This window comes from Xyrauchen texanus, chromosome 18, assembly GCF_025860055.1.
Source record: "Xyrauchen texanus isolate HMW12.3.18 chromosome 18, RBS_HiC_50CHRs, whole genome shotgun sequence".
NCBI classification, from domain to species: domain Eukaryota; kingdom Metazoa; phylum Chordata; class Actinopteri; order Cypriniformes; family Catostomidae; genus Xyrauchen; species Xyrauchen texanus.
The window spans coordinates 7,188,806-7,313,975 of record NC_068293.1 but is presented as its reverse complement, the minus strand read 5'-3'; the positions used below and the strand labels follow the sequence as shown (position 1 = coordinate 7,313,975).

Genomic DNA, 125,170 nt, shown 5'->3' with positions numbered 1-125,170 from the left:
ACTAAGTTACATTGACAAATTGACAAAGAAGGTTTAGGCTTACTGCTGCACAATTTACTTTGTACTATATTTAGTGTTAGTACACGGCCACATAAAGCTGCAGACAACCACTGTATGGTGCTCCCAGCCTTTGGAAAGGGGCATGAAGCATCAGTGCATTATTCCTCATTGATTCAGAGTCTTGGTGACGGGGCCTTAACAGCTCTTAAGAGGTAATGGTAAAGAGATTTGAACTTGGTATTGGAGGATGGGGGAGGGGGAAAGGATTAAAAGAAATATTAATACTATGTCTAGAGATGCAAGGGTACGCCTGATTTTGCCTAGTTTCTACTGTTTGGACTCACTCTATATTGTTTAGGCTTGGTTTAAAAAACACATCTATCTGCTGGATGGAGACATGGCCCATGCTGTGTGGTTCTGTGTTAAGAGTCAAGAAATCTGGGTATAATAATGGGGGTTAAAAAGGGACAATTGTTGATTTTGTTCATATATATATATATATATAAATATTATGCTTTATTTTGTATTATGTTGAAGAATCAATAAAAAGTGTTCAGCACTACCAGTATAGTCTGATTCTCGAATGAATGACTCTTATGAGTCTGTTCTTTTGAATCTACAGCACGAAACATACAGCTCAACCAGAGTAGTCCGATTCACAAACAACTGGCTCTTATGAATAGTTTTTTATCCACAGTATGAAAATAACAGCACTACCTTCCGAACGAATGACTCCTTCCAGCTGGTTTTTTCTAGTGAATTAAACAATCACTGAACAGTGAGTCATTTATATGATCATGTCTGTTTTTCGAATGATCCAAGAACTGTTACATTTTGTGTATTTAATGGTTGTGAGAATACTCAGCTACGTGTAGTTTTTTTAAATAGGACATTTATAAATATAATCAATAAAATATCTTAATTAAAAAGTACAGTATATGTAAACACACCATTTGCAAAAATTTGGTTAGTAAAAATCTGAAATGATCTCATCTTTGGTACCAGACTGTTGAGGGCAGTAAATCCAAAAGAAATGCATTTCTTATTTCCAAATATTCCTTCTTCAAAATTGCTAAGAAAATCCATAAAGGAACAGGAATCAGAAATACAACCGGAATCATTCATTTCCTCACGATTCCCATAAAACAAAATGAATAAATCTCGAAAGAAATTCATTTTATTTTATTTAATATTCCTTTAAAACTTCCTAGTTCATATGAGATAGGCAGTAATAAAGATGAAGCATTCAGTTAGTCATAATGCAGATAACTAAATTTAGAAAAAGTCAAATACAATCTTGAGAATAAACTCATTAAATATCAGAATAAAGTTGTTGTGTTTCGAGAAAAAACGTGTTAACTTTAATCTCGCATTATAATGACTTTATTCTCGATATTTAATGAGTTTATTCTCAAGATTGTATTTCGACTTTTTTCTCGAAATTTAACGAGTTTAATCTCGCATTATAATGACTTTAATCTCGAGATGGCTTTATTTTTTTATTATTGCTTGGCCCTAATCCTCTTCCGTACATATGAACCCCATACTAATACTCAGAACAAATTCATATAACAAATGAAGACATAAAAGAAGAAAAGTGTTTTTGTGTGTTACACTACTGCAGTGGCACAGATCTCTTGTGTGTTTTAGTTTGTATCGGTCCTGTGTGCCAGAGACATACTGTCTCCTGTCCATATTTAGGACTGACTTACACACACACACACACACTGAAAATAATCCCCAAAGCTCACTTCTGTGTCTCTCTCTCTGCCTGGCTCACAAACATTACACAAATACACACGTGTCATTCTAAACAGTAACACTGCCATTCCAGTTAAAAGAATGAATCTGAAATGAATGACACAACTATTTCAGTTAATGGCATTGTAATATTGTTCTTCTCTAGAAAGCTTCTGCGCTGCTGTTTGATGTCACTGCACAGAAGTGTGTTGTAGTGACACTGAGCTGCTGGTATTTTTACCATGACCACTTTAGTCACTCCAAGACTGTACATTTTTAGGTGGCGTGATGAATGAATGTGTCTCTAATGAAAGATAGTTTAGAATTGTTTTCCCTTAAAAGAACCATCTAAATAAACTGAAGTGGGTTTAATGTTTGTTTATTTGTTTGTTTGTTTGTCTTTGTGTGATGAAATGTGTGACATGTCACTGCAGTATCACCTGCTACAAAACACAAACTGGGTCCAAGCATAGATTTGACTCAGAGCAGCCCATTTCATAATTTGTCCTAGAACCATATAAAAAATAAAAAAAAAGTTACCCCTTAATTTAACAGATGTAAATCTGTTTTGTGTAAAGCAAAATTACTTTTACACAAAATGTTAATTATATTATACATACATATACAGTATAAACAGTGTGGTGTGTGTGTGTGTGTGTGTGTGTGTGTGTGTGTGTGTGTGTGTGTGTGTGTGTAGTGTTCCTAATAAAGTGGTCGATTATTTTTTGTTAATCGCGGTATAAAAATGTAATGCAATTAATGCAGTTTTTTACTTCCTAAAACTTCACGTGATAGGAGACAGGTGTCCAGTTGTTCCTGGCAGGCTACTCAGTCTTAGGCCCTGTACCAAGTGGTGCAGTGCTGATTTGAAATATGATCGTTTATTTGATCATAACATTGACCAGCCGTTACAGTGCACTTATTACAGGGACAATCCCCCCCGGAGCAACCTGGAGTTAAGAGCCTTGCTCAAGGAAACAATGGTGGTGGTTGTGGGGATCAAACCAGCAACCTTCTGATTAACAGTTACATGCTTTAGCCCACTACTCCACCACCACTCCACCTGTTACAAAACTAAGTTAGAAAATGTAACCGGGAGCGTTCCTAAGATGCCCAACCAGTGGACTGACTTTCCTTGAAATGGACTTTGTGTAAAATAAAGATCCAGCATTTTGTGCTATACCGCTACTTGTTAGATAAACTATCTTTTTAATGAAAAAGATACTAAGTACTGAAAACAGCTGAATTACTGACACACTATACTGGAAAATGTCGTTAGGGAAAGTTATTTGCGTCTCTATCCATTCAAATTATCAGCATTTGAATTAGGCCTATTTACTAGGGGTGTGACGAGACGCTTACTCCACGAGACGAGACACGACACGAGACTGGGTTCACAAGAATGAGACAAGACGAGATTTTTACACAATTTTTAAGAAATCCTCAATGATGAAATATATGAATGGAATAGTCTGGAATGGTCTTTTATTCAACTGAAAATCACAAAATGCAAACCAATTTAGGTGCATTTTGAAATTAACTTGTAATGAATGTTATTTTACTTCTATTTTAATGAATTCTATGCAGTAAAGGACATGCAAACACTGCAAAATATTTGCTATAAACTCTACCGCCTGGCTTCTCCCCTGTACGATTTCACATGAGAAATCTAACTCCTTTCCACAAATCGAACATAAAAAAATATAACAGTATAAATAAAATAAATATATAAATAACAGAAATAACACTTTAAATGCAAACAGTAAGTGTATCCATAATCAAAGTACTGCTCTCTCAAAACTACAAGTGCAAACAGAAACAAATCTTTTCTTCAAGCATGAAAAAGAGATAAATTAACTACACAGAACAGCCTAAGATATGGTCAGCTAGTTTTAGTTGAGAGCTGTGGTGGTTCCGTATGTGTTTTTGCATAGTGCTCGTGTTAGCCGCGGTGTACGGCATTATTTTCTTACAATGTTTACATATTGTGTTCGTCTTGTCTGTCACTCTTTCGACATTTCTTATTTCCGCAGGAAAACCAAAATGTTGCCACACAAATGATTTAAAAGTGGCAGGGACATCTTCAATACTAAGTTCACCCTCACGCTGACATCACAACAACTCTCGAGACAACTTTTCACCTCGACGAGAAATCTCGTCGCGTTTTAATCTCGTCACACCCTTTCTATTTACGTAATGCTTTAGGGTTAGGGTACTTTGCAAACAGGATATATTTCAATGGGATCGAGAACTCCTGCTACCCAAATTCCCAATTTAGCCCAGTCTGTTTTCATCCCATAGCAGCTGCCAAGACTGGACATGTGGTGTATTTATAGAGTCCAAGAGAAAAGGCAGATCTGTAGAAATGACCATTAAATGTCCCCTCCAATTTCAAATAACGGCAGATTTGAAAGTCTTAGTTCAAGTGAAAGCATTTACCAAGGTTTTTTTTTCTAAACTATGATGTGAGGATCAGATAATGCCATAAGACATAAAGACGAGGGATAAAGCTAGTGCAATAAAAAAATCTGTCCATTGTTCTGAACACTTTTATGAACAACTACATTGAAGGTATTTAAAAAAATATATTAAAAAAAATAAATAAATAAATAAATTATATATATATATATATATATATATATATATATATATATATATATATATATATATATATATATATATATATACAAATATTACAATCTGATCATATTATTTAACTCTGCAATCAAAGTTAATTAATATCACCTTTTTATATTCTGTATATATAATTTATTTATGACACACCTCTATGGCATACTCGATTCTGATTGGTCAGTGGCGCCATCCAGTGGTCAGACATTGTTCTGTAACAACTGCACATCTGGGGGATTAAGACGTAATTCAACGTGACCATTTATTTGTTTATTTGGCAAGTAGTCTTGTAATAGGCGCAATAATTTTGTTTTCATTTTCACAAAATAATCACCAACGCATATCAGAGGTTGATTCCAGCTGTTCTAAACCAACTTACTACAATGAACAAGAGTTCCCAACACTAAATATGAATGAATTGTTCATTACTTAAATTATTTGGTTTTCCCAGCACTACATTACATGATAGAGGGGTTCATTTTCATCATCATTTTCATTGTCAAATTTGAACTGGCGCCCTGGGACTGTTGGCAACACTAGATGGGGGTGCTAAGGTAGAAAAGTGTTGACTACAAGATTTAGGAATAGTAATTTTTGTGATTTTATTACATTTTCAGAGCTGTATTTAGACTATCTATCTGTTTTGCTTCTGTATTGTCATATGTGTTGACCCTTTGCCTTTCAGTTGTGGTGTGAACATTCATGAGATAGTTGCGCTCCATCCCCCTCCAGCAGCAGAGGCTGAAGACTGACTGAACGTCACACAGTCTATTATTGACTCACAGTCTGTTACAGTCGCAGCTTACAACAGAGTTCTGAGGATATTCAGTTCAGTGATTTTCAGCAAAATCTTGTCTGCATAATCATCATGGAGATTCAAAGTCCAGCGATCCCTCCGTCAGTGCCTGAGGACGCTGAATTGGGGCCGGTGAACTTCAATGGACTTCAGCATGAACACATGAACGCAGGAGAATCTGAGATGCCTGTGTTGAAATCCCAGAGAAGACGCAGTGATGTGAAAGTCTACAAAGAGTTCTGTGACTTCTATGTGCGCTTGTGAGTGTCCACACTTCTACTACTCCTGAGCTAGCACTTGTTACTTAAAGTAAATTAATGTGAATATTTGTGTCTTGTTTGGATTTGAAGGTCATGGGTGGGTTTTACATGGATTATAGGCTTTCAGGCATCTTTATAGTGACGTTTTAATGTAAATCTAACATTAATGCCTTGCACATTGTGTGAGTTGACATGCTTGTTAATGCTTAAATGGTAAGGCTTCCTTCCCAGACCACAAATATATTTATAGAATTTAAGCTGCAAATAGCCTACAGGGTGGTCAGAAATCTGACCTGTCCAGTCACTGAGATTATAATGAGGAAGTTAGACAGACACTATTATTACTAAACACTGGGGTTTAGGAATAATTGCATCTACTTTTATCTACTTTAAAAAAAAAAATTTGAATAGTTTATCTGTCCTTGTGTGACTTGTGTTTGTTCCATCATGTGGGGACCCAAAAATTTTATCATCTAATATTTTTCCATCATCTGTGTTGTCTTTATAGAGCACAACAGTGCCTTGCCCACATATTCAGCATCTAGGTAGCCTTTTCATAAAATCCTCCATAATAGAGTTATAAGCCATGAACCAAACCAACCATCTCTGAGGTGAATCACAACATCACAAACTTTGTTTTGAGGCAAAAAAAGTATTTGAAAACCGTACAAATAGACAAAGGTACAAGGATGTGTATTTACCGTCTCTCACGAGGGTTCAAACTACAATCCCATGAAACATTGTGAATGATGTCATTGAATAAAACAGTTAGTTAGATAGAATAAGTAGTTTAAGTGTAAAGGGAGACTGACTCGATTATGTCACTCCCATGACAGTGCATCATGGGAGTGGGTGTTCGCTCAGAGGCAAATTTGGCAGTCTTTGTTGGCTGCATTTCTCTGATCGGTGAACCGTTCTCTGCTGTACCCTGGGTAATGTAGTTGTTTACCAGGAATTCCACTATCAAACAAGCTATTTAAACAATGAAGTTGAAATAACGCAGACGGATGGCTTCAACAGAAGCCTATACCGATGAAGAACAACCTCGGAGCTCAAGGTAGGTGTGTCTTGAAATGTTTAATAAGTTATCGCTGAAAATCAATTAGTCTATGGAGAAATGTAATGGGATTTTTACTTCCGGAACCAGACTGTTGCACTCTATTGCGATTAGTGGGGAAAATGAAAAGTCCAGTATATCCTGATGGAAGCGCTCGCCTTGATCCTCTGAGTATGCTCCCATGTTCTCCTTGAATTTATCAAGATGAGTATCAATTATAGGGACATCCTACAGCCCATAGTGCCATAGTTCTTCACCAGAGTCTCAACCAGCTTCACATAGTTTCCGGCCCTGAACCACTGCGACAAAGCTGTTCCAAGCCGCTTTCTCCTTAATAGTGAGCTTCATGTGGAATTCATTGCACTCCAGGATCTTCTTTAACTGTGGTCCGACAAAGACACCAGCTTAGGGAAGAAGTCTTGCAAGTACTTTAAGGCTGCCGACTCCTTATCTAGAGCTCTGACTAATTGTTTCTGAAGGCCCAATTTGATGTGCAGTGGTGGCATCAGCACCTTCCAGGGGGTCCAACAGTGGCTCCCAATTGACGTTGTTCCTGCCCACAGAGAACTCGGTCCAATGTTGTCAGTCTCGCATGTGGTAGTGCGCCTTGGTGTCCCTGATGTCCCAAAGGCAAAGATAGGGGAAACTTGGTAAAACCGCTTTGGAGACACCTTTGACCTCCCAGCCATACTCATCATACTTAAAGGCATCCAGCAAGGTCTTGATATGTATCCACTTAGGCAGCTGTAACTAAACTGGTGGGCTAAAGGCCCCAGTAATATATTTATATTACTGGGAAGTTCAGTCCCTGGTTATTGAAGGATGGCTCTATTAAAAACTATGAACTTGACAGCAAACCCACAGCATGCATGTACAGTAAAAGTGCAGCAAAGTGCAGTTACGCATTTCACATGCAAAAACTGCATTTGTACATGCAGATCATGTATGTAGATGTTGTTAAGACATAACAGAAAACATGCTGTTGTGGAATTTCTGAGTTTGCCGAAAAAACAAATATTGTCCAATCTGAAAGGTGTGATGATGTAGCAGTTCCAGCAACGTGCTGAATTATGACGTATGGATAGATAGATGGATAGATCATTTCCTAGTAACTTCATAATATACACTATACACGGTCACCTTTCTTCAAGCAGCATGCTGCAGGTCCGACCTTTTAATGAGGCAGCCATTGTGCACCAGAGAGCTGATAGTTACAGAACAACATTTTAGATGAGATTGCATTGTTGTGTTTTTGAGTTTATTATGTATTCTTATAAAGTGTTCTTTTGCTTTTTATTTAAACTTTATTTGTAATATTGTCAAAAGTGATCAAATCAGACAGATGAATATTTTGTCTCCACAGTAACATGGCGAATGCTTTAGCAAATGCAGTATGTGAGCGATGTAAGAGCACCTTCACACCCACAGAGAAGATCGTCAACAGTGACGGCGAGTTGTATCACGAGCAGTGCTTCGTCTGTGCGCAGTGTTTTCAACAGTTTCTGGAGGGGCTCTTTTATGAGGTAAAACCCCAAGACACACACTGCTTAGACCTTATGGAACAAACATTCACAATTTAAAGGGATAGTTCGCCCCAAAATGACCATTTTTAGAATTCGAATTGACTTCTCACAGAAAGTCACAAAAGAGCCTGAAACTTTTTGCATTAGACAATTTGCATTAATGCAAATTGAGCCCCTGAAGGCAAATGCATGACACGTCTGCTGTCATCACTGAAAGCAAGTGTTTGAAGTGGCTGGTAAATTAGTACAATAGAAACAGCAGTAACAGCTACATGAATTGCTTTGATTACATTGTCAAGTATAAAGTTTCCCTTTGGGGGCAAATATCCTTTTTGCGCAATTTTCCAGTTCAGTTTATTAACATTAAGTGACTTAAATGTACATGGGGAAAAATATTATCTATAAAATTATTATAATATTATTATTAAGTGTCAGCAAAAATACTGTACTTAATACATGTACTGTAAATGCAGGTATTATCTGTATCCTCTAACACATGTCTGTTCTGAAGTTTGAGGGCAGGAAATACTGTGAGCATGATTTCCAGATGCTGTTTGCTCCGTGCTGTCATCAGTGTGGTGAGTACACATCGATCATTGGGGGGGTTTAAACTTCAGGTATTAAAATTCAGGTATATTGGGGCCATTGTTTTATTATTTATGTAGAGCAACATTGAAATGTCTGCACATAATGCTTGATTTCTTAAGGGACACGCCAGGTCTCTTGTATCTGTTAAATATATCATTTTAGAAAAACAATATCTATATATATATCTATATATATATATATTTCGATGGTTTTTAGGAACCATCGAAATATCTCATAAAAGTCCATTCAGAAAGTAGTCCCTTTTTGCTGAATTTAGTGGGTTATTTTGTCTACCTTGTTCTTTTACAGTAAAATTGTTCAGCGACGAAGATTTTGGGTATTTTACAAATTGCATTTGTTTTTAACAAAATAACAGCCTTATTGTTGAACATTAGCTATTATGTCAGGACACCAGTGGCGGCTAGAGCTTTTCAAAAAGAAGCACAAACCGGCAAGGCCGTAACCATGTCTTGAACATTAGGGGGGACCAAACCATTTTGGGGGTGGGGGGGTCACGGGTGTTGAGGTCACAAATATAATGGTCCTCTTTGGTCCTTTAATGAAGTAAAGGTATATATAGTAAATAATATAGTAAAGCTGAATGCAATCATTTTCTGAATAAAGGCTTGAAATTTGGTAAAGGCCCAAAATTTTATCATTTTTGGTTTTAAAAGATACAATATGTTTTTTTTACACAGTTGACACAGTACAAGACTACCACCGTGTCTTGCTAACAATTTGTTTCAGTCATTTTTTCTTTCTTTTTTTGACTGTCTCAAAGAAAAGATGAATATAATTTTAAATATTTTCATCATTGATGAGTCTGTAAAATGACATGACTGTGTCAGCTGACTAGAAAAAAGAAAATACACAAACTTATTTACTACCCTCAAGTTATTCCTCACTGTATTTTCCTCCCAGTAACATGTTAAGACAATCTGTTCTTCAAGAATCCTAACGCTGCTCTTTTCCACACAAAAACACTTCATATTGACCACTGCTGTCAAGGTCCAAAGAGAGAGAAAAAATCATTATAAATATAGAATACAAGTTGTGCACCTAGCTGTTGTATGGCCCCAGAAATCTTGTAAAATAGTGCCCAAGTCATTTGGACTGTTATGAAGTATTTACACTGAACTTTCACTAGTGATTTATAGTATTTGTCCTTTATGAAGCTTGACAGCTCCTGCTAACTATAAACTGTTATTCTATAGAATAGAGCTGCTTAAAATGTCATCATGTTCTAAGGAAAAAGTAACAGCATATTGGTTTTGATTAAATAAGTGAGTAAAAGTACATTTTCCATGTTTAGGTGAATTATTCCTTTAACTCCTTTAAGACTTGACAAGACATACTCAAAATAAAATGGTCTCTTTTAAAAGACTGTTAGGAGATGCTGTACAAAATTCACAATTAATCAATTATTACCTAATACATTTAGCAATAAAATTGTATGAGACTGTCCTTGCCACAACCTAAAAACTCAATTGAAGTCACAAGTCTTACCATGTTCTAGTTCTAATCTGAGGGTGATAACGCTCTACTTTGTGTTTTATTGATTTATTTATTTAGACAATGTCAAGAGAATTTTCTAAAATGCTCCTTCAAAAGCCTGCCAGATAGCCACATTCATTCAATTCCTTTTCAATATACACACATTCACGCTTTATCTTAAGCCTGATTCACTGAAGTACTTTAAACTTGAGTCCCGCCTTTATTGATTTGATTGGCTATCTCAAATTACACCGACGAGCGTGTTAGACTACTGAGCACGCTAAAATGTTCACTTTTTTAAACCATTATGTTATTCCTGCAATAACTTAATAACAATTAGACAGTGGTGCATAATGGACTGCAGCAGAACATCAACGAGGATATCAATTATTTGGGGGGACAATCTGGCCATATCTGATTATTGGGGGGGACAGGGGCGGATTGGGAAGAGAAATCTGCCCGGGATTTTACATAGAAGCTGGCCCAAAAGTTGTTGAGCAGGAGGTGTTGGGGTGGTGTCACTGTCCTTTAGTTGTTAAGAGTGGGGGTTGCTTTCCTTTTCTGCCTATCGCTGCCCCCTTCGGCATAATACGGCAGCCCATTTCAGCTTATCTTGGCCCATTCGGCCCCGTTTTGCAGCCAGACCCTCTTCCCTCAGGAAGTCCTGGTTCTCCCTATGGCCAGTCCACCCCAGCCAGGACCTAAAATGACGTGTTTAGAACCTCTCATGCAATTATAATCAACCTTTTTGCACCATTGATTTGAATGGAACAGTTATCTGCCATAGCACACAGTTTCAATTTACCTGTTCCATGTGATATTACTGTAATACCACACCACCATGTTTAAGCCCAAATCCCCATATACATTTATTGTGCTACGTAGTTAGATGCCGCAAAATTCGGCAAAACGTTTGTTTCTATTTGTAAAGCATGAGATACTATTAAACTAGAAATGCACGTTAAATTCATAACACTGAAACTGTATAATTGTAATATGATATGTGATAATTGAAACACTTTGTATTAAATAAAAAAGTACTATAATGTCAATATCCAATATATATTTAATATGACTATACTAGTGTTAGCCAATAAACAACACATTGATAGATTATGAAGCACAGACTTGATTCACGCTACCAGACTAAAATGTAAACAGATTTGATTGGAATACTGGTCACACTGTAGTAGACATTTGCATCTGCCTCCACAAAAACACATAAACGGCTATATTACCTTATCACCTCAGTTGCCCAGCCCAGTTGTGGTGAACAGTGAGATTGTAAGGAGCAAAGAGTAAATCATAACAGTGGGCGATTTCAGTCAAATCTTAAAGGAGAAGCAGCACCAAAAGTGTTTCTGACAGGGTCAGAATGAAGACGGAAAATGATTATGTTTAACAAATATGTGACTTTTTGGTCCAAAACACTTTGAACCTCTAGGAACATATTAAAATAATAATGAAAAAAGGCATGTCATGACCCCTTTAAAGCAATCGCCACTCATATAAAGTTTTTCCCCATTCAGTTGTGGAATAAGTTTGAAATTATTTTATTATTTGGCAAGTGAATAATAAAGAACCTTGAAGTACTTTGACACTCCAGACTTATCTGGCTCAATTCTACCTGAATTCACCCTATTAGTCCTATAATAAATGGCTTTTTAACATGTGTGTGATGTCTGTTTGTTGTGTAAAATTATTTCTGTATTGTCAGGAGAGTTCATCATAGGTCGTGTAATAAAGGCCATGAACAGCAGCTGGCACCCGCACTGTTTCTGCTGTGATATCTGTCAGACTGTGCTCGCTGAGGTGGGCTTTGTCAAAAATGCAGGCAGGTGAGTTTGATACAGGTCATCTACTATATAAGCATTGACAGCGCATATGGGCTACGGCTGGTTTGACATGTCCACAGTCCAAGAAAAGAAAAATAAGTAAAGTAAACTATCCATGTTTCACTAAATGGAGTCCTCATTGAATATCATTTGGAAAGAAGCATACCATAGTCCTGATTGAAATGAAAAATCAGAAAATTGTTTTCTTTTGTTCTGATTTGACTCATAATTGTAATCTCTGTGACAGACACTTGTGTCGTCCGTGTCATAATCGTGAGAAGGCTCATTGTTTGGGCAAATACATCTGTCAGAAGTGTCACGCCATCATTGAAGATCATCCTCTTATATTCAAGAATGATCCGTATCACCCCGACCACTTCAGCTGCAATAACTGCGGGTCTGTATTCAATTTACTCCAAATCCACAAATGATTGGACTAGATTTTTGGGATATATTTCAGTATTTCTGAAAACATTGTGGGTATAACATATTGATAGGCTTTTGGTCTTGGCGGACTAGATCTTCTACGCTGATGCTGTAGAGACTTGCTACTGCTAGAATATACACTGACATACTGAGTTAGCATTTGGACATGCTGCTGCACAGTTAGACAAACACAAGACATGCTACATCGAGCATGTTTGACATTCTGCTGCACCAAGAAACATACACACAGCAGATTTAGACTGGTGGAGCTAGGGTGGAGGTGGGTTTCAGCGAAACTGGCTTATCTGTACATTTTGCTGTCAAAACTGAGCCATTTAAATGTTACACAAAGAGAGAGCCGCAAGTTGATTGGCTACCCAAATACATGCCAAAGGACCAATCAGCTTACACCATGCAAGACGATTGGCTAACAGATAACAAGTTCAAAGAACCTATCAGCTTGCACCTCATAGAGTTTCATTGCTGAACTCTGGTCAATTACATCGTTGCTGACTGTGTGTCTGTGTGCAGTAAAGAGCTGACGGCTGATGCAAGGGAACTGAAAGGTGAGCTGTATTGCTTGCCATGCCATGATAAGCTGGGCGTGCCAATCTGCGGTGCCTGCAGGAGACCTATAGAGGGGCGTGTGGTAAATGCTATGGGCAAACAGTGGCACGTTGAGGTATTTCATCACACTTCATCTAAAGCGTACACTTTACGTCAAGATCAATAACCTAATATTATTTATATCCTGTATATTCACCTCTCAATGGGAAGATTTTATTTGGGTCTTCCATTTTAAACACTTTCATGTCCCAGGGATTTATTTTTTTACAACAAACAGATTTCATTTTTTTAAAGTTATATGAAGGTCACATTACAAATCTAAAATATTTAACCAGGCCTTGGTACTTTTTGAAATGCCTTGAATGTATAGATTTTACGGTTTTATCCCTGTCCCACACTCAGACTTTTAATGTTAAACTCCATTTTAAAAATACTATTTATTTAATGTTTAAAACTATTATAATCTAAACTAAGAGTGAAATATACATCAACCAATTCAATATTTATTGTGTGAAAATTATTTCTGTCAATTTTTTAAAAAGTCTGCATTCCAATTGCAGTCCAAATTTTACTTTTCAATGATACAAAGTCACAAGAAAGCCATTATACTGTATTTTTGTATTGTTATTCACAGTGTTGCTCTAAAAGCTCATGTTTTCCATGTTTTTTCTTTTTGTTGGTGTGTGTATGTGTGTAAACGTATTTTCAGCATTTTGTGTGTGCTAAATGTGAGAAACCGTTTCTTGGTCACCAGCATTATGAGCGCAAGGGCCTGGCGTACTGTGAGACGCATTACAACCAGGTAAAGTCAAATTACACTTTTGCAAATAATATATATATGGATGGATGGATGGATGGATGGATGGATGGATGGATGGATGGATGGATGGATAGATAGATAGATAGATAGATAGATAGATAGATAGATAGATAGATAGATAGATAGATAGATAGATAGATAGATAGATAGATAGATAGATAGATAGATAGATAGATAGATAGATAGATAGATAGATAGATAGATGCTTTGCCATCTTAATATTTTTGTCACATCAGTCAGTGGTTCAGGCTTTGTACTTCAAATTACTATGTAAACATATTATTATGATTACAACTTAAAAGTGTCTTCTAACTTTTCCTGAAACATTTTAAAATGTTTGTGCCATAGTTTATATAACAAAACAACATCATTCAAAAATGAATTTCTTTAATAAAAAGATTCACTGAACCGGAAAAGGTAACTCTAGATTATCTAGAAACTGTGGAAAATATGTCTCTCAAAAAGCCAGTACAGATCTGTGTAGGTTTGCAGATTTGTGTATGCTGCCATGCACATCAGTATTGTTGTCTATGTCCAGTAGCTCTTCATCTGTTATGTGTTTCTATTGGATACTGAAGCACTTCGCAATAGTGCATGATCCTTGAAATGTATGTAAGATGTTGTTTTTGTCTTGCTATAGATGCAGTGTGCAGCTGAACATGATCTTCATGCAAACTTGTCACTTTTCTTTTGTAGCTCTTTGGCGAATGCTGTTACCACTGTAACCGTGTCATAGAGGGAGACGGTGAGGCAGTTTTCTTATTATTGAGCGACTAAATGGTTTATCTGTTATCACTCTTCTTTACATCTTAATTTAATTTGATTTTAGATTTTTTATTGTTTGCTATGGACATTTTTGTAATAATACATGTATAACAGGTATAATAACTTATAATTTGATTATCATTCATACTGAAGGCCAGTGTTGGGGAGTAACTAACTAATGGGACATTTCCACTGTACGGTACAACTCGACTCAACTCGACTCTGCTCACTTGTTGGAGGTTTTCCACTTTGGATAGTACCTGGTACCTGATATTTTTTTAGTACCACATCGTTCGACGTTCCAAGCGGGCCGAGCCGATACAAAATATGATGTCAAAACCCTGCATATCACTGATTGGTCACTACCACATGGAGAGAATCGTCACCACCAGCATCACTGGATATTCGACACGGGACATCAACCCACTAATTTTAAAGTTAGCAAGAGCTATAGCAGTATAATTTGTTTACACAACGAATTGTAAAAAGAAATGGCTGTGTGCAAAACCACGCTGTGGTCAATAAACGAGGTGCAGACGTTCCTCTCATTAGAGACGAACGAAACGGCGTGAAACTAAAAAGTCTTTCAGGAAGTGCCTTAGCTGTTGGTCGTACACGGCTACCACCAGACCTACCAACAGTGTAGGGAAAAGTAAAAAAGAAAACATAAAAGGGACTACAGAACCATCAAGGAAAAGTAGAAGTGGTTCGACCAAATGGATGCTATCTAAACCGGCTAGCAATGGGAGGGAGAGTGCCCTGGACTCAGCCACAACATTGTTGGAGTCCAAGATGGAGGATGGTACGTTTTGTTACGTATATTCTGCTTGAAAGCTTCATTTTATTTAGTTGACCAGCTACTGGAAGCTTGCTTCTAAAACAACCAGGCCAATTTAACTGTAACACTTCTATAAAATCACCATGCAACAACTGCTTTATGCTGCACAATGAGCTAGTAGCTAACAGCTAGCGGTCGTGTTATTGTTTATGGTCAGTAATGTTTGTGTCACATTTAAGATGTTGTCACGGCAGTAGAGGTGGCACAACTATGACGATCAGCCTATAATCCCACCCATGTTGAGGTGGCACTAAACTGCAGTGGAAAAACAAGCTCAGAAAAGTAAAACGAGTAGAGCTGAGTCGAGTCGAACCGTAACATGCAGTGGAAAAGTGCCATGAAAGTAGTGGCTCTACCTCAACCATATTTTTCAGTAGCTTGACAATAGCTCAACTACTTTCACAAAATGTGGCAGGCGAGCCACTCCTACAGCAAAGATATACAGAGCCCCTAACCTTACCCTTTCCATAACCTTGTTTTGAAGTGTTGCCCCTTTTGGAGCTTGCCCAACCCCCTTCTAGAGTTACTCCACCCTCTTTTGGAGAGTCCCTCCCCATTTGAAGATCTCGATCGATGAAGTCAGTCAGTTCTTTCGGACAGTTAAAATAAACTATTCATTTTTATTTAGTATTGGGAACTCATTTTATTGAGTTGGTTTGTTCTGACATTTCATGTTAATGAAAATGATTCACTGATTCACTCATGGGACTTAATAGGCTCTTAATAGGCTCTTAATAGGCTCTCTTGAAGCTAAAGATTTAGTAAATTGCTGCCGTTTATAACTATATTTATGCATTTACTAAATATAAACTAATAAAACTAGAAACCCTATTTAACATACAATGTGTTCAATTTAATGTCATCTCCTCAATGAAATAATATCATCTGATCGTTGTGTATTAAAAAACTATATTCTTCTATTAATAGCTTCAATGTTGTTAACTTGACTCTAGTAGAGTCTTTACTGCTGAAGACCTCATTTACTATTCTTGTTAATACTTCATTGTGTTTCAGTTGTGTCTGCGTTGAATAAGGCCTGGTGCGTCAACTGCTTCACCTGTTCCACATGCAACTCTAAGCTGACTCTCAAGTTCGTACAGTTATTGCAAATGTTTAGTACTAAGTATCAAATCGAAATAAACATTCAAATGTAAATTAACATAAAAACATAATCTTTCATTGCTGAGTTGTTATTTCACAGACTGTGAACTTGTTGTCGACTGAAAGCACTGGTGTGTGTGATATTGTTCAGGGATAAGTTTGTGGAGATGGATCTTAAGCCGGTGTGTAAGCGCTGCTATGAGCGAGTGCCAGAGGACCTCAAGAGACGTTTAGCCAGGCGTGAACGTGACACGAAAGACAAGAGAAAGAAAATCCCCATCTGTATATAACCAGTCTCATCTCTAGTTGTGTTCTCTCATAGGTCAGTACACTCATCTTTTGTTGCTTTATCCTCCTGAGTATTGATTCGCTCCATATAATAGTCTGTTGATTTCATATGTTTTTAAATCACCATTCCACATTCTCATTTAGAACAATAAAAACATGAAAACAAATCAGTTAAGATGACTAGTTTGAACAAATATGTTTTGGTGAATCCCAAATCACATACTCCTGCACTATTCTGTCATTTTGTAGTCCCATAATTAGTGCCAGTAGTATATTTACACCAAAAATACAACAAAAAGAAGTGTACTACAAGTACCCGTATGATGTACTTCTTCAACCGAATCTGTTCATTATTTAAAGGAATAGTTCACCCAAAAATGTAAATTTGCTGATAATTTACTCACCCACAGGCCATCCGAGATGTATCTGAATTTTTTTCTTAATCAAATTAGAATTTAAGATTTTCTGGATTTCAATTCAGGCCTCCTCCTTTAAACAATTCAAGTGAATGTACTCCATTATTTGATGGTCCAAACTGCAGATTTAGGGTGCATCAAAATAATCCACATGACTCCAGTCGACAAATAAAGTTCTTCTGAACCCAAACGATTGATTATTTTTAGAAACAAAACAATAATTATATACTTTTTATCTACAAACAAGCTCATGAGAGGGATGACCAAAGCTCGTTGGTAAGATCACGCGTCACGTGGAGGAGGCATTTCTTACAAGAGAAACTTGCACAGACCACAGACTAAGCGCCGCTCACAAACCAAAACAGTCCAAAGCAATTTCAAAACAATATCAAATTTTCATTAAAATTCACTTCCAAATAATAATAAAAAACATTACTGCAGTAAATAACCATTCTTTATTTCGGAGCAATGCCATTGCATTATCTACTGCTTTTCCTTTAGCAGAAATATATAGGCTATGACTGTCAGGAATTCAAGCCACATGAATTGAGTGTAGGTGCGGTGAATTAGAAATCAGGTGATGAGGAGCGGAGCGCTGAGGGAGGCGTGACTATGAAAAAGTTTTCACACATACACGAGTTCACTGGAATAACATCACGGGCTGATTAATTCGACCATTTGTTTCTTTTGATGGTCTGAAATCTTCATGGGTAAAATGTTCACTGCACCCTCCAATATTTGAGAGAATGTAGGGGTGTACTGATATCCAGGTTTAGCGTGATAAGCCAGAGCTTCAGTCGCTCATGATCATGTATAAACAATCGTTGAAAAGCTAATATTTAGTGTGCATTTTCTTTGGGGATTCTAGAAGGTTGAAGCATCCAGGATACACACACCAGACAACCATTCTGAACAATACACTTATACAAATACAAATCTACAGCAAAGACAATTCAACTTTTGTACAGCACTCATTCTCTTGTAAACAATGACATGCTTCCTGCCTCCTCCATGTGACGTGTGACCTAACCAATGAGCTTACGTCATCCCTCTCATGAGCACATGTCACAGAGATGTAGGGAAAAGTATATAAGTATTGTTTTGTTTCTAAAAATAATCAATCGTTTGGGTTCAGAAGAACTTTATTTGTCGACTGCAGTCGTGTGGATTATTTTGATGCACCCTAAATATGCATTTTGGGCCATCAAAAAATGGAGTACATTCACTTGAATTTTTTAAAGGAGGAGGCCTGAAATTAAATCCTAAAAATCTTAAATTCTGTTTTGATGAAGAAAGAAACTCTTGGATGGCCTGAGGGTGAGTAAATTATCAGCAAATTTAAATTTTTGGGTGAACTATTCCTTTAAGATATAAGTGTTGAACTGAGCTTGGCATGCTAAAGGATAAGCATTGATGCTTTGAAACGGCACTTTCATCAGCTAAAAAATGTAAAACGTTTAGTGTTCCATTTGGGACGATACTACACTTTTAAAATTCATACACTACATGGCTGAGTGCATAGTGTATAGTGTAAGTGCACAGTTGTAGAGTATCTTTTGGGACATGGCTTTTTACTCTTTCATATGTTCAAGTGACACTCCACAACTGCTTTTAATTAAAAATGAATGACTGCTGACCCAAACAGCACAATGCCCTTTCTACATACTCAGAGGCGCAAACCATATAAGGTATGCAATGCATAGGGGCACCATGTAAAGGGGGGCGCCAGCGGCTCACTAAAGGTGGTGCAATCAACCTTCTCGACCCCTCCAACATAGCTCATATTTAAAATTGGAATTTCAACCTATAAGAAATTATTTAGCGATATCTGTAATTGTGTTTTGTACAGGAGTGAATGACAGATCAGTGAGAAATGCTACTAGTAAAATGGCATTTATAGAAATCAGTGATAATGTTTTTGACTAGTATCATATTTTAAGAACAAGAATTAACATTTGAACTAGTTCAAACCTAATTAATGAAATAAAAAATGGGAGTTTTCACTTGTAGTAATTCCATTGCTGATATCATGAATTAGCATTGAATCTAGTGAAAATTGAGTTATAGATATCTCTAACGTATATCCTGCACATGATTAAATGTCAAAAGGGCTTGTGATACACTTCTCAGTGATTAACTTGCATAAACTAAAACTAGTGTAATTTTTTCTGTTCATGTTTTTATTCTAGGTGTTTTTAGAAGACAGGAAAACAGTGTGCAGGACGTATGTTAATGAAGAGACTTAAGAATCTGATCATTACAGTCAAGACTGTTTTCAAGCAGCTTTCTGAAACAGAGGCGACAGTTTGTAAAAGTTATACTCAATTACATAATACAACAAAATAAGGCCATAATATCTGAGTTTATGGAACATTTATCTGGCCAAGAATTTGTTGTAGGCTACTTTTTATCATTTGTATGTTACAAGCTGTATCACAATAACAAAACACATATTTTACTGCGGTTTTCTGTTTCAATAAAGACCACTATTAATTTACTGTTAAACTCTAAAAAGATGGTGTGTCCATACATAAAAATAGCCCTATGTATTTCTATGTATTTTAGCTGTTGTAAATTAAGGTGTGTCATTTTGTGTTCTTGCTTGAGTTGTGAAGGATTGTATTTGACGTGTCATAGTCATTATTATAAATATTTTTGCAGTTGCAAAATTATTCACATATTTCTCACATTTTGATTGTTGATACATTTTGACACAAATAAGAGACCAATTGCATTCTTTTTTTGTCATTAACATTTTATTAATTCCATACATAAAAAATTATATAAAATTAGGACAAACATAAATACATGGAATCATTTATATCCATATTATTTCAAATAAATTTGGCTAAACTATCATATTCAGGGATGTAGTGGAGGCTAAACGCACGTAAACGCCGTTTACGCACCTCCCAAAATTCGGAAATAGCATTTACCCACCTCCAAAGTGGGTTTATCCACCTCTAAATTGCGTTTATCCACCTCTAAATAGATAGTTCCTAAGCCATTTTAAATTAAACTTATGTCGTTTTAGTTTCATATTGTTCATTATTAGTTTCATAGGTTGTTAAACCTAAGACGAAGTCTTTCATAATGCGCGTGCATCGATATTGACTACTACCAGCTATATACAGCGTGCTGACCTCAAAAATCCAGCTGTATTCTAACAATAACTTAGCTCTCCTTATTAGCTAGGCTCCTTGCATGCTGGCTAATAACATAGCAATTTTTCTCTGGCCCAGCTCCGGCCCACACAACCTGCTTTTGCTTGGCCCACATACCGCAATGAATGACGGCCCTAGTGTGGACCAGGTCTGGATTCCAGACAAGGGCTACACATGGGCCATAACTGGGCCAAGTCTCAGCCAAGTTAATTACCCATAACTGGCCCAGAATTGGGCCAGATCAAAATGTAACATTGGAACCAAAACATAACCTTAAGTAAACCATATCAACACCAGTATTTAAGCAGAAAGGCCAGAACTGAGCCACACCCGAGACTGAAACACAGGTGAACTAAAACCTGGCAGCCACAATATGGGCCACAGATGGGCCATGACAGATCCACAATATGGGCCACAGATGGGCCATGACAGATCCATATCTCAGCCACCTGTATGACCATAGCTGGCCCTATTCTGGTCTGGACCAGATGAGTTCCATGTCAGCCTCAACACCACCATAACCAAGCCACTTACACACCCCTCCCAGATGAATAGTCACAACAAGACAGTATTCTGAACAAATATTTATTTGTGTTAAACATCAAAGCATTGGCATCTGACATTTTTCAGTTGTACAAACAACTCCTATCTAAAATGGCACTCCTCTCTCAGTTCAGCAAAAAATAATAAAAACAAAAATAAAACAAGTGCAGTTTTTTGAAGTTTTTCATGACGCTTCACTTTAAATGTTACTTGATCATCCATGTTTCTGGTCATCAAGTTTCATTGCTTTGCCTAATGCTTGAACGTCCATGTTTCTGGTCACGAACAAGATTCACTAAACATATAACACTAGAACATGTTTCTAGTCATCAACAAGTTTCACTTCACAAAACACTCGGTCCACGTTTATGGCTAGGAACAAGTAGCACTCTTCAAATGACTCTGAAACAGTCATGATTCTGTCACTGAACAAGTTGAACTCTGGACTGAACATCCATGCCTAAAGCCTGTTAACCAGTCATATTGTCCTTATGCAATTTGTTCTTCATCCTTTCTTTTCGTCCACCATCTCTGTCTGGGGCCAGATACAGCCATTTTTTAATGGTGGAATCAATGTCTTTCTCTGTGGCATCAGATGTTAGACGGTTACGTCTCACAGCCGCTGAAAAACACAAGCACACATGGTGTATAATTAACTTATGCATCATCAGGTAATGTGGATATTGAATAAAACGCAATATTACAACAAAACCTGAACCCAGATTCAAATTCAAATTTATACTGTCTACTACAGGCGAAAGATCAGTTAAGATCATGTATATTTTTACTTTTTTTAATTCAGTGTATGTTTATGTTATGCAACCTTGAGCTTGTATTGAGCCATACATAAAATGTTCTCTTCCTCCTTCACTTTCTTAATCTCTAATATAGTGCATTCATGCTCAACCATGCTGGTTCCAGATTTGTTTTGTTCATTCATGCTTTAAGCATTTAAGTAAAGAGAGAAAGAGAGAAAAAAAACTTTGTGAGGTCAATCTCCACTTGATTTAAAGGAGTTTTTTAGAAAACTGGACAAAAGACAAAAGGTACAAGACTGTGTAATTAAAGGCTTTATAAAAAGAACTGCAATCCCATGTATCACTACATAATCAAATTAAAAACAGCATGACAGTGTAGTTTTTCAAAAAGAATTCCACTTTCAAAATATTATTTAAAAAATAATAATTAAAAAAAAAAAAAAAAGCAAGCTGATGGCTTAGGTAGAACTGTCTACAATCAATTAACAAACTAGCTCACATAAAGTCTGTCTTTGCAGGTTTACAAAATGGTGTTAAAATTTAATTTCCATTTTAGACTGGAATTTTTACTTCCGGAACCTGACTGTTGCACTATGTACTTCATCTGCTCGCTCCTTTTCCTCTGCCCTCCTCTTCCCATTTCCTCTTTTTGTACTCCCATGCTCTCTTCTTCTAATCATCTTAAAACTTGAAAATCTATTAAAATAACTTTTTTATATTAAAAGTATAAATGACAATTTATATTTATATTTGCACTTCTACATTTTTTAGGATTTAATTTCATTTTTAGTCTAGCTCCATGTTCAATCTGACTCTAATTTCAAGTGATCATTTAATTTAGGCAATATTACTAATTAAAAACTGATCACAAAAATCAATTGTACGTTAATTTAGATATTTGATTATTCTGGAAATCCGATATACCTTCATATTCATATTCATTATTTGTTCATTAAGGACCTACCATTGCTCAGAAATTCACTCTGTGAACAGTGAACGCACAGACACAAATTTGCCAGTTCTGTAACTTACTCAGATAATACATGGTGATTATAATACTTTTTAAATACTCAACTACTCAATGCTCAATACTGTTTATTACTTATTGTCAACTTAATTTAAAGGTTGGATGTTCAATGTCAAAATTCAACATATATTACAGTATACGGATCTTCATAAGTATTGTTAGAAATTTTCCGGTTCCGATTATGGTTCCATTTAAATTAACTATTATAAAGTGCTACCACCAGACCCGGAGATCGGCTGAATGGATTTGAAAATGGTAAAACACAACTTTTTAACTCTAGGGATTGGAAGTTGGAAAATTAGCCTATTTTCAAAAAAATGAGTGTTCCTTTAAGGATTGGTGAAGGGACAGATGAGCAAATGGTCTTTCTCCCAGATCTTCCCGTCAAGATTAGAAAGTTTATTGTTTTGTTGGATGCCATGCGTGTTGCCAGAGTTCCTGAGTTTTGGATTCACAAGGAATTGATTTCATAAGGAAATAGTTTCACTCCTTACATATTGGGAATAAATGGCAACTTACCAATCACAACATCTCAGTATCTGTAGGCGTAGGAAGCTACTCTTTCCATTCAATCCCTCATGTTAACTTTCCTCGCCAAGGAGTTGGTAAACAGACCATGCATGATTCTCCAAACAGACTCCTGCACGTTCAGCCCCACCTTTAAGAGCCAGTGTGTTTACCTGAAATCATTTATGTAATTAGTTTTAAGCAGTGGTTTAATATTTTAGAACTTCAATCACTAAATACAAAGATTATTATAGATAAAATTGGTCAAAAAATTCTCTCTTAAAAAAAAATAAATAAATAAATAATAATAAAAAAAATAATATATATATATATATATATAGTGTGCACTTAAGAAACTTATTGTGTGCTCCCGAGAAACTGTTTAGGTGCTCACACATTACAATTTCTGGCTAATCTACTGTAAACCATTTCCTTTGTGCGTTGCCATTTTACTGTGGGAAAAAGGAGAGCAGAGATGCAAATTAATTAAGGAAGATGGCTTTCATTAAGGTCCCAATGTACTCATGGATACATTTTTGTTCCACCTAATTTTTTTAACTTAAAGGTGGGGTATGTGATTTGCAAAACAGCCGGCAGATTTTGAAAATACACAACTCAAAAGGTCCTACCTTCTTTCCCTGACCCTCCACCCACTCCACCCATTCGAAGAGGGGGAGGGGGGAGGGGGGTATGGTACGACCGTTTGATTCATGCACTGACTGTCCAATGATTCTAGACAGTCTTGAAAATGATTGGCTGGAGTTTTTCGAGTCCTGCCCGTTCCACAGATGACTACATTTTTTAATTTTCATTTCAGTGCTTCTAACTCAGTGGCTGTAAGTGGGTTAGGAATAGGATTTCAAGTTATTTTGAAAAAATGGTCAAAAAAAAAAAAATCACATACCCCACCTTTAAAACACTTTCATCTTATGCTGAAAACTTTGAACTGTTATAATCTTATTATTATGTCATTATCAATCACAAACACACTAGTTTGGAAAGAAAATATTTTTACCTTATACAGCAAGCTGGACCTTGAAACATGTTGCGTTTATGCATATATATATAGTCCTACATAATAGAAAGTTTAAAGGCCAGCAGTTTTACAGTATTAAAAATTAAAAACTGTGTCAGTGTTTCATTTCATCAGAAGTACAATTCTGTTAATCTGAAAGGTGAAAAAAAATACACCAAGAATTTTGATTTTTGGGTGAACTATCCCTTAAAGCTATTGAGAGAAAAATAAACTTATTTGGAAAATAAAAGCCAACCAACAAGGATTTAATGTTATAAAAAAAGAAATGCTCACATACCAATTGCTTATGGAGGTCAGGAGTACTCCGCAGATTATCTTCCATGTTCTGTAGAGAAGTGAGATCTTTGAGAGGCAACAAATTTCAATCTAGGCCTATCTCTGTCTCCTGACATGATTGCATACACTGGAGGGTCTTAAAGATAATTCGCATTTGGTCCATAAGCATCTCCTGTTTTGTTAATATATTACGAAGAAGAACTAAGAGGAAAAAAAGAGAAAGATAGACAGATTAGTTTTTTTGTTGTCCAAATTGTACTTGCCACACACACACCTATAGAAAACATAAAATGTCTACATTAAAACAAAATTTTATTTCAAAAACCGATAAGCAAAATTATTTACCAAAACACAATTGGTGTTGACATTATTTAATAAGTATAAAAACAACATTACACATGCATTCACATGGGACACAGCAAGCAGGGAGCACTACATAGCTATCAATTTTATAGAAGTGTTTTGTGCAGATGACTATGAGCATGCACAGATTAGGGATGGGGATTTTTGGCAATTTCGATCATCGATAGGTTTCAAAATCGATTAATCGAGTACTCATGGCGAGGGGCTTGTGCAGGGAGGGGCAAGGCCGTAATGGAGATAATAAAAATCTGTTATGAAAATGAATGTTAAATATAAAAATATGACATGCAAACATGTCTATCAAACATGAACACATGATTATAACAGTTAGATTATGATGTAGCAATGTTATAAAAAAGAAGCATCTAAAAAGAATAGCTGCCTGAGGTAAAGCTGACTTTATGCCAATAAACTGAAACCCGTTCTATGACACTTCCTATGATATTAATCAGATAACTTGGATACATAGCATTGACGTTAACGTTACAACTTATCTGTACAAAAGGATGCATATGCCAGTGAACTAAGTTATGCACTAGCGAGAGAGAGTGAGAGATGCAAGAGAGCAATATGACCGTCTCAAATAACTCAATCATTGTCGGGCATTACACTTGAGCATGAAACTAAACATGTAATATGCAGCACATTCAGCGTAATAAATGTTAATATCCCAACGCATCCTATATTAGATTTAGATGTAGCCAACCCAGACATCACTATGTGACTTCGAAGCCATGCATTGCTCTCTTCTCACGTCTATACTTTGAACCTCATGCTGTTGCAAGCTAAAAAATAAGAGCTCATGGTGCCGCCCTAATCAGATTTTTTTTCCATGATTATCGTTTTCATGATCGATCATTGCTGTCACGGCTGAGTACTCGATCGCTGTTGCACATCTCTAGCACAGATTGCGGAAAATCGCTGGCCATAATAAAAAAAAGAATACACCTTTTTCGAGCATTTACTCAATTTCAACATGACAAATTCCAAAATATTGGTCAAACAATTTTATTTAAATTGTAAGTTAAAATTCTGGCCTATTTCTGTCCACAGGGCGTAATTCTATTAAAAACTAATTAAATCTAATACAATTTCGCACCACTAATTAACAAAAACAAGCCTAGACTTTTTTTATGGCTGCTCTTACTAATGATTTTAACACATTTTATTGGTGTTTTGTGGTACAATATCTGTGTTTTGGTGTTGTCCGCCACCAGAGTTTTCACATGTCGTGCCATATCTCAAACATTATTTATCACAAATTAATAAAAAATATATACATATGAATTAAATGTTCCCTGAACTAATAAACTACATGCACAGATTAAGTATATGCATTTCCACCTGTCCCATGGTTTAGCTGTCATTACCAACACGCTCTGCATAAAGGCACTTTTTTTAACTGTTTTTTCATCATCAAAAGTTTATTTGGTAGCCATGGTAACCTAATAGCATAGCGGAGCACATGGATTTCAAGCTGCAAGACCGATGCCTTGATGTCCAGAAAACTTACTTTTCTAAACTTACTTAAATATACTCTTTATTCTTTGTGTTGGTCATGTACACTTATTATGCGTCATACCATGTGTTGTATTTCTGTATTTTTAAACATTTTTGGATAATTTTTTATCACTTTAATAGTTAAAATGGTGTACATGCAGAAAGCTAGCTACACTTGCTTAGTCATCATCTTTGCTAGCAAGGCTAGTTTTTTGACAAAAATGTCATTACAGCACAGTCATTACCAGCACATTACAGCTTGTGCTGGTACTGACAGGTTGTGATGGTGATGACGGCAGATACATTAAACATACTGTTCTTTAAAGAATTTATGTTAAACTATGTGTTGATGTTTAAACCGATTACTAGCTGGTGTTTTTTTTTTATTTGTTGGTCTGAAGTCACTTAGGCTCTTAAATTACAATAGGTTATGATCAGTGATTTGTCATCACCGCAACAAACTGTCATTACCAGCAATGTCATCACCATCGCCATACATCACCATACATATTTTTGCCAATGAATTATGTATAAATTACAAAAACATCCTATAATTTGTTGGACAGTCTGAATTATCACTGTATTAAAAAAGTTTTGATGTATGGCATTCACTTAAAATAAGCTTATATTCCAAGCCAGGGTAGACACTTAGATGACTATAATTCATCTTGCAAGTAAAAATCAACAATCCCATTGAGTTCAAGATAAAATAGATTCCATGTGAAACCACAAAATGTTTTAAAAGCACTGATTTATCATTTAAGTTTTTATTTTTTACATATATATTCGATGATGTGATGGTAATGACACATTTACTTGACATAGTTAAAAAAATGACAAAAAAAAAATCACTAATTCCCTTATGGTCTCAACCAAGCTCATAACGTTGTTCCTGACTTGAGGACTGATAATTTGATGTATACCAATTAGTCAAATTTGGGATTTTAATTTTCAAAATTGCAGCAACCCAATTTGGCCCTTGATCTGAGAAATGCCCATTATAGTTTTACAGAAATTTGTTCCAACCACAAATACCATAACATGCAACCCTAACTTGCATCATCTGCCAAAGATGATTACATTTGTGACATAAGACAATGACTGACTTTTTGGACATGTTAGTTTATTGTATTTAAAACACATAGATTAAAACTGCGTTTAAATTAAGTCATTGGCGTGCAAATTTTAATTAGAACAGTTTACTATAATTTCGATAGCATGTTCACACATCAATTAATCATTAAGTCCGTAAAATGACTTAAGTAAACTTCAATGATGTTTTCACTTACCAACTCTGCTGTCTTTTTCCCGGTTCAGTGCAAATTAACCGTTACTGAAGTCTGTGCAAGACTGCAGCGCCCGCCCACTTTTTCGACATACAGGTTCCGGGAGTATTTTCATTCACCATACACCCCTTTTCTCTTTGTAGATTACTGCTTTAAAGCGTTATAAGCCATGAATTATAACAACCAGCTAAAACTTGAATCACAACGTGTACAATATTCGATCTGAAATAAAAAAGATTTGAAAATTTGTCAAAAATACAAAAGTACGAGACTATGTGTGTTAAATCCAACTGGGTAAATAAAACTACAATCCCATGAAGCACTGCAAATGATAATTGCGCCTTTTTGTCAATTTTTCTCTGATAGGTCAGCTTCGCATTTCCGGGTTTTGAAATCCTCAAAAAACTCGGCGCGATCATGCGGATTGCGGAACACCGGGGCCGCCATTGGCTAACAAGCCTTCAACTGCCATCTGAGGCGTTTAAAGACTCCATTTGTCCATTGATTATTTCTAAAGAAACACGACAATGTATAAAAGGCTCTATTACCTTGTATCTTACGTTTTGGCCCGTAGAAGAGGTTTTTGTAAAAATAGGCTAACGATTGCGTCATACACGCGACTCTTTGTTGCGCGCAAGAGAAATTACCGTATAGACAGAAGTAGAAGCTCGCGCACAATCGGGGGGACGTAGAGGCATAAAGTCGAAGGAGAAGCCCATAGAGAGTTGTAAAGTTGCTCCTGCTGCGAGCTCATGAACAGCTCACGATCTCCGGCTCTGCGAGATTCGGAAGGGAATGATTCAGATTCCTCTTGGCACAGCTACTAGAAGACGTACTACTGTGAGACAGGTTGCTCACGTTAAAGCTACGTCATCAAGCTCAGTTTGAGCATGCGCAGTGCGCGTGGCAATTAGGTTGCTGTGTCCATTTCTTTTACTGTCTATTATACGGAAGCTATGTGTTTCTAGAAAAATCTGTCATAAATGGCAACACGTTTCTATCATTTCTCAAATACATTTAATCTCTTTCAATCACATATATGTTCAATTTGTGATCATCTTAATTAACTAACTGGTAAAAGAGTAATCATCATAGAGTAACAACACATTTCCTAGTTACTCTGATAAGACTGTGTGTGGTGTTGAAATTAAATTATGTTTTAGTTTCATTTTAATCTGTTAGGTATAATATTGAATGCAGGATTAAATCATATATATAGTGGAAAATGTATGATAAGAAAAGTCCTGGTGTACAGGACTTAGCCTACAGTGTATGGATATACTATTCTACAATATAAGATATATCATCAGCCTGTCATATATTAGGCATGAATATCATTTTACATGTAAACACAATAATTAAATAAGCAACAGAAATTTATGTTATGCATTTTAAAAATATATTTTCAAAATGTATTTCAATATATTTCACAGTGTTTCACATACATGTGAATATATTACCTTTCTGTATGGGAAAACATTGGTATTTTACTCAAAAATATTTGAAAAGGATTTTAAATGTGGCTCAAGATCGGCCATTCATATATGGCCCACATATCTATATTTGACATCTGGGCCAAATACTCCATTTGACATCTGGCCCATGTCTTGGGTGCCGTCTTAAATCCAGTGCCATCTCTGCCAAACCCGGGCCATGTTTGGCCCACATGCTGTATGCCAGTGCCGGATGAATGCCAGCTGTGCCAGACACATGCCAAATCTGGGCCAAATTTGTTTGCTGACTGGGGAAGGCTTTCTGCAACCAGCTTCAGATCAGTGTGAGCCTCTCCTTAGGGTACCACTCAACTCAACCAGGAGCTGGGACATTTCCAATGATCATACTGCAGTGAGGAACAGCATTAATGGAGCAGGTTTGTTCCTTGTGCAGAGTATGCCCAAAATTCTCTGATTAAGACCTCTACTGAAATTACACCTTTTCTGTGTGTTTTGGGATTGCAACCACCAATGTTTCCTTGGTCGGGAGAGAATTAAGGCATCCCAGCAGTGAATGACTGGTTAAAGCGAAGTGAACAGGGACAGAGCTCATGTAAACCTATCGAGAGCTATCAGAAGGCAGAAGTTAAAGCCGATTGCTACCACTGACCTGTGCCACACCTCCAACCAGGCCAACAGGTATGGTTATCAACACGAGACCTCAGTCCCAGGTATGTGGGGCCATTCAAGATTGACAAACAGATTAACCAGTTACCGATTATACTGTAGTTGCCACCCCATTATCGTATTGCTCCCACCTTTCATGTCTTTCTCCTCAAACCTGAATTCAAACTCCTCAAATTCCCCCACACAGACCAACGAGCAGGGGTCTACACCCCCTCCTCCACTAGATGTTGATGGCAGCCCTACATACCTGTTATGGACCATACTAGATTCTCATAGACAGGGTAGGCAATTACTGTACCTGGTTGACTTGGAGTTTTACGGACCAGAGGAGTGTACCTTGGTGCTAAAAGATGACATTCTGGATCCCTCTTTAATAGCAGACTTTCACAGGTTTAATCCCAGTCGGCCTGCTCCCTGGACTAGGGGGAGACCTAAGACCCAGCCCAGATCTATAGCAAGAGCCGTCTGTAGGAGGGGAATACTGTCACGCTCACACCAGCAGATGTCCTCATCGCCACAATACTAATCATAAGTCACAACACCTGTGCCGAATCTGTTGCTTATTACACTGAGAGTATATATGCCCGGTTCTCTCAATGTTTCTCTGCAAATTTTTTTTTTTGACTCTCGTTGCTGCAAATATGAGCATTGATCTTGTCTATTGCCTACCTGGTTATCCTGAACTTATGCTGTCTCTCTCTACCTTGATACCCATCTTGCCCATTTGATCTGTTTTACCTGGAATTCCTTGCCTCTTGTGTTTTGACACTTGCCTGCCTTTGACTGTGTTTTGAGTCTGTTCCTTCCAATAAATCCTCTGCACATGGATCCTATCCAGTCTCCAGTGTCTTCTGAGTTACAGGGACAGTATGTTTTTGATATATTTTATTCACAAACACTAAAAAAAAAACACTTTTTTTTTCTAATTTGGCAAATTTAATTATATATTATTAACTTGTGAATGTAAACAAAAGAGTTCATTTAACCCATAAAATTACACATTGAATGATGTCATTTATACATTATTTTCCCCTAGTACATTTATTATGCTCTGAAAGCAATAGTTCACCCAAAAATGGCAATTCTTTCATCATTTACTCACTCTCATGTCATCCCAGATGTGCATTACTTTGTTTCTCTGCAGAATACAAAAAAGATTTTTAGAAGAATATTTCAGCTCTATAGCCCCATACAATGCAAGCAAATGGTGACCAAAACTCAGAAGGTTCAAAAGCACACAAAGTCAGCAAGTAATCCATATGAATCCAGTGGTTTAATCCATGTCTTCTGAAGCTATCTAATCGATTTTGGGTCAGAACAGACCAAAATATTACTCCTTTTCACAAGAAATCTTGATAGCAGTCTTCCTGGATATCCTGATGTCATGCTCGGTTACACTTCCTATAATGCCTTTTACTTTAATGCTGCATCCAAAACCAGGAAAATGCTGCCTTTGGAGGCTGCATAATGTGGCAGGATGAAAATAAAGTGAATTTCATGTTCAGAGACCAGCTTACTTAAGAGTTCCATTTATTCAAAACAGCTGTCAGTTAAGCCATTAACTGAATATGCAGCAAGTCAGCTGCCTATGTTTTTGGATGCAGCCTAAGATTACTTTTATGTAGCCTTTATGTGCTATTTGAAGCTTCAAAGGTCTGGTCACCATTCACTTGCATTGTATGGATCTAAGAGCTGACATATTCAGCTAAGAATCAGAATTTTTGTTCTGCAGAAGAAATAACGTCATACGCATCTGGGATGGCTAGAGGAGTAAATGATGAGAGAATTCAATTTTTTTGTTGAACTGTCCCTCTAACTATGCTAATGGCCCCGCCCTCCGCCCTGTCATACTTTTTTTTAATGTGCAATATGTAACAATTTTCATGTAATATTCCCCTTTTTTTGCCAATGTGTAAACGGCTTGTAACGCAACTTAAAAAAATGTCCCTTCCCGGACTTCGTAGGTTGCCTATTAAAGCCTGTAGACTGATTTTCTTGCGAAGGGAGCGGGTCGCTTTTGCCAGGAAAATACAAAGGATGTGATGTTTATACATGCTCCCAAGAGTCTTGCCTCAGTGTTTCTCTTCCGCTATTCAACAGTGACCACAAACTTCAAAACTAGGTAACATTATCTTAGAGATGGAATCCAGCAAACATCTGGCTCCCAGCACAACACGGACTCCTACACAAAATCCAAGTTAGCAACAAAAAAAAATGTATCTACTGATTCCAGTCTGGCTAAGCGGGAACATGATCATGGTCGAGCGAAATCGAGCGAAAATCTTTTCTTTATACTAAAAGACAGGTTAATGTCAATTTTAATCTGTAATTATTCAGCCAGGTAAATTACAATAACACATGAAATGAAAGCAAGACAATGTTCAAGATAATGCAAAAATACCCATTCATTAGTGTAACGTAACTTGGCTATACAGGAAATATATACAATCTATTATTATACAACAATAGCGCATCAATATATCAAAATGACAGTTGTGATGGAATCACATCAGTACAGAATTGTGTCTACATATTTATAATCTACAGTTTATTTTATAAACAGCAACTGTCATCATCCACCAAACTTAGCTAAATGCTATTGATAAAGCTGGCTAGCTAGCTAACACCGACATAGGCTATCGTATAAATGCAGACAATGTATCATGTAAAGAAATGTGATTACTTTAAACTACAGTCTCGCATAATCGGACCTATATCCACACTTTGTTTTAGCCCTGTTCCAGCACTGGAGAGTCAAATATAATATACAGTCTCAAAGTTTGTAATAAAACAATCATAAGTGTGTAATTTTAATTAAGCTACCTCATCTGTCAGCATGATATCGGTGGATCACGTTGCCTCTTTGTACGTTACATCATTGTTTTGGTCGATGCTCATGTCCCTATGGAGTGTGTGCACGAGCAACAGGTAGCTGGCTGTAGTTCACTGTAAAACCCTCACGGGAAGGATGACAGGAAACGAGGCTCCAACTAAAAGGTAAGGCTTTAATTGCCGTCTTTCTCACAATCATGTACAATGATCTCACACAGAATAATCTAATATGGTACAGTACAAGCACACTGGGTTCGCTTGTCGGGCCTCCCTGACTGAAGGCTCTGTGTCTGCTTTTATGCTGCTCTCCTCGTGCTCACTGGAATTAGAGACAGGTGTTAGGCATAATTTAGCTCAGGTGTAAGCGCCCTTACCGCTTTCCTCTCCCGGACGGGCGCTTGACCATGCCCCCGCTGCCACATACCCCCACCGCCCGACTCAGGCCGGGGCGCCATCTGGCCTGTCTACCACTCCCCCCCATTTCTGGAGAGAAAGTCGGCGGCAGCCATCTGCACCCCCGGTCTGTGGACCACCTTGAATTTAAGGGGCTGGAGAGCCAGGTACCAGCGGGTGATCCGGGCGTTAGTATCTTTCATGCGGTGGAGCCACTGGAGTGGGGCGTGATCCGAGCAGAGGGTGAAGGCCTGCCCCAGCAGATAATACCAGAGGGTGAGGACCACCCACTTGATGGCCAAACACTCCTTCTCCACGGTGCTGTACTTGGTCTCCCTCAAAGAGAGCTTCCGGCTAATGTACAGCACTGGGCGCTCCTCCCCCTCCACCACCTGCGAGAGTACGGCCCCCAGCCCTCTGTCTGAAGCGTCCGTCTGCAAAATAAAAGGTAGAGAGAAGTCAGGTGCATGAAGAAGTGGCCCCCCACAAAGTGCGGCTTTAATCTGCATAAACGCCTGTTGACACTGCTCCGACCATTGAACCGGATCTGGAGCCCCCTTTTTAGTGAGGTCAGTCAGTGGGCTGGTGACGTCCGAATAATTAGGCACAAACCTTCTATAATAGCCAGCCAGCCCCAGGAACTGCCTCACCCTCTTTTTGGTCTTAGGTCTAGGACAAGTCGCAATCGCCGCGGTCTTATCAATTTGGGGACGCACCTGGCCATGACCCAAGTGGAACCCCAGATACCGTACCTCCACACGCCCAATCGCGCACTTCTTATGGTTTGCCGTGAGCCCCGCCCGCCGCAGCGATCTCAGGACGGCCCTCAGATGTTGCATGTGCCGCTGCCAATCATTGCTATAAATGATAATATCATCTAAATAGGCAGCGGCATACACGGTGTGAGGTCTGAGGATCTGATCCATGAGTCGTTGAAACGTGGCCGGAGCCCCAAACAAACCGAAAGGAAGCGTCACAAATTGGTGTAATCCAACCGGCGTCGTGAAGGCTGTTTTCTCACGGGACATTGGTGTCAATGGGATCTGCCAATAACCCTTTGTTAAATCCAAGGTCGAATAAAATCGAGCAGTACCTAACCGATCGAGCAGTTCATCAACACGGGGCATTGGGTACACGTCAAATTTAGACACCGCGTTGACTTTTCTGTAATCCACACAGAATCGAACAGACCCGTCGCTCTTAGGAACAAGAACAACCGGGCTGGACCAATCACTATGGGATTCCTCTATTACGGCCATATCAAGCATCGCATCTAATTCCTCCCGAACTATTTTCTTTTTATGTTCGGGTAAGCGATAGGGCCGGCAACGTACCACAATGCCCTGTTCGGTCTCGATGTGGTGCTGTATGATGTTTGAACGGCCCGGTAGAGGGGAAAACACATCTGCAAATTCCATTTGTAAATCGGAAACCTCTGTGAGTTGACGCGGTGAGAGGTGGTCTCCACAAGTAACCGGGGTGTTGAGATTGCGAGCTTTGTTTACCTCCGGTCCGAGCTCCGCCCTCTCCGGAACTACCGTGGCCAACGTCACAGAGGCCGCCTCTTCCCTCCACAATTTCAGGAGGTTGAGGTGATATATTTGCCGCGCGCCCCCTCTATCGGTACGTTTAACTTCATAATCGAGATCCCCCACTCGTCGTGTGACCTCAAAGGGTCCTTGCCACTTGACGAGTGATTTAGAGCTCGATGTTGGGAGTAATACAAGTACCCTTACAGGGGTGCTCGGCAAATTCCCGTAGCCGAGCACCCCTGTCATTCAGCCGGCGTTGGCGTTCTTGAGCCTGGAGCAAATTCTCCTGTGTTAGTCGCCCCAGTGTGTGGAGATTTGCTCTAAGATCGAGAACGAACTGAATTTCATTTTTGCTATTTGAAGGTCCCTCCTCCCAAGCTTCACGGATGACGTCAAGGACCCCGCGTGGGCGTCGCCCATACAGCAGCTCAAATGGGGAGAACCCTGTGGAGGCTTGTGGGACCTCTCGTACTGCAAACAACAGGGAGCCTAGCCACTTATCCCAATTTCTAGCGTCATCGTGTACGAATTTACGAATCATGTTCTTGAGCGTTTTATTAAATCGTTCCACTAGGCCATCAGTCTGCGGATGGTAAACGCTAGTGCGAATCGATTTAATACCCAAGAGCTCGTAAAGTTTGCGGAGTGTTCGTGACATAAAAGTCGTGCCTTGATCGGTGAGGATTTCTTTTGGAATCCCCACCCAGGAGATTATCTTGAAGAGTGCCCCTGCAACACTACGTGCACAGATGTTGCTCAGAGGCACCGCTTCCGGATATCGCGTCGCATAATCCACTAGGACTAACACGAAGCGATGTCCGCGTGCTGACCGTTCTAATGGCCCGACGAGGTCCAACCCAATTCTTTCGAAGGGGACTTCGATCAATGGTAGAGGGCGCAATGGCGCTTTTGGGGTGGCCGGTGGGTTTACCAGCTGACATTCACGGCACGCCGCACACCACCTGCGGACGTCACCGCCAATGCCCGGCCAATAGAAACGGGTTATTAGACGGAGAAGTGTTTTTCGTTCCCCTAGGTGACCGGCCATGGGATTATAGTGAGCCGCCTGGAAAACCATTTCCCGGCGGCTCCGTGGAATCAATAATTGTGTCACTTCCTCCTTTGTTTGAGCGTCCTGCGTCACACTATATAGCCGATCTTTAATCAAGGCAAAATATGGGTATGAAATGGCGATGCCCGGCCGGAGCTGTTGACCATCAATTACTCTCACTTGATCAAGAGCATGTTTAAGGGTTTCGTCCCGCAACTGCTCTAGAGGGAAGTCCCCCTCAGGGAATTCCCCCCGGCTCAGCCTCCCCTGCCAAAGCATTGCACACCGCACACCTCTTTATGCAGGACCCATCCACGCAAATACCCTCTAAAATATCTTTAAAACTCGGCCAATCAGTACCCAAGATTAGTGGATGAGTGAGGCGGGAACTAACAGCTGCCTCCACACTATGGTTTCTTCCCCTGAATTTAATCGCCAAAGTCACCATGGGATACTTGTAAACATCCCCATGCACACACCTCACCCTCACCAAGCGTTGGTGGATGGTGGTCTGATTGCAGCCGGTATCCAGCAAAGCTTGGTAAATACCCCCCTGATCCTTACCGGAATCCGGTATGCTCCAGCCTGATTGGGGGCAGCATGCGGGACGTCGCAGACCCCCTCCACCGTCCCCACCTTCATCAGCGGACACTGATCCCGGAAGTGGTCCGGGTCTCCGCACCTCCAACAGGCCGGCCCAGGCGTTGCGACCGCACTTGTGCTGGTGGGCGCCCCCACCTGAGGAGGAGAGCGGCTGAATGACGGGGAAGGGGAGGGTACGTTCTCCCAAGTCCGGGAAGCTGGTCTCTGGTACACTCCACGCCTGCGCGGGGCAGGAACAGGCCCTGGGGAGAGAACAGAGTGAAAGGACATAGGGGAGGGGGAGAAGGCAGGGGCAGACACAGGGGAAGGGGAGAGAGAGAGAGGGGAGGGCTCGTCCGCCCTCGGGATCGCCGCCAAATGGTCCTCCGCAAGACGAACGGCTTCCTCCAGCGATGCCGGGCGGTGGCACTGGACCCACTCCGCCGTTTTCCGGGGCAGCCGTTGGACGCATTGCTCCAGTACCACCTGATCGGCCACTCCCTCGACGTCGCGGTCCCCCGCGAGCAGCCACCTCCGACAGGCGTCCCGGAGCCGTTAAGCAAACGCAAACGGGCGATCGGACTTTTCTAACTTCATGCCCCAGAAGAGCTGGCGATTCTCTTCCGGGCTCCGAACGACCCATTGCAGAATGGCTCTCTTCAGGTCTGTATAGGCCAGGAGGTTCGTCGCCAGCAGTTGTTCTGCCGCAAGTTGAGCTTCCCTGGACAGGAGAGGAATTAGGCGGGCTGCCCACTGTTCGCGCGGCCAGCTCCAGATTTCTGCCGTGCGCTCAAAAAAATCGAGGAAAGCCTCAGGATCATCTGCTGCCCCCATCTTCTGCAACGTGGGCGGGGCCAGCGTAGCGCGGGTGTCCGGGGTCGCGGTTGTGGCCGACGCGGTCTCCTGGCTGAGGAGGCTCCGGATGGCGTGCCGGTCCTCTGCCTGAGCCCGCATGATTAAAAAAAAACGGCGGTCTTGGTCCTGCCGGAGCTCAAGCAGGGATTGCTGGTGGCTTCGGTGTAACGTCGCGAGGGACTGGAGGACCTCTGCCAGCTGGGAGGACTCTATGGGGCGACCTTTCTCCATGCTTGGAATTTTTATTTATTTATTATTTTCTTTTAAGTTCCCAGGTTTCGGCACCAGTGTAAAACCCTCATGGGAAGGATGACAGGAAACGAGGCTCCAACTAAAAGTTAAGGCTTTAATTGCCGTCTTTCTCACAATCATGTACACTGGGTTCGCTTGTCGGGCCTCCCTGACTGGAGGCTCTGTGTCTGCTTTTATGCCACTCTCCTCGTGCTCACTGGAATTAGCGCCCTTACCGCTTTCCTCTCCTGGACGGGTGCTTGACCACGCCCCAGGTGCCACATTCACTTAACGGCTGTCATTAATAACAAGGTTTTCTTAATCTTACATACTGCACCTTAAACAACATCTAAATCAAACATATTTTTCGGCAACTCACATTTTCACAGATGGCTCCAAGAATCTCTTTTGTGGTTACACAGCTGCAGCGGTTTACATTCCCAAATTAAATATCAACATTAAGAAAATGACTCAAATCAGTTATCTGTATATTCAACAGAATTTAAAGCAATTCTGTTAGCTCTTCACTGTGTGGAGCAGTTAATGTAGTAATATGTACTGATTCTCTCTCCGCATTAACAAACCTCTTATGTGTATAAAAATCATTGAGACAAGATATAGTATATGAGATTCTTGTTTATTCAGAATCTATAACATGCAGCTTGTTATGTCATTTCTGTGGGTACCAGCGGATGTGGGAGTAATGAAATAGTAGACACACTGGACAAACAAGCATTAAAACAACCAAATATTGAAATGTAAGCACTAAGTAAATCAGAAGTTAGAACAATCATAAAAACATATATTAATACCAAATGGCAAGAGAAATGGAATAGAGAAATGAAACGAAGGCAGCTACACAATATTCAGTCACAGGAACAGGAAGAATATGTTATAATACACTGAAAGAGGATATAATTATCACTCGTCTTAGAATAGGGCGTTCTGGTCTAAATCCCTCACTATTCAAAATACATGAAACAGGAAATTTTTTGTATTTTAGCCCAGCAGAAACAGCTGAGCATGTGGTCCTTCACTGCACATGCATGTGAGGATGACAGATCTGTACTTAAAGAAAAATGACAAAATATGGGTATATTATAATCAATACCACACTGCAAAGACTTCTTAAAAGTAATCAAGGACAAGGTAAAGTACATGCTATATTACTGAACTACCTCAGAGTAGATAGATCAATAATTTCACCTACTGTTGCACTTGTGTACATGGTAGTGTGACAATAAAGTGATTTGATTTGAGATCTATATAACCGAATTTATGGATCGTCTTCACACGCCTGTCCAGTTGGTGGCGGTAATGCAACAAAATGTGGGTTTGCCAACCGCCAATAAGCCTCCACCTAAAGTCACGTGATAGCGCCATTTTCAACGCCGCCGAGCAGTTGCGTGATCGCATGAACGGAGCGTCGTTTGACAGACGTGATCAAAGTTATTGATAAGTCTTTAAATGAGCAGCGTTTAGATCAAAAGAGCTGGTAGCGGTGATCGCTCTATCGCAAGATCATGAGGCGGAGTAAAGCGGACGTCGAGCGCTATATTTCCTCAGTTCAGAGCGCCTCTCCATCTCAGAAAGAGGTAAGATGCGCATGTGAATGAGGCCCAACAAAATAATTGTAATTAAAAGAAGTGTAATTCCACAGTAAAATAAACCAATAAACACACGTGCTGTCCCTCTTGTGTATTCAAACACTAACGGCTCTCCGCTCTCTGGAAAACGCGGCAAAACATTTTCAAAACGCGATATCAAGTTGATATCTCGTTTTGAAAATGTTTTGTCGCGTTGATATTATTAACCGAACTGAATATGTCAATCCTGTGAACTGACTCAGTTTATGTTAGTAGTTCAATATTAGGAATGTGAATCAGCCATGTTTAAGTTAATTGATTTGGAGTTAATTCTGACTCGTGTATTGCTCAATTATTACTTACTTAAAAAAAGTACTTATTACTGTAGACTGAATCTCATTTTAATTAGTGCATTACTATATTTGTTTGTATTTAATTTGTTATTTTAGTTGATTATTCTGAGTAGTTTCACATGTGAACGCTCCAAACGAGCTAAAACCAAACGAAATCATCAGATATTAGTTTGTAACGCGCGTTATAAACTCAAAGTAATCAGGTTCCCTTTTATTTTCAGACCGGTTCAGGAACATATTAGCATACCGAAACTCAAACAAAGGTGTAACTTCAGTATTCTGTGAAAATGAAAGCTAAAGAATTTTCCAGGACATACTGGAATGTTACGCGGTACAATAATAGTACATTATTTAATAACCATCCCAAATTGTAATGGCATGTGTGGTATAATGTCAATTTCCTCAAAAATTAAGAGAATTCAACTTGTCCCTCTTTTTTCTTTTTTTTCTTTTTAAAAAAGCTTTTACAATCAAAGTCATTAAAATACACTTTATTTTTAAAGTATAGCCACAAGACGTACACTTTATACGTGTTTACATGATTTTAGTGTGATAAAATCTCTTGCTTATCTGTGTAAAGTTAAATACAATATTACAATTTCGTAGACTGGGAAACCGAGTTCGACACAACACAATGTATATAATAGGTGCTTGTGTTGTCACTGTAACAATTTCACTAGGCAGTACCAATACCAGTGAAATTTCACGGCCAATTTCGATATCACAGCACAGAAATATAATATGATGATGTCCTTTTGACCACTGAAGTTTAGTTATTTCTAATAATTGTAGATTTAAAAATTATTATTTCCAGAAAATGTTTTAAAGTTTAAATTCATCATCAAAATGCTGTCTAATCAATAAATTCTTAAAACTTTTAATAAATACAAATATAACTTTTTAACATCAACTTTTATTAAGTAGCTGTCTTGTGATCATTTTATTATTAAATTTTACTATACAGGTGTAATATATTTTTATTAAACTTATTTAATTTCTTCAATTTCAATCATCTAGATTTTAGTCAGTGCTCCGTACCGCAGAAACACTGGTATCATTACATATTTTTTTAGATTGTCTTGGTATCGAAGTATCGGTACTTTTGACAACACTACCGTATAAGTGATTTTATCACACTCAAATCATGTTAACATGTATAGTGTGTTTACCAGTCCAGCCCTGATGATGCCACAGTCCTGTAGGGTGGTGTCCGTATGCTGCAAGTGAATGACCCTCATAGTGAGCCAGGAGAGGAACACTCAGAATAAATATACATGAACTGTGTTTATGTAGTATGAATTAACCCCTTCATGAACCCAATCGGGAAGGAGATTTTATTTATAGTGAAAGTGCTTGTGATTTTGGGAGATGCAACAGCCTTAATGCAGATGGTTGTGTAAAATGACAGGGAGCCCGTCCTATAAAAGAGGGGTATAAAAGTATGATTGGCCAATGAAATGGCAAGCGCTTTAGACAGAGGACTTGTGATGTCACATCTAGGTTGTAAAACCTAGCAAATGTGTTTTGAGAACATCCTGCTGCAAAACATATGCCTTGTAATGACACACTGTTCGTCCATGCCCATAGAGAGGCCATGTATGAAGGTAAATCGGTTGCCAAACTTGTACAATAAATATTTGCATTCGTTGAAATTTACACTCACAGCAACGATGTGAATACTTGTAATCTGCACTCACAGACAATAATCAAAACCTGTGTATTTAATTCAAAATTGCAGACAAATAGTAAAAATTGTGTAAAATGACAAATATAACGACAGACACAAACTTGTTCCATATTTACTTTTGTTCAATTTCACATTACAACCACAAATCGTCAGTTGCAACCGGTCAAATCTGGCACTGCAACTTCAAATCTTCCCGCCTTGACTTTTGCAACTACTTAAACCTGTAGCAAAACTGACTTGTGCACTTGTATACCCAGATGAAAGAGAGCAGGATACCAGTGTTGGGCTGCAGCGGGTCCAATGAAGTTGTGACCACTGATGCCGGACCAATTAAAATGGATCATCGTACTTGATGACTGAATCTATTCTCCCGCTGCATCTGAACTAGAGATCTAGAAATCTGTGTGTTCTGGTGTTTTCAGTATTCACTAATTTACCTTATTTAGATGTCAATATGTGGTTTAAATTAAAAATGCACATGACCACTGTAATCCCAATTAATCATGATTAAAGCAATTATGTATTCTGAATTATAGAACTTATTCTTAAATTGTCAAGGTGTACTATCTCACTGCTGGATTTAAGGATTGATCAGCATGGATGGGGTGATAAAACAGTTTAACTAGAACTAAGAAATGAATTACTGTCATGTAAAAGACATTTAAAAATGATAGTTTTATTTTTAATGTATACGAACAACGTCTTTCAAACAAGAATACATGGTGCACAATATTATCTTTATTTCACAAGTGGGTTTCTTAAAATAATAACAGGATCATTTCATCGAAGCAAGTACAGTATGGCTTATTGAGATTTAACCTTTGCTTGCTAATTTACAACAATATTACAGAATTGAAGTAGAAATACGTATAAGGAAAACGACTAACTGAAATAATAAAGGCATGATTTTTGATCTATAGATAGCCAGCAATATTATGAGATTTTCACTGTATGATAAACATCTCATGATAAAAATATCACTATCACGGTATACGGTATTACACAATTACTATTATTAGTGAAAACAGAAGGGTTATTTATTTTGAGCAAACACTATTATAATTGAAACTTGATACCAAAAAAAGTCTCCCTTTTGAAAATAAATAGAATAAAATAAGAAAGCAAACAGAATTATAATAATAAACTGAATTATAAACATGATAAAAATAGCATGTAACTATAACTAAAGCATGCTAGTTTACATGTTAGCATAGCATGTTAACATCACCTGTGTGAGCTTTTAAAGTACTGTCCTATGATTATTAACAGTTAACATATACTGTAGACTGCTCCTGTCTGTACCTTTATCTCAGTGGTTCAGTAATAATAATATAAATTATCTTATTTAAGAAAAATAAATACTAGCTGAAACACATCTTGAAACAAACTTCAGCTGCCACTGTTGATATAAAATTAGGTCTAATAGATTCTACATTAAAATAATTTAATATGAAACTTTAACATTGTCAAAATATAACAGTTACTTTTACGAATGTAAAATAATTAAACAAATTTGTAAAGGTGATTGTGTGTAATTTTATATATATAATTATTTTTTTTATTTTTTTTGGCACGTAGCACAGTGTTGCTGTTTTCTTTCTCAGTGCTGTTTGGCAGGTCAGGGCTACCTACTGTTTGAGAGTTTAGACTTCCTCCGTAACGCTTTAAACTAGAAAAGTCGCACTAGAATTGAAATTGGTCACATCAGTTTTGAGGTCTGCGCTCTGCAATAGCGGTCGACCGATGCCGATCTTTTGAAATCCGGGTCGGCCGATAAATGCTGCCGATTTATTTTGGCTGATATGTGCTTGTTTTTAACCTCTTATTTGAACCTTTTATTTGAAAGATAAAATGTAACACAAATAATTACTTAAGATAGACAAAATTTCTCAACAAATACTTTTATTGAACACTTGACCAATCTGCACTTGTAGACTTAAATTAAAAATGTATAATGTAAAAACATATTGTATAAATAATGTATAACAAATATATTAAATAAACAAAGCAGGTGTTACATATTCATATTATTATACATAGCAATGGTTGGCGAGATAAATAAATTTCTCTTTATAGCAATAATAAATGTATTTTCTTAATTTCTCCAGTACCGACAGCAGAACCGGTAACGTCCGAGCTTACCAAAGCCAGTCCTTCACTAGCCTATAGTGCGCTGGTATCTTTTTTATTACTTATTTCTCTGTATTGAGTGACAACCCTCTCAAATATAAGACACACAAACAGAACAAATAAAAGTATCAGATTCACTGTCTGTAATTGCTAAATTCTTGCTTACTTATTGTGACATGATAGCAACCCTTCTGCTGTGATAATGCAACTTCAACTACGCTATCAATATCCAAAGTAGACGAACGTCGTGTTTTTTCTTGAAGCTGGCAGTAACCTATCAAAAGTTTTTAATTAAATATAAAGAAGTTATACAAATTTAATCCTTACGGTTTTCTCCAAGGAACTTAGCTCCTTCCTTAGGCACTGGATGAGGTCTGCTCACTCTGCTGGAAAATGACTCTAGGGGCAGCGTGCGTCGAACATGTGTTCCACAACAACACTAGGCTGCCCACAGATGCGCCTGCCTAATAATCGTCTTGATATACTTGGATATTGGCCGATGCCGATTATGTTAAAAATGCACAAAATCAGCCGATTAATCGGTCGACCTCTACTCCGCAATATTGAGGGAAGCACAGTTGTTGCATGCGCACGCCAGAGAGAAGAGCAGATCATGATCGTGAGCTAGTTCCGTTACACATGCGACAGTGCAGATGAGAAGCCTTTAGCTGTTTGCGACATTATCATTAAATCTCCCTCGGTAGTCTTAAATAGGTATCACTTGGGCTGCCACCAAAATATCTTCAATGGGATTGCGTTGTTCTTTCCCTGCTGTCTGCGACCCAGTCTGAATAGACCAGTTTAGAAACACTGCTTTAACTTGCACTAAATTCATTATTTTCCTCAAAATTCTACAAACAATACCCCATAATGACAACTTGAAAGAAGTTTGTTTGAAATCTTTGCAAATTTATTAAGATAAAAAATTATAATCACATGTACATAAGTATTCACATAAGTAAATCTTGCAGTATTCATTTATCATAGTCATGCAGTATGTGTTATTCAGTTGTGTGATGAAAGTCAAAAGTTGACCTCAACAAAAATTGACATAAACAACAAAAATAATGGCACTTGATGCATGTCCTTGTACTGGAAAGCCATGAACAAAACTATGCAACATAAAAGGAAATGCAACCCAAGATCCATTAAATACAGGTTATGTTTAATCTATGGCAGGTCGACACTTGATTTGCAATGTAAAATCTGTCCTGAAGCAAAACCAGTTAAAGGTACAGACTGGAGCAGTTTGGCCTCACTGTCGCGTGCCTACAGTATACACTCACCTAAAGGATTATTAGGAACACCTGTTCAGTTTCTCATTAATGCAATTATCTGATCAACCAATCACATGGCAGTTGCTTCAATGCATTTAGGGGTGTGGTCCTGGTCAAGACAATCTCCTGAACTCCAAACTGAATGTCAGAATGGGAAAGAAAGGTGATTTAAAGGGGTCATGACATGGGTTTTTTTATTGTATTATTATGTTCCCTTAGGTGCAATTATAGTATTAATATATTTTTTTTTAAGAAAAACTTTTAAAATCTAGTGATTTATGACCTTTTCCCACCCTGTTTCTCATCCTCTGATTCAAACAGTCTGTTTTATGGCGTTTTCCATTTAAGACTTCAGTGTTAACGCCCACTGTTATGATTGGCTAACGTCAGTGCCTATGTATCAATTATTGACGCTCCCAGCCAGAACAATATGCAAGTAAACTAAGTAAAAACACTGTGATTATTCATAATGAATGAAATTGCGCTTTAAAAAGTAGTTTAAAGTTTAAAATAGATTACTTACAGTTTGCGTCGTCGTTGTTCCCAGAATAGTCGGCACGGACTTATCTTTGAGCAACAGTTTTCTGGCAAAGCCAGCATCATATTGAGATTTGTTCTCAAAACAGTCATCCTTAAAATGTACAGAACAAACGCTTAAGTTAACACTGCCGTGACTGGGACGTCCGCAAAAAATAAACTGCATCCATTTTTCCCTGACGCCTGGATCTTTCGGCAGCTTATTCAGAGGTTTTGTTTGACCACAGCCAGGAACAGCACATCTGTGTGGCATCGTAATTTTCCTGTGCACAAGTAGTCTCTGTCAGAGCTCGCTGTCCATCGACTGAACACTTGTGAGGCGCACGGCGATACAAAATGAGCGTAGTTGTCTTGCGCTTAAAGCGTAGTTATCTTGTGCTGGAGGCGGTCATATGCAAACGCTGGTACGTCACTTCTAACCGTCACGTCACTTCTAACCATGAATCCAGAACGAGCTGTATTTTGAGCTTGATTAAATAAATGATTCGTTTAGAATGGGGAGGACGTCTTAAAATATTAAACTTGCAGGACGTTTTAATGATACAAAGACCTCTTATATACCAAAAGATCAAGGCAAATTTGGTTTCTCATGTCATGACCCCTTTAAGCAATTTTGAGCGTGGCATGGTTGTTGGTGCCAGACGGGCCGGTCTGAGTATTTCACAATCTGCTCAGTTACTGGGATTTTCACGCATAACCATTTCTAGGGTTTACAAAGAATGGTGTGAAAAGGAAAAACATCCAGTATGCGGCAGTCCTGTGGGCTGAAAATGCCTTGTTGATGCTAGAGGTCAGAGGAGAATGGGCCGACTGATTCAAGCTGATAGAAGAGCAACTTTGCCTGAAATAACCACTCGTTACAACCGAGGTATGCAGCAAAGCATTTGTGAAGCCACAACACGCACAACCTTGAGGCGGATGGGCTACAACAGCAGAAGACCCCACCGGGTACCACTCATCTCCACTACAAATAGGAAAAAGAGGCTACAATTGGCAAGAGTTCACCAAAATTGGACAGTTGAAGACTGGAAATATGTTGCCTGGTCTGATGAGTCTCAATTTCTGTTGAGACATTCAGATGGTAGAGTCAGAATTTGGCGTAAACAGAATGAGAACATGGATCCATCATGCCTTGTTACCACTGTGCAGGCTGGTGGTGGTGGTGTAATGGTGTGGGGGATGTTTTCTTGGCACACTTTAGGCCCCTTAGTGCCAATTGGGCATCGTTTAAATGCCACGGCCTACCTGAGCATTGTTTCTGACCATGTCCATCCCTTTATGGCCACCATGTACCCATCCTCTGATGGCTACTTCCAGCAGGATAATGCACCATGTCACAAAGCTCGAATCATTTCAAATTGGTTTCTTGAACATGACAATGAGTTCGCTGTACTAAAATGGCCCCCACAGTCACCAGATCTCAACCCAATAAAGCATCTTTGGGATGTGGTGGGACGGGAGCTTCGTGCCCTACAAATCTCCATCAACTGCAAGATGCTATCCTATCAATATGGGCCAACATTTCTAAAGAATGCTTTCAGCACCTTGTTGAATCAATGCCACGTAGAATTAAGGCAGTTCTGAAGGCGAAATGGGGTCAAACACAGTATTAGTATGGTGTTCCTAATAATCCTTTAGGTGAGTGTATGTTAACTGTTAATAATCATAGAACTGTACTTTAAAAGCTCACACAGCTGATGTTATTTTTCATTTAGTAGTTAATTTAACATATAAACTAACATGTTGTAGTTACATGCTATTTTTTTTATCATGTTTATAATTCGATTTTCTGTTTTCACTGATAATAGTAATTGTGTAATACCGTATACCGTGAAACAGTGATATTTTCTGAGACTGTTATCATACCGTGAAAATATCATACTGTTGCAACCCTACTCCTTGCAGAGCTTGGGACTTGGAGTACTAGAGGGGACAGTGGGTGTTCTCCGTAGAGGAAAATAGATTGATCTCCGCATTGCCGAATATTTCCCAAATCCTCGGGACAGTGTGTGGTTGAAGTCTCCCGGCATCGCCCCTTGCGTGACAATAGGTCCACACTGTAGTTCAGATGGCCTTTGACATATGTCGCTAGCAGTGATTGGATATGGCGCTCTCCATAACATGAACATGATAATTTGCTATTTCAGGCTGAAAAGCCTTCAAGGCTAGGAAAACAGACGACAGCTTCAGGCGATTGATGTGCCACGCACTCTGCGCACCTGTACAGGTGCCGAAAGCTGGGCGGCCATCGCACACCGCCCCCAACCTGTGTTGGAAGTGTCAGTGGTCACCACTTTTCATCTGAAAATCTGCCCATATAATATAGTGATGCGCATGCGCCCTTAGTGTTTAGCACGCTGTGGCACACAACGCTTGAGCCAGCACTGAAGAGGTCTCCTGTAAGAGACCTAATGGAATGATGGCAGATGCTGACGACATGAGCTCCAATGCTTTTTGAAACTGCTTAAGTGGAAGTGTTCTCCCCAGTTTGAACTGAGACACTGGATAATGGCCTGAATGCACTTGCTCTTGAGATACGTGCGCTCACTCAAGGAGGCGAGACGCACTCCTAAAAAGGGGAGAGCGTGCTCGTTGTCCAGTTGACATTGATGCCCAAGCTGTTCAGATGTTGGGGTAATAAATCCCTGTGCTGGCATAATAGAGCCTCTGACTGGGCCAGTAATAGCCAATTGTCGAGGTATTTGAAAATGTGCATGCCACTTAGTTTCAGAGGGGCGAGTACTGCATCGATGCATTTCGTGAATGTACGAGGAACCAGGGACAGTCCGATGGGGAGGACTTTGAATATCATGATACGTAGCTCCATCGAACACTAATCTAAAAAAAATATTGTGATGTTGTACAATTTGAACATGAAAGTACAGGTCTTTTAGATCTATTAATGCAAACCAATCATGTGGGTGGACGTGTGATTTGAGTAATTATTTTGAACGGGCGCTTCGTAAGTGTTCGATTGTTTCGGATCTAAAAACTCCCCTTAGCATCAGCTTTTTGATGCCATGTTGTGTACTGAATTGTAAGGAAACAAAGATAGTGTTTAAGAAAATCTTTTACGGTATAAAACACTTGTATTGTCTGACATTTGATCTCCTAAAAATAGCTTTTAAAAATTTTAAACGTAGAGGCTACAAATGCTATTGATTGAGCTTATAGGTACTTTTTAAGTATTTTTTTGTGTGTGTGGAATGGTAGGATGAAAATGTTCTTACTCCCTGAAAGATATGACTGAATTAAGTGTCCTGAGATCTATCCCCATTCTCTGTAACAACACTAGACAGTGCAAACATAAATGTGTTTGTGGGCTGCCGTTCTGAAATTGCTGTTAAACTGTTGTATAGTTTTTACAGCATGTACTCTAACCTGTTGTTTTGCTTTTTGCAGAGGCCAGTAAAAGGGTTTCTATTCGCAAAATTGTACTTTGAGGCTAAGGAGTATGAACTTGCCAAAAGGTTTGTTATTTGCGCTTTGCATCATTTATTTTCTTTATCTATTTGTTGGATGTATTTAAACATGTTTGCTCTTTCACTCTCTCATAGGTTTGTTTCAGAATATTTAAAAGTGCAGCCAAAGGATCCTAAAGCACACAAATTCCTCGGCCAGCTATTCGAGCGTGATGGTGAAATAGACAAAGCTGTTGGATGTTACAAGGTTTAGATTCTCATTATTTCAATGCATGCATGCCTCCCATATCAAATCTATAAAAATATTCAAGCTCTCATACCTTGCAAAAGGTCATTGACCTAATTGTTGAGTTTAAGCTGTTTATGGCAGTCTTTTATAAATATATTAGGGCTGGGAAAAATTTTATTCCCTGATGCATTGCCAAATCCAAAATGACTTAATGTCACTACAATGAATGGAAATCACGAGATTGCTAAATATTTCCACATCTAATAAGTATTAAACAAACTGGGGTGTTGGTTCCTGTTGTAACAAATTGTAAGGCTTCATGTGATAATCAAGTTATGGTTCTCTGTTTGTCACAAACTTGTAGCGCTCAGTGGATCTGAATCCAGTCCAGCGAGATCTGGTTCTGAAAGTAGCCGAGCTACTCTGTAGTAAGCCTGAGCATGACAGTCGAACCGAGTTTTGGGTGGAAAAAGCTTCCAGGCTTCTGCCAGGGCATCCAGCTGTCTTTAATCTAAAGGTCAGTGCAAACAAAGGAAGCTTTTAACCCTTTGTAACTAAAAAAAATCATATTTGTTCTCTCACTTCATATACATTCTGTTAAATAAAGCACAGAATATTTATAACTGTTGCGATGTGCCGAACAAAATTAGTCCTTAAATCATACTCCATTTCTTTCAGGAGAAGCTTCTGAGCGCTCAAGGCCAAAATGGCTCAAACCAGCTGTTCGAGCTGCTGGTGTCTGAACTGAAGCTAAGGCCTAATGATGCTTACATTAACAGCAAACTGTTGCAGATGTACTGCTCTGACGGCCGGTATGAGGAAGCAGTAAAACACTGTCTTGCTGTGGAGAAAACTGGAATACTTCGAGACAGTCTGGAGTGGTACAGGGATGTGCTCAGCACCCTTCAGGTGAGTGACGTTCAGTTGAGATCTTGCTTTAGGATCTTTTAAGTTAACTTGTGGTGTCCAGCGTAAAGAGTTAGTTCACCCAAAAATGAAAATTCTCATTTACTCACACTCATGCCATTCCAGAATATTTCTAGAAGAATATTTCAGCTCTGTAGGTCCATACAATGCAAGTCAATGGGTGCTATGAAGTTCCAAAATCCACATAAGGGCAACATGAAAGTACTTTCAACATAAGATGACTCTGGTCGTTAAGTCCATATCTTCCTAAGCGATAGGTTTGGTGTGGGTGAGATCAATATTTAAATAATTTTCCCGTCACTTTCTCCTCCTGTTTTTGGCAATTCACATTGTACGTGCATATCACCCCCTAATAGGCAGGGAGGAGAATTTGATTAAAATGGAGGGTGAGTAAATCATGAGAGCATTTTCATTTTTGTATCCCTTTGTCAAGCCCAAACACAGCACGTCTCAAAGTCTGTGCTTGCACTGCATTAAGTGGTTATAATCCGTAATGATTTGTTAGTTATTCATTGTGATGTATTTTACAGGAATACCTCCGGCAGCCGAGCGTGTCGTCTAATGAGCAGGCATCTCGCAAATTTCAGAAAGAACTTCTGCTGGTACACTGCAGTCTATTACGACTCACACTCACAGCAAAGAGCTGTCAGGAGAGCGCTGATGCGCTGTGGATGTAAGTTCACGTTGAGGTTGCTTTTTAAATAAAAATATCTTGGCTCAGTAGGTCCTTAAAATGCAAGTGGATGGTGATCAGACTTTTGAAGCTTTAGAAATCACAAACAGTCAGCATAAACGTCATCCATACGTCTCCAGCGGTTAAATTATTGTCTTCAAAAGTGATATGATTGCTTTTGGTGTGAAAAAGATCAATATTTAAGTACTTTTTAACTTTTGAACTCGCTTAGTCTCAGCAGCCGTATGCGTGTGACAATAGAGTTGGCATGTCCATGTGAGAACTGATGCACGTGCGACACTCAGAGCAGCGCTGTTTACAAGTGAGTAGGAGGAACGCTGTACAGAGGCCATTTTGGTTTAGATCTGTATTTATCTGTTTCTTTACTCACAACTGGTGCATTTGTGTTCTTATTCTGGATGTCTCAACCGAGAAAAGACGTGAGATTACGCCGGTAGAATGCCAACGAAATTCGACACGATAGACATGTACACAGCGCTCTCGTGAATGCGTATACTGCTGCTGACTGGAAGCTTACACTTACATTAAGGACCTACTGAGATGAGAGATTTTTCTTAAAATGTGTTCTCTAGAAAAAAGAAAGTCATACCAACCTTGGATGGCATCATGAGTAAATGATGAGAGAATTATGATGTTTCAGTGAACTATCCCTTATTTATTTATTTATTTATTTATTTTAACAATGTTTAACCTAAGTAATATACTTAAAGGAATATTCCAGGTTCAATACAAGATATACTCAATCGACAGCATTTGTCAATGCTGATTACATATTTTTTTTTTTTTTACTTCGCCTCATCCCTCCTTTTGATAAAAGCAAATATACAAAAATACAGTGAGGCACTTACAATGGAAGTGAATGGGGCCAATTTTTGGAGGGTTTAAAAGTAGAAATGTGAAGCTTATGATTTCATAAAAGCACTTGCATTCATTCTTCTGTTAAAACTCATGTATTTTATGATCTGTAAAGGTGTTTCAATTGTAATTTTTACAGTTGTTTTAAGGTTTGTGGTCATCACATAGTCATGGCAATACAATTGGCTATAACTATATAGAAAAGGTTAATACGTGATTTTATCACTTTAAAATCATGTTAACACAGAAAAAATGGGGATTGGCCCCATTCACTTCCATTGTAAGTGCCTCACTGGAACCCAGATTTCTGCTCTTCTTTGAAAAAATGTATTTTTTGTTGTAATCAACACTGTGCCACAAATACTGTCAATTGAGCTTAAATTGTATTGATTCTGGAATATTCCTTTAAAAGTAATTATATTAACTAAGTTAGTTACTAATCAGATTATTAGAAATTTCAGTGTAATGCATTACATTTGAGAAAAAAAATTTATTGGATTACAGTACTTTGACTAAGCACACTGACTGAATTATCCCAAATATAAAGTTGAATTCTTTGTGAAAAACATTTATCAAATTTTATTTGATATAAGTTATCAAAGTTTTTTCTTTTATTAGTGAATAAAGATCTGTTCTTGTAGATGAAATGGTCTAAGCTATTGCAGAGTGTTTCACCCAAAAATTAAGTCTCCCATTTACCCTCCATGTTTTTCCAAACCGACATGACCTCTATAACAAAAATGATGTCGGACAGAATGTAAATGGTGATTAAGACTAACAGGCTGCCTAGCATGTACTTTGGGTTTTCCACAGCAGAAAGTTATTAAGGTTTGACATTTGAAAACTTTCATATTTAGGTGAACTTTCACTTTAAGCAGTATGCAGCTTGGTTACTGCACTTATCCTATAGTTCTTGAGTGTATTTAGACCTTGTATTTGTGTTGGCAGTTTTGACCGTGCAATGCAGTCTTTGAAGAACACTGCCACAAACACTGCAGATGAGCTGTCAGAAGTGTTCACAGAGATGCGAGCTCAGCTGTACCTGTATGCTGGAACACTATTGCTGAAGATGGCTCAGGAGAAACAGCAGCAGTGGAGAGCAGTCACTGATTTAGCGGCTCTGTCTTATCTCATCGCTTATCAGGTACAACGTGACATCTCCTCTACGTGATGTATTAGGGATGGTTCGACTAGTCTATAGATCCTAGCAGTCTGGTTCCCGAAGTAGAAATCACATTTCTTTTTAACAACATCAACTTATAAACCTTGAAAGACAGACGATGGTGTATGCATACGTTTGAATGACAGATTGACCCTTCCTCCTCAGATATTCAGTCACTTAATAATCAGAGTACTCAATTAGACAAAATGACCAAACTGCCTATCCCTAATCTCTTAAGGCCTGTTCCCTTCTCTGTTCCTCAGACTCCAAGACCCAAATCTAAGAGTTTGAAAAGTGAGCATGCATCTCATCAGCTTTTGGAGCTTCTGGCCTGTGATCGTCAGAGTCAGGCGGGCCACATGCTGCTGAACCTGAGACATGACAATCCTCAGCTGCTCAAGGAAGTGCTGGAGATGTTCGGGAACAGGAGCGGGCTGAGTATTCTGTTTGAGCTGCTCTTCAGCACACAGGAACATGATAATCTCTCATTCATCTGGAATGATGAGATCCACAACATTAGCGCACACGCTCCAGACATCGCAGAGCTTGCCAAGTGGGACAATGGTAAACTGAAGTATATAAATATATTTTTTTTATATCTATATTCAATTTTCAAACTTTTTCATAATCGATTGTCTTGTAAATTAATTAACATTAATATCGCAAAACGCACTTTGAGGACTCCAAATAATATGTGCATGTAGCCTATTATTTAAATAAAATTTACATTAACACCCTAAAGAAATGCACATATTAGCATTTTCCTTTTAAAATATTATTAGTTTAGTGTATTTAAACACATTTAGGCTGTTTAGTTCGAATTTGGGAATTGTTTAATAACTGTTAAATTAATACTGTTAGTAGTAAGTACAGTCATTTCTTAAGATACTTAAGATCTATAATTTGTTTACATATTTTAGTTCCTTAAAACTTCACGTTGTGGATCAAGGAATATTTCAGATCTTTTGACTTTTAAAAAAAATTACTATTGGTAATTAAGCCAAATCATTACACGCTGCATGAACACCATACATAACACAGGCTACCTCTTCTCTGGTGATAGCGTGATGTCAGCTGAATGTATCTTCGTGCTTTCCCAGCGATCGTTGACGTAATCGTAGGTTGGGATGAAATGAGATCAACGGTGTTTGTTGTCATGTACTTTTAACACACCATCACTATGTGTGCATTAAACATTAATGTTCATTTATAGAGAAACGCTCCATCATTATTTAAATTAAGGCTGCTTCATGTGCGTCGGCTCTTCTGTGAATCGGAAAATTACACGCAGAGCGCAAGCGCTTGACTGAATAGAGACAGCCTTATCAGTGTCTGCTGTCATGATTACTGAATGCATTTGTCCTGAAATGAATTAATCGACGATTGATAAGCTTAATCAAATTATTAACGACAATTAATCGACGATTGATAAGCTTAATCAAATTATTAACGACAATTAATCGACGATTGATAAGCTTAATCAAATTATTAACGACAATTAATCGACGATTGATAAGCTTAATCAAATTATTAACGACAATTAATACATTTTCATTAACATCCATAGCTTAATGTTAATTCTTCTGAATTGGAGGTAGATGGCAATTTATATTGATTTTAAATAATGAGAGAATTTTCATTTTTGGTTAAACTATCCCTTTACTCACCCTCATGATAGTGCAGGTGTGTAGAACTTTCTTCACCAGAACACATTTGAGGAACAATTTCTCAACTTGGGTCCTTAAAATGCAAGTGAATGGAGATTTCTCTTTTGTAGCTCCAAAAATCACATACAGTCAGCATAAACGTCATCCATATGACATCAGCTGTTAAATGAATATCTTCTAAAGCGACACAATCACTTTTGGTGCGATTAAAGATAAATATTTAAATACTTTTTTTCTTTTTTAATAAATCATGCTTCCGGTGAGCAGTGGTACACGCTTGTGATGTAATTGCATTGTCATTTGAAACATGCGAGAACTAAGGCATGTGCATCACAGCCGGAAAAACAGCACTGTTTACAAGTTAGGAGGAACTCTGTACAATAGCTTGGTTGGTTTTGGGTTAGATCTGTATTGATCAGTTTCTTTACTAGAGGTCAACCGAAAGTCTGTTTTACCAATAAGGTGGGAAAACAGACCGATGGCCGATTAATCGGAAGATAGTTTTTAAAATGTATAATACGAATGAAAACTTTCCACTCAATGTAAAATAGTGCTTTACTTTTGTAAGTATTACTTTCCATGGCGATTAAGACATTTCTCCCACACTGGTACCCTCTTCAAAGCCTTTGCCACTTGAAATGAATGAATATATTAATACAAATATTACAGGTCAAATGTTTCAGCAGTAACATAATACACTGCCTTACAAAGCCAAATAGTGACTGTATGCTTCATCACTACTGACAGTATTTGTTTTATTTTATTGTCACATTAAGTCTATAAGTGATGTCCAAGAAAGGGAGAGAGAGAAAATATATTTGACCATGCTCTAAGTTTTTGTGTACGTAAATACCTACTTCCTAAAATCAGGAAGTTTGGACAGAAGTTTTTGTCAGAATGGAGAAAAGTTTGGGAAACTTTATAGTCAAACTATAAAACTGTTCACACAATGAACCGTGCTTGCGCCTTTCTTCTAAAGCAGTCAGCCGAGCAAAAACTCAGGCAATTCATATAAGATTGCCATTTTAATGATTGATTTACTATGCCTGAAAAAAAATTCAACAGATCTGCACAAAGTCACAAGCATAACAGCATTTTCCATCCTTAACTAAACATTGTTCTAACTCCATTCGAACAGCTAATGTCCATTTGCCTGTCCTCTCCACCTTGTCGGCAATGCAATTCTCCAGTGGAGCGATTAGATATATACAAATGATCAAACTGCCTTTGAACGCAGTTTTAACACTCATAGTTGTTTATAAACGCAAATATCGACCCCGATTAATCGTTAAATCTGATATATAGGTCGACCTCACTATCCCTTTAAAGTAGAGGTCGACCTATATATAGGATTTTTGCCGATAACTAAGTTGGGAAGAAGAAAAAAAGACAGTAAACAAAAAAAGTTGTTTTGACCTTAACCCGTTCGGCAATTTCATTGGTCTAATGAAAGCTTCACGCCGCCAAAAAACTGAGCACGTCACAGAATGTTTTTTTTTTTTTTTTAAATTTATAAAATTTGAAAGCGGGAAAAATCCATATATTAGCCGCGTCATTGTATAAGCCGCGAGGTTCAAAGCGTGGGAGAAAATTTGCGGCTTAAAGTCCGGAAATTACGGTAGTTGTAAGACATCAGTCCACTTCATTCATACAGTTATTTTTTTGGAACCCTTTCAACTTAAATATTGTTAATTGTAAACAAATGCTAATGATGAAAATAATAATAAATATTAATATTATTATTATCATTATTAACTTTTAATTGTAAATACAACAGTAATATATTTAAGTTGTGCACATTTTAAACCCTCACGTTTTTATTTTGACATTCTGAGCTCTCCAGGAAGTCCTTAGTGTCTGTTTGTAGTCAAGTTCACAGTAGTTTAATTTGCTTAATCAAATTCTGGTCAAATGCACCTCCAGTGCCATTCTAAATGCATTTTATAAGTGTACCGAACTATTGAGCATCTACATCTGAGATGTTCTTGAGTAGCGCTGAAATATTGCGCAATGCGTAAAAATAGCCACGGGGGGGGGGGGGTGTGTGTGTGTAAACCGATCAGCTCCATTCACTGATGCGCTGGTGCTGCGCATACAATACGTTTACTTATTAAACACAGCCTTCTGTGATTCACAGAGCTATTGCACGTCTTCAAGTGGCTGATCACTTCACTTCTGGTGAGGGGTCTTTAATGTGGAACTAGGGCAAACTAGTGAATTGCAATGTCTTATGCCTTTTTTTAACACTTCTATAAGATTCATTGATTCAGTCATTTATTTTCCACTGTTATGCTCGTTTAATTTCTAAAAGAAACTTGTCACACGCACCGATCACTTGATGGTTATCTAATCAAAATGACAAATACACATTACTGTGAGGATAAACAAATCAGAAATGCATCTGATATTCATAAAAAAAAAGTGTTTTAAATCTGCATTGTTCAGCTCTGTGCATTGTTCCTCTGCTTTCAACGTCTCACGTCAAAACAACCACCATGAGGCATCAGTGATAGTTTTTATTTAGCCTCTAGAGGCCGCTCTCATACTGTATAACGACAGCGTGCCCTTCCCAGCTGCTCCAGCACTGGACACAACAGGGGGAAATTATCAGTTTGGATTTTTGCCGATAACCGATAGTTCCTGAAATCATTAACAATGCCGATTAATCGGCAAAACCGGTCAACCTCTACTTTAAAGGGGAAAGTTCAATCAACTGAAACTTGGTCATTTATTCACCCTTGTGTTATTTCAAACATGTGTGACTATCTTCCATGGCACAAAAAGGCGATTGTTAGGGACTGATAGCGAGGGGTTTCATTTTCGAAAGATTGACAGATAATTAAAAAAGCTTTGTCATTTTTACAGATAAATAAAGAAACAAGAAAACCATTTAAACCCATTACATCAGTTTTATTTCATGATTTTACTGTGTGTGTGCCCTTCACCCATTTATTGCGTGGCGTTTGGATGTGTTTAGGGCGATCAAATCACAAGTGGACAGGCATCATCGCCATGTACAGACACATCAAAATTACACCTGTTCAAAGAGCAGCTCTTTTGGCCACTTCTGTTTGGATTTCGAGAGTAGTGTCTCTGATTTCATGACTGCATCTATTACAGTATGTCAGTGTGTTTCTGCATGATGATAAAAATCGGCTTACTGTTTCTGCCAATTATTCTTGCTTTTATTCTTTGCGCAAACATGACATGTAGAGCAGACTGATCTGTTATTTTAATGGAGAACCTGTTTTAACTGAACTGATGTGCTTTAATATCAGGCACACTGAAGTACTGTGAAGTTTGTACATGAGTGTTTGCACTTTTCAAATTTTCAGACCAGATGTTTTTTCTAAAGCTAAACGTAACCGGCAAAGTTGAAAAATCTTGTTTTAGCGCAGTGGTTTATTTGACAGGTGGAATTTTCACCCTAGAACTCCTGTTTCACCAGACTTGCACTCTGACACATTTACCAATTTTTAATTAAATGTCATTCGCGGTGATTGCCGCAACAGTCCTGCATGAAAATGTGATGGAATTCTCCTGAACGAGCTTGACGAGCGGAGGTGCCTGCTGTCTCTCTCCCTATCCCAAAATGAATAGGGAACTCATGGTTACCACAGCTCATATATAACTGCCTTTACACACTACAAATAGTTTTCATTCAATGACCCTTCTCGATTTAAAGATGGATCTTATCTGCCTGCACAAGACGTTTCATCTTTAATTGTGCATTTGCAGTTTACTTAAGCAGTTCTGTGGGGTGACAAATAATTGTTTAAAAGGGCAAATGTAGTCCATTAGTTTGAGCTCCAGAAACTGCATTAACAGTAATTAAAATAGTTTAAGATCAAGTACAGCGTATCGTCATGTCAACTCATGTTATGTGATTTGTTGTAGGTTCGGTGTTGTTGTATCGTGGTGATTTGCAGCACCTGGTGTGGCTGGGTTTGCAGTGGACACTGATGGACGAGAGGGTGACCCTAAAGGACTGGCTCAAACAGCTGTTTCCACGCCTCACGCTAGAGACCTCCAAACTAGACACCAACACCCCTGAATCCATCTGCCTGCTTGACCTGGAGGTGCTTATGGCATTCCTTACTGTGAATAGTTAATAAGTGCATGTTATTCTAAGGGTGCCAGGATGGCTGCCTGCCAGCTTTAACTTGGAATAATGTGTGTCGTTTCAGGTTTTTTTGTGTGGTGTTGTGTTCACGAGTCACACTCAGCTGCAGGAGACTGCAAAGATAACAGCGAGTTCCCAGTTACATGAGCCCAGATGTCTGCCCATGCACATCATGAAGCTGTTGTCCTCCGAGAAACCGAGAGAGTGGTGGGATGCAGTCTACAGTCTCATTCACAAGAAAGCACTGTGAGTTCACAACACACATAGTGTTTAAACATCTCCCTTATGTGCATTACAATTAAGCTAAACGTCTGTGTTTAACATCAGCAGACACTAGAGTTTCTGCACCCCATATAATTAAATAATCACCAAAACTATTTCATTCGTTTGTGCTGATTTGTGCCGCAAAAATTAACGTTTGTGCTGGTTTGGTGTTTGAGATATTAAGCATTCTTTTTTGGGCTGTGTGACGTCACTCTCCACCCAATCTCGCTCAAATCGATCCAAACCAGTGCTGGTCGTTTGTGCCGTTAAAACAAACTTTGTAACTATTTCCCTTCCTTAGATTTAGCAAAAATGTTTTCGGGAGTGGTGATGTCATTCTCCACCCCATGTTGTCTAAAGTGCTCCAAACCAGTGTCATTCGTTTGTGCTCGATTTGAGCCGGTTTGTTCCATTAAAATGAACACTAGCTATTTTCATTCCTTAGAAATAACAAATATGATTCTGGTCTGTGACTTCACTTTCCACCCCATGTCATCCAAATCGATCCAAACCGGTGAAATTCATTTGTGCTGTTGAAAGAAACAATATAACAAAATGATCTCCCGGATCTGTGACGTCAGTGATTCATTTACCTCATCTCGTCCAATGCACTCATTTTCTGACTCTGCGTTTTGTGCTTGCTCTGTGCAGGTTTCTTACCGTTGCTGTCATAGTTTTTAATTTTGAATATTTTTAACAGTTTGATCATTGCAGTAACTTCAAGCTTGAAATCAAAATCACATATGCCCTGACAATTCCCATTTAAACTCTCCGTGCAAATCACATTTTCAAGCCGAACCAACCTGGACATGCATGACTGGGTTTTCTTTGCCTAGCATGAAGCTGAATTAAAAAATTCTTTTTTTTAAATTCCCATATACATTTTATTAGCCTAATAAATCATTTAAACAATTTAACCATTTGATATTATGACATCACAAAAAATATGAAATGTTCTTAAAAATATCCCTTTCATGACAAGACTGTTGGAATTTACATTCTATATGTGTTCTAATAAATATAGTCGTGTCAATGTTTGTAATGTAATTCCAATAAACTTAATGACTGTTTGACCTAGAGACATGAAACCAACTGTAAAACACTCAGAAAATTATTCTTCATATAGCACAGGACTTGTTTTTGGGAGTACACGTTCAGTCCTTTTTTTTTACAGATTCAGGTATCCTTTTTTTTATTTTATATTTTAATTATTTAATTTTATAATTCAATAGAATTAATAGATTTATAGGGATAATTGAATCTGTAAAAAAGAAAATGGACTGAACGTGCACTCCAGAAAGGCTTACATTTTACTACATGAAACCTGGTTCATTGGCAGTCCTGAGAGACAGCATCTTGATGTATATTAATCCAAATATCTGACAGATGTTTTGTGTTCTTGTCTCTGACAGACCGGGTATGTCCGCTAAACTGCGGTTGGTTGTCCAGCATGGTCTGAGCACTCTGCGAGCTGGAGAGAAACATGGTCTTCAGCCAGCGCTGCTCATACACTGGGCTCAGCACCTCACTAACACGGTACACCACTTGTCAATACACTCAGCTCTCAATAACGCTTTTAATTTCATATCCACAACTTTTATTTTCTGTGTTTTCAGCTGCAAGCAAGCATAATTTGTCTGTAATTTGTAAATTGTGTCCAGTTTCCCCTAGATTTATTTTGTTTTTACAGGGTGAAAGGTTGAACTCTTATTATGATCAGAAGGAGTACGCTGGTCGTAGTGCTCACTACTGGCAGGTAGTGCTTCCTTTGCTTGACAAAATCCGAAAGAGACGCAGCATTCCTGAACCTCTTGAGCCGATGTTTCTGCACTTCAGAAGTAAAGACATACAGGTGTGCTGATTACCGTTTAAAGCTGATTTTATATCTATTTAATATGCAGGGTACATACTTATTTGCAATATAATATACTTCTCATGCAGTTTAAGTAAACCTCTTTGACAGTCAAACACATCTTATTGAACTGTAATGGTGCGTTCACATTCAACGCAAAGAAAGTTTTCGCCTTGCTTTTCTCGTGCGAGTTTGACTGCTCTATTATAAATGTGTGTTTAAACTCGCTTTCGCGTGAGTAACGCGAATGCGTGAGTATTCCACCTTCTATGACTTGGTTCATAGTAATGTGCAATCAATACAGGTGAAACTCGAAAAATTAGAATATCGTGCAAACGTTCATTAATTTCAGTAATTCAACTTAAAAGGTGAAACTAATATATTATATAGACTCATTACAAGCAAAGTAAGATATTTCAACCCTTTATTTGATATAATTTTGATGATTATGGCTTACAGCTTATGAAAACCCCAAATTCAGAATCTCAGAAAATTAGAATATTACATGAAATCAATAAAAAAAAAGGATTTTAAATACAGAAATGTCGGCCCTCTGAAAAGTATAATCATGCATATGTACTCAGTACTTGGTTTGGGCCCCTTTTGCATTAATTACTGCCTCAATGCGGCGTGGCATGAATGCTATCAGCCTGTGGCACTGCTGAGGTGTTATGGAAGACCAAGATGCTTCAATAGTGGCCTTCAGCTCTTCTGCATTGTTTGGTCTCATGTCTCTCATCTTTCTCTTGGCAATGCTCCATAGATTCTCTATGGGGTTCAGGTCAGGTGAGTTTGCTGGCCAATCAAGCACAGTAATACCATGGTCATTGAACCAGGTTTTGGTACTTTTGGCAGTGTGGGCAGGTGCCAAGTTCTGCTGGAAAATGAAGTCAGCATCTCCATAAAGCTTGTCTGCTGAAGGAAGCATGAAGTGCTCTAAAATGTCCCGGTAGACGGCTGCGTTGACTCTGGACTTAATAAAGCACAGTGGACCAACACCAGCCGATGACATGGCTCCCCAAACCAACACAGACTGTGGAAACTTCACACTGGACTTCAAGCATCTTGGATTGTGTGCATCTCCATTCTTCCTCCAGACTCTGGGACCTTAGTTTCCAGATGAGATGCAAAATTTGCTCTCATCAGAAAAGAGGACTTTGGACCACTGAGCAACAGACCAGTTCTTTTTTTCTTTAGCCCAGGTAAGACGTTTGACATTTGAAGCCCATGTCCAGGACCCGTCTGTGTGTGGTGGCTCTTGATGCAGTAACTCCAGCCTCAGTCCACTCCTTGTGAAGCTCCCCACACATTTGAATGGCCTTTTCCTGACAATCCTCTCCAGGCTACAGTCATCCCTGCTGCTTGTGCACCTTTTTCTTCCACACTTTTCCCTTCCACTTAACTTTCTATTAATGTGCTTTGATACAGCACTTTGAGAACATCCAGCTTCTTTTGCAATTACCTTTTGAGGCTTTCCCTCCTTGTGGAGGGTGTCAATGATGGTTTTCTGCACAACTGTCAGGTCAGCAGTCTTCCCCATGATTGTGAATTCAACTGAACCAGACTGAGAGAACATTTAAAGGCTCAGGAACCCTTTGCAGGTGTTTAGCTGATTAGAGTGTGACACTTTGAGCCTACAATACTGAACCTTTTCACAATATTCTAATTTTCTGAGATTCTGAATTTGGGGTTTTCATAAGCTGTAAGCCATAATCATCAAAATTATATCAAATAAAGGCTTGAAATATCTTACTTTGCTTGTAATGAGTCTATATAAAATATTAGTTTCATCTTTTAAGTTGAATTACTGAAGTTAATGAACCTTTGCACGATATTCTAATTTTTCAAGTTTCACCTGTAGCTGGAATCAAGTAGATGCGCATATGTTCAGAACTTTCAATGTAGTCCAACTTCCTCACTCACATTCCTCCAAGCAATGTGTTTTTTTTTTCGTCCGGTCTCTGTAGATGTATGACGTTGTGTCATACAATTCCGGGTGCCCACACACTGCTACAACAATTTTTTATAAATTCTTCCAGATTTCTTCTGCTACTATGTCAGTTACTATATCATTACTTTATAATGATATGACAACATCTACTGTATACATACTTTTAGTTGTTTGTGTTTTTAAATCTGCATTGTTCCTCTGCTTTCAACGTCTCACGTCAAAACAACCACCATGAGGCATCAGTGATAGTTTTTATTTCGCCTCTAGAGGCCGCTCTCATACTGTATAACGACAGCCAACTGGCGCGAATTTATGTCTTTGCATTGACTTTGTATGTAATCGCGCCACGAGAAACGCTTGCTTCGCGTTGTATGTGAATGCACCATAACTTCTCCGAAACCATCAGACAACGATTTTATTCAGAGACATACTTGATGGAAATATTTATAAAGGTATCATTTTGAATGTATTTTAGTTTTTATCTTGTATTAATCTCAAATGTCCTATATAGATTTGTAAATGGAATATATATTTATTGTTTACCCTGTGCTTGCCTTCTGAATAACCTTTTTGCTGACATGGCATTAAAAGTTAAACAAACATGCTGTTTAAATCTTTGAATAATGTTGTAAAAGTTTAAATTGTTGGATGTGAACTGTTGATAAATGTTTTGTTCTGTGCAAGTGTGCATGTATTAATAGTCAAATGTCAGCTGGGTGGAATAAATGCTGATTGTTTACTTTTTATCTTTATTTGAATTTTAGCCATCTGACATCCATGTGTATGAGGAAATGGCAGATATCAGTTTTGCCTCGCTGCTTGATATTGAGGGGAACACAGAAGAAGCCATCTCAAAGCTCATGACTCTCAACAGTGTCTCATCTAACTGGCATCTGGCTAAGGTGACATTGGTTTGATGTTTAAGTAGATTCAGAATATGAATCGTGTTTTTTGTTATTTTATTTCATAAATGTTTTTCATGCAAAGCAACTTACGTAATTTATACATAATTGATGTCCGCCCATTTTAACGCTGCTGACCACAACACGTGCATACACACAAACAGATGAAAACAAAAATGGTAGACATGATTTTTGAAGTTGCCAATTCAGAAATGTTTGCCTTTGGCAGCATAAAATACTTTTGTAGTTTAAATATTTTGTCATGTCACAACTAACAAATTCTAGAATGCTGTCAAACACCGCTCCTCACTTGCCCACAAAATTGTTTCATACACTTGTGGTCAAAACATTCAGTCAGTGAACCGGATCGTTAATGCAGAGCAAAAAGAGTTGGAAATATTAGAAATAGCTATGATCAACAGTCACTTAAAGGGATATTTCACCCAAAAATGAAAATTATCTCATTTACTCACCCTCACGCCATCCCAGATGTGTATGAATTTCTTCTGCAGAACACAAATTAAGATTTCTAGAAGAATATTTCAGCTCTGTAGGTCTATAAAATGCAAGTGAATGGGTGCAAAATATTTGAAGCTCCAAAAATCACATACAGGCATCATAAAAGTTATCCATTCAACTCCAGTGGATTAATTACGGTCTTCTGAAGCGAAAGAAGAAATAGATCATAATTTTAAATGTTTTTTATTTTTTTATTTACGAAGGTCGATGTCAAGCGTGTTGGCAAGTTTATGCGAGAACTGACGTAAAATCAAAGTGCAGTGGTGTTTACAACAGAGGAGCCTAGAGAATTGTTCATAGATTTCTCATTCGGCGGGATTGGATACGTCAACTGCAGCGACATCATGGAACGTTCAACATGGAGAGCTCAAACATGGTTTGAATGCGAGTGAGTGAGTGGAGACACAGACTGCTGCATAAACTGCTTTTGTGTAGAAACAGTATTGCGGTCCATAGAAACAGCTGCTAATAAGGGACTACACTCGCAGACTAGAAGCTGTTCAGCGTTCGCGTATATAACATGTGAAACAAATCTCATGATCGGCAGAGTGCTCGAAATTGAGACATTATCAACGGTAAATAACAGGAGACAACAACGGTATGATATGCACGTCAAGAGCACGTGTGTGAGGAGGTCTGGAGATACCTGCATTTGTATAACTCGAGTCTGAAGGAATATTAAGACATCTTTATGGATCTAAACTACTGAAGAGAAAAGGCCCAGCGTCTTATAGCATTTGTAGTATGCATGTGCCAACCCCCCGTGTATGTGCACACCATCAAATGGAGCATAATTTGATAGGCTTGTCAACTGTATGCAGATACTGAGCGTTTGCGTCAAAATGGAAGTATACTTTGGGCTTTACAGTTCCAGATGTTATAAACAGATGCAGCTTATTTGTTACATATTTATTGTTAGTACAAGCTTATATTACACTTGTTTTCAGATCTACCAGCGGCTCTCAGAGGAAGCAGGTAACGGAGTCGAGGAGACTCAGGACAGGTGCTTCAGCTTTCTGCGGCAGTTCAGGAAATACTTAACAAAGATCTATCAGGCCAATGCAGAGGATGTGGACAAGGTATGACGTGTGATAGTTGAAGATGAATTTAATGTTACCGCTTGTGTTTGCAATTTATCATTTTAGAACAAGTACACTGAAATTGAGAAAGCTGGAGGGTCAATGACGTGATGCAAATAATTTTTAGTTATTCAAAAATACATTAAACCAATTCACACAAAACAGTTGCTTAAACCACGGGCTAACAACGGTTCGGGACAGAAGCCAGAAACTTAATTTTTCAGAACGTAAACTAATCTGGAACAAAGTGATTTTAAATTTTTCCTGAGTGGAAATGTTTTTTTTTTTTGTGTAAATGCTTTTAACTGGATGTAACCGGTTATTTTTGCTCTGATTACATGAAGCCAAAGGGTTTATCACAGTAAAAACATTTGGAACTATACCAATGCATGTTGTCTGGAAAAAAATTAAACATGCTTTGATCCAGAAGGAAATTGCTGAATCACACATTTTCTTTGCCTAATTGCCCATTGTGGATGTCACATTCTGTGAATTTAGACCTTTTTAACAACTATGTATTATTACTACATATACACCTACATTCACCTCATACCATGATTTATATTTCAGTGATTTATTATCATCTTTATAATTATTTTTACGTTAATAATTGTTTTCGTCTTCATTTGTGTAAGTAATTTTCATTTGGTCTACTACACTGTGTAAAACATTTTTAATTTTTTTGTTCCTGGGTAGTAAGTGTTATTTTCTAATTGCTTATGCCTCAAGTATAGAAAATGGCCATTATTCCCCACAAACTTTACTTTTGTGACCAGGACAGTGATATTTTGAATAAGCAATTAGGAAATAACACTTACTACCCAAACAAAATGTGTTACATAATGCTATCAGGGGCAGCCCAAGTAAAAAGTATATTTCTCAGTTGTTTCCAAGTCTTCACTGAATTATTGTTAGATATGATGCATTACAGATTTGATGTTGCTGGGTTATGACTGAGAAGCAGATCTGTAATTAAAATGATAGTTTACTGTTAATTAAAATTGTACGCTTGTTATGATTTCTATGCCAATTAATCCATCACACAGGGGAAAAATAATGGCTTATTTTGGTGAGGCAAGTGGCTTATTTTAGGCTTGTTTTTCTGGACCATGTTGCTTGTTTCTCTTGCGATATCTGGCAACACTGCAACTGGTATTTCACCCACCCCTTAATGCAGAGTACTGTCATTTTAAAAAGAACGTTATTAACCATTCTTTTATTCTGTTCTTAACGTTACCTTTTGGAAAGGAGTTTGTAGAGCAGGGGTGGGCAACTATTTTGGTAAAGGGGCCACATCGGGCTTTAAGTAGTGCATGGGGGCCCACATTTGTATTCCTTTTGAGATACAATATTATGCATTGATTTGGTTTTTGTAACTTTTAAGCCCAGAAATAGTTGTGTACTCAATTTTCTTAAGTGTATCTGTGACTATTGTTGAATTGCCTAAAGTATTGAATTTGCTCTACAATGGTAGATACTTTTCTATCAGGAATTAAAAAACTAAATAAAGGCTGAGCTTATACATTTATTTTACCATCTCTACTTCCCTGTTAATTTATTATTCAATTTAACAATCTCTACATCAGGGGTCTGTTTTAATAAAAAAAAACACAGACATTTATAGAACTTTTAATGTTTGGGCAAAGCGGGCGAGTTTACTTATTTATTTTCTAAAACATTATCCGTTTACATGCTAAAAGGGTCACGAAGCAGGTCTCCTCGATGGTTTGACATTCAGTACACAACTGAATAGCACAGACTGCATGACTATGATAAATGATTACTGGAAGAGTTAGATTAAAATACAGGTGCAAAGGGACTTCGACATTTCTAAATTGCACAAATAAAAAATACATATACATATTTGTCTCTGGCATGCTTTTGCTCGCATGTCAATGATGCCGAGATCTACTTATATATTTAATTTAATCACTGAGCAGGTTTACCTGAAAAGTAGCACCAAACATCACAAGCAGCCTCAAGAATGGACACAAAGTAGCCGTATAACACTTTTCCTTGAGCAGAATATTGCACTACAGATCGCTAAATTTGTTCAAAGGGGAAAGCGGGAGAAAGAAAAAGCACACTTGCGTGCATGGTTGCCAGATTTCACAAAATAAGTATAACATTAGGCAGAATATTTCCAATTTGCACAAGTATAAATTATCTGGCAACCCTGAGCATGTTAAACGCTTGTGGAGATGCGTAAGGTCCCAATGCAATTTAACTGAAATATCCAATGAAAATGAAAACGATAAATGAGCTGCGGGCCACTTTAAACCATGTGGAGGGCCTGATACGGCCCGTGGGCCGTATGTTGCCCATGTCAGTTGTAGAGCTTAACTGGAACGAACCAAAATGAGAATTTTAGTGCCTGGCTTATATATATATATATATATATATATATACACCACCTACAAATGAACTTTATATATATATATATAAAAAGTATAAGGCTTAAGTAGTTCAGAATACTTTTATGTATTTCTTCACAAGCAGTGAAATTTAGTTGCAAAATATTCTTAAAGCTTTTGTCCAAGTCGTGTGGGGGAACCTAAATGCAGGTAGTCATTCTGTTGTCATGTGACAAGAAATACATCCAACCAAGAGGACCCCTTTAGACGCTTATGACTGTGTAAAGTTTTTAAAGTATCGGATTTGTTGACATTTTATAAAAGGCACATTTTGTTCAAGTCTAATGAAGTAACCATAAGAACACTTGATATTCTTGACTCAAAAATTAATGATATTAGTAAAAAAAAAACTTGTGTACAGTCTTCAAGGAAAGTATTTTAATACCCTTTACTTGATGGTTAGACCACTTATTAAACTATTATGGGCATAAATATTACATTTCTATGAAGTGGATAATGGTATATTTATTTTAGAACTAGATTTAAAAAAATAATAATTTGTATCACCCTAGACCAGTGGTTCCCAACCTTGTTCCTGTAGACCCCCCCAAACTCTGAAACATTTTTTATATCTCCTTTTATGACACTCCTAATTGAGGTCTTGGAGTCTGATGAGTTGAATGAGGTGTTTGATAAGGGAGGTAACCAAAATGTGTAGTGCTGGGGGGTCCTCCAGGAACAGTGATGGGAACCACTGCTGTAGACAATGTATTTGTCAAAACATTGTACAGATAGCTATTGCATTTAAGGAAAACAATTATTTAACATTTCTTGAATGTTTGTTAATTCTGTGACTTTTTATTAATGTATATCTACTGAAATGCCCCCAAAATGACAAACCTTTTAAGAAACTATCTGTATTAGCATGATAGTAGTGTCCCTGAATGATATTGCAACAAAAACTACCCGCAGTGAACACACTGAAGCCATGAGAACTAGAATGCTTTTGAAGAGCTGTCCTTTTTCAGACATATGTATTTAGATTAGTTATTAATAAGTGTTGGGTTACCCAAGCCTAGATCCTTAACCAGCAGCCCTACCATCAGCCATTCAGGTAGAAGTGAATTTGTTTAGGTGTAGGGGATGAGTTGTATTTTATTCCTGTAAGCTTTCTTGTTTTTTTTATGTGAGGGAGGTATTCATTGATTTTCAGTTACCCGTATCTATGGAGGAAGTGATGGATTTATTGAACGAGGTCAACCAGCAGCTAGAAGATGATGGAGGGATGAATGAAGATAAGTTGGACCATCCACTGACATCCAGCCCCAGTCAGCCCACAGAAGCACATGTGAAATTCTCCACTCCATCCCCAAACAAAAGTTTCACATCGCCATCCAAAAGACCTGTGGTGCGTCATGGCATTTTTAATGTTTCTGAAGACGTTTGCGGTTTACTGAGCATGCTTGTGCTGAAGGTGTTATTGTCTCCTTCAGTTTTCCCCCAAAACACCCCCTCACTGGGCTGAGGATCAGAAGTCACTGCTGCAGATGTTGTGTCAACAGGTTGAGGCCTTGAAGGTCAGTCAGACATCTACTGCTTGTAGCATTATGCACTGTTTGCTTTTACTTTTCCACTGGGAAAGTGGAAACACTTTTCCTACTTAATGGGATGTGTGAGAGTATTGAGAGATTCTTATGTACTGAAACATTTTGAAATTGCACATCAAAATCAACAAGAGGTTAATAAATACTTGCTGATGTATACATTTTCCAATTGCAGATAATACAAACTTGCGTGTGTATTTGGGTGATTTCCATGAAACCTGCCAAGAAAATGTCCTAGTATTGTTTTACTACAAAATCAAAAGAAACAAATGAGAATTTTTTTATATATAAAGTGAGCGTTCACAGGACAGGAGAGATATAGAGAGAGATATATATATATATATAGATAGATAGATAGATAGATAGATAGATAGATAGATAGATAGATATTAGCAAATGCAGTATTGTGCAAAAGTCTTAGACACATAAGATTTTCACAAAAGCATTTGTCTTAAGATGGTTATTTATAGCTTTAGTGTGTCAATAGGAAATATACATTTTAGACTCCGAAACATTACTTTTACAAATAGAACAGATTGGAGTAAAAGAAAAGAGTCCTGCAACAGATGTCATGGCTCCCACAAAGTCCCCTACTGAACATCTTGTCAGTCTGAGATTACGTAAAGAGACCGAAGCAATTGAGCCTAAATAGCTAAAAGAAATGTGGAGAATTCTCCAAGAAGCTTGGAAAATCCTATCTACCAACATCCAAGAAAAACCAGTGTCCCTAGGAGAACTGGTGCTGTTTTAAATGCAAAGGTGGTTATACCGAATAATGATTTAGCTTTTTTGTTTACTGGACTTTGTATGATGTTGCTTGATAAATTAAAACTGTTTGTCATTATTTTATAAGACATCCTCACTAAGCAACATTTTTCACAAGTGCCTAAAACTTTTGCACAGTACTGAAAGGAAATTGGTACATTTAACCAAAGTGTCATTCGGCTGATCACAAAATATAGTCGGGACATTACTGATGTAAAAAAAACGGCACCACTTGAAAAAAGTTTTTTTTTTTTTTATCAAATCTAGACAGGCCCCATTTCCAGCAGCCATCACTACAACACCCTTATCCTTGAGTAATCATGCTAAATTGCTCATGTAGTTCTAGAAAATCAGTTGCAATTATATTAAACGCAGTTGAAAGCTATTTGGTTCGTTAAATGAAGCTTAAAATTGTCTTTGTGTTTGTTTTTGAGTTGCCACCATATGCAATAGACTGGCATGGCTTAAGGGTTAATATTAGATCAAAAATGTCAAAAAAGAAACCGCTTACTCTAAACTCAGTCAATCATTGTTTTGAGTAATGAAGGCTATGCAAAGCTTGAAATTGCCCAAAAAAAACTGAAGATTTCATACAAGGGTGGACACTACAGTCTTCAAAGACAAAGGATAACTGGCTTTAACAAGGACCGAAAGAGATGTGGAAGGCCAGATGTACAAATAAACAAAAGGATAAGTACATCAGAGTATCTAGTTTGAGAAATGGACGCCTCACATGTCCTCCGCTGATAGCTTCATTGAATTCTACCCGCTCCACACCAGTTTCATGTACAACAGTAAAGAGAAAACTCAGGGGTGCAGGACTTATGGGAAGAATTGCAAAGAAAAGCCACTTTTGAAACAGAAAAAACTAAAAGAAAAGGTTAGAGTGGGAAAAGAAACAGACAATTGGAAAAGTGTTTTGGATCTTAACCCCATTGAGCTTTTGTGGGATCAGCTAGACTGAAAGGTGCATGAGAAGTGCCCGACAAGACGGTCACATTTCTGGCAAGTGCTACAGGAAGTGGGGTGAAATGTCACCTGAGGATCTGGACAAACTGACAGCTAGAATGCCAAGTTTTATTTGTAGTATGTGCTCTTGAGCTTGTTCCTTTGGGTCTTCCTTGTTTTACTGTATAGGAAGTCTGTACAACATAAGTTCCAGGTGTTTCCCAAATCAAATGGCCAAAACCCAAAATAAATTGCCGCAAAAATGTAATGACATGGCAACCCAACTCAACAGACTTAAATTAAAATTCTGACTTAAAATCACACACTAAATTACACACAGTTTCAACAGCAATTGACCTTTTTCAAATGTGTTCTTTTTGGTAAAATAACTGAATGTATGTGCATGATTATGATCCTAAAATCATATATATATATATATATATATACATGATTTTGATTAGGTGTGATTTTATATTCGGGTGCGACTTTATTTCTGGAGAATACGGTACAACCATCTAAACCTGGTTATAACCCTTTTTTATTATTCTACTACAGAATGAAGTTCATGACTTGCGCCATAATTCATCTGATGGTACAGCATCCGCATATAGGATGTATGGAGAAAGTTATGCTGCAGAAGGACTTCAGGAAGCATTTCAAGGAGCACAGACGTTCCATGGAGTTCCTCTTACAGGTCTGATCAATAAGTTAACTTATCCCTTAAACCAGTGTCTTAATATTTGGTGATCTTTAAGACAGTTATTTTGCCTATTTGTTACAGTTGCCACTACAGGTCCCTCTGTATACTACAATCAGTCTCCAGCATATAACTCGCAGTATCTTTTGCGCACTGCTGCAAATGTTACTCCAACAAAGGTAAACAAGTTATTTTAAAGATATATTCTGCCTTAACCAAAAATGGACCAAGCAGGCATCACATCACCATGTAATATTTGTTTATTTCTGTAGGGTCCAGTATATGGGATAAATCGTCTTCCTCCACAGCAACATATGTATGCATACCAACAGTCGACACACACACCACCTCTTCAGACAACACCTGCATGCATATATCCTCAAGAGCAGGTCTTTGGTGCTCCCATGCGATTTGAGTCACCAGCTACATCTTTGCTCTCCCCGTATAGTGAAGAATATTACAGTCACAATGTTCCTCAGCCTATAACCAATCCAACATTACCAGAACCTGGATATTTCACCAAGCCATGTGTAGTTACTTCTGCCCAGCCATCGAGGAGCAGTGAAAGCAAACCAGTAGAGCCCAAGATGAGCTTTGGACAGCAGTTCTCTGGTGAACCTCCTAAGGTTCCAAACTTCGGAGGTGTAGTTGCTCCGTCTACCTCAGCAACAACTGCATTCAAGTTCAAATCAAATTTCAAGTCCAATGATGGGGATTTCACCTTTTCATCTTCTCAGAAAAATAGTGAATGTCTCTTTGGACTTCTGACATCAGATATTCCTCCCAAAACTGAAGGACTGTCAGAACCAAAACATCTGACCCAGGACCAGCCACCTAGCCAGAGTGAAGTCTTTACTTTTGGGAGTAAAAATGCCACAGGATTTTCATTTACTGATGCTGCTAAGAGCAAAACAAATATTTTTGGCAACACTGACCAAACGTTTAGCTTTGGAACCAAACCGATATTTGTAAATGCAGAGGCACGAGAAGAAAAAAGTGGAGAAAGTGATGATAGTACCCATGTGGAAGAGGATGAAGACGGACCTCATTTTGAACCCATTGTGCCTCTACCTGATAAGGTTGACGTGAAAACTGGTGAGGAGGAGGAAGAGGAGATGTTCTGTAACAGAGCAAAACTGTTCAGATTTGAGTCCGAGATGAAAGAATGGAAAGAGCGGGGCATTGGCAGCATCAAAATCCTGAAACATAAAACATCGGGGAAGGTTCGTCTGTTAATGAGGAGGGAGCAAGTTCTCAAAATCTGTGCTAATCACTATATCACTGCAGATATGGTCTTGAAACCAAATGCTGGATCTGACAAATCCTGGGTGTGGTATGCTGTGGATTATGCAGATGAAATGCCAAAGGCAGAGCAGTTGGCCATTCGTTTTAAAACGGCAGATGAGGCAGCACTGTTCAAATTAAAATTTGAAGATGCTCAGCAATTTCTATTAAAATCTCCCCAAAAGCAAGACCAACACCTGGAAAAGAAACGTGAAACACTCAAACCTAAAGTGCCATTTGAAGAAATGGATCTTAAAGCACGATTTTCCAAGAAAGAGGGTGAATGGGACTGCAGCGTGTGCTGTATAAGAAATGCTGCCACATCTGCAGCATGCGTAGCCTGCTTTAGTGCAGGTCCATCTATGGCAAAGAATAAACCTGGAGATGAACTCAAAAGCTCTACTTCTGTGGCTCCTTCAGACAAGTTGTTAACAGAATCTTCTGGTGCTTCAAATGTAAAGAGTTCTAGCACTGATATCAGCTCAAAGGGCTCAGCATTTGGATCTCAAGAACCAATGTCTTTTAAGTTTGGATCAAAATATCCTGTTCCGACATCTGTAGGCTTTGAAAGTCATGCTGCTAAAAAAACAGTCCAGTCTGATGCACCACAACCTCTGAAAGTGTCTTCAGCTCAAGCATTAGATTTTGGATTTGCCCAGAAGTTTGCCAAGAAAGAGGGTCAATGGGACTGCGACACCTGCTTGGTCAGAAATGACGCCTTGGCAACAGAATGCATTTCTTGCCAAACCCCTTCTGGGTTAGCTAAAAAAGATGGGCAGTGGGATTGTGACTTTTGCCTGGTAAGAAATGAAGGTGCATCTAGCCATTGTGTCTCATGTCAGACACCAAACCCAAATATGAAAAGCAAAACCTCTGCTGCATCATCAAGCTCCTCTTTTACCTTTAGCTTTAATAGTTCTACCAACCAACCTGCTGCAACAGGATTTAAAGCCAATTTCAATGCAGGCCCTGCTTTTAAGTTTGGTCTGGGTAAGGAGAAAGCATCCTCGGATAGCTTGAAGTGTGAGTCCTCTACAACTCCGGAGGATAAGTCATTCAGCAGTTCAACTTTTTTGTTTTCCAAGCCATTGCCTGCTGGTGGATTTAAGTTTGGCATTGGGGAATCAGAGGCGAAAACAGCTGACCAACCATCACAAAATGAATCAGCATCTGCTCTTCTCAAAAATATTGCAGAACAGCACAAAGTGAAAGAAAATGAGGCAGACAAAGTTACCTCGGATCAGTCTGTAGACAGCTGTAGTCTTGATGAGAATCCACTTATTACCGGCAAGTCAAACTCCTTCAGTTTTGCAGACTTGGCAAAATCCTCCCACGGTGATTTTCAGTTTGGCCAAAAGGATCCCAGTTTCAAAGGCTTTGCTGGGGCAGGTGAGCAACTCTTTCCAACATTTCAGTCCATCCAAAAGGGGGACATCTCTGTTTATCAAGAGGATGAAGAAATTTACAAAACTGAGGAGAATGATGATATTCAGTTTGAGCCAGTTGTTCAGATGCCTGAAAAGGTTGATATTGTTACAGGGGAGGAAGATGAGAAGATATTGTATTCACAACGTGTCAAACTCTTCAGATTTGATGCAGAAATTAGTCAGTGGAAAGAAAGAGGGGTTGGCCACCTTAAATTGCTGAAGAACAATGAAAATGGGAAACTTCGGGTTCTTATGAGGAGAGAGCAGGTGTTGAAGGTATGTGCTAATCATTGGATCACAACTACAATGAACTTAAAGCCCCTCTCTGGGTCAGACCGTGCCTGGATGTGGCTAGCAAATGACTTTTCGGATGGAGATCCAAAGTTGGAACAACTCGCTGCAAAATTCAAAACACCAGAGCTTGCTGAAGAGTTCAAGCTGAAATTTGAGGAATGCCAACGGTTACTTCTGGATATTCCTCTACAGACCCCTCACAAGCTTGTAAATTCTGATAAAACAGCCCAACTTATAAAAAGAGCTGAAGAGATGAAATCTGGTCTCAAAGACCTCAAAACATTCTTGACCTTCCAAAGCATGAACGATGAAAGGAATGTAACCATTGGTGACTCTGAAAGTGTAGTCAAGCCTGACTCTGAAACAACCGGACCTACTTTAGAGTGGGACAATTATGATTTGCACGAGGAAGCGTTTGATGACAGTGCTAACACCTCTGTGCCTGCTTCCCCTTTACAACCTGTTCCAAGTACAAAGAATTTGTTCCGTTTTGGCGAATCATCAGCAGGCTTTAATTTCAGTTTTCAGCCTATTCTCAGTCCCTCAAAGTCTCCATCTAAGCTAAACCAGAGCCAGGCATCTGTAGGCACAGATGATGAACACGAAACATCTCAAGAGGAAGAGCGAGACAGTCAGTACTTTGAGCCCATTGTGCCATTGCCTGATATTGTTGAGGTCTCAACAGGGGAGGAGAACGAGCAGGTGCTTTTTGGTAACAGAGCCAAATTATACCGCTACGATAAAACACTTAGTCAGTGGAAGGAAAGGGGTATCGGAGAGCTTAAAATATTACAACATAATGAAACTAAGCGTGTAAGACTTGTAATGAGGCGGGACCAAGTCCTCAAACTATGTGCAAACCATTGGATAACCTCTAATATGAAGCTTGAGCCAATGAAAGGATCTGAAAAAGCGTGGATCTGGAGTGCCTTTGATTTTGCTGAAGGAGATGGCCAGGTTGAACAGTTAGCTGTGCGGTTTAAACTGCAGGAGACTGCAAATATTTTCAAAGAAGTCTTTGAGGAAGCAAAGGATGCTAAAGACAATGAAACCCTTCTCACCCGGCTTTCTTCAATTGTTCCTGGTGCCACCGTGGAGCCGCTTTGTGGCAAGGCTGCTGTTGCTATTCTTGAGGAAACCACAAAAGAATGTACAAGATTGTCTGAAGGTGGCAGTCCTAAACCTGATGGGACAACAGGCATGGAACGCAGTCCTCAAATAACCAAGAATGTGGTCTCCCCTCCTAAGTTTGTCTTTGGATCAGATGCTGTACAGAAGATCTTTGGAAGCCCTTCATCTAAAGAAAAGTCCCCTGTTCTGATTTCAAGTTCAAATGATGAGGTGGCTGTACAGAAGATCTTTGGAAGCCCTTCATCTAAAGAAAAGTCCCCTGTTCTGATTTCAAGTTCAAATGATGAGGTGGCTGTACAGAAGATCTTTGGAAGCCCTTCATCTAAAGAAAAGTCCCCTGTTCTGATTTCAAGTTCAAATGATGAGGTGGCTGTACAGAAGATCTTTGGAAGCCCTTCATCTAAAGAAAAGTCCCCTGTTCTGATTTCAAGTTCAAATGATGAGGTGGCTGTACAGAAGATCTTTGGAAGCCCTTCATCTAAAGAAAAGTCCCCTATTCTGATTTCAAATGATGAGGTAGCAAGTGCCTCAAGGTCAAAAACCTCTGGACAGACCGTGACTAGTCAGCCATCAGTTGTGACCCCATTCAACACTTCAGCCAGAGGTGAGCTTTTTCTTATGACTCAGTTTAATACGTCCCTCTATACCTCTTTTTATTTATATCCTAGTTTCATTATTTTATCCATATATTTTTACTACCCTTTTTTTAACCATACATCTTTAAAAAAAAGAAAATGTTTACAGTTTGTAATTTATAATCTTTTATGCATTAGCATGCTATTAAAAAAAAAAAAAAAGTTTAGTTTGGAGTGCCACAAGGCTCAGTATTGGTTCCTGCTTTTTTCCTTGTATATGCTTCCTCTGGGAGACATTATCAGGAAACACAGTATTAGTATTCACTGTTATGCCAATTTTCTGCTTTATATTTCCTTAAGACCTGATCAAATTTCCCAGTTTTCCAAGTTAGCAGAATTTATTAATTAAATAAAAGAATTATAATTCTCCCAAGTTTGAATGCTCAATTCCCACTACTTGGTAGATACGGTTACTCACCTCAATCCGGGTGGTGGAGGATAAGTCTCAGTTGCCTCCGCTCCTGAGACCGTCAATCCACTCCTTATCACGTGGCTCGTTGTGCATGACACCGCAGAGACTCCGCACGTGGAGGCTAATGCTGCTCTCCGCGATCCACACACAACTTACCATGTAGCCCATTGAGAGCGAGAACCACCAATCGTGACCACGAGGAGGTTACCCGATGTGACTTTACCCTACCTGGCAACTGGGCCAATTTGGTTGCTTAGGAGACCCGGCTGGAGTCACTCGGCATACCCTGGATTCAGACTTGCGAATCCAGTGGTGGTAGTCAGCGTCAATGATCGCTGAACTACCCAGACATTAATTATTGAACCAAAAACCTCTAAAGAGAAGATGCTTGAAAATAATCTGTCTCCCGATGGATGTAGTTATAATTAGTGAGTTAAGGCAGTTGTAATTGGAAACAAGGATTATGGGGGAATGTTAAAAGAAATGCAATCAATTGTCTTTAAGCTACAACAAAATATTTAAATGATTATGCACTTTGCATACCTTGTTGATTTTAAAACATTTATTTTTTCACTCTACTATTTATAGCTTTAATTTTATGTGAAAAATTAAACAAAAAAAATCTTTAGTCTTCATTAGTTTAAAATGTTATAGTAATGCTTTACTTATAAAATGGGCTGTCAACTTTATATTGAAATTGTCTTGGTTTAAGTCTCAACGCAAAGATTACCTTATCGTTTAGCCCCATCTTTGGCATCTTTTTAACAAACAAGCCATTATCTTTTAGGTTTGGATTTTAGGCTTTTCAAAGATAATCCTATGGCATTTTGGACCTGTTCATCCACCACACAGTTTGAACATCAAGGTACTTCAGGTCACACTGCTTACTGAGTTCTTATTGACTGGCATGAGCCGGAAAACTTGACCTTGTCTGAATGATGTCATAACCTGAGCGTTAGTCCCCTGGCCTCAATTCAACGTTTGCATGATCTAATATCTGCTAACTGGTTGCTGTTTGTTTGAAATGTCAGTAGAACTGACAGTTTAATAAAGTGAAGTAACTGGGACTACATCCTTAAAGCATTCAGCAGTGACTGTCTTAAGTGATTTCATGTCTTGAAATAAGACTTCGATAGGTGTCACTGCAGAAAGTATTTTTGTATCCGTTACATATTTAGTACAGTAATGTGTAGCAACAGTGTTCCAATCTTATAACCAGATGGAAAAGAGTGTTAGGTGAATTTGGATGGCAAATGAGCGGAGTTATTTTTGTTGAAGAAAAAACTGCTGCTCTTCATTGGCACAAATTATTTATCATGCATTAAGAGAGTCCATTGTTTGGACTGTAACTCTCAATACCACATGCACTTGCTATTTCTGACATGATCTGGCTTTTTGTTTTGTTTTTTATTGTTAAGGTTTTTTATTTTTTGTAAATAAGGTCTTTACAATTGTCTCTAGAATTTTTTTTATTTAGCAGCAGCAAGGGATTTAAAAACAAATATTTTGGCCTTTCGACCAAACTAAAAATATTTGTGATCGTTCCTTGGCATCAGCACCTGAACTAGCTGGAAGAGCATGGTGACAATGTTATTTTTATTTTTTTGGCAGTAATGACCATCATAGCTTCCCCAGTGGTGATTTTAGGAAAATAAATTCAGTGGTTATGGAGTAAATGTATAGTTTGCTATCAATGGAGTAATTTACCTTTATTCATAAGTAGTTTGGCCACTAGGTTTTGCTGTAACACAATTTATTTGGAATTTTTAGGGCAATGCAGCGATGATACGTACAAAGTTTCGTGAAACCGCAGAAGGGATGTCAAGATAGAGCTTTACTTTGTTTGGTGCTTTCACCAGCAACTTCATTGTTATATCTGGGCTCTGTCAGACATGCAAAAATTCTGTTTGTTTTCTAAGGATTAGACAAAATATTGATCTGAGGCAATTTTATTTAAGATTAGACAAACTTTGAATAAGTAGATTTGGAAAGCAGTTAAACACAGATCTGTTCAAAGTGGCAGAAAAGCCATTTTCAAAGACATAGTAAAATCGGTAATTGCAGTATTCTGCAGGCCCCCATGCGAACATGAACTATGTTTCCATCCAAGGATTTTTTGCGGAAAAATGTTTTATCGCATCAAAATAAAGTTGATGGAAACGGTGCCAACCTGCGATAGGTGCAACATCAGGACCAATATTACAGTCCTTTCAGAAGGGCAACTGTTCCCTTTTGATTGAAATTCCTCTTCTGATTGCTTTTATTTTTTTAATTAAAATGATAGCAAACAGGCTAATTTTAATGAATTGTCTCAATACTCTCCCTATTTTACCAAAACTTGAGGAAAAAAATTGGGGACATCTGGGAGGTAAATTGGCGATAAACACACATTCCTGAATGAAACTGCTTCAGGGCAGATTTTTTTTGTGCTAAACCAAAAACTTATGCAACAGTGTTTTATTAGGCATGACGTCATCACGCACATCCTTTTTATCAATAAAAGGCCATTTGATTGGATACGGGCAGAAGACGGCAAATGTTGCAATATTATTTTCCGCATTTTCGCTTTGTCGGTATCTAAATGGCGCAATAGGTGAATGGAAACTAGGCTATTGAGAGATGAAGCAAGATTTTTGGCTAGTTTTAATATTTTGACCAGTAGGTGGTGTTGTCACTATTTAACACCGTTACTGTAATCTCAGCTAAACTGTGTTATAGAAGTTTTTAGAGGGGGAAAATTCACAGATTACTGATATGGTGGCCAAAATAGATCATTTTTGTGCTGGGATGAAAGACCTTTTCTATGTGGTTTGTTCACTGATATTTAAACAAATATTTTGATCAAAGAATATTTGACATTATTATTATACATTGTCAACAAATTCTAGAAATGAACTCTTGAGAAAATAAAGAATAAATAAAAATACAATAAATAGCTGAAAACATTAGTACTGTTTTTTGGTATCAGTCAGTTGCTGACCATTAAAATAAAGAATAAATTCAAATAAAATAGCTTAAAGGGTAACTAAACCCCTGCTCAGAGTCTGACTCCACCCACTAGCAATATTTGAAAAATGCTCAAAGTGGGCAGACCCCAGCGGGGATAGAGGGGACAAGCTGAGGGGGGGGAGGGGGGGGGCGTGCACCTGAGACCCGTAGTGACAGATTAATTGACAGCTGCTGTCAGACTCTAAAATGGAGAGTGTCTGGAGTGACGCAAGTAGCTTTGCCACGGAGCGGTATTTTGAAGTCGAGGACCTTTCTCCCCCACCTTCACCTGAAGTGGAGGAGGGTGAATTGTCTGTGGACACAGGGCCGGAGCCATATCAATTCGAGCCACTGGCTCAAACTGCGGTTTTAACTCCCTGTTGAGCATCCGAGTGCGCATTCACCTTCACTCGTGTGCAGGAAAAACAAACGAAACGCTGTTCAGTGATGTTTATCCTTTTAGCAGGATTTTTATTTAGCAAGCTTCACTTGAACATAACATCAGTTAGCTGTTCTCTCAACTTAGAAGAATGTGACGTAAAGCGTAACGTCATCATGTACAAAACCGTATACCTCCAAATAAAACTATACAGGTAGTCAATACCGTAATACAATTTATACGGGTGCAATACATTTAACACTCCCGCATCGCGAACGCGTTTGTCGGCCCCAGAGGATTAACTTTAGCCTAACCATAAATTGTGATTCAAATATATATGATCACTCACCTCAAGACGCCGCTGAGGTGGTGGAGTCCATGCAGGAGGAGCAGCGTTTGGCACTGCGTCGCTTTTCAGCGTGAGCTGTTTGGAGAAGCCCATTTCCACCTCCATTGCGTTGGAGAAGCAATCCCGCGTAAAATGCAGTTTGCACACAACTCCAGCTCTAGGCGGTAACTCGCGGTCTTCCAGAACAAGGACGTGCAACCCCTGGCGCCTAATTTCCAAGTCTGCTGGAAAGCTATACAGTCCAGCAGTGCTGTTGCAACCAGAAACACTACACCTACATACCATCCTGACCACTGTACTAAATACAGATAATCTACGCTAACTTGAAGCTATCCTAACTGACGCTAATACTATGCTACTAACTAACTATGCTTCTAACAATACTACACTAACAAATATGCTAATTAACTACCTAGGCTACACGAAATAATCTAAATAACTATATAAATGCTATGCTAAATAGATGCTAAAATACTCTATCCTGATCATTTTCAATACTCGCAATTCCAACTCCTGACTCGCTACAGTGGTTTTGACGAAACGAGATGGTTTTTATACTGCCATGGGCGTGGTAGCTCGTACCAAGGGCGTGATGAGCTGGAACCTGCTTACGTCACGAAGTACCGCAAACAGCCAATAGGAAAATTCAACTGCAGTAGCCACCGTTCAACCTGAAGAGGGCAGCACTCAGACGTTTTTACACCATATATTGTAGAATTAAAACACTTTATACACAAATGTCAAAAAAATTACTTGAATCATTGACCAGTACTAATAAAGCCCCATTCTTACAGATCATTAACTAAAAAAAGTTGGTTTAGGGTTTAGTTACCCTTTAATAAACCTCAATCGGTTGTAAAACAAGAAGCATTTACACCTGCCGAGTCAAGAGATAGACAGCGGCGGTGGTGTTACACAGTATTCTGCTGTTCGTGGGAAACTTTCAACAGTGGAAAACCAGACTTTTAAATATTACATTTTATAAATGCTGTTGACAGGAACCGTTCGGTTGAAGGGGGTACCAAACTGCAAATCCTGAATAAAATAGTTTGTTGAATACATGTTTACACATTAGCTTACACTCAGCTGACTAGGTATGAAAGTAGCTACGTGGTTGGCTAGTTAGCTATAAGCTTGTTTTCACTGAGATAGATGGACCAGCATTGCTTCTCACCAACTAGGTAACAGCGTAGCATTAAATCAACACTCAACAGACACAATCCACCACTGCACAGTTGTCTGATGAGCTGTAAAAATATTCTGTTTACCTTTCAATCTGCTACATTACTGACTGCGTTGACAAACTATAGCTGGCTAACAGCAAACAGACATGAGTGATATGGTTGTCAGGGACAGGGTTAACTTTACATTAGTTATATTGAAAAGGGAAAATGATGGGGTCTGTGTTTATTAACTTTCCAGTATGTATTTCACAAACTAGTTAGCAGCTTACTGTGAACACACGGTTTAACTCTGCCCTGTCTGCAGAGCCACCATCAGTTCAGAGTCAGCTCTGTAAACAATGGAGTCGGAGCACACTCTGCTGGGCTATATAATGACACCAATTCAAGCATTGTTTTCTGCAATATGTTCTGAAAGTTTCTTTTTTTTGGCTTCATTTTGTCTGTATTTACTAGAGGAATGATGCAAATTATTTCTATAATTATGATTGTGGATATATAGTCTCTTTGCATTTCACAGTTGCCAAATTCTCAAACATTTTAGCAGTTAGACACAGAAATGTTTGTCTAGATCAGGATAAAGTATGCTGGATGCCTCTCCCTGTACTTTATGTATAGTTGTGGTTAGCTGAGACTGCTAACCAGCTAACTAACTAACCATCAGGTGGATGTGCATGCTCTGCAGTGTGAAAGGATTGATTTGACTAAAACTCTTTGTAAAATAAAACTGCATTCTTAAGCATTTAGGCCTATTTTTCATAATTGTGACATTGATCAGGATGACAGCTGAGCCCAGTCTTAAAGGAGCATGTCATGCTTTATTTTCTTCCTTGAGGATCACTTGAAATGTTAGTAAATTTTTTTGCAGATCAAATGGTTATATTGTATTGCGTGACCTTTTTTCACCCTGTTTCTGGCCCTCCATCTGAAATGCTCTGTTTCTGTGTACGACTGGTTTAAGAGACGCCTACTGTTATGATTGGCTAACATTATTGCAGAGCAAATGCCCTCCTGCCATTTTTTCCTGAGGAAAAAAACAAAGTAAACTTTCAAGCAATTTACAAAATCACCTAAAAGTACTAATTCCAAGTAATCAAGTCCAGGTAATCGTTAATAGCTAAATGTCCTAATATGTCCTAAGCACACAATCAAATTCCACAGTTGTTTGACTGAAATAAAGTTTCTGAAACATTAGAATTACACTTCTTATCAGCATTACTGTCCTGTTCAATATGATTTCCTCAAACTTTCTAATCCATATTTATTTTTAAAGCTGGAATCCTTGGATCTCAAAAGATTAATCCAAAGAATACAAACATATCTCACATTGAGACGTTCAGGAACTTTGTTGGAATTAGTCTCTCATTCCTAACGCAGGGATCCTACAGAAGGCTATTTAGAGATGCAGTTTTGGGACTTTTTCTTTTTTTTTTTTCTTTTGGTTAAAAGTTAACTTCTACAATTTCAGTGTTGCAGTACCCCAACCGCTCTCCCTCTCAACTCACTGCAATGGTGACATATGTTGTGGAGGCAGGTATATTCAAATTACACTGCACTGTGATGTCACAAATTAGATTTCAAAACAAGTCATTTTGCTGAGTGGAAACAATAAATGCTTTTTTTGGATGGGAGAGGAGTTTTTTGGAAGCTTTGAGTTCTGAAACTCATAGGATATTTTTAAAGTACCTCCTAATATGTCCAAATTTGACATGATCCCTTAAACCTTTTAAACAAATGTTGTACAAACTCATGTTTTCCAACTTTGATACACCTAAAGTATTTCCTTTTTTAAGTTTTTACCAGGAGCTTTCAGGAGCTTTTAAGAAAAAGTACCAGAAAAATAGTCTGTATTAATTAATTCATTGAAAATCTTCCACCACTGCTCTCAAATCTCATTTACATGTCAGCATCTTGCCAAATGTTGTTCACCATTATTGATGTTAAACCTGGCATAATACATTTAAGTTTAAATGGGCACATACAGAAGAGAGCTGTTGCAGGTGTAAGTGTTATTGAGAAACACTTTCTAACAGGGATCTTGAATGTTTGCATGCAGTTCACTTTAAGTGCATTGATTTAATGCATGAAGTGTGATGTCATAGCAGAGCTAAGATAAAACAAGTAGTTTTGTGCTGTGGTCTCATTATGTTCATCTAATGCCTGAGTGGTTTGTTTCTTTAAAGTTTGTCAGTATTTAGGTGTGCTACTGATGGGAATACATTCCCCTAATACCACAGATGTGTTTAGAGCCATTGTTTCATTAGTTGAAATCTATTTTAAATTTTTTGTCCTGTAGCTTCTCCTCAGTCAAAGCAGACTGCTGCTGGTGATGCTGATGTTGACATTATATTTGAGCGTAAGCCAACTAAAGATCAAGCTGAACTGGCTGCCAAACTCAGGCTTCCTCCTACCTTCTTCTGCTACAAAAACGTGCCTGGATACATCAGTGATGATGATGATGATGACAGTAAGAGCTAAACTATCTGCACTGCTTTTCAAACAATTATTTCTTAGTGCCATGCATGCAAAACTACCCTTGTTTTTATTTTATTTAATTATGAATAATTTCTATAGCCCGTGAGTAGCAGCAAAACACCAATTCCTGACTAAACTCTTGATAAGCAGTTTATATAATTTAATAAATGTAATAAAACAATTTGTTAAATGCCACATGACCTGCTTCACCAGTACTGCTTACTAGGGCTGTGCAATATATTGAAAATTCACAAGATATTATAAATGGATTGTACCGTTGTGAATATCAAGATGATATTAATGCATTTTTATTTGACATTTAAGTTTCCTGAAGAGCTTGTCTTAGTCTTTTCACATCTGACGAGTACGAGTACAATATTCAGCTTCATTGAGTTAAACGTCAGGAGTCTGTGTTAATCCAATTTATTTAATTGAAATATTTTTATTATTTTCGGCCCAATTTTGGAATGCCCAATTCCCACTACTTACTAGGTCCTCGTGGTGGCATGGTTACTCGCCTCAATCCAGGTGGTGGAGGACAAGTCTCAGTTGCTTCTGAGACAGTCAGTCTTATCACATGGCTCGTTGTGCATGACATCGCGGAGAGACTGAGCATGTGGAGGCTCATGCTATTCTCCGCGATCCACGCACAATGTACTGTGCGCCCCATTGAGCGCGAGAACCACTAATCGTGACCACGAGGATGTTTCCCCGTGTCACTTTCCCTCCCTAGCAACCGGGCCAATTTGGTTGCTTAGGAGACCAGGCTGGAGTCACTCAGCACACCCTGGATTCAAACTCTTTGTCAGTTTTGTCAACTATAACGAAGATAATTAGCTAAAAATACATGCTGTTGACAATAATATGATAAAAAATAATGCAAGGTATTAACAGTGCACTAACTTTATTGTGTGTGTAAAGTTTCATTATCTTCCCTGTGGTCCAATGATAATGTTAAAGTTTTTCACTTGGGATGTGCACAGTTACAATTTTTAACATTGTTAACCACAAGGTTTCATATTTGGTTCTTCTCGTGGTCATGTTTGGGATGCACTTAGAAAAATTTAAGTCTTTTTAACTTTACTATGCGGTGATCCTGCATGAGGTGCTGAAAGGGAAAAGTGAGATTCAGCCAGCGCAACAGTCAAAGACAACCGTACAGCGCCTGTCAGTATCACAGATCTATAACAGAAAAACAGTGCAGAATGCACAAGCACTAGCTCTTTCCTTGAACAATTGATCCAAACCTGGCTGGAAAACCTGACTGATTGTCGGAACTCGTCAATTTTTTATGGCACTTTTCCACTGCACGTTAAGGTTCTACCCCCCTCAACTTTACTTGCTTTACATTTCTGAGCTTACATTTCCACTGCCGTTTAGTGCCACTTCAATGTGGGTGGGATTATAGGCTGATCGTCATAGTTACGCGGCCTCTACTGCCGTGACATCATAAACGTGACACAAACTGATAAACAATAACAGGACCTCTAGCTGTTAGCTACTAGCTCATTGTGCTACATAAAGCAGTTGTTACATGGTGATTTTACACAAGTGTAACCGTTAAATTGGCCTGGTTGTTGTAGAAGCAGTCAAGGGCGCACTCCCCTCCCATTGCTCGTCGGTTTAGATGGTGTCCATTTGGTCGAACCACTTCCACTTTCTTGATGGTTCTGTAGTCACTTGTTTTTTTTAACTTTCCCTACACTGTTGGTAGGTCCGTTGGTAGCAGTGTGCTGCCAACAGCAGAGACACTTCCTGAGAGACTTTTTCGCTCATCGCTAACGAGTGGACCGTCTGCACCTCGTTTATTGACCATGGTGTGGTTATGCACACACACATTTCTTTTTTCACAATTCAAGTCGCATGAACAAATGATACTGTTATCGCTGTTTATAACTTTAAACTTGCGGGTTGATGTCATGTGTCGGAAATCAAGTGACGCTGGTTGTCGATCCTCCCTGACCTATCAGTGATATGCAGGATTTTGACGTCACATTTAGTATCTGCTCGGCTCGCTCTCAACCGAGGTGGTACTAAAAAAAGTACCAGGTTCTATCCACCGTGGGGAAACCCCAAAAAACGAGCAGAGTGGAGTCGAGTTGTACCCTGCAGTGGAAAAGCCCCATTAGGTTGCAGACCTGTATTGCATGTGTAGAATAACAGAATAGTGAATTTGATATTAGAGTAGTGAACTGTCAAACAGTTAACTGAATGTCAACTATCCGTGCACATCCCTAATTTTCACCAAATCAGTCATAATTTAGTAATGTATAATAATTTCCACCTTCTCTGTTCATCTGTCTGAAACGCTTTGTTTTGAAACTCAATCGTAAGAGAATGAACAACCCCACAATATTATAAAACTACATTTTAGTGTTACACAATGCACATACAACTCATTGCTTCTGATTATATTAAACTGTTCATCTCAAGCACAACTGTTAACACTCACATCCTATCTATACTTGACACGAGAGGCACATCGCAGCAAAAGCAATAAGACCCTCCTTGTCACAAACCCATCATAATCAATGATGCTGTCTGCCATGGAAGCTTCCGTTGTGGAGCCTCACACCAACAGTAAACAGGTGTCTCTTTCCATTTTGTGCTGGTGCTACTACTGCCAGCAACACAAACTGTTTTGAATGTTTGTGTCGACGCGCCTGGTGTAAACAGCCTCAAGCCGTTGTGTTACTTGTTGTCAACGGACGAGCCCCGGTGTAGACAGGGTGTCGGCACCATAAATAATCAAACGGTCATGACATTTCAAATATTCATGATTGGAACCGTTTACTTGCATATTTAAATGGGTGCAATAGTGTTTAAACTGCCCCATATCCTTCAATGACAATTCTTTGACAGCTTGAATTGTTTTATGACTGGTTCACAAGCAATCTTCACTGAGTTATACTGAAGACACATCGAGATGACACCTACACATGGTCCAGTTTCCAGTATCATCCTGCACTGAGGAGCACATTGCCGGAAACGTGTCAATTATACATCGCCTAGTAAAGTTAAAAACACTTAAATTTTTCTAAATGCATCTCGAAACACCTGCGTTTCTTCATTCATTGTGCTGCGTTCTAAAGAAAGGTACTTTAAGTGTCTGTTACACCATTAAACATGATTGCAGTTTATTTCAGCGTTTGATAAATGGTAAGACAGTGTTTTTCCCAATTTGGTCTGGTGTGTGTATTTAGTACAATAATTAGACAAGTTCAATATAATTTGATTTTAAACCACTTAATCAAAGCACTCCAAAGAGGCTATTTAACCGCAACTGTGTGACTCCACACACGATAATATTTGTATTTGTTGCTTCACAGATGTGTGAACCTGGACACTCTAAACATCTTTCCTAGCACTTCCTGTGTTTAATTTCTTTTGTATTCTCATGGATCTGTGTTTAGATGAAGATTTTGAAACGGCAGTGAAGAATCTGAAAGGAAAGCTGTACCCTGACGGAGGTGACCAAGCATCTGATCACGGTAGGTTGTTCGGAGACACTGGTGTAATGAAGATCACTTATGTGAAATGTATTTGACTGCTTTCAATTTGAGATTGGGTTTGAATAGTTTGTGTCTCTCTTAAATTACATGTGTGATTTTTGCAGACTTTGAGTGCACTCTCGTGTGGGAGAAGAAGGCCACCCCAGAGGAGGAGCAGAGAGCCCGACGCCTGCTGCTGCCCCCCACGTTCCTGTGTGGAGTAAGCAGTGATTCAGAGGCTGAAGTGGATAAACCAGACGACTTCAACACTGAGGTGCAGAAACTAATGCAATCCCAGGTGAAATGGCATTCTTGCATAATGTTTACTTTATATAGGGGTTTTATGAAGCCCATAAGACAGAATTTTCATTTTTTAAATGTATGGCTTATTCTGGTTGATCAGGTAAAGCAAAACACTTCCCATGATGCAGCAGACAGTCAGCAAGAGCAGCAGTCACCAGAGAACACTGATGCCAGCTGCCCTATTGACCTCTCTACGAAAAAGAGCAGTGAGGTAGACTCCAGTACTACTGCAAGTAAGCAAGATTCCTGTCCTCTTGAGTGTTTCAAAATAGTGCTTTAGCTGTTAGAGCGTTTGCACAGTAAAATGTGGACATTATTTCATTCAGGATTTGCACAAGGTCCTTAAAATACTTGAATTTATCTTTTAGAAATGCATGTACTGAAATACCTGGAAAATTGACATGTTTTGTTGAAAAGTGCTTGAAATTAACCCTGAAAATTTCTATACATTTAGCATGCCTGAGAAACGCATTCGTTTTACACAGATCTTTTGAATATATTAATGATATCTCCCTCTCACATTGTACAAGTATAATGCTACTCATTGTTGTGTATAGTTCTGGTAAGCATGAAGAGTCACTTGTAAGTTTCAGAGATTTTAATAATATATCAAGGACAAGCAAACAATGACATTGTGTTACATTACAGGCAGCATCTAGTGTAGACACACTTTTGTTATTCATTTTTATAGGCACTAGCATATGGAACCACAGTGCCATCTCGTCGACAGTAATTACTTATAAAAAAAAAAAAAAACACAACACTCCCCATTAATGGGACACCTGTTGCTGTCGGGAGCTGACCAATTTGGTGAAATTCGGCTCGAAAGGAGTCACAGCACAATGAAGTTGCGACTAAGTTGCAGTCGGTAAGACGCGCACGGAAGCGTGACTTGATGCGCGACATTGTAGAAAATGTGCGTTCACAGATGTATGTTGATCCAAATATGGAAGGCACTTTCGAACTTAATAATCTGAGGTTCTGTTCAGGAATGTTTCACCACATTTCTGTAACTGAGGATGCTTGCTGCGCTGTATGGGTGTTTCCTCTTGCCTGAACATTCATCAATTCATCTTCAAGTGGGCGGCGTGGCAAACCGAAAGTTGCAGCCAAGTCCTTGATTTTTTCCACAGGGAAAGTGAAGGGCTCTCTAATGAAATGTCCAGCAAATTGAAGTTTGTCAAAATCTGAAAAACGAGAGATTAATTTCTCTTGCATTTGACTGACAGTTGCAACAAATCTTTCTCTCTGTTGTGTGTCCAACACACACTTACTCGTGACATTCAGTTGTGGGAAATGAGTTAAATCACCATCTTTTGAGTTGTAGAGTGTACAGTCCTAACTTCATTTTGAAACTCTTAATACAGCACAATAGGTCATCAACGTGTTTTCCGTCACCTTGGAGTTGCAGGTTTAGCTTGTTTAGGTGAACTGTGATGTCTGCAAGGAAGGCAAGATTGATTCTCCATTCCTTGTCTCTCAAGACTTGAAATCTCTCTCCCTCGCCAATGTCATAAAGAAAGTGATCTATCTCTGGGAGTAAAGCCAGAAAGCGATTTAAGACCTTTCCCCGACTTGGCCATCTCACTTCGCTGTGCAGAACAAGGTCTCCGTAGGCACCTTCCAATTCGTCCAATAATGCAACAAACCGGCGGTGCAGTAGAGGGCGTGCACGAATGAAGTTGACCACCTTGACCAGAGTGTCCATAACCTTCAAGAGGTATCAATCTGCTAACTTGCTGCACAGTGCTTGCTGGTGCACAATACAGTGAAATGCCAACAATTCAGGGGATATTTTTCGCATTTCACCAACAAGACCCTTGTGTTTTCCTGTCATTGAGGGTGCACCATCAGTAGTGATGGAGTTGACGGAGGATGCCGGTATGTTCATGTCTTTGCATGCTTCATTAAGTGCTTGATGAATGTCCTCGCCCCTTGTTCGTTCATGAAGCGATTTCAATGCCAATAAATCTTCAGTAACTTCAAATGTTCCTGAATTGACATCTCACCCAAATGCAAAGCTGAGCAACTTTTTTCTTTTTGCTGAGCAAAATTTTCATCTGCTGCCAAACTGAGTGCCGAAGCAGTGGCTAGCTTAGTTTTTAATTGTTCCGTCAAATTCTCAGACATTTCTGAAATTCGACGTGTAACTGTGTCATTACTGAGCTGTAAACTTTTTATCCTGCGGATTATTTTGCTCTTGTTGCTCAGATCATCAAATAGACATTGTGATTCCAGAAAACAGTTTTTAACTAGTTCCCCATCACTGAATGGTTTGCCGTGTTTGGCAAGGAGCCATGAAATTTTTTACGTTGCTAATGTCACGGCCTGGGACACTTTTAAACTAGCTTGCATTATGTTCTGTTCAGCAATCGCATTTTTGTCAAGATTAGTTATCTTGAGAGCTCTGTCCTGAGATCCAGCTGGGAATGTCTAGTCAAATGATGCATGGGTGGTATCGAAATGTCTTTTGACATTGTAGGTTTTGCATATGCCCAGTACTTTGCTACAGAGCAAGCAGAAAGGCTGCCGGTTCTTCCATTCTTCCAGCACTCTCCTACCTTCACTGCTGATGCTTCGACTCTTCTTGTTTGTATGTGTTCCTCCTTTGTCATTTTTCTCATTTCATTTCTCTCCCCTAATAACAATTTTGTCCATTTTGCTTCCAATTTTACCTAATGACTGCTGATGACTGTTTTAATTCTTCCAAAGCACGCTTGCATGTGCTCGTTAACTGCGTAATCGCATGAACTCACGTAACTACGTGCTCACATAGTTGGTCTGCACATGTCTAAAAATAATACATGATCACCTAAATTTTATAAGATGAAAAAATGTAATAGTTCAAACTTATATTTGGTTTAATAGGCTACATATATAATATATTTTTTTATGAATTTAAAAATGAAAACAAATTGTAAAACTGAAAGTTATTATTTAAATGTGGGTAGCATATCGCGGGCCACACTTCCATGCGTGACGGGCCGCAGGTTGAGAACCAATGAGCCACAACATTAAAACCACTGACAGGTGACTGAATAACATTGAGTATCTCTTTACAGTGGCACCTGTCTAGGGTGGTGTATATTAGGCAGCAAGTTGAACAGTCAGTTCTTAAATATCACGTGTTAGAAGCAGGAATAATGGGCAAGCACAAGGATCTGAGTGGCTTTGACATGGGCCAAAATGTGATCGGTTCAGAGCATCTCTAAAACGGCAGGTCTTGTGGGGTGTTCCTGGTATGTAGTGGTTAGTACCCACCAAAAGTGGTCCAAGGAAGAACAGCCGGTAAACCGTGACAAGGTTCGTTGATGGAAGTGTCTACAATGGGCATGTGAGCGTTAGAAAATGGCCATGGAGCAATGGAAGAAGGTGGCCTGTTCTGATGAATCATGTTTTCTTTAAGATCATGTGGACAGCAGGGTGCTTTGTATACCCGAGGAAGAGATGGCACAGAATGCACAATTTTCTTCTGGGAAACCTTGGGTCCTGGCATTCATGTGGATGTTACTTTGACATATACCACCTCCATAAAGATTGTTGCAGACCATGTACACCTTCATGGCAACATTATTAAAAAATTCCCAGTGGTCTCTTTCAGCATGATAATGCACCCTGCCACACTGCAAATATTGTTCAGGAATGGTTTGTTGAACATGACAATAAGTTCAAGGTTGAGCATCTATGGGATGTGCCGGACCAACAAGTCCGATCCATGGAGGCCTCATCTCGCAACTTTACAGGACTTAAAGGATCTGCTGCTAATGTCTTTGTGCCAGATGCCACAGGACACCTTCAGAGGTCTTGTGAAGTCCATGCCTTGATTGGGTCAGAGCTTTTTTGGTAGTATGACGGAGACCTACACAATATTAGCCAGGTGATTTTAACCATTTTGCACATACGAACAAACCGGTGTGATCTGCATTCGTGCTGATGTTTACCAGCAAAATTGGTTGTCATAATGACTGGAGCGGTTGTGATCATGAACCAGCTGCTCAAATAGTCTGTTCAACATCACAATATATTTAATTTTATAACAATCACTACATAAAATCACACTGTTTAGATGCAGCGATGTGGCCATGTTTTCTGATGTCAAAGAATATACACTCCACTCTAGCCTTCTCCCATTTTGTCTATCACAACCACTTTCCACATTAGGCACCATATCTTTTTATTTATTTATTTCTGCTTGTTATAACTGCATCTGGGATTTTATTCATTTTGGACTCTTAGCCTCTGTCTGTGCCCATTGTAGTAAGGAAAAGCAAAGATTTCCTATAAATCAATTTTTAAAACTTTCGGCTGATTAATCCGTTATCGGCCTATTCGACCTCCTTTGTTCTCCCTACACTCACACACTACTTATATTTTTACAATTAAATTATATTGTTCATGTACTCATCAACAACTTTTAAATCAATAACATCTTTAATAATCCCATAAAGGATTGCTACGTATGAATAATTTGCTTTTGCATGGCCTGCTTTGTATTTTCATTCCTCCTGGTTGCTCTCACATGTAAATAAATAAAGGCAGTTCTTCCCACTGATAGTAAATGTATCGACTAGTGTTGCATGGCATACTGGTGATGCAGTACTCATTCTTCAGAATACTGGCTGTACCAGTGTTTTTCAAATGGTAGTACCATATTTACGGTACTCCATAATTACAATGTTTGTACAGAATTTGATTCCCAGATAATAGTGGTATTCAGCTGAACTTGGTTGTGCTTTGGCATTGATTCTCACTGTGATTACAGTATGTATCTGAGGCCATTGCTGGAACAGGGGCTGTTCATACAGAATGCTAGATGAAACGCAACAGAAAGGAACAAAGCAGGGATATCGAGAGACACTTGGAAAGTGTCTCGCGAGATTATTGTAAACAGCCCACTGCAAACACTTGCAGTGGGCTGTACTGCTTGTACTTCGCTTCAAACCTTTCGAACTGTGATGGCGCAATGGATAAGATACATGTCTTTGGTGTGAGAGACCCGGGTTTGAATCCACTGTCAGACACCAATGTGTCCCTGAGCAAGACACTTAACCCCTAGTTGCTCCAGAGGCATGCGACCTCTGACATATATAGCAATTGTAAGTCGCATTGGATAAAAGCTTTATAGGGAAGTCCGAAGCTGTTTCTCTATTCGTCATCCCATGTAAGCATGACTGTTTTCATGCTATTCTGTTTGTATACTGTTATACATGTATATCTTTGGATTGCCAGATTGGCATTAATCCCATTGTTGACCATATTGGAAGTTTGATGCACAGTACTGAAAGTAGTTGCTGAACAAAGCACTTTTAAATACATTTCTGATCCTGATCTTTCCTACAGTTGTCTGACTGGATCTTCATTCATTTGGTCTATGCATAGATTATTGAATGTGCTTGCATTTATCTGTGTCTGAAATGACATGGAAAACACTATCAGACCCTGAATAACATTTTCTTGGGGGAGAACCCCCAAACCCAGCTCAAGGCTATTTGGCAGCCACATTTACCCATAATTTAGATCAAGTATGATGAATACTTTAACTTTTGTGTATTTGTGGGCTTCTGTAATGTCCTGGGGCTGTCTTCCATGTCTTTTTCAAACTGCTATGAGGGGCCAGAATTTAGAAATTACCTGAAGTACCTTAAAAGCTGATAGTTTATACATAGTCAACCATGTCAGGGTTGTAAGGTGAATCAGCACTTGGTATAAAAGTTTTCGCGTCCCTTTGACCTGTTTTGAGCGTGGCTCTGGTGAGTTGTACCACAACACATCATTCTGTGTTGTTGCGCTGAACATTTTCCTGTTTTTTTTTTTGTTGAGGTAAAGTCTTAAATTTTCCTTTTAGAGGACTTAAAAAGGTCTTAAAAGTTATTAAATTTGCTGTTAAAAAATGTGCAGATACCCTGGTTTAGTGATACTTTCGCTGGTATTATAACACAAGACATTAAAGGGTTTATTCGCCTAAAAAATAAAATTATTCCATAATTTACTCACCCTCAAGCCATCCTAGTTGTAAATGACTTTCAGCCAAACACAATCGGAAATTGCGTCCACGCATTCACTGGCTTCCTCTATCCTCTGTGCTTCCGCGTTCATCACCTCTCTCCAGAGATTGCACTACACCTACGTCATACACCAGAACTGACACTCTCGATGGCCGTTACCGGAAGCCAGTGATTATAGTATATAAAGTTATAAATATGGATATTTGTCTTACAGAAATGCATTGCTTCACTTCAGAAGGCCTTTATTAACCCCCCTGGAGCCGTATGGATTACTTTTTTGATGGATGGACTTACTTTTTTTGGGCTTCAAAATCTAAGGTACCATTCACTCCCGTTATAAATCTTGGAAGAGCCAGGATATTTTTTTAACATGCCTCCGATTGTGTTTGGCTGAAAGAAAGTCATATACAACTATGATGGTTTGAGGGTGAGTAAATTATGGGCTGATTTAAATTTTTGGGTGAATTAACCCTTTAAGGGATCGTGATGGTTATCTTGTGATTCAGTTCGATATACAAAATGTTCACGATTTGATATAATAAACTTCAATGACAAAGTATGGCAGAAAATATACTTTCAAAATGTATTTATTTGTTCGCAAAATGCTAATTAATTTCTCATCAGAATCAAGTTCTTTAAAGGGGTCATGACATGAGGAATACATTTTCCATTTGACATTAAAGGTCATTGTACTGTAAAATCATAATGTAAGTTTCAGAACTGAAAACCACCTCCTTAATAGAAAGTGTTTATTTAAATCAGGTTGTGGAAACGGGCCGTTTGGAATTTGTGACGTCACAAGGACCAAATAAATCTGCTAATGACTGTCTCTTCAGCAAGACATCAATGCCTATTTTTCATCATTGTACCATTGGCCCCACCCACTGGTGCTCACTACTCAATTACACAGGTGAAGAGGAAAGACATGGGCCTGTCATGGGAGATTCATCTACAGTAAAGGGGACTTACACAGGACACCTTCATGTGCCTATCTGGATTTAAATGTTTTTCTACACTGGATGAACGGCTTTGACCGCTATCGTGCATCTTGTGCCGCTTTTAAAAGATGCGATATCAAGTTCGAACTCTATATAGTAGTCCTCCATTGTGTTTCATTCTGCTGCGCTGTTTCCTGTTGTTTTAAAGGCATTTTTGCACACATCTGTACTATTTCTAATTGTTGGTCTTTTGTAAACTTGGACTAGATGGACGTCTATTCGTTTCAATAGGTTTCTGGCGACGTGTGTCATGTTTCAATAGTGGTACATGTGCACGTTTTAAAAATGCATCTCATTCGGCTGCAGCCATTGACTGGGAGAAACGCATGCAGTGCTGTGTGTAAACAAACACAGAAGTTGCGAATTGTCGCTCCTGTGAAGACCAGCGTTTGGCCTGTTGAAGCACCCAACATCACCATGGACTGCATTACATTTGCATATTCAGAACATTTCAGTGAGGATTGTGTGTTTTTGGCTCATGTCAGAGCCGATTGCTTGTGATCAAGTCACAATACGATTCAAGCTTTGCAAAGGAACTGAAAGTTGCAGCAGTTAAACACTACAAGACCCGTGAGTACGGTTTACGGGTAACAGTTTAATTCACGAATGTTTCAGATGTCATGACCATTTGATAGTTGCTGTGCTTGTGTGAACATTTTGATACATTCAGATGAAATGTTAACCCTGAAATATAATTTTATAAATTGTTCATTTTCTTTCAATAAAGTTTAAAATATGGCTGTGTTTGAGGGACTGCAGGATGTTAGCCAATCTGAATAGTGGGCATTACAATGAAGTCTTAAAGGGCCAGATAGCTTCAAACCGAGCTTTGAGACAGAGGACCAGAGACAGGGTGAAAAAATATATATTATTAAATTATGACCGTTTTGGTGCAAAAAACGTTGCTGATTTTATAAGTGGACCTCGGGGAAGATAATAAAAATAAAAAATAAAAATGAGTGTCATGGCCCCTTTGACACAATATGCTCAGTTTATTCTCCTATACCTTTCACTATAAGAAAAGATCACAAACAAGTTAACCTTCAAAAATAGTGGGCTACACCCTCACAAAAAATCGAGAGTTCTGGCCAACTTGGTGCAAGAACTCATTATATTTGCATGCAAATGAGCTTGTAATTCTGTGCAAATGTTTGCCAGAAGTTTGCAGCTCTTCGCCAGTAGTGGTATGCTGTAGGTTCACTTTTTTGCAACAATGTACAATTTGCCGCAAAACTCATTTGCATGTGAAAATGATCAGTGGCGAGTTTGCGGCAAATTTAGCATGAAATGTTTTTGTAAGGACATTTCAGGCTGAGCCTGTCCTGAAGAAGTATTTGAAAGTGTATATTTGTTTTGTAATATTTTGATCTCATCACATTTAACTTTTAAAAAAATATATAAATTCTACATTCTATTAATTAATAGTATATCATCATTTTGTGTATATATAATAATTTACCAAAATTACATTAATTTGCATAAACACTTTAATGTTACTGTCACTTTAATGTGCATCTCTTAGACTCTCATAGGTGTTTCTGCTCATAAATTAATATGATAGAAGTCTCGTTGTTGTAGCTCATTTGTTCAAATTAATATTTATTTTACATTTTTTTTATCTGACTAATGAACAAAGGATGTTAAGATACATTATTCAATTGAAGTGTAGTGGGGGATCTCATCTTTGATGGACACACAATAGACAGAAGAAATGGTCCATTTTAATCTCCAGCACTTTTTAACAAATCAAGGATATTTTCTAGGTATTCCAGTACTTTTCTAAAAGCTTAACTCAAGGACTTTAATCTTGGATCTTGTACGAACCCTGTAAACTTTGTAGAAAGCACAAATGGGAGAGGTTGTTTGACGGGTCATTTATGATCACACGGACAGAAAACAATGTTCCAATCTTTGAAATCTAGAGTTTTACCTTGATATGGTTCATGTTTTTATGGTTCACCATATATTGAAATTTCATATATCGTTCCATAAATTGACATGTATATGGTATGTACAATCATGCAGTAACAAGCAATTCATTTTCAAAGGGGTACTATAAATTGGGTAAACTATAATATTGAGGGATTGTTGCACAGTTTTACTGAATTGTTTTCCTCTTTGGTGTCCTGACAGGTGCCCCGTTCCTTGCATTTGAGTCATTCCAGTCTGTTGGTGGATTTTCATTTGCAGACTTGGCAAAAAGTTCAGGCGAATTTGCTTTTGGCCAAAAAGGTGGGTCCTTGGTGTACATTAAATATCTTCTCACTACCGAACTAATGACCTTATTTTATTTTAAAGTGTAAGTGTTTGTCTTGGCTAATTGGCAGTCTATTATCTTTGCAAACTATTAGGTTTTCTAATTGCTGTTTTATTTGTGTAGATACTAATTTTTCATGGGCAAATGCTGGAGCAAGTGTGTTCGGATGTGCACCACCAGAGAAACAGAATGAAGGAGAAGAGGAGGACAGTGATGATGAATCGCCTAAGAATGATGATATCCACTTTGAGCCTATTGTTTCCTTGCCAGAGGTGCACTGCTCTTTATTACTATATATTTTTTCCCCATTTAGCCAGTTTGCTAACCTACTGAATTGCAAAAATACAAATAGTTTTCAAACAGCTTTCTGAATTTACCACAGTCTTCTATTGGTCAATCAGAATCCCACCCCAAACTCATGTCATTGGTTGAGTCAATGCTGTTTTGTCTGGCTGGACGGGTTGATTAAAACAGGAATTTTTATAATGCCACAAAGACTGTTTACGCTTAACGAGGAAATTAACCTACAAATGGCAAACATATGGTTGTCTCTGCATATTCAGCTGGAATAGGAGAATGTTTTTTAACACCGAGAACTTGCTGTACACACTTTGCTTTAATGAATTTGCTGCAAAATATTAAGCTTTTTTAAAAAAAATTTCTTGCCCAGTCAAATTGCAATCAGGGTTTTCATGGTCATGTGTCAGGGAATTTGAAATTGTCCATGGTAGGGCTGGGTATCGTGTTCGATACATTTTAGGCACCGACCGAATTGCCTCTAAACAATTGAGTATCGAAAAATGTCTTGTCGTTCGTGTACCAAATTTCAATACCTAAGGAGTTAATCTCTTCAACGTCAGTAATAAGTATGTAGCATGCTAGATGTGCCCAAATCTAAAAGTGCTGGTGATTGGCTGTGTTTAGGCATCAAGGAAAAACACTAGTATCAGAAAATAGTTTGAGTTCCAGGACTGAGAAAGAATGTTATAAGTAACATTGCTTCTGCATTACAGAGAAATACTAAACCGTAATAATGAGCCCGCACTGAGCAAACAGACTATGATCTCGGGATCAGTGATGGTCAGAGAGATTACCAATAGCTGATGCCTTTGACCATGTTATTGTCATGACGATATTTGGGTCGTTTTCCCAATTAATCTGTTAAATTAATATTACAAATAATTCGCCTGTAGACACAAAGACATGTGTTTGAAGGAACACTTTATTATATTAAGCACAGATGACAGAAAAGCTGTATATGCGCATGTATGACGCGCTTATACAGAGGCGTGCAGTCTCATGGAACACGTGCATCTAAGAATCTCACACTTTATTTTTTACAAGTGCTGCAAATGATTTCAGACATGTCAGTTCAGGAGGTGCTTTGATTTCAGTTTACTTTATTTCCACAGAGCAGTTTATTGTGAACGCAACTCTGCAGCCTGTAAAATAATACAAACTATATAAAATAATACAAAAACACGTTCACTTCAAACCATGATTTATATTTTAGTGATTATCATCATTATGATTATTTTTATATCTTCATTTGTGCAAGTAATTTTCTGCCTGCATGTTTAGACAGATTCTTGCCTGATGGTATACTTCACTTCAATAATAAAAACAAATACAATTAAGAAATGTATTTGATTTAAATAAAAATAATTATATATATATATATATATATATATATATATATATATATATATATATACAAAAACATAATTTTCAATGCAAAATCAATAAAGCAATAATATTCACTAATCCCTCAGCCCCGAGGTTTCTGCCATAATTGAATATATACAGTGAGGAAAATAAGTATTTGAACACCCTGCTATTTTGCAAGTTCTCCCACTTAGAAAACATGGAGGGTCTAAAATTGTCATCGTAGGTGCATGTCCACTGTGAGAGACATAATCTAAAAAAAAATCCAGAAATCACAATGTATGATTTTTTAACTATTTATTTGTATGATACAGCTGCAAATAAGTATTTGAACACCTGTCTATCAGCTAGAATTCTGACCCTCAAAGACCTGTTAGTCTGCCTTTAAAATGTCCACCTCCACTCCATTTATTATCCTAAATTAGATGCACCTATTTGAGGTCATTAGGTGCATAAAGACACCTGTCCACCCCATACAATCAGTAAGAATCCAACTACTAACATGACCAAGACCAAAGAGCTGTCCAAAGACACTAGAGACAAAATTGTACACCTCCACAAGGCTGGAAAGGGCTACGGGAAATTGCCAAGCAGCTTGGTGAAAAAAGGTCCACTGTTGGAGCAATCATTAGAAAATGGAAGAAGCTAAACATGACTGTCAATCTCCCTCGGACTGGGGCTCCATGCAAGATCTCACCTCGTGTGGTCTCAATGATCCTAAGAAAGGTGAGAAATAAGCCCAGAACTACACGGGAGGAGCTGATCAATGACCTGAAAAGAGCTGGGACCACCGTTTCCAAGGTTACTGTTGGTAATACACTAAGACGTCATGGTTTGAAATCATGCATGTCACGGAAGGTTCCCCTGCTTAAACCAGCACATGTCAAGGCCCGTCTTAAGTTTGCCAATGACCATTTGGATGATCCAGAGGAGTCATGGGAGAAAGTCATGTGGTCAGATGAGACCAAAATAGAACTTTTTGGTCATAATTCCACTAACCGTGTTTGGAGGAAGAAGAATGATGAGTACCATCCCAAGAACACCATCCCTACTGTGAAGCATGGGGGTGGTAGCATCATGCTTTGGGGGTGTTTTTCTGCACATGGGACAGGGCTGACTGCACTGTATTAAGGAGAGGATGACCGGGGCCATGTATTGCGAGATTTTGGGGAACAACCTCCTTCCCTCAGTTAGAGCATTGAAGATGGGTCGAGGCTGGGTCTTCCAACATGACAATGACCCGAAGCACACAGCCAGGATAACCAAGGAGTGGCTCTGTAAGAAGCATATCAAGGTTCTGGCGTGGCCTAGCCAGTCTCCAGACCTAAACCCAATAGAGAATCTTTGGAGGGAGCTCAAACTCCGTGTTTCTCAGCGACAGCCCAGAAACCTGACTGATCTAGAGAAGATCTGTGTGGAGGAGTGGGCCAAAATCCCTCCTGCAGTGTGTGCAAACCTGGTGAAAAACTACAGGAAACGTTTGACCTCTGTAATTGCAAACAAATGCTACTGTACCAAATATTAACATTGATTTTCTCAGGTGTTCAAATACTTATTTGCAGCTGTATCATACAAATAAATAGTTAAAAAATCATACATTGTGATTTCTGGATTTTTTTTTTAGATTATGTCTCTCACAGTGGACATGCACCTACGATGACAATTTCAGACCCCTCCATGATTTCTAAGTGGGAGAACTTGCAAAATAGCAGGGTGTTCAAATACTTATTTTCCTCACTGTATATATACACTCACCTAAAGGATTATTAGGAACACCTGTTCAATTTCTCATTAATGCAATTATCTAATCAACCAATCACATGGCAGTTGCTTCAATGCATTTAGAGGTGTGGTCCTGGTCAAGACAATCTCCTGAACTCCAAACTGAATGTCAGAATGGGAAAGAAAGGTGATTTAAGCCATTTTGAGCGTGGCATGGTTGTTGGTGCCAGACGGGCCGGTCTGAGTATTTCACAATCTGCTCAGTTACTGGGATTTTCACGCACAACCATTTCTAGGGTTTACAAAGAATGGTGTGAAAAGAATGGTAATTAAAATCATAGCATCTGCACTCTAATCTCAGCTCGGATTTAAAACAACAGTTAACCAAAGTGTCACAGTAATACATTTGAAAACTTAACATTTCAAAATGACCACATACACAAACACCAGTAATCTAAAATACAAACACTCAAACTGTGTGCTACATTTCATTCATCAGACTTAAAGTCCAGTTAAAGAGATGAAATTTCAGACGTGACTTAAGTCTTCAATAATCACACTGCGCAGTGTCGCAAACTGTTTATCCAGAAAAGTGAAGCATACGGCAAAAACACGTCATAATAAAAGCACGATTCAAAATAAAATCTAGATGCCTGAAATTGAATACAAATATATTACAACTTTATTGTGAAATGTAATTTTCTGTATAATAATAATTAACCAAAGTATCACAAGCAAGACATCTGTTGAAATAAAAGTTTGGCAAAAAAAAAAAAGCAATGGCATGTTAATTTTATTTTCACTTGTTAAGTTTTAAGAATTTATTGATTAGACACCATTTTGATTAAATTAAACTTTAAAAAAAAAATTTGGGAAAATAATAATTATTATTAAAATAATTTTAAATAACTAAACTGGTGTGTTTAATAGCACATTGTCATATTAGCATATTTTTGCTGTGGTATCGAAATTGATATCGAGAACCGTGAAATTTAACGGGTATCGGTACCGACTACTGAAATTGTGTACTGGCACAACACTACTCCATACCCCATAATTAGTGGTGTACCTATCAGGAAATTTGAGGCCGATACCGATCTCCAATTTTTTAACGCTAAGATCGGCCGATACTGAAAGATAAAAAAAAAATTAAATGCCTTTTGCCACAGTTTTGCAAGTTATATGCTGCAGTTATACATGTTTATGCACCACACAGTAAAATAACGGTAACACTTTACAAAAAGATTGCATTTGTTTACATTAACAACATTACTGCAGTTAATGTGAACAGTTAGATATCAAAGCGTGAACATATTGTATATCGAACCGAATCGCGAGATGACCATCCCTAGTTGTCACGATCCCTTAAAGGGTTAGTTCACCCAAAAATGAAAATTAGTCAATAATTTACTCGCCCTCAAGTCATTCTAGTTGTATATTACATTCTTCTTTCAGCCAAACATGAGAGTCTCAGTTCGGGCTAATGACCTAGGTGTAGTGTAAGCTCCGGTAAGAAGTGACAAACGCGGAAGCACAGAGGATAGAGGAAGCCAGTGAATGCATGGATGCAATTTCTGATTGTGTTAAGCTGAAAGTCATTTACAACTAGGATGGCTTTAAGATGAGTAAATTATGGGATAACTTTCATTTTTGGGTGAATAAACCCTTTAATGTCTTGTGTTATGATAACAGCGAAAGTATCACGAAACAGAACTATCACAATATCATGTCATTTAAATAACGGCTGAATGAGTAGTTTTAGGTGCTTTTTTTTTTTTTTTTTGCAAATTCCAAGTAGGCTTTCATGCGTCTTGCACTGAGGAGAGGCTTCCATCTGGCCACTCTGACATAAAGCCCAGATCAGTGGAGTGCTGCAGTGATGTTTATCCTTCTGCAAGTTTCTCCCATCTCCACACGTGATCTCTGGAGCTCAACCAGAGTGAACATCAGGTTCTTTGTCACCTCTCTTACTAAGGCCCTTCTCCCCCGATTGCTCAGTTTGGCTGGGCAGCGAGCTCTAGGAAGAGACCTGGTTGTTCCAAACTTCCATTTTAGAGTGATGAAGGCCACTTTGGGATGCAGAAGAAATTGATTTGTAGCCTTCCCCAGATCTATGCCTTGACACCAGCCTGTCTCCGAGCTCTGCAGGCACTTCCTTTGACCTCATGGCTCTGCTTTTGCTCTGATATGCATTTTCAGCTGTGAAACCTTATGTAGACAGGTGTGTGACTTTCCAAATCATGTCCAATAAATTGAATTTGCCATAGTGGACTCCAGTCATAGTGTAGAAAACTCAAAGATGATCCAGATAAATGGGATGCTCCTGTGCTAAGTTTCAAGTATCATAGCAAAGGGTCTGAATACTTATGTTAATGTAATATAGCAAAGTAATAACAAATCTCATTTTTGCCTTGTCATTATGGGGAATGGAGTGTAGATTGTTGTGAGAATTATTTATTTTTTATTTAAAGCATTTTAGCATAAGGCTGTGACAACAAAAATGTGGTCTGAATACTTTATGAATGCACTATATTTTGTGTTTTGTTCTGTTTTTATAAGAATCAGTAAAGAATGTCAATCATAAAAACAAGATTGACACCTGACATGCAAATGGAAATATTTATAAAACAATCTGTAAAATAATTTCTAAATTCTCCATATTTGAAATCATGAATGATTGGAAATGTCATGAAAATTGATTGGTAAAGCAGTGTAATACAGTTAAATGATGGAGCTGTTGGATTTGTGGGTGTGCATCTGCAGGTTGAGGTGAAGTCTGGTGAGGAGGATGAGGAGATCCTGTTCAAGGAAAGGACTAAGCTCTACCGCTGGGACCGTGAGCTCAACCAGTGGAAAGAGCGTGGTGTAGGAGACATAAAGATCCTCTTCCATCCTGTGAAGAAATGCTACCGTGTGCTTATGCGACGAGATCAGGTGCTGAAAGTGTGTGCCAACCACCCCATCACCAAGAATATTGAGCTCAAGCCCATGAACACTTCGACCAATGCGTTGGTATGGACCGCTACCGACTATACAGGTACAAAGCAGTCCAACTCACAATAATATTCACAAGGAGAGTTTACACAGAAATTTAGATTCTCTCATGCTTTGTGTGCTGTTGTTTTTCTGTGGAACACAAAAATCCAATTTAAGAATATTTCCACAACTCTTTTCCTTAACTTTATTTATTATTTTAATTGATTTTTTTTTTTTTTTTTCATTGAATTTAAAAAATAAAGGCCATTCAAGTAGTCCATATGACTCATGTGGCAAATGTAGTCATCCGATGGACTTGTATGAGGAACGGACTCAAAGTTTAGTAGCTATTCACTGAAAATCCACCAGGGAAAATTATGGAATTTAGAATTGTTTTCCAGGCCTGGAAATGTCATGGAAAAACAACTTAAAGTCATGGAATTTTCGAATCCGTTATTTATGCAATACAAGTTCGACAGCTCTAACAGTTAACTCCCAGCTTTATATATGATGTTGAAATTGAGTTTTTAGTTTCTAACTGTGACTGTTACCTCCCAGCTGTATCTTTTAACACAACACAATACAACCCCAATTCTAAAAAAGTTGGGAAAGTGTGCAAAATGCCAATAAAAACAAAAAGGAGAAATTTTTAAATGTACTTTGACTTATATTCAAACAAAAACAGTATAACGACCACCTAATCAACAACATTGCTTTTTGTTGATGTACCTTTTCTGAAATTGATGACTGCAACAATTTCTACAAAAGTTGAGATGGGCAATTTAGGACTTATAACAATCTGATGAGTTGAAATATCACAGTGATGTGAAACAGGTGAGGCAATCGTGTTATAGTATTTAAGTAGCATCCAATAAAAGCCCTCAGAGCAAAGATGGGTCGAGGCTTGCCAATTTGCCAACTGATGTGTCAGTTTATAATCCAGCACTTTGAGAAGAATTTTGCCCAAATACAAATTGAAAGGATTTGAGTTATTTCACCCTCTGCAGTGCACGATATAGTTCAAAGATTCAAGGTGTCCTGTCAAATCTTGTGCGTAAAGGATAAGGCCTAAAACCACTTCTGAATGAGTGTGATCTTCAATCCCTCAGACGTCACAGTGTTAAAAACCATCATTTGTCTTTAATGGATATCATGACATGGGCTCAGGAATACTTACCGTAATTTCCGGACTATTGAGCGCACCTGAATATAAGCCGCACCCACTGATTTTTAAATAAAATATTATTTTAAACATAAATAAGCCGCACCTGTCTATAAGCGCAGGTGCCTACCGTACATTGAAACTTTACTCAGGGCTTTAACGAAACACGGCTTGTAACAAAAATAAATAGGCTTTAACGAAACACGGTGTGGCAGCGGGCGTGGTCAAGCGCCCGTCCGAGAGAAAAGCGGTAAGAGCGCTTACACCTGAGCTAAATTATGTCTAATTTGTCACCGTGTGACAGTTTTCCCCAAGAAGGACACGTGAAGCAGGGCACTTGAAATTAGACACAGCTTTTCTCTCCCGGACGGGCGCTTGACCACGCCCCCGCTGCCACACACGGCTTGTAATAAAACATTTGCAGTAAACAGTAGCCTACCAAGAAAGTCATTGGTCACTATCTTCCTCGTCCTGTGCACTGAAACCACTGAAGTCATCTCCTTCGGTGTCGGAGTTGAATAGCCTCAGATTTAGTTGTCTTTTTGCACTGAGTCAATTCCTCACGCTGCTGTTTCCAACGTCTTATCATCGACTCATTAAGACCAAGCTCCCGTGCAGCAGATCTATTTGCTTTTCCAACAGCCAGATCAATCGCCTTCAACTTGAAAGCAGCATCATATGCTTTTCTCCGTGTCTTGAGGGTGACAAAATTACTACCGTAACCAGAATGATGGGAAGTTTGAGCGCGCTCGATTTAATCTAAACAGTAAACAAAAAAAGTTGTTTTGACCTTAACCCGTTCGGCAATTTCATTGGTCTAATGAAAGCTTCACGCTGCCAAAAAAACTGAGCACGTCACCGAATGTTTTTTTTTTTTTTTTTTTATAAAATTTGAAAGCGGGAAAAATCCATATATTAGCCGCGTCATTGTATAAGCCGCGAGGTTCAAAGCGTGGGGAAAAAGTTGCGGCTTATAGTCCGGAAATTACGGTAAGTAGATATTTGGTAGATATGAACAAATCATTGCACAACAAATGCTGTGATCCAGACGCTGTCTTTTCCAAGAATGTCCTGCTTTTTCCAGCAGGACAACGGCAAACCACATACTGCCTTGATTACAAGTGCATGTCTGTGTAATCAGAGAGTGCAGGTGTTAGATTGGCCTGTAGTCCTGAGCTGTCTTTAACTGAGAATGTGTGGCGCATTATGAATACGCCACGAAGGCCCCATACAATTGTGCAGATGTAGACCTGCATAATGGATGTATGGGGGAAAATTCTGCTTGCTAAACTTGTCTTCATTGCCCAAAAACCTGTGGTGTTGGAAGAAATGGTGATATTACACAGTGGTAAACACACAAATGTTCCAACTTCTTTTTTTTTTTCTTTTTTTTGAGCATATTGCAGTTATCTGATTTGAAATTGGTGTATATATTAAACAAATTCACAAGGATAAATATCAAATAATGTGTTCTTGTAGAGCTTTCAATGTAGCACAGAGTGAATATAATTTGCTAATCACTCCTTTTGTTTTTATTAGCATTTTTCATACGGTCCCAACTTTTTTGGAATTGGGGTTGTACTATTTTTTTAGGATTTATACATGTTATTTTACAGGCTGTTATTAGTCACTCATTTTGTGGTAATGTATAAGGAGTATGATTTGACTTATTCAAACAGTGATGAATATTTTAAAATGCTACAGTAGAAGTTGAGTTTTGGAAGTTTGGTCATGCAAAAACAAAATCAAGATTTACTAATCCTAACTTAAATAATTAGGGTCTGTTCCTTACACAATTATTGTTTGACTTTGATTATAGCACACATGATAACAACAACACATTGTTGTTTTTGTCATGTTTAGTGTGACAGACGTGGTCACTATAAATTGTTTTCGGAAAGAGCTGTTTAAAGGAGTATTTAGGATTCTAATTTTGCATTTCATATAAGTCATATGTCTTTGGAACAACATGAGTGAATAAATTATAACCACATTTTCATTTTGGGGTGAAATATACCTTTAATGTGGATGTTTGCCAACTGCTGCATTTATTTCTATTCCTCACCAACAGAGGGAGGTGCTAAAATTGAGCAGCTTGCCGCCAAGTTTAAAACTCCTGAACTGGCCGAGACCTTCAGAAAAACTTTCACAAACTGTCAAAGTCGCATGTCTCAGGTGGACTCATCTCAGATGTCCATAGCTGAAGGACTTTCACAAGACACCAACCCTGTGGTGTTCTTAAACATCGCTGTAGATGATGAACCAATAGGAAGGATCACAATGGTGCTGTTCTCTCACATCGTTCCTAAAACAGCAGAAAACTTCCGGGCTCTGTGCACTGGAGAAAAGGGCTTTGGATTCCAAAATTCCATTTTCCACAGGATCATCCCTGACTTCATGTGTCAGGTGAGTATATATTGTCCATGTGTTACATGGATTTCCATCCACATATTTTGGGGAAATTGCACAAATGCTAGATGGAAACACCAAGATGCCAATAAAATGCACATAATAAATGTATATGCTCGCTTAAGGTGGACACATTTTGTATTATATAAAACGTGTGCAGAAACTATGATGGAAACGCATTTATCAAATAGATTCTTCTTGAATTTACAAAGGATTATAGATGCACATCAGAAAAGTCATGTGACTTTGCCTCAAGCCATCTTTATACATAAGTCGCTCAGAGAATACCATCGTCATCACATTTCAAATGTTGCTCAGGTTATTCTGAAATGCCACAGCCAGTTATCAAAATGATTGTCTGCTATTACCTCCCTAAAATGTCTGACACGCTTTTCCTCCACACATAAGGCATCTGCTGCTTAATGTTAGCAAACATTAGTTTTGTCTGAGCGCTCTAAACCCCAAGTAAGCATGATTTATTAACGATATAAAGACACTAGGGATGTGCATGGATAGTCAACATTTGGCTAACTATTCGACGCTGCACTATTAGGTTATTCTACACGTGCAATACAGGTCTGCGACCTGACACAAGCTTGACTATTTCTGACAAACCAGCAGGTTTTTAGTCAGTTATAGGATAGGGCAAGAGTATAGGGTGTGTTAGGGGCTGTTCAATCATGCTTTTGTGTGCATCTGTGCTGTTTTTCTGTTATAGATCAGTGATGCTAATATGCGCTGAATGGTTGTCTTTGACTGTTGCGCTGGCTGAATCTACCTTTTTTTTTTCTTTCAGCACCTCTCGCAGGAAAGACGCATTTTTTAGACAGAGTAAAATTAATGACTTATATTTTTATTACTTGTTGTTTCATATATTGTGCTGCGTTCTGAAGTAGAGTACTGTTAAATGGCTGTTACACCATTAAACATGATTACAGTTTGTTTTTCACCGAGCAAATTTTCAGTGCTTGATAAACCGTAAGAGTGTTTTCCCTTTTGTTCTGGTGTTCATATTTAGTACAATAATTAGACAAGTTCAGTGTATTCATTTAAAATCAAAGCACCTTGAAGAGGCTGTATGACTCCACGGACATGATATATTTGCGTTCGCTGCCTCACAGTTGTGTGAACCTGCCGGTGCAGAGCGCATATACAGTGAAAGTTTCATTACTTTTGTTTGACTTTAATGCTACATTTTATCATTTGAAGATGTACACCAATCAGTCACAACATTAAAACCACCTCCCAAGTATTGTGTATGTCCCCCTTGTGCCGCCAAAACAGCTCTGACCCATCAAGGCATGGACTTAAGAAGACCTCTGAAGGTGTCCTGTGGTATCTGGCACCAAGACATTAGCAGCAGATCCTTTAAGTCCTGTAAATTGCGAGGTGGGGCCTCCATGGATCGGACTTGTTTGTCCAGCACATCCCATAGATGCTCAAACGGATTGAGATTTGGAGGCTAAGTTAACATCTTGAACTCTTTGTCATGTTCCTCAAACCATTCCTGAATAATTTTTGCAGTGTGGCAAGGTGCATTATCCTGCTGAAAGAGGCCACAGCCATCAGGGAATAATTTTGCCATGGAGTACATGGTCTTCAACAAACTTTAGGTAGGTGATACGTGTCAAAGTAACATTGACATGAATGCCAGGACCCAAGGTTTCCCAGTAGAACACTGCCCCCAGAGTATCTCACATCATCCCCGGCCTGCCTCCTTCCCACAGTGCCTCCTGCTGCCATCCCCCTCTCCCCCCAGGTATACAACGCACCCTGCCGTCCACATGATCTTAAAGCATGATTCATCAGAACAGGCCACCTTCCATTTGCTCCATTGCCATTTCAGCAATTCGTGCTACAGTAGCTCTTCTGTGGGATCGGACCAGATGGGCTAGCCTTCGCTCCCCACGAGCATCAATGTGCCTCGGGTGCCCATGAACTTATCGCCAGTTCACCAGTTGTCTTTCCTTGGACAACTTTTGGTGGGTATCAACCAAAGCATACCGGGAACACCCCACAAGACCTGCTGTTTTGGAGATGCCCTGACCCAGTCGACTAGACATCACAATTTAGCCCTTGTCAAAGTCGCTCAGATCCTTGCGCTTGTCCATTTTTCCTGCTTTCAACACATTAAATTCAAGAACTGACTGTTCACTTGCTGCCTAATATATCCCACCCCTTGACAGGTGCCACAGTAACGAGATAACAGATGTTATTCACTTCACCTGTCAGTGCTTTTAATGTTGTGGCTGATCATGTATTATGCCATTTAGACATAGCTCACTTTATTTGCGGTTGTTTTAAATAGTGTTTAAGGAAATTCCATTACAGTAAACATCCTTTATTCCCACGTCCCAACTCCAGACGTGGGAATAAAGTTTTGGTGACCAGAATCCCTCATACTGTCTGACACATAAAAAAAACACAAGAAAATGATTCTCAAGCTATCATAACACAAGTGTTTTAATAGAACACATAAAATATAAATATTATGATTATTCAGATTGCATAGCTCTTTAGTTTACCTTCATATTCTATTTTAAAGTTAGTGCTGTTTTGGAATTGCTTTCTTAGCATTTTTGAGTTTGATCAATCAAACGGCACTAAATATTTTTATGCATTCAACAACACTGAGACAGCTAATGCCAGATATCTGACAGCTACAGATCAATGTTTTATATTGAATATTATTCACAATATAATCGTGGTGATTTTGCTTATGGAATATAGTGATTATCGTAATGATTTTTATGCAACTTTTATTTGGCCACTTAATTCCTAAAAAGCCCAGGGCCTAGAAGTTAGACTGATTTCGTGATCTTTCAGTGCCACACAAACAAAATAACATAAAAATCACGGTATTGTGATTGTTAAACCATAAAAAGTTACAACTTGATTAAACTTCTACATGTCTGTGTGAACGGGTGACACGTATTAGTACTTAAACTGTATTCAATATTATACTATTGTATAAAACAAATGGAATCCTCAGAATGACAACAACAGTAGTAATTATGAACACCCTGCTCATTCACAAAAATATACTGTCAATCGATTCAAATTTTCAAACAAGTTGTGATGTGGTTATTAAATAATTGCACATCAATATTTGCTGATAAAGATAATTTAAATATATAAATACAATCATTCAGATTATTAAAATATATTTAGTTATTGTGGTAAACAATTTGCATTGATTAGACTTGTGGCCACATATATATTTATGGAGAAAAAAAAAAAAGTATTATATTGGCAATTTAGACAGTTAGACAATTTCACAGGATGCACATTAAATTGTCTGTGCCATTTCAAATGTTTATTCAGTGTACACAAGATGGACACTCTTGGAGCATTTCACATTGCTTGCGTTGTGCTTCATTGTCTCGCACCAGAAGTGCACATTTTAAGACGACGTGTCAAGGAAAAGCAGATTGAAGCTTTAGAAACATCTCAAGGTCCCTGCATTCTTTTGTGCTCTGCCCAATTGTCTTTGAAACCAAAGCGCAAAAGCTTTTTAGAGAATTACGGGTGCAATGATGAATTGCTTGGATTTGTTTTTAAAAACGTTAATTTAGTGCACTTGATGTAAAAGTCAATAATAATCCGTGCCCCCTAAATTCTGTTAAAACCCTTGATGTTTTTGCATTCTGCAGTCAGAAGGGGCAGCCTCAGCTTTAGCTATACTGTCAATGTGTCTAGTCAGTCACAAAACAATGACAGTTGGCCAAAGTGCTGTACAAAATCAATTATTACAAAACTCATAGCAAAGGACAACATGAAAGACACAATGACAATTAAAGAGTACCACTAAATCTGCATATTTCCATAAGCTACAGAAAACAAATGAGTTTTAAAGATTTAAAAACTTCAAAAGTTGGGGAAGAGCTTTATATGGGAGGTAAATTATTCCAGAGTCATAGGGCAGCAATTGAGATGGCATGGTCACCCTTCAGTTTTAGGCGTGACATGGGAACAGTCAGCTGCAGTCTATTTGATGACTATTTAGTCAAACCAACAAGAGCATATGTTCAAAGACAGTTGGGCAGAGCACAATAGAATGCAGGGATCTTGAGACAGTTTATCAAAGTTAAATCCACAGTCCTTCATTGTGTTTAACTAGATTTTTACTTAATGCATTCAAATTTAGTATTCTATTTGGCTACAATGGATGTTGGTTAAAATGCTAAGAGTTCAGCCGTTTCAGAGCAAAGGCATATTTAATCAATAAATATTGAATATTGCCAGTAGGCTAAAAAAAAAAATGTACAACTAGAGTATAAGTACATCAGAGTCTATAGTTTGAGAAATAGACACCTCACATGTCCTCAGCTGACAGCTTCATTGAATTCTACCCGCTCAACACCAGTTTCATGCACAACAGTAAAGATAAAACTCTGGTGTGCAGGCCTTATGGGAAGAATGGCAAAGAAAAAGCCACTTTTGAAACCGAAAAGACAAAAATATGTTAGTGGACAAAGAAACACAGACATTGGACAACAGATAATTGGAAGTGTGTTATGGATCTGCAAAGCTGTCATTGCTGCACGTGGAGGATTTGTTTTATTTATATATTTTCATTTAAAGCATTTCACATTTTACAAACCAAGCAAACAAACAATGCTGCCGATTTCCCCCAAACACAGTGTAGTTATGTATTTATTTGTAGCCATATCACCCAGTCCTGTTACCCAGACATTTCAAATATGTTTGGCATTTTTATAATTTTGTGGTATTTTTTTTCCCTAAGCCCTTGTTTATTTTTTATTAATAAAAATTTTTTGCTAGTTAGTTAATTGTGGTGTTTATATTTATTTTCTGCTTTCTTAGGGGGGCGATATCACCAACCAGAATGGATCAGGAGGAAAATCAATCTTTGGAGCAAAATTTGAAGATGAGAGCTTTGAAGTGAGGCACACAGGTCCAGGACTGCTGTCTATGGCCAATCTGGGAAGAGATACCAATAGCTCTCAGTTCTTCATCACCCTGAAAAAGGCAGAGCACTTAGATTTTAAACACGTTGCTTTTGGCTTTGTCAAAGATGGTATGGATGTGGTGAAGATGATGGGAGAACTGGGCACTAAGGAGGGTAAACCCAGGAAAAAGATAACCATCATAGATTGTGGACAATTGTAACACTTTACAAAATGTTTGACACTCTGCTGTTTGTCCTATCTGAGGTGTGGGATTATATTTACTGAAATGTTGTGTAAATGTACATGAGAACTTGTATATGTATTGGTTTTATTTTTGCCTCCTTTCAATGTGTGTACTAATAAAGTTGACCGCACTGGGACCCAGTGGAGTTTGGCAATAAGAATTTATTTAGGTTTGCTTTAAAATTGCATTTACATTATGACAATATTTTAATTTTAACTTGTATGTTGCTGTGTTAACTCAATGCACAATTGCTTCTAACAGTGCCCTCATGTTTAGTTTATAAGGACTACATTGATCAGGATGAATTTTTTTGGATGGTTGGGTTTCTTCATTGCATGGGCCGTTTTTTTTTTTTTATTAATGATCCTCCCCAGCACACTTGTACTCTAGTCTTGTTTTTATTAGTGACAGCTAAAATAGTTTAACAGATTTGCTGTATTTCATCTGACTTATGAGTTGCTTTACAAAACCACAACAGTTTAGTTTGCGATTTTGATTTTTTTTTTTCTTCAGACCAAGCAACTCTTGAGTGTACTTGAGCTTATTTTTTGCACTTCCATAAAATAATAAACATATGGCATCTTGCATTTCACCTCAACTCCAAATCGTGCCATTATTCATTAGAAATTGTGATTTTGAAGGTATTGGATAGTGACGCTATACTTTGTCTTTTTGCTGCAGTAGTTGGTGTTTAACAAGCTAAGATAATTTACTCACTGGCCACTTAATTAGGTACACCTGTACATCTACATTTGAAGTCAGAAGTTTACACTTTAGCCAAATACATTTAAACTCATTTTTTCACAATTACTGACATTTAATCATAGAAAACATTCCATGTCTTAAGTCAGTTAGGATTACTATATTTTAAGAATGTGAAATGTCAGAATAATAGTTTATATAACTATTAATATAATAATTTTTTCAGCCTTTATTTCTTTCATCACATTCCCAGTAGGTCAGAAGTTTACTTACACTTTGTTAGTATTTGGTAGCATTGCCTTTACATTGTTTAACTTGAGTCAAACATTTTGGGTAGCCTTCCACAAGCTTCTTACAATAAGTTGCTGGAATTTTGGCCCATTCCTCCAGTCAGAACAGGTGAGTCTGGTTTGTAGGCAGGGTTCGAATTCTGATTTCATCTTTGTGGGGGTCTCTTAAAAAAGTAGCCTATAAGCAGGTGTGGTGTGTGTGATAAATAATTGCTTAACACTGCACTTGATTCTTTTGATTTCAATGTTTATTAATACAGGAGTAGAGAAACGAGTAGACTGTCCTCTGATGATGTTTTTTGTTTTTTTGAAATAAACCCGAATTTTGCCAAAGTTGTACCTGATGTTGGTAGCAGTCTTTTTATTTTTGGTGGCATGGTTGCTGGTTCTGAACTTTACACTATTTCTAAAATATTCTAACTGATCCCCCAGCGTGAGTTATTCTAGGTGACCGTTATTTAGAACCTGTCACTTTAATGTTTCCATGGTGACGCATCATTGCTTGTCACGTTACACAGCGCAACCACAACACAGCGCTGAATGAATGATGATCTGCTTTTATGTCATTTTTCCTTTTTTTATACAAAATATTCACAAATGTATTAGCTATAACATGAAACACTTGATATTCCGATTGTCAAATATGTGCAAGTGGATGTGTTTTGTTGTTAGTTGAGCTGTATGTGCGATGGGCGGCGCCATGTTATTTTACAACACGTCAATTCCTCAACTTCTCACGAAATACATGAAAGTAAGTGGCCGGTGAACTGGGAGAAGAATAGAATAAAATGTAAAGCTACTTACACAGTGTGTATCTGATATGAAAACGTGTCTTATTGTAACGTAACGTTAATGGAAAGGATATTATTGCCGCTTCCCTAGACATCAGTGTGTATTTTACAAACTCAGAATATTTTTTTGCTAGTACTTATGTGTATTTAAATGTCTGAAACCTAAAATAAACATTATGTGGTTGAAAACACAGAACAGTTGATCTGTCTATGGTTGTGATGCATGACAGGAGCACTGAGCGTGTCTGTCTCTGGCTCAGCGCCAGCCAAAGCGCGAAAGCACGTTTGAATTTAGCAGTTGATCACGTGATGCACTGACCGTTCTAATCACACCGGTGTTGATCGATCATACGTGCAAAAGGGTTAACATAAACATTGAAGGAATATATTGAAGGAAAAAATGCTTTATTTGTAATTTAAAATAATGGTGCTGATGATTTTTAGAGACCCCCACAGGTGTATGATTTTACTGCTTTCATGGGAGCTCATCCTCTCTCTATGGGAGCTCAGCTCCCACTGGCTCCCACGTAATTCGAACCATGGTTGTAGGCCTTCTTGCTCGCACATGCTGGGTGAGGTGAGGACACAGCAAAGATTCTCATTTAGAACCGTACTTTTTGGGTCTTAATAAAAAAATTACTCCTTTTAACAGTGCCCTCCTATTTTTCCTGAACCCAGAATTATTTTTTCTTTTTTTTTTTTTGCATAGGCCTTTCACAAAATACCCCATAAAATGTTCCAAGACATGAATGTTTTGAGGCATACCATTTTTTGTTTTTTAAATCAGATTAAAAGGGGGCCCTGTGTAGCTCAGCGTGTACAGCGTCGCTGACTACCACCACTGGAGTCACGTGTTCGAATCCACGGTACGGTTGCTAAGGAGGGTAACCTAATGGTCGCGATTAGGGGTTCTTGCTCTCAATGGGGCACGTGGTAAGTTGTGTGTGGATCGCTGAGATTCCAGTGATCCGCATGACGCCCGTTTCATACATACTCCGTGTGCAGTGCGTATGCGGTACGTATACGGTACAGGAGCAGCACGCGCTATAGTGCTTTCACATATGTTGCGTTTGCAGTGCGCTACTGATCCGCAGTTTCTGTGTGCCACAAAATCAAAAATGTGTAAGGAATTTTGAGATTGTTTAAGTCATTGAAACAGTATGAAAATTCATTTTAATCATTGTGATTCTTTGTTTTACATGTAGTTCGAGTTGAAGAAAAGCTATCGCGCTATATCTGTTGCTAAGAAGGAGAAGAATGAGACGCATTTGCGTTCACTCTGTCTTTTTTTAGGGTAAAAAATCATATAGGATGGCATTTTGCAACTTTTAGGACTATAATCATTCTTTTTTGTTTTTCTTGACCCTGTAATTTAGTAACTGTAGAACACATTAACTGAAATTATGCGTATATGATGAAATGATTACAGTTTCTTGTCAATCTATGTCTATTTTAATGTGAACAATGCGCTGCCACTTTAATTCAGTGTGGTGAAGCACAGCAAAAATAGATTCGGTGCGTAAACGATCGCTGCACTGCTGTATATGCACCGCAACTGGAACGGATCGACGGACTGCATCCGCGTGCAGTGTAAAAGCTCTAACCTGTTAACATGGGTACGGAAAAAAATACGCACCGCATACGCACTGCAAACGGAGTATGTGTGAAACGGGCGTGAGCCTCCTGTGCAGTGCGTCTTCCCGGGGTCATGCACAGCGAGCCACGTGATTGACTGTCGTGGTTTGACTCAGAAAAGGAGGCAACTGAGACTTGTCCTCCACCACCCGCACTGAGGTGAGTAACCGCGCCACCGCGAGGACCTACTAAGTAGTGGAAATTGGGTATACATTTTTTTTAGGTCCAATTCTGTTTGCTGTTTTTCATGAGGGCGCAAACTACAATCCCATGAAGCAATGTAATGTATAATATATAAAACGATACATTTTAGGTTGGTATAGAAAGAATATATTTTACATTTGTTACACAAGCATAATGTACATATATAAGTACAATTCTATAATTTACTCACCCTCATACCATCCCAGATGTGCGTTACTGTCTTCAGTAGAACACAAATTAAAATCTCAGCTATGTATGTTCATACAATGCAAGTGAATGTGATCAGACCTTTGTAGTTTCAAAAATCACAAAGGAAACAAAAGTAATCCGTAAGGCTCCAGTGTTTAAGGGATGTCTGACTTTGAGTGACGTTCTAGTCATTATTGTCAAGAAGGAGGTGGGGAAATTCAGAGATCTGAGTTTTAAAGGAGAACAAATGACCATTTAGGCTGAAAAATTATTATTTAAAGGAAAATTAACATCTAATGCAAAATAATCAGAGTCATCCTGGAAAGGCTGGATGCGTGGAGGTGAAAGAGCGAGTTCTGCGGTGTCCATGGCTTTTTATAAGGCTGAAATCATGTGTTTCCCATTCCCTAATGAAAGGGATCCATTCAGCAATCCTCAGACTCCACCCTCTAATCTGGAAATGCATTTAAAATGCAGGACCGAAACAGCACCATTAGAATTTGGTCAGAATAAGGTATTTTAGGAGGCAGCAAAATTAAGTTCCTTTTCGATTTAGATCACTCAATATTGTGAGAATCACTATGGGGAATACCTTCCGACGACTTTGTTGGAGCCCTTGTACAATAACACCAATCCAGAGATTGGCTATTGTGTTCGAGCCCTGGCCCTTTAGGCACGCAGTTGGCCTATATAAGTGCGTGAGTAAACACCATTTCTTCAGAATTTATTTCCTTCATGACAGCGACATCATGTATCATCTTGAAAGCTCTCCTTGCTTCAATGTCGAGATACACTTCTTCAGCTGAAGGGATCTTCTCTGCAGACACGGACAGGATGACTCATTGCCTGTACCACTTCAGACGCTCGCTGCTGAACAACGCAGTGCTTGCTGCCTGGGCCATGCCCACACTGAAGCGACTCTCATAGAGACAGACTGCCCTAACTGTGAGGGCAAGAGACTCTGGACACTCCGCTCAAGGATCACCCTCGTTCTGAGAGACCGAAACAGTGCCATTAGAATTTGGCCAGAATGAGGTATATTAGGAGGCAGCAAAATTAAGATCCTTTTCGATTCAGATCACTATAATTTGCGAGAATCGGAATTAAATTTTTCCTTTTGTATCATAATGCCTTCACGATATACACAAACATTCTCATTTCTCTCCCCCTCCCTGCTGGAGTTCATTGGGACTGGGATATTAAACAGAATCTATTTAAATAAAGGTTCTAGGCCATTGTCTTCCATTCCAGTGTAAGACGGCAATTGGCATTGGAACCGAGGTTCTTGGATCAGGCACTTGCAAAGTGCCCATTCAAAACAGTACCTAAATACAGATCTTACCACGCATCAATCAGTACTTAAATGTGCAAGTTGCACTGTTTTGTGATTTGCATCCTAGGGAACAGTTTATTAACTCTGAGTCCTTTCCTTGGCTCTCCACACTCTCAAAGTGTATCGATGCAATGTTCAATCCGTTGAAGCTGAGCGGCATGCACATTTTTAATTACCTCTTTGATTGGCTATTATTAGCCCAATCAGAGGCTTTGTTGTGTGAGCATGGGAATTTACTACTCTGAGGCCCAGGCTGTGCAAATGGAAACGCTGGTGGCACACCTGATGCCAGGGGCACATTGGCATAACTCACCGCTGTCTGGCTGCTCTAGCACCATGGACAGCGCTAACCTTTTAACAGCATCATGCTGGGCCAGGTCTTCGGGCAAAAGGTAATCACGGATGCGTTCAGCGCAAGCCTAGGCACATTGTGATGCAGGTGTCCAGCCATCAGCACCTAGTCATCTGGAAATACTAGCTGTCTTGTAGCCTTGAAGACTTTGCATTCAGAAGTAGCGAATCAGCACCTCCTGATTCGATCGGACAACATGACAGTGGTAGCTTACATAAATGCCATGCCCCACTGGGGTGAATGTCATTCTGCAAGCTACAGTGCTGTCCGCGAGATGCCTCTATGCACTAAGTGGCTTTTTTTTACGAATTGGTGCTCTTCACGTGGTGAAGACTCCATGAACTGCTCCATAGCTGAGATCCTTGTGTTCCTCCAAAAGCAGCTGGATGCGGATCTCACCACATCGACGATTAGGAAGCAACTATGTCGGCATACAGCGCCCCGGAGGCTGGCTCCTCCATGGGTAGACTATTTTTCAGTTCCTCAAGGGAGCAAGGTGCCTAAACCCCCTCCCCCTCTACAGTCCTAGTTTGGGATTTAAACCTGGTGCAAAAGGCGCTCACGATCCCCCCGTTCAAACCATTGGAATTTGTTGAGTTGTGTGTGCTTTGTCTAAGACTGCACTCCTATTGGCTCTGGCCTCAGTTAAACGTGGGTGATATGTAGGTGCTGTCGGTTGACAGCTCATGCCTGGTATTTGGGCTGGGTCTTTCAAAAGCCACAGTCAACCCTGAAAGGCTATGTGCCTAAGGTTCTATCAACACCCTTCAGGGCTTAGGTGGTCTGCCTACATGCCTTCTTTCCCCCACCATTTAATTCGGATGAGGAGCAGTCGATGCATTTGTTTGTTATGCCCTGTGTGGGCATTACACGCGTATGTGGAGCACACCTGCCAGTTTATGAACTGTTGTTCCATAACTGACGTGAACTACCTGGTACTGCAAAGACACACCTGGGTGAAAGCGAGCCAAGAGTTGTAGAATGTTCGTCACATGTTCCTGAGACAGGGAGGCAGACGTTAGGCAGGAATTCAGGGTTATTCCTATGAACGTAGTGGTCTGTGTTGGACTCAGACTGCTCTTTTTCTCGTTCACAGAAAAACCCAACTTCTGCACTTGTCTCAAAAGCAGTCTGGAGTCTTGCACAGTCTGCTGTTTTGTGGGGGCACAAAGAAGCCAGTCATCCAGGTAAGGCATAATATGCATACCTCTCATCCAAAGAGGAGACAGAGCTGCACTCACACACCTTGTGAAGACACGAGAAGCAAGGGAAAGACCGAAAGGTAGAACCTTGAACTGGTAGGCTTGATTCAGGAAACTGAAACGCAGAAACTTTCTGTGATGAACAGCAATTGGGATGTGAAAGTATGCATCTTTCAGGTCGACACTTACAAACCAATCTTCTGCTGCCACAGACCGAAGAATGTCGGCTGTGTGCAGCATTCGAAAAGGAAGGACCTTCAGGAAAAAATTCAGATGCCTCAAATCGAGAATTGGGCAGAAACCACCGTCCTACTTCGGAACAAGAAAATATGTTGAATAGAACCTGTCTCCCTGAACGAGGGGATGAACTTTTTCTATAGCTCCCTTCTGTAACAGTGAATTCATTTCCAGAGAGAGGGCCATTGAACAAACTGCATTTTTGACAACCGTAGGAATGATTCTTGAAAATCTGGGAGGCCGGCATCGAAACTGTAGAGTATATCCCCTGCTCAGAGTCTTCAAAACCCAAGGGTCTGCTGTGTTGTTCCTCCAGTACTCTATCTGTTCTATTGAAAAACAATCGACCACTGGCCTGAGTGTCTCAGGCTTTATGCGTGCGACTTTTAGAGGTCACGGGGGGGGCGCTTACGGGGTCCTCCTGGCAAATGTCGATGAGGTGGCCGAAAAACGCTAGCATTCTCAGTAACACGAGGCCTTTGAAGGGGCTGTGACTGAGGTGTAGCGTGCTGGCAGAAATATTGCTCGAGTGGCCTCAGACAGCTTTACCCTCTTTTCCAACAGTTCCGGAACATTAGGACCAAAAAGATGTCCGGGAATGAATGGAAGATCCCTCAAGATTTTCTTAGAGTCCTCAGGTAGCCGTGCTCGGGCAAGCCACACTTGGCGGCGGGCTGCCAGAAGCGTAGCTGCAAGACTACCCCGTGGGTTACATGGCCCATTGCCAAAAGAGCCGTTTGCAGAAACTGTGAAATTGAGGGATCAATATTTGCTGGTTCTAGCGTACTGGTAGCAGCAAGAAGTAACTGACAGATTGTGTTTTCTGTGTGAGTAAGATACAGACTCGTATGCCTTTTTTAGTAATGAATCTGCTCGACCACATTGCACACTGGGACATCGCACATTCCCTCATAGAGCCTCGTCAGGAGACACCACCAAAGCTGCAACAGGCTGCTCTATTTCTGGAGCACGACTCACCCCCATGGAATCTGCTTTAGCCATAGATGCTAACGTCCGAGCAATCTTTGAGCGCCGTTTAGGCGGTCCAGAACCTGGGAGGACATTTGAAAATTCAGCCACAAAATCTTTACATGGTGGCATGGCAAAAGAAGTCGCATCTGTGGCCTGCCTGAAAAAGACATTGGTTTGGGCAGATTGGACAGGTGACTCATCAAGTCCTAGATGAGCAAGTGCCATTCGAAGCACAGCCAAAGTATCATCAGAAGAGGACTGGGCCTGTCCAGATGACTGAACTGACCCCCCACTAGACCTCTGCTCGAAAACCAGGTGATGGTTGTGCCGCACCATCCACAGCATTCCCATGACCATGAAAAAAAGAACCAGAAGCAATCGTAGAAAGCACATCCAAGTCAGAATGATGTGAAAAATGAGGGGAATCAAGAGACTCTTCCCCAGTTCCACGATTCTGATCATTCTCATCCTCCTTTGTCATCTTCACAGGTGTAGAAGGTGCGACAGGCTGAAGCGAGTGAAGCAGGCATTTCAGCTCCGCCATCTCTGAAGAAAGCACAGAAACCATCTTAGAAAAAGTGAATTTTCCTCGACACGTGAATGTTATTCATTTCGCGATGTGGCCGATGTGGGAGGGGAGCGCCAGCTGCCGCCCTGCGCTTCTGAGTGCAAGAAGGGGCTACGTCCAACTACCCGAGTTTCACTGTTGAATTGGGGTCTAACTCAGCAAGACGGAGCCGCCGTTCCAACATAGGTAAAAGACTGCAGTGCAGACACGGGTCCGTGAGAGCCTCTCTCAGATGTTGAACACCCAAACACGACGGGCAGATGTCATGACCGTCGTCCGGGAAGAGATTATTAGGGCACAGCTTACAAGTCAGTGGGAAACCAGTGGCAATCGAGCTGTGAGCCATAGTTACTCGCTAATATCACCTTCGGATAGAACCGTAAGGTTTACGTCAAGCAGAATTATGGTAATGAAGCACAAGACAGGCAAGGTAAATAATAATTATATAATTCCTCCGGGTGAACAGACAGGTAATGTCAAGAAATATCTCACGAAAAAGAGAAATAAATATCTATAATGGCCGATGGATTGAACCGAGGGGTGCAGAGTATCACATAAGTTCGAGGAAAAAGTTCACTGAATGGATGATGATAATGTCAACGGGAGACCATTAATTTATAGCGTGGAAAACACTAGCCACTGGATAGCACCGAGAGGCACCGATGAAAAGGAAGGAAACTCACCAAAATGCGGCTAAAACACTTCAAATCCGTTGAAGTGGCATAGATGCGCACTGACACAGCTTGTGAGGACGATATCTCGCTGCTCTTGTAAGCTGCACTTGACAGCGCAATATATCACTTAACCAAAACAACCAAACCTATCTCAACCAGGCGAGAAAGTGAAAGAGGCAGAGTGCTGAGCGACTGTGGTTTATAACCCCCAGGGCTCAGCATACAACACTACGTGACTTTGTTGGTATATTCTGTCGACCTATCTGGCTGGCGCTGTGATAATCCAGTAGTGTTTAACACTGCCTCTGTCGGTCAGTAGGAATGAAACAGAACAGCAACAAGACGTAGATGATAATACAAAATGTATTAAAATGTAATAGAAAATAAAGTTTATATAGAATACACAATAAGACTAATATATATATATATATATATATATATATATATATATATATATATATATATATATATATATATATATATATATTATACATACATACACACATATACAGTATATACACACATGATGTCTTAAATGCTGCCTCCAGTGGCAGCTCACTAGGTTTTGGAACAGACATACAGTAAACCCTTCCATGCTGCTTTCCACTGTTTTCTCTGTACCTCATGGGTTTGCCACATATGAAACCTTATATAACTTAATATGTTTATTTTTATAAATATCAAAGCACATTAGAGTTTACTGGAATTTGAATGAGTGCTCAATTTATTTCCAGAATTTTAAGCTGAACATTGAAATGCTCGTTAAAATGGTGTGACTGTCAAGGCATGATGTTCCATTTTAAAAAAGACAATTTCTTAATTTTTTAAATTCTATTTAATGCAATTTAATTTGTCTTATCGCTTTTCACAATACAAATTGTTCCAAAGAAGCTTTAAAGGAAAAGTGAGCAAGCCAAAGGTGATTGTGTAATATAAACAAAACTCCAGATATTTAGAGATGAAATAGAAACCTTGAGAGGGCGAGCCCATCTTCTTCTGTCTGCACATGTTAAACATATTTTTTTCAATTGTGCCATACTTACACAAATAAACATGCAGCAAAACCATGTGATGTCACCATGCAAATATGGGATGCCTGAGCATTTGATTGCTTCAATACGGTATGTTTTGCCATCAGAGCAGGGCATTTGTCACATTTGAATCGCACTTAAATCAAGTTAACATTTATCATGTTTACGTCTTGTGGTGATACTTTTAAAAAAGTGTGTATTTTAATGTTTATTGACTGATCCCATTCACTTCCATTGTAATTGCCTCACTGTAACTGCAACTTTTGAATTGCAGTCGAAATATATATATATATTTTTGGTAATATTATGCCACAAATGCTGTAAGCTTAGCTTAACTTGTATTGAACCCTGAATATTTCTTTAAATATTGAGGAGCTAAAACATTAAGAGCTTTATATGAAAGTAACAATATTAATCAACAGATATTCTAACAGGTACCCTGACATTTCATAAGAACTCTGGAAGCTGAATTTTGATCCGACTGCTGTTTGCGGAGACAGAAGGGCATCCAGCCAGAAATGCAATACAATAATGAAGTCTTGAATTTATGAATGCATCAACTAACATTTCTGCATTTTTATTGAGAGCATCATCTGTATTGTTAGCCAATATTTATGACAAAAGGAAAAGGCTGTTCTAGTGATGAAATTAATAAAATTATCATAAAGTTATCAAATGAAAAATCAGTCAAACATCAAAGGCCCCAGGTCCAATATCATTCCACTCGATGGCCACCTTTGGAACGTTCCCAGCTATTTAGAATGCATACAATCAGCTTACAGCTACAGCTCCTATCAATTTTAATGGGGAAAGACTAAAATCTCCAAAACAGTTGGTCACGATTCAGCAGTTAAATCTGACAGCAATAGTATCATAAATTGTTCTTCTTTAGCTTAGATATCACTAAAAACGCAAAACTTCAAGCTGGTCCAGCTAATACGCATACACATTCTTGGTTGACTGACAGGTGATGACTGTATCGAAAAGGTACCAGTGCTCCATCTCATGCTAAGCAGTCTCTGATTGTATTGGAGTATACTCTACTTTTAGAAAAATGTATTCCAATGTCGTCTTTCGGCTGCTCCCGTTAGGGGTCTCCACATCTGTGACATGCATATTTGACTGCACTTTTTTTTTTACTCTGGATGACCTTCCTGACGCAACCCCCAGGGGGCTGGGGGACTCTCACTCATACCTATGGGGCAATTAGAGTCTCCAATTAATTTAACCTGCATGTTTTTGGACTTGTGGGGGAAACCGGAGCACCTGGAGGAAACCCACGGAAAAACGAGGAGAACATGCGAACTCCACACAGAAAGGCCCAGTTGAGCCCGGACTCAAACCCAGGACCTTCTTGCTGTGAGGTGACAGTGCTAACCACTGAGTCGCCCTTCTTCCTATTCTAGAATTTAGCTGATGGAAATTATTCACCATCCAATCTTTAATGTACACTAACTAGTGAAAGTGTCATTAGCATAACAATGATGGCTTATGCCATGTTTCTTAATCATATCACCAATAAGAATAACAATGCACAATAGAATAACAAAGGACCTAAGACGTAGCCTTGTGGCACACCATACTTACTAGTAAAGTCGGGCAACTATTCATTTACAGAATGGTAGCAATCTGTCAGGTAGGATCTAAACCAGGTTAGTGCCTATCCACGAATGTCAACAGTCAACTCTCAAGCCTGTCTAGCAGAATGTGCTGATCTACAGTGTTGAATGCAGCTCTTAGGTCTTGTAGTACTATCAGAGAAATACAACCCTGGTTGGATGACAAGTCAGTTGTTATACTAAAAAGTGAAGGCTCTGTACTGTAATTGGGCCTAAAACTCAACACAAACTTTTCTTTGGAAGGAGTATAGTTTGGTGGACTGGTGTTTTAGATCAATTGTCAACCATATCAAACTTGAAGTGTGGCCTGACATTTGCCAGGATAACTTGTTTGAGACCAGGTAATGATCTTTAAAATGAGAATTCATTTTAATGCATTACTGAAACATTGAGTGGCTCCACTGACATTCTAAATTATTCTAATATATTTGAGTGTCAATGAATTAAATATTGTGAATGTTGAAGTCTCCAACAATCAGGCCTTTAACAAGATTAGACCAAAAAAGATTATTTAATGCTCTAGTTCTTTTGCTTCTGTTAGGATATTGTCTTGATATTATATTAATGTTGGTCATACTTTGATATATACAAATATATAAGTGATTTAAGAGTGTAGAGAGACTGACTTGTGTCCTTCTCAGTGTGTCATGGAAGTGGACTTATTTGGCACTGTTTCTTTGGCATGATTCTCTAATTGGTGGATTTCTCCCCTCAGGATCATGGTTAGTGCAGTTCATCACCAAGTATTCTGCACTTAAACATGGTATTTGACAAATGTGTTGAAAGGTTGACAGACTGATGGCTACAGCAGAAGCATATACCATTTCAACTTCCAATATTTCAAAATATTGGATCTGTGCGATGTGTGCAGCCTAATATTCCTGCTGAATTCTGTTATAGGCATTCTGACTGCATCAAAGTAGTATTAATGTACACTCACCTAAAGGATTATTAGGAACACCATACTAATACTGTGTTTGACCCCCTTTCGCCTTCAGAACTGCCTTAATTCTACGTGGCATTGATTCAACAAGGTGCTGAAAGCATTCTTTAGAAATGTTGGCCCATATTGATAGGATAGCATCTTGCGGTTGATGGAGATTTGTGGGGCACGAAGCTCCCGTTCCACCACATCCCAAAGATGCTCTATTGGGTTGAGATCTGGTGACTGTGGGGGCCATTTTAGTACAGTGAACTCATTGTCATGTTCAAGAAACCAATTTGAAATGATTTGAGCTTTGTGACATGGTGCATTATCCTGCTGGAAGTAGCCATCAGAGGATGGGTACGTGGTGGCCATAAAGGGATGGACATGGTCAGAAACAATGCTCAGGTAGGCCGTGGCATTTAAACGATGCCCAATTGGCACTAAGGGGCCTAAAGTGTGCCAAGAAAACATCCCCCACACCATTACACCACCACCAGCAGCCTGCACAGTGGTAACAAGGCATGATGGATCCATGTTCTCATTCTGTTTACGCCAAATTCTGACTCTACCATCTGAATGTCTCAACAGAAATCGAGACTCATCAGACCAGGCAACATTTTTCCAGTCTTCAACTGTCCAATTTTGGTGAGCTCTTGCAAATTGTAGCCTCTTTTTCCTATTTGTAGTGGAGATGAGTGGTACCCGGTGGGGTCTTCTGCTGTTGTAGCCCATCCGCCTCAAGGTTGTGCATGTTGTGGCTTCACAAATGCTTTTCTGCATACCTCGGTTGTAACGAGTGGTTATTTCAGGCAAAGTTGCTCTTCTATCAGCTTGAATCAGTCAGCCCATTCTCCTCTCACCTCTAGCATCAACAAGGCATTTTCACCCACAGGACTGCCGCATACTGGATGTGTTTCCCTTTTCACACCATTCTTTGTAAACCCTAGAAATGGTTGTG

The 125,170-nt window shown here is 38.8% G+C and overlaps 2 protein-coding genes across 3 annotated transcripts; both read left to right on the top strand.

Annotated features, from left to right (window-relative positions):
- Positions 1-5,150: 5,150 nt before the first annotated feature.
- On the top strand, positions 5,151-20,980 carry lims2 (LIM and senescent cell antigen-like domains 2). The gene is made up of 11 exons (XM_052149000.1): positions 5,151-5,427; positions 7,848-8,007; positions 8,519-8,585; positions 11,807-11,927; positions 12,172-12,321; positions 12,882-13,032; positions 13,627-13,719; positions 14,434-14,482; positions 16,355-16,430; positions 16,593-16,763; positions 19,335-20,980. The coding sequence occupies exons 1-10, from the start codon at positions 5,240-5,242 to the stop codon at positions 16,729-16,731; spliced, it is 1,194 nt and encodes a 397-aa protein (XP_052004960.1). The 5' UTR covers positions 5,151-5,239; the 3' UTR covers positions 16,732-16,763; positions 19,335-20,980.
- Positions 20,981-38,603: 17,623 nt separating this feature from the next.
- ranbp2 (RAN binding protein 2) lies at positions 38,604-111,992 on the top strand. 2 transcript variants are annotated; one of them, XM_052148994.1, is made up of 29 exons: positions 38,604-38,796; positions 48,174-48,241; positions 48,329-48,440; positions 48,787-48,939; positions 49,101-49,331; positions 49,880-50,022; positions 51,847-52,042; positions 52,324-52,624; positions 57,625-57,806; positions 57,915-58,096; positions 59,527-59,650; positions 59,805-59,966; positions 62,682-62,819; positions 64,286-64,417; positions 67,985-68,179; positions 68,265-68,348; positions 70,644-70,782; positions 70,870-70,964; positions 71,058-75,525; positions 76,756-76,833; positions 83,162-83,332; positions 86,754-86,831; positions 86,957-87,129; positions 87,235-87,367; positions 96,271-96,369; positions 96,518-96,666; positions 102,545-102,818; positions 105,991-106,325; positions 111,156-111,992. In XM_052148994.1, exons 1-29 carry the CDS (start codon positions 38,725-38,727, stop codon positions 111,459-111,461), a joined length of 8,973 nt encoding a protein of 2,990 aa, XP_052004954.1. In that variant the 5' UTR covers positions 38,604-38,724; the 3' UTR covers positions 111,462-111,992. The 2 variants fall into 2 exon arrangements, with proteins under 2 accessions (XP_052004954.1, XP_052004955.1); XM_052148995.1 differs by lacking the exon at positions 76,756-76,833.
- The last annotated feature ends 13,178 nt before the right edge of the window (positions 111,993-125,170 follow it).

Bases quoted from the DNA above. Each gene is read 5' to 3' on its own strand.
- ranbp2 (XM_052148994.1), top strand. From the start codon at position 38,725: ATGAGGCGGAGTAAAGCGGACGTCGAGCGCTATATTTCCTCAGTTCAG. The intron at 50,023-51,846 runs GTAAGTTCACGT...TTGTGTTGGCAG, and splicing joins AGCGCTGATGCGCTGTGGAT to TTTTGACCGTGCAATGCAGT. The intron at 75,526-76,755 runs GTGAGCTTTTTC...ATTATCTTTTAG, and splicing joins ATTCAACACTTCAGCCAGAG to GTTTGGATTTTAGGCTTTTC.
- lims2 (XM_052149000.1), top strand. From the start codon at position 5,240: ATGGAGATTCAAAGTCCAGCGATCCCTCCGTCAGTGCCTGAGGACGCT. The intron at 5,428-7,847 runs GTGAGTGTCCAC...TTGTCTCCACAG, and splicing joins TGTGACTTCTATGTGCGCTT to TAACATGGCGAATGCTTTAG. The intron at 8,008-8,518 runs GTAAAACCCCAA...TCTGTTCTGAAG, and splicing joins TGGAGGGGCTCTTTTATGAG to TTTGAGGGCAGGAAATACTG.